General features: G+C 35.3%; 2 protein-coding genes and 1 pseudogene across 3 annotated transcripts; 2 read left to right on the top strand and 1 right to left on the bottom strand.

Moving 5' to 3' along the window:
• The first annotated feature begins 13,982 nt into the window (after positions 1-13,982).
• Positions 13,983-112,620, top strand: NCKAP1 (NCK associated protein 1). Of its 2 annotated transcripts, XM_057744186.1 has the most exons (31): positions 13,983-14,388; positions 38,550-38,660; positions 57,228-57,320; positions 57,517-57,573; positions 58,300-58,442; positions 58,530-58,620; positions 60,853-60,990; positions 62,413-62,461; positions 66,079-66,235; positions 68,839-68,895; positions 71,086-71,182; positions 71,562-71,668; positions 72,405-72,537; positions 75,082-75,163; positions 76,614-76,672; positions 82,808-82,953; positions 84,846-84,978; positions 87,232-87,351; positions 88,014-88,153; positions 88,986-89,117; positions 91,404-91,622; positions 91,818-91,948; positions 92,181-92,278; positions 99,330-99,423; positions 103,139-103,221; positions 103,667-103,747; positions 105,975-106,068; positions 108,741-108,857; positions 109,451-109,560; positions 110,626-110,715; positions 111,696-112,620. In XM_057744186.1, exons 1-31 carry the CDS (start codon positions 14,281-14,283, stop codon positions 111,810-111,812), a joined length of 3,387 nt encoding a protein of 1,128 aa, XP_057600169.1. In that variant the 5' UTR covers positions 13,983-14,280; the 3' UTR covers positions 111,813-112,620. The 2 variants fall into 2 exon arrangements, with proteins under 2 accessions (XP_057600169.1, XP_057600170.1); XM_057744187.1 differs by lacking the exons at positions 62,413-62,461; positions 66,079-66,235; positions 68,839-68,895; ... (1 more) ...; positions 71,562-71,668; positions 72,405-72,537 and having other exon boundaries at positions 13,984-14,388.
• On the bottom strand, positions 23,610-23,941 carry LOC130858179 (serine palmitoyltransferase small subunit A). Its single transcript, XM_057744189.1, has one exon. The coding sequence runs from the start codon at positions 23,907-23,909 to the stop codon at positions 23,703-23,705; it is 207 nt and encodes a 68-aa protein (XP_057600172.1). The 5' UTR covers positions 23,910-23,941; the 3' UTR covers positions 23,610-23,702.
• Positions 112,621-131,568: 18,948 nt separating the features above from the next.
• On the top strand, positions 131,569-132,312 carry LOC130858069 (CUB and zona pellucida-like domain-containing protein 1; annotated as a pseudogene).
• Positions 132,313-144,179: the final 11,867 nt, after the last annotated feature.

The following is a 144,179-nucleotide window of genomic DNA, read 5'->3' on the forward strand; positions in this document are numbered from 1 at the left end:
GTGCTCATATCCATGGTAACCATTTCTAAGATAAATGCACTTCTGAACAATGGTCCCAAAATAGTCTATTACCCATTTTTGTAGATTTCCATTGTAGCAGCAAAAAATAATTTTGAAAAACTTTTTTCCATTTCTAACCAACAAAAAGAGAGACAACAAACATATACCAAAAATTGCAGAGAAAAAATATGGTTAAGCGTAATTACAATTTCTAAAATAAACTCAAGACTTCGTTTGGTCTGATTTCCATTTTGTGAATTATCTATACTTATTGCTTCTCTTGCAACTTTTTGGCTTCCTACATTTGAGCCACTTATCCTTTCTAAAATTTCTCTGCTATAAAATGAAAAGGAAGAAATGATCTCCCAGGTCTATTTAGCTCTAAAACTTTACAATTTTCTGATTTCTCTACTCAATTTGAACCCTTATGAGAACATAAGCTCAGGAAATAAAAACAATTGAAATCTGTCAGGTGATCTTTCCCCCTTACTAGGTTAAAGGAGAGTTTTTAAACTACCATGATGACTGGATTGTCATTCCTACAAATCACAAATATTTCAGTCTTATTTTTTTCCTATTAAAATTGGCTACATTTTCTTTGCATTAAAATATCTTAATTTTGTAAAAGAGGACAGATTTAAAGGGGTTCTTACATTGGGGAACATAACAACTTCTGCGGCTTTAAAGATGCTCATTTTGTGCTTACTCCTCTACATCTCCTCTAATGGTGTCAGAGTCCTCCAAAGGGTTGGCAGAGTCTTGATGATCCTCAGACAGGCAGGGCCAGAGCCTGTGTCAATGGAGGGAAAGGTAAAAAGCAGGAGTTGGTTCTAACCAATCCTTTTCATTTCCTGGCAAATGGAAACTGACTCCATGGATTTTGGTATCTCTACTACTTCCCCTCCCATCACAACCTCTAGTGACATTAAATTCTCTGTGCTCCAAGATTTAGAGGAAGAAGGAGGAGGCAGGTTTCCTAAGCAGTTATTCAGGTAGCTTTAGGCAGAATTATGACACCATACATTTCCTTTGAAAGCAATCCTTGCTTTAAGCCCAACTCTAGGAATAAATTCCTTTCAAATTGTTTCCTGCCTTTGGAGTTCCACATCTTCTCCCATAACATCCTTGAATGCTGACTCTCTTTAGTGAAGGGAAACTTCCTCTTTCTCTTATCAGGCAAGAGAGATTCCTTACAGCACTCCCTGGCCAGACCACCAAGCTTAGCACTGTCAATTTTCCCCCTAAACATACTAAGTCCTCTTCTGTCTTGCCCTCAGTATGAGGCTCCTTCTGACCTAACCCATGCTAACAAACAAAAAAGAGGGACTGGAGAATTTGTGTTAACCTTTTGATATAAGTACATTTTATTTATTTATTTATTTATTTATTTTAATTTTTATTTATTTATTTATTGGCTTTTTTGGGTCTTCGTTGCTGGCTTTCTCTAGCTGTGCTACTCTTCGTTGCAGTGTGCGGGCTTCTCAGTGCAGTGGCTTCTCTTGTTGCAGAGCCCGGGCTCTAGGCATGTGGGCTTCAGTAGTTGTGGCACACGGGCTTAGTTGCTTAGCAGCATGTGGGATCTTCAAAGACCAGGGATCGAACCCATGTCCCCTGCATTGGCAGGTGGATTCTAAACCACTGTGCCACCAGGGAAGTCTCGATATAAGTATATTTTAAAAGCAGCTCTTTGTGGTCAGTGCCGCTACATTTTTTGGCTAAACTAAAGGATGATGGGGATTTTAAAAGGGTAGGGCAACACCATGGAATACCTACGAGAGCGATGGTTTTGACAATGGCCTTTTCAATCTACGAAAGGGATGGTTTTGGCATTGGGCTTTGTGGGTACCACAGAAGATACAAAGAATCTTTGAGGGCAAACTTCATTTTGGTCCCCACAGGTTACTAGATTTTATGCCTCAAAGGTCCAACTCTATCAGCCATTGTCCAAAGTCCAAGTGGGTCTTGAAGCTGCTGTGCCTGCCTTGTCCTGACAACTAAGGTTCCAGGTACCCCTATTTGAAGGCCTATTTATCTGAATAACTCAGTCTTGGGTTATGATATTTAAAGAGGCCTGAAAGATAGTTTAGTATTTCACTCACTTTCTCCCTTCTGCTATAAAATCTGCGCTGAGGAAAAGTATCACTATAATTTCTTGAGTACCAAGAGCTTATGGTGTTACTTATATCACATCAAGTTGGTGATCTACTTGGTTTTGCTATAGGGACTACTCTACCTGTAAAGACACACCTTTTAGCTCTCAAAAGCTAATAGAAGACCAAGAACGTCCATCAAAAGCCCCAGCTAGCAGGAGATATACAAAAGGTTTTAGTTAAGACTTGGATATCCATGTTTTCTTTCACTGACATGGAATTGCTTAGAATTTTCTTGGTGTGTATGTTCTATAACTCCTGTAACTATTCCCTACCATGAGAATTTAGGTTGTGTCTAATCTATTTTATTATAAAAAGTATCTTTGTGCACAATTTTTTTATTTAAGACTTTTTTCCTTAGGGAATATTTCCAGGAGCTGAATATGTGACTGTGTGTTCATATTTAGAAGGCATGGATATTTTGAATGCTCTTTATACATATATCCAAATTAATCTTCAAAGGGGTTACAGCACTGTATGAAAGTGCCCTTTTTACTACAAAAGCAGTTTAGTTTTAACTTATTTTTTCTTGTTTTCCAAAGTATGCAGTCTTGCTGCTCTAAATTTTAGAGACCTCTTTTTTTTTCCCACATTGTAAATTCACGAAGAAAATACAATTTGGATTTGTGTATGTTATAGAGAGAAAAAGGCACTTGATTTCACAAACTATACAAAATTATAAAGACTACTATTTCTCAATTTTATTACAGCTTTTTTTCTTACAATGGATCTTAGGCTTAACTTAAAATTTAATAAGCAAAAATTAAATAAAGAGTATATTCATCAAGCTTATCAATATAATAAGTTAAATATCCCAAAGCTATAGCCAATACTGCCAGCAAAAATGCCCTTCTATGGGCCTTCCCTGGTGGCACAGCAGTTAAAAATCTGCCTGCCTATGCAGGGGACACGGGTTTGATCCCTGGGACGGGAAAATCCCACATGCCGTGGAGCAACTAAGCCTGTGGGCCACAACTACTGAGCCTGTGCTCTAGAGCCCACGAGCCACACCTACTGAGCCCACACCCTGCAACTACTGAAGCCTGCACACCTAGAGCCAGTGCTCTGAAACAAGAGAAGCCACTGCAGTAAGAAACCCACGCACAACAACAAAGAGTAGCCCCCGTTCACTGCATCTAGAGAAAGCCTGTGTGCAGCAATGAAGACCCAACACAGCTAAAAAATAATAAATAAATAATTTTTTAAAAATACCCTTCTATAATTCTTTGGAAATAAAAAAAGGAGAAACTATTCTTAGACTCAATTAATGAAAATGATTTTGTAATTTTTCTTGTCAATTAGTGCAAATATCTAGCAAATGTTTAATACTAGCTGGAAAAGGTTTTAAAAATAATGATTCTGAAAATTATCTGATTTTTTAAAATTGTTTTTGTTTATACCTACATACCAGAAAACTTTTTACATAATCAAATTCCCATAATCACAGTTGCCTGAGATCAAACTATATGAGACAAGCACTGGGTGAGTATTGTTGTAGACAGCACAGGTAGCACAAGGCCTGGTGGGTTCATGCCTACCAGTCTTCAAAGAATTGTGAATCACCTAGAAGAAAAAAATGTGATTGTTCAATAGGTGTTTTATGTTTCTCTCTTTCAACCCAGTGACTCAGCACAATGAATGCACTGAATGCATTCTTCATTTGCTTCTTGAAGAAATCAAGATTTAGGAAGACTGACTCACACAGTGGTATATCACATGCTATTAGCTTAGCTTCAGTTTGATAGAGTGATATGTACTTAACTGATATTAATAAGTTTGACCACTTGGTTTGGCTATTGCTAGGCATGTAACTTTAATATTTATTCTTATAGTCCTCTCTTTTAAAAATGTTTCTAAAGATTATCATCAAGTACCATGAAAATAAAAATTAACTCCCATTAAGAATTCTATTAAAAAAAAAAGAATTCTATTTATAAATCCAGTTCTTTTCTGAAGGAACAATAAATAGTTGTCTTTTTAAAATAATTCAAAATGATCTCTTTCGAGTTTCTAATTATTTATCATTTATATTATTTATAGTCTAATTACATATTATTTACGCATAAATAAAAGAATTCTAGTTTCCATTACAGATATTAAAACCCTTTAAAGTCAAGGTTGGGAAAATGTTGTGTCAAAGCTTGGTAATGAGTACATGGGGGGTCATTATACTCTTTATTATTTTTATGTTTGAAATAATTTGTAATAAAAAGTTAAAATTTAAAAAAAATCTTTACACTAAAGGTAGGAACACCTATGGAAATAAAAGAGATGTAAAAGAAACAGGAACCTTTCACATAAATTAAACTAATCTGTCTCCCATGGAGGGAAGAAAAATATCCCTTAATCCTAGTTTTTGATTATCTTTTTCACATGATCTCATTCCACAAAGAATTTGAGCCAGCTCACCCAACTCTGATAATTGTGGTCAAATCCATTGTTTTGTGTCAAACAGTTATTTAACGTTAAACGATGGTGGTGGTATTTACTATATACTTAGTTTTTGCCTATCTGAAAAAGCAATACCAGTATGAAACTTATGGCATATTGTACATTGTAAAGGGGGAATTTGCCACCAGGCCTTGAGGTCAAGAGAGGGAACATTTCACTAACAAGAGTAAATTGTTAACCTTCAAAGACATATAAATATCTAGGTATTTGAAAACCTAACCAATACTGGATTTTCTTAGAATTTATTGCTTTTTCCATTTTTTGTGATTCTTTCATATATCCTATGTCCCTTTCTTTTTCATGTTGTTTTACTTCTTATTAATCTAGTATGAATAAAGTGTACCAGCAACAGATTTCCAAATGTGCTGCATACACAAAGCAGCTTTGACAGCGGAAAAGCTGGCTGGGTCTGCTTTAGCAGCAGACTTCTGAGGCTAAATTTACAATTTTTCTTCAGTCATTCTAAAGCAGACTAACTATGGCTTATGTAATGTGCAGAAGCCACAGAATCTCTTTAAAGTACTGAATGTTCATTAAGGAGGCAGCCAACCCTGTATCACATAGAGCAATAAGAGAAAGCGCTATGTAGGCAAATGATAACTTGCATGAAATTCAAAAACTTAGTGCTAAATAGCAGTTTCCTTTGCACTAAACTGTTTAGTCAAGGTATTCAACCGAAAATAAAACAAAACAACTTGAGTTTCATGCTTTCGATTCTCCTTCCTACCTTCTGTTGGAGGTGCCAAAGGTCTGGCAGCCAGGCAGAGGCAGATAAAGAGGGAACTTGAGTAACCTAACTACAGTGGGATATTTAGTCCTGATAAAATGTGGATTATAAAGTCTACCCTATCACTTCTGTGGAAAGATGACCATGGAGTCAGCTGTAATGCATTGAACTGATCAGGCAAGAGACACTTTTTATATCTCTGGATGATGATTGTAAAAATTGTTTCTCAATATTTATGTCAGATTAAACCTGGACATTTAACACATGATTACTTTGGGTATACAACAATTGCCCCTACTGTACCGTTTTGGATGGACTCATTGCAATCCAGAGTGGTTCTGAATCTTGGGTCCATGAGGCTTTATATAGGCTTTAATGAGACCATGAACTCTTTAAAATTGCACTAAAATTTCGTATATTTTTATGGATAGCATGCCTAGTTTTATTAAATTTATATAGGGTTCATGATCCAAAGCTAATTAGGAACCTTAGAACCAAGAATTAATTTGGCCTATAAAAACCAACAAGTAAGGAAAAAATGATTGCAGCTTTGTTTTTGTTTCTGCTTCATCTCCTTGGAGGAAATGAATAAAGATGAGTTGTTTGCGTCATTCCTTTCTTCTGATTCAAATTAAGAGCTTTAAGTCTATCACATCCTCTCTTAAAACAAGAGAGTGAGCTAGACTAACTTTATTATTTCTAGAATCGATTAACTACCAACATTTCCTTCTGGTGCTTGGAAGTACTGTAGTTTGTAATCTACCGGTTGCATTTTTAGTTAATATATTAGATAACATAAATATTTTCTATTTAAATCAACTTACAAATATCAAACTATTCTATAATTAAAATCTGACACAAGAAAGTATTTATACACATATATGTATATGCTAAAGTTTAACATACTCCTTCCTCATATAGTAAATGTAGAATCTAGGATATGAAATAAGTAAAAAATTTGATACTAGCTGGGAAACATGGCTTTTCCCTCTTCCCAAACTGAAAGATAATTGTTGATCCCTTCATTTCAAATATAGCACAAAGACCATTGGGAATGACAGAAATACACAAAGTAACTGTGAAAAATTTGAAAAAATTCTGATTCTAAAGGTCTGTTGGGAAAAGAGTAATTAGTTGAAGTAATTAGAAATAATGGTTGAAATGGTAAAAATGTAACATGCAAATAATCTGGGTAGGACAGTGAATGTTCATAGTTTTAAAGCAGAGAAACCGTAGCAGCTTAGTTTGTATGATGGTGGTTAAGTAACACTGGATTTGCATGTAAGTGGGAATAAAAAGTTGAATTTAAGCATCAGTGAACATTTGACTTATTGTGAGCATTTAGACTTCAGTGATATTTTAATGGGGGAAAATCATCTTATAATGAGTTTATAATATTTTAGCATAATGTATATTTTATAATAAGAAAATATTTAATGTCCCTAACATTTGCACATAATCAACACTTAGAAGCTTAATGACTATGCTGTGTGTCTAACATGAAATAGAGAAAATATCATTTTCAGAAATTATTACTTTGAAATAGGAATTTGTCGAGCAAAGCAGTGTTAATACAATTAGGTAGGTTTTTAAAGTTTTTTGGTTGAGTGCTAAAACACAGAGTTAGCTATATTATTCCCTAACCACTACCCTCAACTCCTCCTCCACTTTCTCTCTCCATGGCACTCAGCTAAAAAAAGAAAAATCTACAACCCTCCCTCTCTTTTGTGCCATGTACCAATGTAGAAAATCACACAACTGGGCAGGCTGGGGCAATAATAAAAGTTACCATAATAGTAGTAACAGGAAACATTTATATACTCTCAATCACACAAGGTACAGTCCTGAAAATTATCCCATACATTCCTCAAATGGTCTAGGTACGTGCAATAATTCCCATTTAAGGTTGAAAAATGGAGGTTTAGAGTGCTTTGGTCACATGTCCAAGGTCCACTGTAAGTGGCAAAATCAGGATTCCAACCCTGTCAGTCGACCCCAGAACCTAGGCTTTTTTCTGCCGTCCGTCTACATACCTGACATCAAACTCAAATGAACATTCAACATTTCTCATACATGACCTTCCGTTGGTCTCTTTCTAATTTATCGAGAAAATACAAGATAAGAGAAGACTTTCCTATCTTCCCAAACCAATTCTCGTGACCTACATCAGGGTACACATCAAGTGGTTAACAGCCTGAGCTCCTCCCCTTACCAGCTGTGACTTTAGGTACGACTTCCCCATCTGTTTAATACGAATGATAAAGGGTTCCTATTTCAGAGTTTGTTATGAAAATGAAACACATTAATACATGTAAGACACTTGGAACAGAGCATGACACATTGTGAGTACTCAAGAAATGTTAGCTTGTATCATTATCTTATCTTTTCCTGAAACCCCCAGTCAAAATGAGTTTGGCCGTTTATCATCTGCTTCCCCTTCATCCCTTTCCTTCCTCCTCTGTCACGGCTTCTGTACCTTTTATTATCCTTTCTCTCTGTACTGAGTTATACATCTCTCCTCTCTACAGAATAATCTGACAGATACCACTGAAGATAAACAAAGAACCCTCCCTTGACCCCTCTAGCTATTGCCCTAGTCTCTGTTTCCCTTCACACTCCTGTTCAGTCTCATTTGCTGACTCCACTTACTGTATTTGATTCCTAAGTCAGAGTTCCTCACAGCTTTGGACTAGGCCCTAGTCTCCTTTTTAAAATACTCTCTCCAAAAATGATCTCATCTATTGCCCTGATTCCAAATACCACCCATATTCTGATGATCCTAAATTTGCATCTCTAGTCTAGACCTCTTCTTGGAGGTCCAGTTCAGTACGTTCAATATCCTTCCCAATTTTTGAAAAACTGTTCATCTTTCGGGTAGACTAAATGTAAAAATATAAATGGATTTGATATTCAGCTGTAGGTTGGGTATCATCATAGGCTTAGCCTATATTCTATCTCAAGTTTTACTCTACCATTGTTTTTGCCAATTTTACATGTAGCATTCTAATATTTTAAAAATACTAAAGATCAAACCCCAAAGATCAACTAATAAGTGTATGTATACACTAATATGTCATCTGCTATTTAGGTATAAGACTAAGCACAATAAATTTCTAAAACAAAAACAAAAACAAAAACTCACAAGTCCTTTATACTGCGAAAAGAACCAAGATGAATTAAAACCAATTATAAACTGAAATTGTTCATTACATTAGAGTTTTTCCACAGAAAAAAACTGAAGTTCTTAGAGTGAGGAAAGAGAAATCTATCTTTAGTGTGCAGAGCAGAAGCAAATAAACATGTGTGAAGTACATTATCAAGATCTGGCAAGCTTTAAGAGGAATTTAATTGGCTGTGAATGGTCAAGATCAAGGCTGTAATTAATTTTTCATTGTTTTCTTTTTGAACTTTTCGGATCAGTTCTATTTCTGGCATGTCTTCTGCTGACTACTGGAGATATCTTATGTTTCATTTAGACCTGTCTTGGTTACTCCTTTTGCAATACCAAGTTGCAATCTCTGGCTAAGTCTTAACTCCTTATTCATTTACTACAGATACTGGGATACTGTTGCTCTGTCTTTTCCTTATTCACTTTCTTAATCATTTTTAGTTCAGTAAATTTTCATACCCTGTGGTCTTTGGATATGTAGAAGAACAGAACTTGAAGTATTAATTTAGCATATAACTTACTTTCTATTCCTTTTATGACCACAGTTAAACTACAGTGAAATCTTCTATAGTCTTTTTCTATAGTTCTTCACCCAAAGTTGGTTCCTCTGTCTACGGTATACTCCAACGACATGCAGTCTTTAAAACAATTTAAAAAGTAAAAAATTCCTTGCAAAATTCCATTAGTTAGTTTCTTGTTTACATGTGCCTGATCTTTTCCCACAGCCTGACCCATTTTTTGCTTTCTACACTCAATTTTGTCAGAAGGTAGCAGTTTCACAAAAGGAAGGGATGGAGTACAGACAAAACCAATATATGTCTACTATGCTATTTCTAGGCTATTTCTCAGAGAAATTTTGTCATACATTTCTAATCATACAGAGCACCCGGTTTGAAGTCTGATGTGAAGAAAAATGTTGTATTTGTCTTTAAGGATTAGTGGAACATTAATTTTGAAAGGAGATATCCTAATTAAAGGGCTTTACCCTAAGAGCCCAGGAAGAAGCTCTTCATCAATTTTTCTCTCCTTTTGCCTTAAATAGGGAAGCAACAGAAGGCTGGGCGATTAAAAAAGGCAGACTGAAATATACTTCATGATTAGCAAAAAGTGTTACAGAAGTAATTCCGATACTAGTTTCTGGAGGAGGCAAAGCTAAAGAAAACCACCTAAAAACCTGGTGTACGAGTCTGGGGAAAATATGGCAGAGTCTAGCTGTTAATTGAAGAAAATTTAATGAAGGGACTATTTATGAAAGTTTGGGCAGGGTTAAGGAACTCTAATAGAAACTATAGAATCATATTCACTGGATGGACGACAAATTTATGCCATCCAGCTTGTTGTCAGTTACATCACAGTGGTTAAGAATAGCATGAACTTTGGAGGCAGACTGATAAAGAATCCGGTACCAGCTTTATCACTTTCTATGAGTGTGATCTTCAGTAATGAAAACAAACAAACAAACAAAAACTATCTGTATTTCAGTTTCCTCACCTGTAAAATGAGGATGATAATATCTCAAAGGATTGTTGAGAGAGGTATTGAATAGACAAGAAAATGTAACTCAAATAGTAGCACCTGACACAGCGCAGAAACGCTTAATAAATATTAAATTTAATTATTAGTCCTTATTTTATTCCTAGTAGTGATACTGTAATGTTGACCTCAAAAACTGTTATCATTTAGGATCAGGTATGACTGTGAGTAACTTAAAAAAAAAATCCCAGATAAAAGAAGCTTAAATAAATCTTTCTCTTTCACACAAAATCCAGATGTAGAAAGGGCAGGTTTAGTATGGTAGTTCTGCCCTAAGAAGCCCACTTATACATTCTATTTCTATGTTCTGCAGTCCTTAGTGAGTGGCCATTGTCTTCATGGCCTAATATAGTGGTCATTGCATCCTTGCTTCGTGTGGCAGAATGAAGTAAGAGGGGAGCACTGGCAAAAAGAGAGCACTGCAGTCTCTTAAGGAAGGTTCTTGAAAGCTTATATCCTAGTGGCCAGAATGTTAGTCATATGGCCATACAGGCTGCAAGGGAGACTGGGAGATGTAGTATTTATTCTAAGGAAGAAAGAGACATAGATTGAAGGATAATTGGTAATCCCTGTCATAGTCAGCAACTATTTCAAATTTTCTTTATTGTCCTTAAGTTCCCAAAATTTACCTTCAGTTCTCCCATTTTTTTCCTATATTTCTTCTTCTCCAATGAATTTTTTTTCTCCTGCTTTAGCAATCATAGGCCTACATATTTTCTGTTCTACCTCCAACTTTATTTTCCATTGTTTCTTTCATGTATGTAATGAACATTCCTATTATTTTCCTGCACTTTTTTACTATTTTGCATTTATGAAAGTTGAACCTTCTGCTTAGAATGTCATTTTCTATAAGTTTTTAAGTCCAAGACTTGTTTCTAATTCAAAGCCTAAATGTAAGTTTTAGAATAACTCTCAGGAACTTCAGGAACTTCAGGTTGGAACTCTTCTCTCTAGGCTTCTCTTTTAGCCCTGTATCTCAGGCTGACATATTAGACTTCCTTATGTATATTTCTATTCTCACTCAGAATGTGAGCTCAAGGAGATTAAAATCTATATCTTATACAGCTTCATATCTCCTCTTAGAACAACAGTACTTTGCACATTTTAAGTATTTATTGTTCAAACACTTAAATTTGATTATTATATAGAATAGAAAAATATTCTTTAAACCCATCCAGGATTGTTACTATGAATGACTGAATGTTTTATAATACATATATAAAAAGCTGTATGTCATAGCCATACTTCTGTTTCTGAAATTTTATGAGTAGAATTTATAATTGAATCATTGTAAATTATATTCGACAACCACAAAATATAATTCTATTATGAATTCTTCCATGAAGCCAACTTTACTCCTCCTCCAATTTATATATTTTCCAGTTGGGATTTTTAAATGTTTACTTTCCTTAGAGTGGGTACCATTATACTTCTTTCAACAAAAAAATAATTTTTCAAACATAGATATATAACTTTTAGTCAGATTTATTGACATATACCTTACATATAGTAAAATTCACATTTTTAAATGTATACTGGTCTATATTAGCTAACTTTCTGTGATTACTACAAATATGAAGCTATTATCTACTTTCTAAATCTCTCTGAAGGCTTGCATTCTGAGACAAACATTGGACATCTCTTAACTGAAGAGAAACTATTTGAAAATCTTTAGTACCAAAGGAACTGTGAAGAGCATGCTTAATATGAGGGAAATAAAATCTTCAATCATGTTTTTTAAAACTTACTTTCCTAGTCTTTTTTTTTTTTTAACTTTCCCAATCACTCTCAAAATCTTATGCTTTTCCGGAAAACTATAGCAGGAAAAAAATCTACAAGAGGGGCAATTCTTGTATCAACTTTATAGGCTGATTCACATGGTATGAAAACTGAGAGGAAATATAAAATGACACATACTAATTACACTTGCCATAAAATCATACATGCATGGCAAAATATATGATTACTACCTTAGCACTGACAGTATAGTTTACACTACACATACAGGCAAACTTCAAAAGGGTTGGCTCTTAATAACAAAACGCTTTGTGATGCAAAATGTAGAGCAATGCAAGAATTGTGAATACTTCATCTAGACCTATTATCTTCTACTCGAATAGACAGGTTCCATTCAATCTAGGGCCAATATGTCTAAAAGTTAATTTTAATAAAAATTCAATAATGAGACTAGAATCCACAGAGTTCTCCCTGTATTGGCTACTGTCTGAGTTATAAACAGCTACAAGTGTTCAAGTTCACATGGAAACATGATAGCTGCTTTCCTTGAGTGATAGTTGTGTTCAAATTTTAACATGGCACCATTTTCTTGTTCTCTCTATACAGCACTTTTGAAAAACTAGAAAATGATACAACCCTTCTTTGGTGTGACTCTGTAATTCCACCTCTGGTTAAATTTGTCTGTGGTCCCTGAAAAGAGCACATCTTTAGTCCCCAACCCCCTCCCTGCATCCTCTCCTTCCCAGGTCTGTCCTCTCAGGTTCCAGACCCTTACCTCCTCTAAATTAATATTTAAACTATTAGGTTGTAATGTAACCAGATAAATTAAATCCCCCCGCCCCCCACGTGCTAATGACTAATCATAGCTCAACAGGTGACCTCTCTGAGGTGTTTGTATTAAAAACCTTCATTGAAGTTAAATTCTGTGTACAGGATTCCAAGCACAATGGCGGACGTAGGACTCTTTTTAAAACTCCTTAAATCAAATTCAGTCTGTCTACTGCCTTTCTCTGGTTGGAATATTAAAACGAAGATTTCTGTAGGAAATGTACGTATACTACCTTAAAAAATGTTTCAAAAGATATTCGTCAAAATTTCCTTTCCCTGAAGTGTTTTGATCAATCCAATGATATTTACTCCTACAATGTCATTTATCGAAGGTGGCAGAATATTTTGTCATTTACTTAAAATTAATTAATATAAAAGATTAATACATCAAAGGAAATTAAGGGAAAATAAAACCCATCAAAACTCCTCTGCTGGAATTCCTCAACCCAGTCAATGACGTAAGTCCTTGATTTTGCTCACTTTTGGAACCATATCTAACATATTTGACCAGAGGGAGTAGCTTTGGGGTGTGACGGGGAAGAAATTGATCAGGGAAAAGAAAATGAGATGGAAAAGTAGAATGCTGCCAAGAAGGGGTGGAATTTGGGGTGGAGGACAGAAAAAAAAAATGGGAGCGTTCCTTCATTCATGGAACAAACATTTATTTCTGCCTCCCACGTGCCGGGGCCTCTTCTATTGGCGTCTTCTCCGGAAGGGTGATCCTCGCCGACCAAGTCCAACTTCTGATTATCGCAGAAACTTGAGTGCCCTCACTTCCGACCTCCTCTCTCACGAACTGCCTTGAGGCGGGGGAGGCAGGATGGGATCCGGAGGGAAAGGGGGGCGAGGCCCGCCTCGCTGAGCACAACATCTGCTGTGTTCAGCCGGGAACGTCTGTCAAGCAGTGGGAGGGAGAAGCGCATGGAGCCACCAGCTCACTCTCGGGCGAAACTCGCCAGAAAAACACCCGCCCTGCCCCCGTCCCCCTCCTCCCCGCGGGCTGCTGCTGGTTTCTTTAGGAAGGTGGTGCGAAAAGGCAACTTTTGGGAACTTGAAGGAGAGGGGTCTGCGGCGAACAGAGAAACGTGACCTCATCAGGTCCCGGCTTAGACTCCCCTGCCTGGATCAGGGGCAGTGGGCGGGCCAGGCCGAGTCGGGTCGGGTGTGTGGGGCGGGGGCCGGGGCCGCGTCCGGAGCCGCGGCTGAGGCGAGGCCCGGCGGGGCGGGCTAGAGCCCCCAGACGCAGTTCCCCGTCCGGCCTCGCGGGGGCGCCGGCGCGGCCGATCAGGTGACCGAACGCTCGTTCGGGGCTGCGGGAGGCGGCCTCGTTCTCAGCCGCCGGAGACGCCGCCGCCGCCGCCACACCTAGTGGAGGAGCCCGGGAAGGCGGCTCCGTGGGGGCTGGGGCAGAGAGCGCCGGGGGTGGGGACGGAAGGGCGGCAGGCGGAAGGCAGGAGGCTGCTGGGGCGCGGGCTGCTGAGGGGAAAGGGGCCCCGAGGCGTCCGCGGCGGCTTGCTCTGTCACCGGCGCGGGTTAGGGGCGCGAGGGCCATGGGCGCGCTCCCCTGAGGTCGCGGGTGGGAGGGGAGGAGGCCCGACAGAGGTAGCTGCGGAGGCCGCGGGCCGGTGACTGGGCGCGAGGGGGCCGGCGGCGGCGGCGGCGGCGGGGGCACTACCACCACCACCATGTCGCGCTCCGTGCTGCAGCCCAGTCAGCAGAAGCTGGCGGAGAAGCTCACCATCCTCAACGACCGGGGCGTCGGCATGCTCACCCGCCTCTACAACATCAAGAAGGTGCGCACGGGCCGGCGAGGCCGCGGCGGGGGCGGCGGGCGGGCAGAGGAGGGACGGAGGGCAGGGGAGGCCGGGGCGGCGGGCGGCGCCCGGGGCAGAAATCAGCGTCTCGCGGCCGCAGGCCCGGCCGGCATCGCCGGGATGCACCGCGGCCTAATGCGGAGTCTCGGCGCCCCTCCCGCTGGCTCGCGGGCCGGCCAGGGGCAGAGAGGAGCCATTTCCCGGCTCCCAGCGGCGAGATCCGGTCGGCCCGGCGCGGGGTGAGGGGCGCCGCCGCCGCCCCCTTCTCGGCGCCGCGGTACGGGGCCTACGGGAAAGAGAGGAGGGTGGGTGGGCGAGATTCTGGGAGAGGGATAGAAGAACTTGGGTGATCCATAACTGAGGTCGAATGGTAGGAATCTGGCGAAGATGGTAGCAGTCCCCCCCCCCCCCACCGTTTTTTGGTGTTTAAGTGTGGGAATGTGGGAAGGGAATGGCTAATCAGGATGAACCCCGCATCCCCTCCACTTTGCCGTTTTATTTTAGATTGCCAAATAAAAGACTTTTGAGAGCGTGTTGACGATTTGGAATTATTTTATTTTGAAGGTGGAGAGGAGGGGGAAGTGAGGGTGGAACCAATTTTCTCCTGAAATATTTCTGGGTTGTGAGTCATTAGAACAGGAATAACAACCTTCTCTCTTTTCCCTCTTTACTCCTCCTCATCTTAGTTTTTCCAACCATGCCTGATAATACCAGAACATCATTTCTTACAGTTCGGTGTCTATACAAAGTGAAAATTGAGAATTTGTTGCTATTATTGCTGATTTTATAGCATATTCTGATAATTTGAGTAGCTCTGGCTAATAGGCCCATTGAAAGTCTTTACGTGGCTTCAACAGATTAAGGAAAGAGAGGCTGATTTAGAGTTAAGGAAAACAGATGTAAAGATAGAACACATTAATTTATCTCAGGAAAGAAAGACCAAAATACCTTTCCTTTTAAGACAAAGTAACTTTTAAATAATTTGATAAAGAGAAAATTAAGATTTTTCGATACAGTCTAGATCCTGACAGTTTCCAATGTGTATTTGATGTTATAGCTTCATAATTATTTTTGTTGGCTTTTTTTTACATCCTGAGTATTTCCTTTTAATTTAATCATAGCAATAGAGTTGTGGCCCTTGTAAATTAGGACTCCTGAAGGAAGAATATTTTTAAAACATTGATATCGTGGGGTTCAATATAAAACAATTCTAAAGGAGAAAACGGTCCTGGCTTAATGGTGATAAATTTTGTGTGAAGATAGCTATGTTCTAGTTGCTTACCTGGATGTGAGGATTGGTTGATTTTAAACCCAGAGCAATCTGGATAGTAACTGCAACATGCCTGTTCACTTTGTTACATTTTATGTGGCAGGAGCTCAGGGTCATTACAAAGAAGCCCTCTGCATTTACCAAAGAGCCTTGGTTATCAATTTATGTAAATTGGGAATAATTTAATTTTAGATAGTATTACCTAACAAGTTGCATTGACCTGAACTTTTTTGTGAGATTATGCTCCTTAACAAACTTGGAAATTGGTTCCTATATGACCTTTGTGCAAAAAACGAACAAGTCAAACATTACTAAAAGTTACTAGACATGTGGTATTGTGGTTAAAGGAAATGGTTATGATGGTTTCCAGAAGAGGAAGTGAGAGTAACATCAAAAGTGATTTGGGTATTTGGGCAAAATACCTTTTTTTTAAGCATTCATTGAACATTTTTATGGCATAAACACAATCAAACTTTACATATTTCATCTTCATAAATGAAATAAGATTAGACTCATTCTAAGCATTTGAACTCTTATAATTCCAGTTCACTGCGTTTTCTCAAAAGCGTATTTTTTTCACTTCCTGTTTTGAGAAACTTCAGCCTCTTGTATTATCAAACTAGTAAAATTTAAAATGAGTTGAATGTGATCATTATATCCAAGTGTCTAATATTTTGAATTATTGAAATGTTATATTTCAGCACTTAACACATTTATAATTTCTTGAGAAATATTTTTCTATCTTTCTTGATTGATTGTGAGTTCTCTCTGGGTGGGGACAGTGTTACTCATTTTTGAATTACTAGTACTTAGGATCTTACCTGGTCCATGAGGCCTTCAGTTAGGACTTGTTGAAAAGGATGAATACATTATGTATAGTGTATTTTATATATATATATATGTAACATATATAAATGTGTGTATAATCTTGCTCTAGTTTTAATAATAGTAGCTTTTGGTCTGCTCTCCTTGTGCGATTTTGCACACAAATACATCAGATGGGTTTTGAATCTTTTGGCCTTTATAGAATTGTCTATACAGGCTGGCATATCTTCTTGGCTGGCTAGGATTGAAACATTTGTTCAAAAATCTTGCCAAAAAAGTGAGTGAGATCTGTTTACCATGTGTTTATAAGTTTCCCACTGTCTACATTTTTATGACAGTGTAAACCACATAATCTTCTCAATCTTAATCTCTTATAGTCCTCAAAAAAACCTTCTACCACAAAATATGTCTGCCAGTCAGTTATCACATGTTTGTTAATGCATGTGTGCATTAGATTGTCTATCAAACCTGATTACTCTGTTTCAATTGAAAGTCTGCAATGGCAATATTTTAGTGAGCATACGGCAGTGAAAAATACTTTAGTGACCTAAGTAAAATAACTTAAGTTACTATAATCAAGAATAATAGGCTTTAATGCTTATTAGGGGAATGTAACATGGTTCCTGAAAAAAGTTTTGCTTTTTTAAATAAAACTTCATCAGTTGAAAAGTTTTTGAGATCGTATTATGTACAGGTTATGAAAATTTTAAGAAACTTGTAGTCTAAAAAGGGTTGTAAGAACACATAAAGGAAGATTTTAGGGAAAAGAGCTAAAGGTGGCAGGTAGTTTTACATTTAAATTTATTTCATAATTCCTTAATTTTTTTTAAATTAAAAACATGTCTTCCCTTTTCTGGACGTAATAATGGTACTCACTTATATAGGGATTTTTAACATTTTCAGGCTACTTTTATATCTGCTACTGTGGCATGGCAGGCAGTGTGGTGGTAGAAGCAAAGAGTATTGGGACAGAAGTTAGGAGACCTGCCTTCCAACCTCCAGTCTGTCACTGTGAGATTTGCAATATGGGTAGGTGTCTTGACTTCCTTGAGCTTCATTTCTCCTCTGTAAAATGGGGGGAAAAAACTGAAAGAAACACTAAAGTCTGTTCCAATTCTGATTATGTTATCTTTACAAGTAGAAGTTAAGGCCCATCTTAAACAGTAACTTGAGCTCAGTTTCGTTTTCCTTAAATAGGAATGGTAATGTGTGCTCTGCCTACTTCACAGAATTGTTTGTGAAGATAAAAGATAATAACAATGTGAAAATAGTTTAAAACTTCTATGAATGTAAGGTAGTTTTGTTTAGGAGTCTCAGTAGCTTTTTGGGCAACATTTGTTTTCCTGAAGTTTTACTGGTGTTTAGCAAACACTTATACCAAAATTCCAGCAGAAAACATTTTAGCTGAGCTTAGAAATAATTTTTTTCTTGTTTACTCTCTTTTTTCCCCCTATTTTTTCCTACATCATCACTAACGTGAACTTGATAACTCTGTACCAAAAAGGTATCAATTAATAGTTTCACATTTTTCACCTTGTTAAATTATTGCTTCAATTTTAAAGGACAGAAAAGGAGAAAAGACCTACCCAACTCTGGCAAACTTCTTTTTAATGGAAAATTTTTGCAAGTTTCAGTGTACTTTTACTTCTTTATTTGAGGAGTACTTTTTCCCCCCACATTCTCTTCCCCTTGATTTTGGATAAATTTATTTCATGAAGAAAGAAATTAATAGAATAGCAGTAAAAAGTGCAAGGCTTTAGCTGGTATCTGCTTATTTAATGGAGGAAAAAAACTATCTTATGGATGTATTCACAGTAAAGGGAGGGGAATCAGATTTAGTCTTCCCTTTCAGTGTTATGTTCCTCTTCATTTAGGGCCTTATTTTCTGTTCTGGTTAATCAGGAGCAGGAGCATATTCCAAAGATTGGATTCTGGAAAGCTGTAGACTAATAAGTATTGTTAGTATGTATAAGATTTTTTTTTTCCCAAGGAGATTTCATTATCAATATCCTTAAAGATGTTAAGAAGAAAACATTACCTCTTCATAAATATATATTTAAATAATGTATATATATACACATAAACAAATCTTAGTACATCTGTTTGTAGCTTTCAGGGAAGCTGCTTGTAAAAATGAGGCTTTGATAATTCTGTTTCTTGTTATGCTGGATGGTAGGCTGAGGAGATAAAGATCACTGAAAAATTACTTAGGAAAAAGAATTGTTTTTATTTTTTTAAGTGGCAGTGGTAGATTATCCATCTTGTGTTTCCCTTGTGGAATTGTTAGATAACTTAAATATTATTTTTTTTTAATGGTTATAAAAGGAATACATGTTTATTGTCCAAAACTCAAACATGACTTAAAAAATTCTCTGCCTGCCCATCTCCCACTTTTAAAAATGAGCCATATATAGGACTTCCCTGGTGGCGCAACGGGTAAGAATCCGCCTGCCAATGCAGGGGACACGGGTTCAAGCCCTGCCCCAGGAAGATCCCACATGCCACGGAGCAACTAAGCCCATGTGCTACAACTATTGAGCCTGCGCTCTAGAGCCTGTGAGCCACAACTATTGAGCCCATGTGCCACAACTACTGAAGCCCACACGCCTAGAGCCCGTGCTCTGCAACAAGAGAGGCCACCGCAATGAGAATCCCGCACACCACAATGAAGAGTAGCCCCCACTCGCTGCAACTAGAGAAAGCCTGTGTGCAGCAACGAAGACCCAACACAGCCAATAAAATAAAGAAATAAATAAATTTATTTAAAAAAAAAGCCATATATATACTTACACACTTTTCTGTACAAAGGCTGGCATATATGTATGCATATTTTATTATATTATAACTAAGTTAAGTTCTTCCAAAAATAAAACTGAAGAAACAGCATGGTACAGTTTATATATCAATGAAATTAGGGTTCTTAATCTATTGCATGTATACTTATATTTTAAGAAAATTAAAGGGATGGACATATTTAGCTAGCTACATCCAATATGTTAAAAATGAGGGGGCCCAAATAAGAATGTGTGTTGGTGATGAAAATTCTTGTCCTTACTGGCTAGGATGATTAAAAATTTAATTTGTGTTGTTTGATAATTTACTAGCAATGTTAGTGTTAAGTAAAATTCCAACAATAATTTCATATCATGTTTAGTAGATGTACATTTTATATGTTAGAACTAAATAGTTTTATCTCTTTATTGTTCAACAAAAATAATGTGCAATAAAAGTAATGCTAGCTGCTGTTTATTGAGACTCTAAAAAATATTTTTTTCTTTTATTTCTCCATAGATCTGTAATGTAGGTACCTATTCTATAGATAAAGCAACTGAATTTGGAGAGGATAATTTGCCCCATTCTTACTCTAAAAAATAAGAATTTGGATTGGCACCTTTCTTTCTTAACTTGTAAGTCTGGGCTCTTAATTTAATTATTTTTGCCATTAGATTTATAGTTTAGTGAAATTTTTGTGGTAGATATAGTTAGATTTTGAACACAATAATCTTTTTTTTTTTTTTTTTTTTTTTTTTTTTTTTTGGGCACACGGGCTTAGTTGCTCCGTGGCATGTGGGATCTTCCTGGAGCTGGGATCGAACCTATGACCTCTGCATTGGCAGGCAGATTCTTAACCGCTGCGCCACCTAGGAAGCCCCACAATAATCTTAAATATGCAGTTATATTACGGAAATAATTTTCCTCTTTAGACTACTTTTGTATGAACTTTGTATGGATTTATTATGAAAAGATCATTGAGATCATAATTATCAGTATATCAGTCATTATGAAAGACTTCTGTTTAGCTTTGTAGTATATTAAAATGAGAAATAGTTTAGAGTTAGGAAATTTAATTTTATTAACATTTTTGAGGACATATTTTGTACTTACTTTTCATATTACATGCATTTTTCCTTTATGATTATTTCTAAAATTTAGTTTATAACATATTAAAATATACAAACTGAAAGGACTAACCATACAAGTAATACTAAGAAAACTACAGGAAATTTTGCTTAAACTGGGAGAAGTATATATAGAGAGAGCAGAAAGGAAGGTGTAAACACAAAGACCCAGTGAAATAGCTTTTATCTTCCTTAATTTTAAGGACACATACAATCATATCCTCATTGAAGATATTTTATCTTTAATTTTGAGATTTCAAATATACTTTTTTCATTTTACATTTTGATTTCTGAAGTCAAATGGTAACACTTTTTTCATTGAAAAACCCTGCATGAATTATAAGAAATGCAGTTAAGAAAGTACTGCCAGTAAGTGTGTTTCTTTGTCTAGGACTTTACAAAATTAGCAATATTCTTTTCTATTCCCAAGATGTGTTTCTTTGTTGACTGTTTTTAATATTGTCTTTATTAGTAAATGTAGTAAAACTGTCTTAATTTTGATCCTGTTAGGAATTTGCAGTGCTGTAATTACTAGATTTTGATTTACTTAATTCGGCAGAGATGAGAAAATCTCCTACTTAATCATTTCTTCAAATACTGTTACGCTGAAATGTTTTACTTAAATAAGTTAAACTTAATAAGCTCTTGAATTGTTCATTTGTCTATGTTGTTCAGCTCTACTTATAGCAACATAAACATCTTGAGAATTGAATGGTAATTAGTAACTTTTATTTGAATCATTAACATTTTTAATAATGAATGTTGAAATATATAATGGGTTAAAGTTTTTGAAGGAATCTCTTGTTTTAAGTAAAAGAGCCTGTACTGGAAAATACTTCCTTATTGCATAGTTGATTATTTTAGATACTTGACAGTAATAATCCTGTATCTTTAAAACTATTTTATAAGTCATATGAGCTGTTCTTTCAGTTAGTACCAAAAATTGTTTCCTTTTCATTCATTTATTTACTTTTCATTTATCGAATGTCTTCCTGGACACTGGGGAAACAGATAAATTAAGATACAGTCTCCAATGCCAAGAAATTTATATTGTAGTGAGTGAGAGAGATGTATAGAAAACTAACTAAAATGCAGTGTTTAAGTGTGGTTGTGGGTGTCTTGAGAAGGGAGTTAAAGGTTCCTGTCTGGGGGAGATGGGAAGAAGAGATAATGACTTCTGTGCTTGGTTTTGAAATATGAATAGAAACTTCAGCTGGGTAGTGACAAGGAGTAGCCAGTCCTTCAAGATTTTGGACTTTTGTTCAGTAGAATATATAAAGATACAAAATATATAAAGTTATAAAATCCACTAGTAATAATTAATGTCCTTCTTGCTGACATATAACCTCTAAACTTCTCTGCTATTTTTCCATACTTGTAGCATATTCTGTGGGTTGAGAGGGCTAGATTCTAGATAAATCTGTGATTTTTTTGTTTTGTTTTGTTTATTTTTTTATTTTTTTAAACTTTGGACAAGGTGTTTGGTCTTTCTGAGTTAGGGTTTCTTTATAAATTGAGGGGAACAGTGGTTCTTAGGGATACACAATATAATCATTTTAGAAGGTTTTTAAAAATATACACATCTGGATCATGACCCAAACCTACTGAATAAGAAAAAGCCCCTGAAGTGGTTCTGATGCTAAGAACCACTGAAGTAAATAAAGTGTAACTTCTTAATACTTGTAATTTCTTTTTCTGATAATTGTCCACTGTAATGATTTAGTTTTGTTCTTTGGGGATAACTAAATTTCTGTAATGCTGGGCTGCGTGTGAGCACTATACTAGCAAAACCATCTATAGGGTATTTATTTGCTCTCAGCTTTTCTCATGCTTCAAGTTATATTTTTTGGTTTTCTAAGCTGTACTAGTTTTATTGACTCTAATTTTTACAGTCTTAGATATTTCAGTTTTCCCACATTTGTGGAATACTCTATAATTAGTCCTATAAGGTGGAGAATTACATGAGTTAATTCACATAAAATGCTAGTATAGTGCCTGGCACAAGAGTAGGAAATGAATAAATGTTAGTTATTATTAGTTCTACTTCTGGGGCTTGAAACATAGTGGACATTTATTAAGTGTTCATTTTTTTCCAGCTCAAGACTACCTTTAGGAAACATTTCTTAATTGTTCCTTTTTACTGTTTGATATTATAGTTTGATACGCACTTACTGCTAATACAAAGTAACTATACTTCAGAAGTATGTTTCTCAGTGGTCCTTTCCTTTAAAGAGCAACTTCTTTTTGTTTTTTTGATTTTTCTCTCTTTGAATTTAATGAGTTTACATCAAAAAATTAGGTAGTCATTTTACATTTAAGGAATAAAAATCTTTAAAAAAAATACAAAGAGTGAGAGGATTTTAACCAAGTTTACATTTCTTTTTGCTATAGTTAACAATTCATCTCTTCATATTGCAATGTGCAGATGCATTTGCAGCACCCATTACAATCATGAAACTAAATTTAAGGAAGTACATTGTTACTAATGGCCCTCAAACTGATTTACCTTCTATTAAAAACTCTACGGTACATAAGCCTTATGTAATAATGCTACTTAACAACCGTGTGTCAGGAGAACCATCACCAAAGTTTTCTGGAAATGAGTCCACACACAAATTAAATATTTAAAAAGTGAAATGTTCCTGTTTTAACTTTAGCAAGATCTTCCTTTTTCATTGTTAAAAAACACTTTAACAGTTTTAAAGTAAAAGCTGTTTAGAGTAGAGTCCAGATAGCTAAAACGGTACTCCTGAGTTCAAACTTACAGATGAGTCTTTAGAAAATAGTTCTCAATAAAATATCCTCCCTCCCCAAACCCCTGCCCCAAATCTTGAATTTTTTCTTACAAAACTTTGGTCAAGAGTAGAAATATATCCAGGCAGATATGTATGCCATACGATAGCAAGAACAGTAAAGCCCAACTAATGACTTTGGGTTTTAGAAATAGAAGGCAATTAAAATGTACTCAAAGTTACATTAAGAAAAGCTTTCACTGGATAATATTGAAACAGTCACAAAGGTTAAGAAAATACTGATATCAAAGTACAAATGACTACAATGTTAAAATAGACAAAAACTACTATATAAGAGTCTCTTTTAAAATTAAAAATAAAGAACACAACACATGAGTCAGGATCGTTCTCCTGTTCTACTCATGAATTTTAAATTTAGTCTTTATATTCATAGGGTTGGTGATGTTGACATCTAGTAGAGTTTCTTGTGACATCTGATGAAGTCTCTTTCCAACTTCAGAAGGTGGCTCTTCCCTAAGGAACTCCTTGATTTCGGTCACATCTTGGTCACTGTACAATTTCAAAGTAGTGCAGGATGGCCATGATGTGCTGAGGCATGAAGACATATCCTGTGTACAGTGCCATCCCCACGATGGAAACCAGCATGGAATTGAACACAGTCCGCTCCCAGGGCTCCAGCATGTAGAGCGCTGTCACCAGCAGGTACTGGTAGTAGAACCAGGACATCTGCTTCCAGGCCCGCGCCAGCGCCATCCCCGCCACGTGCCGCCCGCGTTGCAGCCAAACGTCAGTCTGTCCGGCCGGCCTCCGGTTCGCGTCCTCGCAACTTCTTTAGAATAGTAAAAATGTGACCACAGATAACACTTTAAAAAAAACTATAAAAGAATGCCTTTGTTTCATAAACTGAAATGTTTCTGTATATGAGAAACTGAAAAATGTTTGAGAACAAGGACATAGACGTCTTCTTGAGAATTGAATGGTGATTAGTAACTTTGAGTTATTCAAAAATTTTTGCATTGAAATATATCTTAAGTTTATGATTTTCCCAGAATCTGTGCTTAGGATACAATAATTGTAATTTATAAACCTTTAAATCTGCTACTATTGACTCAAAGAGATAATTTTGAAATTACATTAATTGTAAAGCATTTCCAATAATTTCAGCATGCTTTCCTGTCAAACTTCTTAATTCAAACTGTAGAAGTGGGTTACTTTTTTTTCCTTCCTTTTTTTTTTCTTTCACCTACCCAATCTCAAGGAGAAAGTTGAAAACAGATTGGTTGTCCAAAATATAAGTGATAATGCATGAGGAAAAAAAATGGAAAATTAACCAGTAATAATAGAATTTGAAGCTTCCTTTGGTCTTGATAGATTTTCAAATACTTATTGGAAAATTTCACACTGCATTTCATTATTTTTAAAATGAGAAAAGAATTATGCACAAGTTCCCTTTATGGTCCCTGATCTTTTGGGATGTCCATTTTTCCTGTAGGCATTAATTTGTTGGAGACTCAAGGGAGAGTCTTTGTACTTTTATGCCTTCATTTTTGCAAAACCTGCTTTAAAACAGGTTTGTTATTTCTTATTTATTGAGTAGAAGTTAAATTCCTTTTTCTAGCATAAATTGGTCACATTTTGTATTTTTCTCCTCTTTCCTGATATGATTCAGATGAGGCTGGTTTCTTTCCTGTACTCTCACAAGTAGCATTCTCACTCTGATGCCTGGGATTTTGTTCATGTTCTTTTCAATTAAGTTATTGTATAAAAAGGAATCGTTTTGTTCTGTAGTATGTTGGCAAAGGAATGTGTTTTATTGCTGAGTTAGACTAGAAATTAAAAAATAAAACTGATTGAAATAATCAGATTTTTCCTTTAATAGTGATTACTCCAGTAAAAGTTTTGAGCAGCTGAGTATTGAAAGACTGGAACAATTTTTATATACATTTTTTGGGAACATATATTTTTTAAAAATTTATTATTTTTTAGTATTTATTTTGGTTGCACTGGGTCTTAGTTGCAGTAGGCAGGCTCCTTAGTTGTGGCTTGCCAGCTCCTTAGTTGTGGCTGATGGGCTCCTTAGTTATGGCAGGCAGGCTCCTTAGTTGTGGCATGCTAACTCTTAGTTGCGGCATGCATGTGGAATCTAGTTCCTTGACCAGGGATTGAACCTGGGCCCCCTGCATTGGGAGTGTGGAGTCTTAACCATTGCGCCACCAGGGAAGTCCCTGTTTATTTTTAATTCATTTTTATTGGAGTATAGTTGATTTACAATGTTGTGTTAATTTCTGCTGTACAGCCACAGTGAATCAGTTATACATATACCTATATCCACTCTTTTTTAGATTGTTTTCCCATATAGGTCATTACAGAGTATTGAGTAGAGTTCCCTGTTCTTATTAGTTATCTGTTTTATATATAGTAGTGTGTCTGTGTCAATCCCAATCTCACAGTTTATCCCTCCCCTCTTCCCCCTTGGTAACCATAAGTTTTCTACATTTGTGACTCTGTTTCTCTTTTGTCAATAAGTTCGTTTGTACCATTTTTTAAGATTCCACACATAAGTGATATCATGATATTTATCTGACTTCACTCAGTATGACAATCTCTAGGTCCATCCATGTTGCTGCAAATGGCATTATTTCGTTCTTTTTTATGACTGAGTAATATTCCATTGTGTATATGTACCACATCTTCTTTATCCATTCCTCCATTGATGAACATTTAGGTTGCTTCCATGTCCTGGCTGTTGTAAATAGTGCTGCAGTGAACATTGGGGTGCATGTGTCTTTTTGAATTATGGCTTCCTCCAGATACGTGCCCAGGAGTGGGATTGCTAATCCTATGGTAGCTCTATTTTTAGTTTTTTAAGGAACCTCCATACTGTTCTCCATAGTGGCTGTACCAATTTACATTCCCACTAGTGGTGTAGGGGGGTTCCCATTTTTCCAAACCCTCTCCAGCATTTGTTTGTAGATTTTTTGATGATGGCCATTCTGACCAGTGTGAGGTGATACCTCATTGTAGTTTTGATTTGCATTTCTCTAATGATTAGTGATGTTGAGCATCTTTTCATGTGCTTTTTGGCCATCTCTGTGTCTTCTTTGGAAAAATGTCTATTTAGATATGCCCATTTTTTAATTTTGTTTTGTCTTTTTAATATTGAGCTGGGAGTATATGTTTTTGGTTTTTGTTTTTTTCAAAGTTTTCAATTTTTAAATTTTTGGCTGTGTTGGGTCTTTGTTGCTGTGCATGGGCTTTCTCAAGTTGCGCAGAGCAGGGGCTACTCTTTGTTGCAGTGTGTGGACTTCTCATTGCAGTGGCTTCTTTTGTTGTGGAGCACAGGCTCTAGGCACACAGGCTTCAGTAGTTGTGGTACATGGGCTCAGTAGTTGTGGTTCGAGAGCTCTGGGGAGCAGGCTCAGTAGTTGTGGCACATGGGCTTTGTTCCACGTCATGTGGTTTCCTCCTGGACCAGGGATCGAACCCATGTCCTCTGGATTGGCAGGCAGATTCTTAACCATTGCGCCACCAGGGAAGTCCCGGGGAGCATATGTTTTTAAATAAGTGTTTTTCGTGTTTTGGAATCTTTGGGTGCTCACAGTCAGTAATTGTAAAACCCTGAGCAAGTCACTTAATTTCTATTGCTCCTTTCCTTTCTGTGGAGTGATGGTTTAGATAATTTATAAATAAAGGTGTTTTGCATGCAACAGGTGCCCAGTAAATGTTCCTTCTACTCTCTACTCTTATGTCTTTATTGTTTTCTTTTTTCTTGATTGTTTTAACATTGTGGTAAGGAAGTTCTTGAAAAAATATGCAACATTAACCATATGAAGTTACGCTGTGGTATGTAATCTATGTTGTGACAACCTGAGGAAAGGCCTTGGGAAGGGATTTTGGTGGTAGATTAGCAGAAAGATTTGTTTTAAAGTCATACTTTACAATTACATAAAGTCTGATTTTGAGGTTGCTAGTCAGAAATGTTTATTTTGTGGCCTGAATAAAATACGTGGTTTTCTGAAACATGTTTGTTCTTTAATTTGGGTAATAATGTTATATTTGTTTTGTGAAAAAACGGATTAGGAAATACTGACATTGAATTGGTTAAGTGGAAAATCTAATTTTGATAATTGGAAACTCATTGTAGATATCCACGTGTTTTGAAAAGTTTTATTTAAAAAAATAGAAGATAATTGTTTAAAACTTATAAGTACTTGTGTGCCAAGCACCTTAAATAAGCACTTTATGTGCATTTTGTCTTTGAAAAATCTGAACATTCTGTTCTATGAAGTAAGTAATGATAATATCCTCAATTTGTGCATCGGAGTACTGAGGCTCAGGTGAAGCAACTTGCCTAAGGTCATATGGGCTGTGAACCACTTGGAGACAGAGTTATTAGTTATTATGTTTAAGTATTTCCTTTAACACTAGTGTAATTTTACCTGCCACATTAGTCTTAACTCTGTTGAATTTAAAGATAATTAGAATATTCATGGGAAATAAAGTTCCAATTCTGAAAACTGTAAATTTAACTATATAAATATTTAAATTTGCTTTAGATCTTCTGGGATTTTAAATTATAGTATTCTGTGCATTATGAAATCATGCTGAGTCAAGATAAAGTAAAACAGGGGGGAGAAAAAGATGGCGGCGAAGTAGAGAGCCGTGGAGTGCATCCCTCTCCACAGATGCATTGGGAATGCACGGAAGGACACAGTCATTCCCACAGAGAACCAGCTGAACACCAGCAGACGGCCTCGGACACCGGAAAGGGCTGCGGAGAACCTGACATAGCCGGTAGGGAGGCATCGACGAGGGCTCAAAGAGGGTGAAGCGGCGGAGCTGTGGCAGACGGGAGGGAGTGAGAAACATACGGAGGGTCCGCAGCGCAGCTCAGCATTCCCGGACCGAGACATCGATCCGCGGCTGAACGGAGGGTCCAGGAGCGGGAGCGTGGGAACCGGAGAGCTGGTTCGGGGGAGAAACATTGTTGCCGGTAGGGTGACGGACCGAGAGGACAGGAGGGAGGAGGTCCGCGGAGAGGAGTGCCGATCCCTGAGAGCTGCCCGGCCATGATGGCGGCTGGAGGCTGCAGGCTCCCGGGCGGGGGGGAGGAGCCGCGCGCATAGCCTCTCCCTCTCTTTCGGTGCCTCTGCAACAGGCAGCGGAGAGACGCCCTGCGGAGAGACGCCCTGCGGGGCCACATAAGGCGCTCAGGGATAACAACCACCCTCAGGCGCTCGGGCGGGGCTAGATTAAAACTCCTTGCAACGCCAGCAGCAGGGAGGCTGCCGAGAGGGAAAAAAAAAAAAAAAAACCAGCATCAAAAAGAAAAAACCCCGAGAGAGGCCCAACTCTAAGACTTTCTGTGTACGCCTGAGCCACCAGCGCCCTCTGCAACAGGCACCTCCAAGCCTGACTGAAGCAACAGTGCGCCACTGCTCACTCCCTCCCAGGAGAAGGAGCCACTATTGCACCCTCTCCCTCCCCACACACCGAGGCTTACAGACGAACAATAAAGGAACCTCTGCTGGTCACAGAATAACGCAAAAAAAAAAAACCCAAGGCAAGGAAAAGGACACTTACAGCTGAGACGCTAAGGAAACAGAAATAGTAGTATCAATACCTATTGAACTGGTCCATTCGGGGATCAGTTCTGGATTTTTTTTTTTTTTTTTCCTTTCTCTTTTTTTTTTTTTTTTTTTTTTGATTTATTAAATACGATCTTAGCCCTAAGGGATCTACAAGTTTTACAACATAATTTTATAAGGATATTTTTTACTCTTTTTTTTTTTTTTTTTTTTTTTTTTTTTCCTTTTAAAATACTTCTATATCTAGCTAAGTTTTTGGTAGTACGGACAAAATATCTTTCATACTTTCCTTTCATCCCTTTCTTTTATACACTTCTATTCCTTTCTTTTTCTTTGCATATTTCCAACCACATTACGCTCTTCTGTTCCCCTTTCTTCCAGCCATTTTAAGTGTATTTTATCTTAACATACTTATAAGCAACACTATCGGTCTGCTCAGACTCCTTGCTCTATTCTCCAGATGATGCACTGCCTTGGTATTAATATTAGGCTTTTGTCTTTATCTTAGTTCTTAGTACAGTTGTCTAATTACATTCTGAGAATCTCCATTCTCTCTGGTGGTACTCCAGCTCATTTCTATATTTGATCCTAGCTTACAAAATCTCCCTGGATTGATGTTTGTATGTGTAGGGTGTTATTTGTTGTTTGTTTGCTTTTGCTTTTGTCTCTGATTTGTTCTGTTTCAGTTGTCAATTTCTGCTGGGTTTCTCTCTGAATATCTGATAGCACACTGGGGTTCTGTCAGGTCTTTCTAGAGCCTTATGTCCTAACGGATTCAATAATTGTGTGTCTTATACATGTATGTGTTTCCTAGACTGAATATTCGTCTACTCCAATACTTGGACATTAGTCTGAGGCTTGGACAGTCTTCTATAAACACCTCTATCACCAGGACAAGCAACCCCAAAAGCTTGGACAACCATGAGGAAACAAAGAAACACCATGCAGGCAAAGGAGCAGGAAAAAAACCCACAAGACCAAATAAATGAGGAGGAAATAGGAAAAATGCCTGAAAAAGAATTTAGAGTAATGATAGTAAAAATGATACAAAATCTCGATTACAAAATAGAGAAAGTACAAGAAACAGTTCATAAGAACTCAGAAAAACAAACAGCAATGGATAACAAAATAACTGAAATTAAAAATACTCTAGATGCTCTAACCAGCAGAATGACTGAGGCAGAAGAACGAATAAGTGAGTTGGAAGATAGAATGGAAGCAATAAACGCCACAGAGCATGAAAAAGATAAAAAAATAAAAAGACTAGAAGACAGCCTCAGAGACCTCAGTGATAACCTTAAACGTACCAACATTCGAATTATAGGCATCCCAGAAGAAGAAGAAAACAAGAAAGGGTCTGTGAAAATATTTGAAGAGGTTCTAGTGGAAAACTTCCCCAACATGGGAAAGGAAATAATGAACCAAGTCCAAGAAGCACAGAGAGTCCCATACAGAATAAACCCAAGGAGAAATACACCAAGACACATATTAATCAAACTAACGACAATTCAACACAAAGAAAAAATATTAAAAGCAGCAAGAGAAAAGCAACAAACAACATATAAGGGAAAACCCATCAGGATAACAGCTGACCTTTCTACAGAAACTCTGCAGGCCAGAAGGGAATGGCAGGATATACTGAAAGTCCTGAAAGAGAGAAACCTACAGCCAAGAATACTTTACCCAGCAAGAATCTCATTCAGATTTGAGGGAGAAATCAAAAGCTTTCCAGACAAGCAAAAGTTAAGAGAATTCAGCACCACCAAACCAGCCTTACAACAAGTGCTAAAGGAACTTCTCTAAGTAGGAAACACAAGAAAAGGAAAACACCTACAAATACAAACCCAAAACAATTAAGAAAATGGTAATTGGAACACACATGTCAATAATCACTTTAAATGTCAATGGATTAAATGCTCCAACCAAAAGACACAGACTGGCTGAATGGATCCAAAAACAAGACCCTTCTATATGCTGCCTACAAGAAACCCACTTCAGACCAAGGGATACATATAGACTGAAAGTGAAGGGATGGAAAAAGATATTCCATGCAAATGGAAGTCAAAAGAAAGCTGGAGTAGCAATACTCATATCAGACAAATTAGACTTGAAAGTAAAGACTATTAAAAGAGACAAGGAAGGGCACTACATAATGATCAAGGGATCCATCCAAGAAGAACATATCACAATGGTAAATATCTATGCCCCCAATATAGGAGCACCTCAATACATAAGGCAAATGCTAACAGCTATAAAAGGGGACATCGACAGTAACACAATTATAGTGGGAGACTTGAACACCCCACTTACATCAATGGACAGATCATCCAAACAGAAAATAAATAAAGACACACAAGCTTTAAATGACACATTAGACCATCTCGACTTCATTGATATTTATAGGACATTCCATCCAAAAACGACAGACTACACTTTCTTCTCAAGTGCACACGGAACATTTTCCAGGATAGATCACATCTTGGGTCACAAATCAAACCTCAGCAAATTCAAGAAAATTGAAATCATATCAAGCATCTTCTCAGACCACAACGCCATGAGACTAGATATCAATTACAGGAAAAAAACTGCAAAAAATACAAACACATGGAGGCTAAACAATTCACTATTAAACAACCAAGGAATCACTACAGAAATCAAAGAGGAAATCAAAAAGTATCTAGAAACAAATGACAACGAAAACACAACAACCCAAAACCTATGGGACGCAGCAAAAGCAGTTCTAAGAGGGAAGTTTATAGCAATACAGTCCTACCTTAAGAAACAAGAAAATGATCGAATAAACAACCTAACCTTACACCTCAAACAACTAGAGAAAGAAGAACAAAGAAACCCCAAAGTGAGCAGAAGGAAAGAAATCGTAAAGATCAGAGCAGAAATAAATGAAAAAGAAAGGAAAGAAACCATAAGAAAAATAAATAAAACTAAAAGCTGGTTCTTTGAGAAGATTAACAAAATTGATAAACCATTAGCCAGACTCATCAAGAAAAAAAGGGAGAAGATGCAAATCAACAGAATTAGAAATGAAAAAGGAGAAGTCACAACGGACACCTCAGAAATACAAAACATCATGAGAGACTACTACAAGCAACTATATGCCAATCAATTGGATAACCTGGAAGAAATGGATACATTCTTAGAAAAATACAATCTTCCAAGACTGAACCAGGAAGAAATAGAAACCATGAACAGACCAATCACAAGTACAGAAATTGAGGCAGTGATTAAAAATCTCCCAACACACAAAAGCCCAGGACCAGATGGATTCACAGGCGAATTCTATCAAACATTTCGAGAAGAGTTAACACCTATCCTTCTCAAACTCTTCCAAAATATTGCAGAAGGCGGAGCACTCCCAAACTCATTCTATGAGGCTACCATCACCCTGATACCAAAACCAGGCAAAGATGTCACAAAAAAAGAAAACTACAGACCAATATCACTGATGAATATAGATGCAAAAATCCTCAACAAAATACTAGCTAACAGACTGCAACAGCACATTAAAAAAATCATACACCATGATCAAGTGGGGTTTATCCCTGGGATGCAAGGATTCTTCAATATACGCAAATCAATCAACGTGATACATCATATCAACAAATTGAAGGATAAAAACCATATGATCATTTCAATAGATGCAGAAAAAGCTTTTGACAAAGTTCAACATCCATTTATGATAAAAGCTCTCCAGAAAATGGGCATAGAAGGAAATTACCTCAACATCATAAAAGCCATATATGACAAACCAAAAGCCAACATTGTTCTCAATGGAGAAAAACTGGAAGAATTCCCTCTAAGAACAGGAACAAGACAAGGGTGTCCACTCTCACCACTGTTATTCAACATAGTTTTGGAAGTGTTAGCCACAGCAATCAGAGAAGAAAAAGAAATTAAAGGAATCCAAATTGGAAAAGAAGAAGTAAAATTATCACTCTTTGCAGATGACATGATACTATATATAGAAAACCCTAAAGACTCTACCAGAAAACTGCTAGCACTCATTGATGAGTTTAGTAAAGTAGCAGGATACAAAATTAATGCACAGAAATCTCTTGCATTCCTATACACTAACAACGGAAGAGCAGAAAGAGAAATTAAGGAAACTCTCCCATTCACCATTGCAACCAAAAGAATAAAATACCTAGGAATAAACCTGCCTAAGGAGGCAAAAGATCTGTATGCAGAAAACTTTAAGACATTGATGAAAGAAATCAAAGATGACATAAACAGATGGAGGGATATACCATGTTCCTGGATTGGAAGAATCAACATCGTGAAAATGACTGTACTACCCAAAGCAATTTACAGATTTAATGCAATCCCGATCAGATTGCCAATGGCATTTTTCACAGAACTAGAGCAAGAAATCTTACGATTTGTATGGAAACGCAAAAGACCCCGAATAGCCAAAGCAATCTTGAGAAGGAAAAATGGAGTTGGTGGAATCAGGCTTCCTGACTTCAAACTATACTACAAGGCCATAGTGATCAAGACAGTATGGTACTGGCACAAAAATAGAAAGGAAGATCAATGGAACAGAATAGAGAACTCAGAAGTAAGCCCAAACACATATGGGCACCTTATCTTTGACAAAGGAGGCACGAGTATACAATGGAAAAAAGACAGCCTCTTCAATAAGTGGTGCTGGGAAAATTGGACAGCAACATGTAAAAGAATGAAATTAGAACACTTCCTAACACCATACACAAAAATAAACTCCAAATGGATTAAAGACCTACATATAAGGCCAGACACTATCAAACTCCTAGAGGAAAACATAGGCAGAACACTCTTTGACATACATCAAAGCAACATCCTTTTTGACCCACCTCCTAGAATCATGGAAATAAAATCAAGAATAAACAAATGGGACCTCATGAAACTTAAAAGCTTTTGCACAGCAAAGGAAACCATAAACAAGACTAAAAGGCAACCTTCAGAATGGGAAAAAATAATTGCCTATGAAACAACGGACAAAGGATTAACCTCCAAAATATACAAGCAGCTCATGCAGCTTCATACCAAAAAAGCAAATAACCCAATCCACAAATGGGCAGAAGACCTAAATAGACATTTCTCCAAAGAAGACATACAGATGGCCAACAAACACATGAAAAGATGCTCAACATCACTCATCATCAGAGAAATGCAAGTCAAAGCCACAATGAGGTATCACCTCACACCAATCAGAATGGCCATCATCACAAAGTCTGGAAACAACAAATGTTGGAGAGGGTGTGGAGAAAAGGGAACTCTCCTGCACTGTTGGTGGGAGTGTAAGTTGGTACAGCCACTATGGAAAACAATTTGGAGGTTCCTTAAAAAACTACAAATAGAACTACCATATGATCCAGTCATCCCACTCCTGGGCATATACCCAAAGAAAACCATAATCCCAAAAGAAACTTGTACCATAATGTTTATTGCAGCACTCTTTACAATAGCCAGGACATGGAAGCAACCTAAATGCCCATCAACAAATGAATGGATACAGAAGATGTGGCATATATATACAATGGAATATTACTCAGCTATAAAAAGGGATGAGATGGAGCTATATGTAATGAGGTGGATAGAACTACAATCTGTCATACAGAGCGAAGTAAGTCAGAAAGAGAAAGACAAATATTGCATGCTAACTCACATATACGGAATCTAAAAATGGTACTGATGAACTCAGTGACAAGAACAGGGAAGCAGATACAGGGAATGGACTGGAGAACTCGAGGTATGGGAGGGGGCGGGGGGTGAAGGGGAAACTGAGAAGAAGCGGGAGAGTAGTACAGACATATATATACTACCAACTGTAAAATAGTCAGTGGGAAGTTGTTGTATAACAAAGGGAGTCCAACTCGAGGATGGAAGATGCCTTAGAGGACTGGGGCAGGGAGGGTGGGGGGGAATCGAGGTGGGGGCGTCAAGGAAGGGAGGGAATATGGGGATATGTGTATAAAAACAGTTGATTGAACCTGGTGTACCCCCCAAAAAAATAAAATAAAATAATAAAAAAAAAAAAAAAAAAAAAAAAAAAAAAAGATAAAGTAAAACATAAGGTTTTAGAGTGGTGCTTTTAAAAAAAATTCTGTAGTTCAGATAGTTTCCTTATTATCTGGTGAAATAGCCCTTTTAGCCAATTATGCAAAAAGCCTTTTATTGTAGGGCTGTAAGATTTAGGGGTTTAGACACAGTTTTACACTCTACTCACCTTTTCTTTTTTTCTGGGGTGGGGGGTGGGCAGGTTAGAATTACTCAGGAATTTTATTTAATTGGTAATTTGTTAACCTTTTGATTCAGTCTTTGTGGTAAGTGTTTCTGGAATGTATTAGTCTACAATTTATTGATAACTAAGTATAGTAGTATATATCATTTTCCTAAATGTGGTATTTCAAAGAGCAGTACTTTTAAAAGATTAATTTTGTGTAATATTGTTACTGCAGTAGATGAGATAGGGTTTTAGGTGTACCAACTGCAGGCTGTGTTCTTAAAATATAGGCTGTTATGATTTCTTTGTCATCAATGTAATCAAAATGAAATTTCTGAGTTAGAGTGGGGAAGAAGATTAATCTTTATAAAATGAGACATCTGGTTAGTTGGAATTTTGCTGTACTCTTTCAGTATAGTAGAACATTCTTCTTAACTGAATTATTCAGTATGGCTCTTTGCCAAGATATATTTATCAAGATGCTAGCTTTTAGTTAAGTTTTATTTTTTTCTTGCACTTTTCTTTTTTTGGCCTGGAATTTGCAAGTGTCTTTATTGGTATTAAGAAATAAATCAAGTAGGTTGATTTCAGAAAAAAAATGGTGCCTAGTACTTCTGTATAGTGTCTATTAATCTTGTATTTTTTATTGGTGTTTTTTGAGTGTATGTGGTATATCAGCTACCGTTACGAATTCTGTTCATGTGCACACACAGACACTCATGTAATGGGCTTAAAAACTTTTTGGGTAGATTGTAATTATTATCACCTGTTTAACAGATGAAGAAACTGAGGTCCAGAAAATTACATGTTTATGGTTACAGCTAGGAGCAAGGATTTGAACATGCACAGCCTATGTCCATATTTTTAACTACTAGGCTAATCTTCTATAGGTAAAGCAAATTTGGTGTGTTTAGACTTGGAGTAAATAAAGAAATAAGTGCTTGGGGGAAGGAATTGTAGTCATTATTACTAGTTTTGTATACTGTGATAAAGACTGTTCTGTAGTTACTATTCATATGAGACTTTTACTTAGGTAATTATAATTATAGCTACTGTTAACAACAGTTAACATTTTTAGAGCACTATGTGCTCGTCCTTTTGCTAAATACTGTACGTGGTTTATCTATCTCTTTTCTAATCCTCATAATTACTCTATGAGGTAAGTACTCATTTCCCCATATACACATGAAGAAGCTGAGATTAGGAGATGTTATGTAACATAGTCAATGAAGATTGAAATTCAGTCAGTCTTATTCCAGGGTCTGTATTCTTAATCTTTTTGGCATCCTACTTCCCAGTGTAGTTTGTTTAGATATGGCTCACTGAGTAGTGTGGAAAAAGGTAAATTAATTCCAAGGAAAGACTGTATAACTATTTTTCCACTGAAATGAAATTCCATTCTTTATGTTTTCAGTGTAATAAGGAAGAGCCCTTCATATATAGGTGTATCTTTAATTATTTGATTAAATTCTTACACAATAAAATTTGTGATCATTGGAAATGGGTATAGTAGTCTATCATATTTTCATTAGTTGATTGCATTAATATTGTTAGGATGGATAACTGAATTTTTAAATAATTAGAGTATGAAAGATAATACATATCATTTAAAAAGATTTTGGAATCACTTTGGGATTCTGCACTATCTCAGGCATATTTCTGAAACTTGATTTTCATTTTATCATTGATATAAGGAAATGCTAATATGTAACTATTTCTATTGAGACAAATTCTTAGTTATGTGGCTCTTAGTTATTCTTATTTTATAATATAATATTTTTTGGGAAGTGGATTCATTGGAAGATTAATTTATGAGAAATAATATTTTAAGCAAATGATAGTCTACTCTGAGGAAAAGTCAGATATATTTTAATATTTATGATGTTGAAATGGAATTTACAGAACCCAGCCTTGTATAAGTCTAGTTAAGGATTATGAAGGTCTAAATTTTTTATAGTTAATTTTGTTTTATCTAATTATGGTTGAGAATTAAGATAATTCTTACTGCATTCCTGTTTCCATTTGGAAAATACAGGAATCTTTGCATTGATTTTTTTACTTTGGCTTGGAAAGGAGTTAGTTGATATTTGAAAAACAGTTTTAATTTGAGCTGAAGTGCAAAAGTTATCCAATAACGATTTATTTTTATTCTTGGCTACCGTTTCTTTTTAAGGTATGTAAAATTTCACTGATGGTTTTGCTGCTGTTTTTATAGTTGCATGTAGTCTTTATTTTTCCTTCTAGTATTATTTTAAGTTGGTTTAGAAAGAGCACCAAGAAACTGACATGGTTGTACACCTACACAGTAGTATTTAAATATATATGAATAATATAAACTCTTGTATACTAAAACTCGCTGCTTAAAATACCTTTAAAATTGTAGCACCATGTAGTTCTCATCTTGTCTTGTTATTCATAGTCTGCAGTGCATAAGTTCTCTACTGAAACGTATGTCATAGTTTGACAATCATTGTTTACAAGTAATTTTCTCTCTTTTTATTACAATGCTTCCCCAGCAAGGACAAGTTTGGAAGGTTTGCAAAGCTTTTCACCTTCCCTCTGCCCGCTTGCCCGCTTTCAGATCAGTTTCATGTTTCATAACTTCTCTTTCTGCAATTCACAACATAGCCATAGTAAATGATGAAAAAATGTTAAATTGCAATACTGTATTTCCTCACATATAATAGATAACTTTTCAAAGGACACATCCTTTTTAAAATACAATAAAAAGAAGTTAAGTAAGACTTATAATTTTAATAATTCCCTAAGAAATAACATCTCACTAGAAAGCAGTTAATTAAATGAATGAATGAAACTGAACAGTATTGAAGATTATTCTGTATTGCTGAAAGTTCAGATACAAAATTCTTTCTAATAATAATACCTTACATTTGTACGATGCTTTACAGTTTGCTATAGAGAATGCTGTACTGCTGATGTGGTCAAGATGTAAACATTTCCATTTGTTCTGTGCTTATGAGATATAGAATAGATGTAGATTTCATTGTTTGAAGTGCTGCTGGTATGATGGAAAACAGTGTTGTAACTCAGATGTTCGGAGGAACAGGCAACACACCTGTAGTACTATAAAGACAATTTTAGCAGCTTCCAGTTTTTTTGAACTAGGGCTCTTGTATTAAAATGTTTAAAGTGAATGAGGAAAACATTTTGGAAAAGACATTTAAACATAAACTTTCATTATATAACACATAGAAACATTTGCAGTACTCTACTGAATATTTAATTTTGTAATATTTTATTAGCTTCAGATGAATACAATTCTACCTCAAACCAAGAATTTTTTTTCTTTTTCTTTTTTTTTAGGTTTGAGCTTTTTCCTTCACTGCTGTTCTGCGCTAACTGCTTTGAAACTTTCCATGCATTTTTTTTCAGTAGAAGAACATCTCTGTACTGTCTCCCATTGCATATTTCAGCTGTGACAATCCCTGCACTTTGCCTATTCATTTTATCACCTGCTCACCAAAAACAAATATCTCCTTAATTTCTGATTACAGATTTGCTATTATTCCTTGGTATTAGAAGAAGAATGCATTTCATTTTTTTATTACTGTTGTTTTATAGGCTTGTGGAGACCCCAAGGCAAAACCATCCTACCTTATTGACAAAAACCTGGAATCTGCTGTGAAATTCATAGTCAGAAAATTCCCTGCTGTAGAAACCCGCAACAACAATGTAAGTCATTTAAATTTTTATATTACTTGATTTTAGCCATCTGTGGTGGAAGTGATGGTCAGTATAATGCTTGAAGTAGCTCTTATTTATCTAATTCTTTATATTTAGATATGCAAATTGTGTACGTTGATTAAGGGCTTTTAGAGATCTCTGAAATTGGGGGAAAAAAATCACTGAGCTATATTGACATATTTTTATAGAAGACATAAGATCTTAATTTCTTATATACACTAAATTCTCTTTCAAGTTGCAACAAAGAGTAAGGTAATAGATTTATATATATTTCAGATATTTGCATGACTAGTTGGGGAATTTTTTGTTATATCATAGACTTGACTTTATCTTGAAGTTAGAAAATGTCTTCATAGAGCTTGTATTGTTTTAATAATTAGCTGTGTTTAGCTTTAAGATGTGTGTGTTGTCTCTAGTTTTTTTGTAATTGAGAAACACATTTTTGAAAATTAAATAATATAACAAGCTAATGGTGTTAGGATCTTTATTATCCCATATTACTTTTCTCAGATGAGAAAAATTTTCATAGTACTATATTGAAATATAGTCACATTTAGAGTCTTCCCAATATGTTCACATATCTTTTGGTAATTATTTATAACTGCTGTGAATAACTAATTTTAGAGAAATAGCATTATTTTTCACCTTAATGTGGCCTTTTCATTTAAATTTTGTTGACTTGGAATCTTTCTGCATGTCTTCTCTTTTTCCTTTATTTTTTTCTTTGATGGTCTTATAATTTTTTAATTTTTTAAATTAATTAATTAATTGGCTGCATCGGGTCTTCATTGCTGCACACTTGCTTTCTCCAGTTGTGGCAGTGGGGGCTACTCTTCACTGTGTTGCATGGGTTCCTCATTGCGGTGGCTTCTCTTGTTGCAGAAGATGGGCTCTAGGCACGTGGGCTTTAGCAGCTGCAGTGCATGAGCTCAATAGCTGTGGGTTTCGGGCTCTAGAGTGCAGACTTAATAGTTGTGGCACACAGGCCTAGTTGCTCTGTGGCATGTGGGATCTTCCTGGAGCAGGAATTGAACCCATGTCCCCTGCATTGGCAGGCAGATTCCCAACCACTGTGCCACCAAGGACGTCCTTATGTTACAATTCTTGCTATCTCTTTTTCTTAATGTACAAACTTAGTCTAGAAATTTCCTCTTACATTCCTCTCCCTACTTTTAAGAAGCTCTGCTTGAAAAATATTTTGTCATCTTTTGGTTTCCTCAAATCCTGTATTTCCATTGAAAATTTGTATTTAGCCTGTTGATTCAACTTTCACTTAAAAATATATTAATATGGAGGAAAAATGCCAGTCACAATTAATAAAATATGTCTGATAAAGTTCTTTTTAAAGAATTAATTTTAAAAAGTTTTGTTTTTTTGTGAGTATAGGTTAATAGAAGTCTTTCTTTGTTTCACAGAAAGTTACATTTTATCACTGGTATATTAAGGAATCACAATTAGTTCCTGATTACAAGTGAGTGATTCAAAGTATACATGCCTTAAGAACACTATTATTTGTGTGGAGAACTCTTTTTTAGTTATTGACATTAATTAGCTAACTCATCTGAGAGATTATATAATCTAAAGAGATTTTATAATAAAATATCTTACATTTAATTTCATATGCATTTCTCTTTCTCTGGCTCAAAATCTCTGTGATATGAGCTCTTCAGAGAATCTTTTCAGTTTAATTTACATACATGTATATGTAAATTTTTGTGTGAGAATAAACATAGTTCCTGGATATGAGATCTGTTTGTTTGTTTATTTATTTATTGGCTGCATTGGGTCTTTGTTGCTGCACATGGGTTTTCTCTAGTTGCAGCGAGCAGAGGCTACTCTTCATTGTGGTGGCTTCTCTTGTTGCAGAGCACAGGCTCTAGGCGTGCATGCTTCAGTAGTTGCAGCACATGGGCTCAGTAGTTGTGGCTCATGGGCTCTAGAGCGCAGGCTAAATCATTGTGGCACACAGGCTTAGTTGCTCCACAGCATGTGGAATCTTCCTGGGGCAGCGCTTGAACCCGTGTCCTCTGCATTGGCAGATGGATTCTTAACCACTGCGGCACCTAGGAAGTCCCTGGATATGAGGTCTTTTCTTAGAAAATAGCAAGATCTGATTAAATATATATTCACTGTTTCATAACAGTAAAATTTTTTGTTAAAGAATAATTGAGAATCTTTGTTCTTAATTTGCTGGGCAAGCTGTTTACAATAATGCTGTTGGGGTTTTTTGTTTGTTTTTTAATAGTTTTACTTACCTTTTCAACTTTTGCAGCAAAAAATTGATTTTTTAAATAACAGCTTTATTGAGATATGACTTACATAGCATACAGTTCACCCATTTAAGGTGTACAATTCAGTGGTTTTTAGTATCTCCACAGAATTGTGCACCCAGTGCCACAGTCAATTTTAGAACATTTTCATTATCCCTCAGAGAAACCCCAGACACATTAACAGTCACTCCTGCCAGCACCCCTCCACCCCCCAGCCCTAGGCAAACACGAATCTGCTTTTTGTATGCCTGCCTATCCTGGATATTTTATATAGATAAAGTCAAATAACATGTCTTTTTTGACTGGCTTCTTTCACTTAGTATAATGTTTTCAAGGTTTATGCAAGTTGTAGCATGTATCAGTACTTTATTTCTTTTTATTGCCCCCAAATATTCCATTGTGTTGGTATATCACATTTTATTTATGCATCAGTTGATGGATGCTTCAGTTGTTTCTTCTTTTTTCCCTGCTATGAATTTAACTGCTATGAGTAATGCTGCTATGAATATTTGTGTAAAAGTTATGTGGACATATGGTTTTATTTCTCTTGGATGTATGTACCAAGGAGTGGAATTGCTGGGTCATGTGATAATTCTTTGTTTAACATATAAAATCAATACAATGCTGTTGAATGTTATGACTATTTGTAGAATGTACTTTGGTTGTTTTGTTTGCAAAGTCTGAGTTTTGTCATATAGCTTTCACAACTATTGTATGTAATGATATTCTGTTGTTTTTTACCTGCTGAAGTGCTGTGTACTGAGTGTGAAGTTTTGTGATCTTAGTTTTGAATTGGGCCTGCTAAAATCGTTTTAAGAAGTTCCTAGGCAGTTGGGTTAGGAAATGAGAAGTGAGGAGTTTAGTTTTATTATTATTTTTAATTCTAGAGAAGTAGTTAATAGAAGTTTAAGGACAGGGAATGACAGTAGCATTTGGGATTGATTGGAGCTTGCAGATTTCTGGCTACTAAGCGCACTGAAGAAATGTTGATATCACAGTTGGTTTTTTCCTTTCTTATTCCTGGTCTTTGGGCCATTGTATAAATATGTGCTACAGAGCATGCTTACTTTGTCTCAGGGATCAAGGAGAATTACTGGTTAGCACTATTTCTGTTTTGATTTATGTTATAATAGCACCACTTGTCCCCAATTTCAGAAGAGGCTTTCAAGAAAATTAAGATTGTTTCATGAGAAATTCAGCAAAATGTTTACATTCAAGTTTCTAAAATAGATCCTCACAAAAAAGCCAATCCTATTTTGCAGCCAAAAAATTGTTGGTTTTTGATTGTTTCTTTAGTTACTGCTCCTGTTTCCAGCTCCCAGACTTTTAAATCCAGTAGAAACTGGGAGCACATAGATATCTGGCATATAGCAAAGTAGGACAGTGCCAACTAATAGCAGCATTGGTGCCTAACTTGGCTTCAGTAGTGATGATGTTGGACTCTTGAGTGACTTTTACTGTCTTGCTTAGGCCCCTTTTGGACCAATTGTAAACTTAAAAACGTTTCCCTCCAATTCTGGACTTAGGGAGATCCTGTACCAAGGAATGTGATTTTGGTTTTTTTCTGGGTCATGATGTTGAACTAAATGCCCGATATGCTTCAAAGAGGTCGATTAAGTAAAATTCATATGAATAAAAGCCATCTACTTTTATAACAGCCACTTAATTGAGTGTCTAATATGTGCCAGGCTATGTATTTTAATAGACTTTATAGATTTTCTTATTTAATTTAGATTAAGGAAAGCATTTCTGAGCTGAGAGATTATTGAATTTGTCTATAACATATCTTCCATTATTTTGAAAGTGTAACTGTTAAATGGATTTATGATTTGTTTCTCATAGGTTTCTTATGAGCATATTGAAGGAAATCTGTTATTTCCCTGGATGGAAAAAATAGTATAAACTCCTTATTTTATCAGCAGGTAAAAATTGTTTGGCCAAGAAATTCTAAAAGCTGATGTTCAGGTGTATGTTAAACTTTTTTTAAGAAATTTTTTTTCCTAAAATTTTGAGAACTTAATCCCTCTCCCCTTTCTTCTTATGTTGTATTTACATCTAAAAGCTAGTTTGTGTTTTTTAAAACAGTAAACATATCTGGCACAAAAGTATAATTATGGGATTTTCCTATTTATTGTACATTTTAGTATAAGATTTTGGATTTGATTCCCAAATTAAGGGGGAAATGATATAACATATACAGGACAGTATAACATATAGTGTCCTGTGTATGTTCAATTAGATCTTAATGCCCTAAGAATGAAGACATTGTTAGTGAGTAGAGTGGTACAATAATAAATAGGGATTCTAGACTTAGATACAGGCCATTGTTGAAATAATTTGAAATTAAGCTTTGAAACTTAGAGGAATATTTTGTGTTATAGATATAGTTTATTTCCTCTTTCAAGGAGCACAGTATTACAAGATACTATTTAATAAATTATATTTTTTATTTAATTAGCTTACAAGGTCACTCAAGGCAAGACAAAATAAAGCAACTTTGAAAGTGTCATAATTGCAGTAAAGTTTGTTCAGTGACACAGCATTAAAGTCTGTTTTTAGACACCATTTTATCCCTAGTGCTTGGCACGTGAGGCACTAAATAATGGTGAGTGAATAAACCTAAATGATTTGCTTTAACTTAGATAGCTTTCGTTTATTCATACATTGTCTTTGAACTGTGTCAGGATCCAAACTCACCAACACTTTTTTTTAAAAGCTTCATTATTTTATTAGCTGTAAAAATAACTGTACTTTTTATTTTTAGTAGAGTCCCAGCTTCTTAAAAACATAAATGTGTTCTGGGGGTGGGGTGGTCGTATTGGGGATGGAGATGGGGAAGCGCTTGACACATGCACTGTGGTTTAGTCTGGAGTTAGAAGGAAAGGATAAGAAAGCTTACTTATTCCTAGTTAGTTTCTAAATGGGCATTACTTGTCTTGTCATGGCTTCCATTATGATGGTGGTATACTGGTTGAGAGAATGGACAACGAACCAGAATTTAAATTTTGGTCTTTCCACTTACTAGCTGAATAATTTTGGGGAAATCGTTTAACATCATAAGGTCTCTTTGTTCTTATCTTGAAATGGTGATAATACTAATCTCAAGAACCAGTTTTTCTCCTAAAGCACTTAGCAGATTTGTGTAACAAATTGCTTTTGAAAAGTAAAAGCTGTTATTTATATTACTTCTCTATTTGGTCTACTTTACTGGCTTTTCTTCTAGTAGCCCTTTCAATGTGGGTATTTCTAAGTGACCTTTTTTCCGACCCCCTGCAGTATATATGTATGAAAACATTTTACTTACATGGCTTCAACTAAGTAATATACTATCAACTAAGTAATATACTAAATGTTATACTATCCAGTAATATACTATCTGTAGTTACCCTAAATATCAAACTTTGTATCCAGTGTTGACCACATGATTATCCACCATTTTGTTTCTCTTCCATGTTCTCTGTTTTGAGCCATCACCATTAACTTGATTACCTAAACTAGAACCTTCAGAAACCCCTTTAACTTTTATAAAATGTCAAACTGGTCATTGAGGGTTTGTCAGTTTTAATACTATCTATAATGTCTTTTGACTGTGTCCTTTCAGGTCTGTGTCTCCTGTTGGGACAAATGCTATGATAATCCAAACACTGCTATTCATGCTTCCCAATCTCTCCTCTTGTTATTCTCTTCTTTCTCCCTTTTCTCCAGCCTCCACTAGGGGAAACAGAACAAAACAAAAGTAATCTCTTTCTTTGTGGTACCTCACACCATTGTTTTCCTAGACTATATACCCATTTTTCAATCTCTGTTGACTAAGATGTAGTAGACCAGCAAATAATACTTTGATTTTAAAAGGAATCAGCTTACAGTAAAATAATGTAACAGAGTTTTGATGATATACTTCTGTGAAGAAGTGTGTGTGTATCCTAATGGAAACGTAAAGAAATATTTGGTTTTGACCAGTTAAACTTTGCTGAAATTCAAAGAATTTTAATACAGTGAGAACTCATTTGTGTCAATATTCTTTTAATAAAAATCAACATTCAGTTAATATCTCTTCCGTATGTAATAGTCTTTAATTCTAGCTTGAATAAAGAAAATAAATAAAAGAGTGAACCCCTCAGTAGAAGAAACAAGTAAGCCTTGCTTTGATATATTTGAAAAGTATTTGAAATAGATCAAGTGCTGGCAGGGAATTGCATCAGCACTAATGACCTACCCAGACTGGTTTAAATTTGTTTTTTTTTTAATTTTTACTATGCTAACATGAATATATGATAATGAATCAAATAGTCTAGAAGAATTTAGGATGAAAAGCGAGTGTGTGTAATCCTACCCCACTCTCTCCCACCCCGGTCATATTTCTCAGGGAGAACTACTGCTTTTAGTACATCTGGAGGTTACCTCCAGAACTATAAGGAATGTGCTGATTCTTTTATATATTCGTTTGCCAACTTTAGATAGGATCTATTAATTCTTTGCTACAAAATATGGGGATTTAGCTCATTGTTTTCTCCCCTCATTTACCCTCTTCCCGATGTTTGATAGTTTTTTGGTAAATATTTTTGGGTCATTGGTTACTTCCTTTTTAAATTTTAAATAATATAGTTCTCCATATTTGTACCCTTAGTCATTTATACTTTTATATTGTCAAAATTGTTAATGCTTTCCTTGGGTTCTTTAATCATAAAGTGTTCTGAGATTGAATTATATGCCAAGTCTAAAAATTAAAAATATTAGTAAAGACCTGAGTGTTTGGTTTGCATTGCTTCACTCCATTATCACACTTTGGACTTTCTTCTGAATCCAAATAATATAATATGTTTATATTATCTGTATTTATATATACATACTATAATATATTATCAAAGTGAAATGGATTCTCTTCCAGAATTATTTCACAGTTAAATTTATTACATAGATATATTGACTTTCTTGAATTAGTTAAATGCCTTTATAGAATTTAAAAATTTATCCAGTCTAATAATCATATCATCTTTCTGTAAGCTTTCTTTTTTTTCTGGAGTCCACTTTCCTATAACCCTCTGTCTTATAACTCCCCTCTGGACAGTTTGCATAAGCCTGCTGCATAGCTTTCATCCTGGGACATGTTTCTCTTTGTTGTCCTGAGTGTAATAGTTTTCATGAACTTTCACACTAAGTTTCAGAGTTTGGAATCCCCTGAAATTGTGTATGGAGATTGTGTGTGAATGTATTTTTCAGCTTTTGTCGTATTTCCAAGGGTGGTTCTTATGATCTCAAAACACATCTGTTTTAAAATCACCTTATTTTGTGAATCTTGGGCATTCCATGTTCTAATCATACTAAACTTCAATAATAACTTCTTCAGCTCAAGAATGTTTTTAGTTTTTCTGCAAATGAAATGGCCAGTGAGCATTATACTGGGATTTCATAGCATAGTCCCCCAATAGATGCATTCCTGCCGTTTGCAATAATTTATCCATTTGCTTCAAATTTCCTAAAGTTATATCTTGCCATTTTTTCAGCTGTCTTCCAAACATTATTAGTTCCTTTGGCTGCAATGGTGATTATAATTTCCTTCATGATAGCAGAGGATGTTACCAATACCTAATCACCTGTTGATATTTAGTTTTTGTTTACTTGGTCATTTCTTTGAAGGGACCTCGAGCCACTTTTAACCTGGTATTCTTTGAGTACCTTTGACATGATATCTTATTATTTTTCATGGCGTGTCTGGTTTTACCTTTTGTCAAATCAAAAGTTAATTTGCCAAGATCCAAAATCGAAGACAGCAAAAGAAACTATAAGGGGATAAATAACAGATGTAAAATACTTATTTTCTTTTGATCTTCCTAGCACTCATCTTGGCTAAAAATGTTTTAAATACGTACACTAATGGTCTTTGACCAAGAATATATAGGATAGTATACTGTGTTAGTCCTCATTGTCTGGTGTAGAATGTAGAAAATGGGAAAATAGATTTAATTGCTTTATTTTTTAAAGGAGTATTTTATTTTGGGAAAGTGTTCATATACTTTCATGGCACAAATGGCCATTCTTTCTCTTGCCTCTGAGCCTTTTGTTTATGCTGTTTTTACCATCTGGAACAATCTTTCTCTCCCATATTCTTTCTCTAGGATAATTTCTACTTGTCTTTCAGGTCTATCCTTAGATGTCACCATTTCAGAGAAGCTTTTTTAACTCTTTCAAATTAGGTTAAGTGCTGCTTGTATGTGTTCTCATAGTCCTCTCTATTCATTCATTTATTTAAAACATTTATTAGGTGCCTTCTGTTAGCTAAGTCCTGTTCTGGGAGAGGGAATCCATTAGTAAATAAACAAGTCACTGGTCTTGTAGAGCTTACATTCTGCTGGACAGAGACCAAAACAAACAAACAAAACAAACCAAAACAAACACAATGCCATGTAAAGATGAGTTCTAAAGAGAACAAAGAGTGCTACTGGGGAGATGCTAATTTACTTGATTTGGGGAAGGTCTTACTGAGGAGGAGGCAGTAGAGCAAAAATTTAAAGATAGGAGGGAGTGAGGTGAACTGGGGGAGGAGCCTTCTGTGCTGAGGTAGCAGCAGTGGGAAAGGTCATGTGGGAGCAAGTGTGGCTTGTTCAGGGAACAGGAGGTAGGCCATAATGAGCAGACCAGAGTGATTGGGGAAAGGGGTGGGAGACAGTGGTAGGAGCTAAGGATTGAAGGGGTAGACAGATCAGGTTGGGTTTTCTAGGACATAGTAAGGACTTTGGCTAATTAATATTGAGTTGAGATGTTACTGGAGAAGAGTAGTAGAGGATTGAAATGATATACCTATGATCACTGTGGATTCTGGGTTGAGAAATAGTCTGCGGGGGAACAAAGGTTAAAAACAGGAACTGGTTAGGAAGTTTGCAGTCGTTGAAAAGAGAGCTGATAGTGGCTTGGACTAGGGTAATAGAGGTGAGAAATGTTCAGATTCTGGATGTTTTGAAAACATAGCCTGCAGTATCTGCCGATGCATTGGGTATGGGGTATATGAGACAATGAGAAATTTAAGACCCCAAGGTTTTTGGATTGAGGAAATACCAAGATTTACTGGGGTGAAGAAGCAAGAGGAACAGGTTTGGGGTGGGAGTATAGAAGGAATAGTACTCAGTAGCTCAATATTAGATATGTTAAGTTTGAGAGACCTATTAGAAGTCTGAGTGGAGTTAAGTAGCCAATTGTATATATAAGTCTAGGGCTCAGGCTAGTGTTAAGCTGAAAATCAAGTTGAAGAGGAATTATTGAGAGAGAGGAGAAGGAGTGGTACAATCACTGAGGAGAGTGGGAGAGTGAATTGATGGTGAAAATGGCATAATGTTGCTACTCAGTTACGTTTAATGATTGTGAATTCAGGTTGAGATAGAGTCAGCATAGGTAAAGGTTTTCTCCTACTGTGGGTTTTGTCAGGCATTTATGATAGAGGGAGTGAGGGACAAGGGAGTAATATAATGATGGGGCATTTAATCTTAAGATGGATAAAAAAGGAAACTGAACATGAGAGGGTGTGTTTCAATAAAAAGAGAGTAGAGTGAGTGAATAGGAGCTTCCTCCAAGTTCAAAGAATTGATGAAGATAGGATATTAAGAGAGTGCTAGAGATATCAAGTGGGAATTATTCCCCCATTGATGCCACTTCACCTTATCTCCAAATCTTCTAAGAATAACAGATGTCCCAAAAGGCCAGAAAGAAGTCCAGACAGCTTAAGCATAGACTTTATTCCTCTTTGCAGGTCTGCTAATTGATTGAGGCAGTTTAATGAGCTACCATTCTCTGTCAGTATGTAATCAATTAACCAAAATAATCCCTGAGTGCCCTCTGAGTTTTAGGCCCTCCTTTAATTTTCCCCATTTTGTTTATCATCTTCACCACCCTTAGAAGCTCTGACCTTTCTTGTTGTGGTCTTTCCCATACTGTTTTGTGTGTGTGAATTGTTTTTGTTTTTGACCTCTTTCATGTTATTACAAATTGATGAGGGTCTTTGTCTTGGAGGGAAGGTGGAAATTAATCATTGTAGTTTTTCACCATTTTTGAACCTTGCACCTAGAACTTGTGATATAACCAGATTCTGAGACTGGATATTAAAAAAATTAAAAAAAAAGAAAAAAAGCAACTGGATATTTGCCCCAAAAAGTGAGTTACCTGTATATCTGCATATACATTCCTCACTAGATTGTATGCTCACTTAGGGGCAGGGTTAGCATTTTATTCATAGTTTTATCCCCAGCCCTTCCAACAGTGTCTACAGTACCTGACAATATAATATCAGGTTGGGGTATTTGTTGAGTAAATGAATAATATATTATTATAGTAACTTGTCTCTTATCTAGAGGTTACTTTTCATATCACGTGCCTCTCTGAATCATATCTGGGAATTAGGAAGGAAGCAATACCGCTCCTGGGACTCTGCTCAAGAAAAGTGAAAATACATTACATGTCCACATATAGATATGTTTATAGCAGCATTCATTGTTCATAATAGCTTAAAACTGGAAGTAGTTCAAATGCCCATCAGCTGATGAATAAACTAAATTGGTAGTATATGGATTTTATGGAGTACTATTTAGCAATTAGAAGAAACAAGCTACAATACATGTTATAGCATGGATGAACTCCAGAAACATTAGGCTAAATGAAAGAAGCTAGATGTAGAAAGCTTATATATTATATGATTTCATTTTATAGGGAATGTTTGGAAAAAGCAAATTTATTGAGACAGAAAGCAGATCAGTAATTATTAGGGCTGGGGGTAAGAATGGGATTAACCATAAATAGGCACAAGGGAACTTTTTGGGATAATGGAAATGTTCTAAAATTGGGTAGAGTTGGTGGTTGCACAAGTCTATAAATTTACTAAATTTATTTAATTGTTCAGTTACAATGGATGAATTTTATGGTATGTAAATTATACCTCAATAAACCTATAAAAAGCAGATGATTTTGAGCAATGAGAAATGCTAGTTTATCAAAAATGAAGTTTTTTCAGAAATAAGCTTTTTGGTTCTCACTGTGCCCCAGCTTGTTGGGTTTGCTTAGTTAAAATTGTAACACATATATTTTCTAACTCGTACGTTAAAAGGTACTCTCATCAGGAGCAAGTAATAATTGATAGGAAGAGAAATAAAAACTTTAAAAAGTATAGCCAGCAAGGACTGTTTAATGTTGGCATGTTAGCTTGCACATGTCAACAGCACCTGAGGCCATCTTGACTTAAATAGCTCAGTGTAATTATTAATTATAATTATGACATCTAATCAGTAAGAAAAGCCTGACTTACTTCTCCGTACCCAGGTTGTGAAAGCAAGCTAATCACATATTTGAAAGACTTTTTAAAAATGTTATTAAAATTGAGTGTAAAGGGACTAGTTTCATTTACATTTTCATTCATAATGGAAAATGGTGCCATTATATGAGGTAAATTGTATTATCATTAACACAATGTGCTTTTATACAAAGATGTTAGACCTGACCAACCACACTATACTGGGGCATATAATTAGTGTTTTTCTAGTACTAATGATAAAATTAGTTTCATCAATTTGCATTAATTTAACCACCTTGTGACCAGAAATCTTAAACTTCCAAGATTTTTCCTGATGCAATGTGCTCAGGTGGTGAAATAGAGATTGTTTTAATTTCTTTTATCGAACCTGATATTAATCTTTGTTTCAGTTACCTAGTGCTGCATAACAGACCACCCCAAATCTTAGTGGACTTAAAACAGCAACAACTTATTTCTTATTCTGGGGTTGATTGGACAGTTCCTCTGCTGGTCTCACCAGCCTTAGGTCACAGCTGCATTCATCTGGTGGGTGGCTGGGGCATGGGGCCTGTTGGGATAGCAGGATGCTGAACCTATTTTCTGTGGGATATGTTAGCTTCCTCATACATGACACTTTAAGACAGTGTTCCAAAAAAGAAAACAAAATATGAAGCTATAAGGCATTGTAAGTTGAGTACCACTTCTGCTGTTTTCTGTTGGTCAAAGCAAGTCACAAGTCCAGCTGAGATTGTAAGGGTGGGAAAATAGACTACATCTCTTGTCGAGAGGAACAGTAAAGTCCTATTGCATAGAGGCATAGATAAAACCTTCAGTTTTTTTTGCCTTTCTGTTCTTTAATTAATTCTGCTCTTCAGAATTAATTTAAATAGATGACAGCAATGTAAACTTGAAAAAAATCACTTTAATATATAAAATGAAGAGGTTGAGTTAGAGTTCTTAGAAGGTTCACTCTGTGAGATTGACGAAGCTACAATTAAAAAGAAGTATTTTCTGAGTAGAGTATAGTGTTAGCTTTGCTTATCCCTATACTGCTTTTGTCCTGGTGTGGCAACTTGAATTTTGAAGTGTATTGAAGAGCTGTTTTGAACTTTGAAATCTGATTGACCTGGATTAACATTTTACCATTTTCCAGTCTGTTTCTGTATCTGGAAAATGAGGATAAGAATATACCTTGACTGGGAAGATGAAAAAAATTCTGGAGTTAGATGGGGGTGATGGTTGCATAGCAATGCAAATGTATTTGTAAGTGTGAACTGCACACTTATAAAATATGGCTATAATGGTTGATTTTTCTTTGCTTTTTTTTTTTTTTTTTGGGCTGCGTTGAATCTTCATTGCTTCTCGCAGGCTTTCTCCAGTTGTGGCAAGTGGGAGCAGGGGATGCTACTCTTTGTTGCAGTGTGTGGGCTTCTCAGTGTGGTGACTTCTCTTGTTGTGGAGCACAAGCTCTAGGGCGCACAGTCTTCAGTAGTTGTGGCTTGTGGGCTCAGTAGTTGTGGCGCATGGGCTAAGTTGCTCCATGACATGGGGACCTTCCCGGATCAGGGATTGAACCTGTGTCCCTTGCATTGGCAGGTGGAGTCTCAACCACTGCGTCACCAGGGAAGTCCCTATAATGGTTAATTTTATGTTATGTTATGTTTTACCACAATTTCAAAAATGAACTTTGCAAAGTCCTTATGAGGATTAAGTTTAGTAACAAATATTAAACACTCATGAATGCTTATTTAGTAGGCAGGTGTTAGGATAACTTTCTCTCAGATTGATTTACTACCTTTTGCTCAGAAAAATGCATTTCTGAAGTATCAAATGCCAATAGAATCATTTGTATAAATAAAAGGAAAGTTCAGCGAGGTTCCATGAACTTTTTTAAAGATGACTAATCTTTGGGTTAATTTGGATTTTCGTGTAATCTTAGGAGATGTGCTTATATATGATATGAATATGTCATTCTCTTTAAATGTTTCTCATTTCTTATTCTGTAAGGACATTGAAATATTTTACCCAACAGGGATTTATTCAAAGGATTAAATCACCACTCTGTTTAGGTTACATAAACTCATTTGAGACATGAATTGATATCTGATATTGCATTCATTTATAATTAGCAGTGCAATTTAAAAGTTGATTCCATGACTTTTATGTTGAGAAACTTGAGGATCATTTATTTATTCATTTAAAGTACATATGCTGTGTGCTTGTATTCTAGACCCTGGATATAACGGCATGAAATAATACAAACCTCCTTGCCTCTGTGGAATTTCAGTTCAAGTTAGGATGTTAGACAATAAACAACTAAAGTGAATAAATACTTTTATTTGGAGTTAAGTGGTAGGAAGAAATAGAAAGGATAAGGAGTAAGAGAGTAACATGGGTGAGAAGACTATTTTAGGTAAGTGCTCAACAGAAGTGAAGTGAAGGATATAGCTATGGGAAGAAGTAGAGAAGAGCATTCCAGACATGAGTAAAGAGCAAGTGCAGAGGCTCTCAGGTGGGACCAACCTTGGTGAATTTATTAGATGAACACAGCATGCAGACCAGTATGACAACTACTGAGAGAGGCTGGAGGAGCATGAGGAGAGATGAAGTTGTAGAGGCATACAGGGGTCCTGTTTCGATTTTATTCTGAGACATTGGTAAGGACGTTGTATTTTATTTTAAGTGTGATGGGGAACTATTAAAATTTTTTAAAAACCCTTTATTTTGAAATAACGTTAAACCTAAACAAAAATACAGTGAGTTCACATATACTTTTCACCCAGTGTTAATATCTTGTATAACCTTGTATAACCTTCATTGGAATCACCTCTTCAGGGTAGTGTGTTACCTTAAAATGTCCACTCCCCTGCTGCTATATGGAGAAGACTGAAGAGGCAAGAGCAGAAGTACAGAGGTCAGTCAGGAGGCTGCTATACTATAGTATTCCACATGAGTGTTGATGAGTAGAGTGGTGGCTGGACAGTTCCTTAAAAGAGGTTTACCCAAATAGCCTCTTAGCACTCTTATTTTTAAAAGCCTGGTTTAGAATATCATATTAAGAAATTGAACAAAGCCTTCTCTGAACCAGACTTCTGTACTTGGTTGTTTTTAAAGAGGAACAAAATACTAGCATAGGTCAAGAAAAATAATTTATTATGCATAAGCAGTTTTGATGATGAAAGAATAATTGAAATGGGTAAATAAAGGACGTTAGTCACTTTATGTTGAAAATCTCTGCGTTAGCTTTCTTAGTCATTGGTTCCTTATTATAATTTGCTAGTATCTTCAGAAGAGTGAAAACTAGTAAATACTAAATTTCAATCAGTTTTTAAGATACTTATATTTTGTGTGGAAAATGCTTCTTAATTGTACAAAGGTTAATTACCAAGATTTTTCATTGCAAAGATATGATCTTATTTTGTCATCTGCATGGATGTCTATCCTGTTTATTTTGTTTCTACACATTTTAGTTGAATTTTAAGAATAATGACCCACAGTTAGAAACTTTAATGAAAGCATTGTACAGATATTTTGCTAATATAGTTAACCCATGTATCCATGATATGCTTTTAAGTGTTAGCAAATAGAATCATTTCTTTTAAAAATTGTACTTTTCTAATGTTCTGTTCTGTAGCATCAAACAGTCTATTACTGATCTATATTCTTAAACCATTTCCTACTTTTTATTTACTATAAAACAATGAGATAACAGGGGGAAAAAAACCCAAAAAACTTGTTCTGGATGTTGAACTTAGATGTTAAATGCTTTTTGGTAGTGTCTGCTCTCTTTCATTTAAAAAACTAAAATGGAGCATTTTTTTTTGCAGTTGAAGCCCAAGAATTGTAGACACTTTTATTCTTTGTTGTTATAGTTGAACTTTCATGAAGAGCTTAATGGTACTTATCTTCATTAAATAGAGAACATAATTGTAACTATATCTAGAGACAGGGGATTGTGTGAAATACTTGTACATTATTTGGAACACTGCCTGGCAAAGAGAGCAAGCTCAGTTAATATCAGCTCTTATTAGAAATACTATGAGTAGTATTGGGATTATTTAAAATAGCTTTATTTTTGCTTATTTTGGAGAAGTAGTCTGTGAGCATCTTTTTTTTTTAACTTTCACTGAGATATAATTGACATACAATAAACTTCATGTATTTAAAGTGTACAATTTGATACTTTTTTCTTATTAGTAATGTATATATGGCAATCCCAATCTCTCAATTAATTCATCCCACCCCAAGCCCCTCCCCCGCCCCCACTTTCCTTTCCCCACTTGGTGTCCATATGTTTGTTCTGTGAGCATCTTCTGTTATTCACTTAATATTTAATGAGCAGCTTCTGGGTGCCAGGCACTGTAAAGTGTTCTCATGTACATTATCTTGGCTAAACTGCTCACATCAGCTCCCATTTTGATAATGAGGGTATTAGACTCTGAGAGGTTAAGTCATTAAGCCGTGATTTCACAGTAAGAGGTGGGCTGTCTGCGTCAGTTGTTAAAACATGTCATCTGACGTTGACATATAAAGGTCTATGAATTTGTCCTAATTACTCATCTGATAGATGTTTCTATTGTATACTTCTTTATGTGCAGAGCTGTGTAAACAGGCTGTGGAGTTTGTTACACTGTCTCATAGTGTTGGAGATAACTATGATATAAGGTAGAAGGTGATACTATTAGAAATTATACACATTTAGAGGAGGGAGATGTTGTTTGCATTTAGGCAAGAAGTTCAATCAGGGATGGTTTCTTGAAAATGGGGTTAACATTTGAATTGAGTAGTTTAGGAGTAGTGGGATTTGGACATATAATCCAAACCCACAAATTTGGTAGAATTTGCACCTCAGTAGAGGAAACAATAAAGAAAACATGAAATGTGTATAGAAAATAGTGAATAGTTTGTTTTGGCAACTGTGTATAGTGTGTGAATGGATGTAGGGGAAATTTAGATTGGAAAGATAAATTAGGGCCAAGTTATGTAGGACCCTAATTTTAAAAACTTGAGTAATTATTTTGAATTCAGATATCCATTAGTTCAGTAAATTTGTTTTAGCCAATGTAGAGGCTAGTTACCTACAATTTGGGGGGAAATAAAATTGAATGAGTAATTGAGACCATAATGAGATTTTACTATTAAAAAGGAAAATGAGGGGCATGTGGATTGGTAGAAAGAACACTTTACTAGGAGTATGAATATGAAATTTCTAATCCTGGCCCTAGTAGTTATATAACTTTAGAAAGATTCTTTTAAGTTCTGTGAGCTTGAGGTTCTTAATATGCAAAAATGAGAATTTGTATAAAAGATCATTATAGCCCTTAATAAGATGGTGACTGTGTCATTTTTTGTCCAAACTAGGACACAAATTTAAAGGAGTCACTATTAATACTTAAACCCAGTAGCAACCAAATTATGCTTTGATCCCTATTATATTATGAATTTACTTTCACCTGTTACATTTCAAAATTCAAATTTAAAGTACTGAAAAGTAGGGAAAAGGATTGACATCCATTGTAAACGTTTACTGTTGTTGAACAAGGTGAAGGTAGTATAATCTGAGGAAATAGAATCATTTTAAAACAAGTATCTGCTTGATGTGAGTAGTAATGATTAAAAATGTGCATGTAAACATAGAATTGTTTTGAAACAGATATATTGTTCAAAATAAAGTCAACTGCTCCCACAGGTAAAGCTAGAACAGTTACACACATCACTATAAGTATATACTTCAGTATGCCTGGCATGCAGGGGAAGTAGAGATACTTCGTTTACGCTTTTTTAATGTCCTCAGGGACTGCAGTGTTTAGGGTACTTTATAATAGTTGGGTCTACCAGAATGCTGTGCTTGCTGTTTTAAGTAGTCTTTTAATAGTTTTTTTAATCTCCTGATATTATGCTCACTATTATAAATTTTTTGACTTATCATAATGGTTCAATACAATTCTGTGGAGAGGGACCTCTCCCCCAACACTCCTGTGTAGGTGTAAGTAAGAACTGTATGAGGGCCTTGTTTTGATAGCAAGTTTGATATTTTGAACCACTTTCTCAAATTTTCTAGTTTTCTCCTGTTCTAGGTAAATTATATTTAATGTGCATTCAGATCACCTGGGTATCTTGTTAAATGGCAGATTCTGATTTGGTAGGTTTGTGGTGGGCCTGAGATTCTGCTCTTCTAACAAATTCCTAAATGATGTAGAAGTTTGTATTCTGTAGACTGCATTTATAATATCAGAGAGGTTCTAAAAGGTATTTTGGAATTCTGGGAAACTTACGATATACGACATTAAATATGGCTGGGTTCTTTCAGAAATTATATTAATAGTTGTTTTAAAAAGAAAACTTAGGACTTTTTGTAAATTTAGTAATACAGTTGATTGAAATAATATTTGTCTTTTGTATTCACATTTCCCTCTCCATATGTTTACCAGTGTCTTAACTCTAGTTTTGCTTCTTTCTCATTTCTTTTTTGTTGTTGTGGTTTTTTCTTTTCTTTAATGTATTATTGTGTTTTGTGGATCTGGTCAGGGAACCGTTACTGTATTTTATGTTTGTATCTACATTTTATTTTGCATGCGTAACGTGGCTTTGCCTGGATGTTCTTTTTGGTAAGTTCTAAATTTATAAAGCATATTATTTTTTGTAGTGTAATGTTTTTCACCTTCTTTTCTTCCACTTCTAGTAATGTGATCATGCTCATGAGTTGTTTTTAGTTTTTTTAAAGAGTTCATTTGATAATTATTTTTTCCTAACACTTTCCAATTGTCCTTAATAGTAGTGCAGTTTTATACTAATCTGCTTTGATTCGTTTTATAGCCTCACACTATCAGTTGCTGGTCACTATTAGCAGTTGCTGTCTCAAGTATTTTGGTTTTTTAAAAGAGCTTTAATCATCTAGAAATACTGTTCTAAAAGCTTGTGCTTCCATTTAGCAATCATAAGAGAAGATAGTTTGTAGTAAAATTAAATAATTTTGTTCTCAGTAAACAGTGCATTCTAATTTTGTTTTTACAGCAACAGCTTGCACAACTACAGAAAGAAAAATCAGAGATTCTGAAAAATCTGGCATTATATTACTTCACATTTGTAGATGTTATGGAATTTAAGGTATGTATTTTAATATACAAAATTTAACATTTCAGAGATAGATTGATATTTGTTAATTGAATAAATTATTCTGTCACTTGTAGAGAATAAAATTAGAATTTTTCTAGAACAAAAATTCAAAATACATTTTGTGTTTGTTTTCTGAATTTAGTAGTATTCATATAGGTAAGAGATTAAAGTAAACTTTTATTTTCAGGACCATGTTTGTGAATTGCTGAATACTATTGATGTTTGCCAAGTCTTCTTTGATATTGTAAGTATTATTTTCAGAAAAATTTCCAATTCTTCTGTTTCTAGTAGAACTAAGGGGATCAAATGCTTTTCTTTAGAGAAAATTTATATGATTAGTATATAAAGTTTCAGCATTGTTAATTTGGCTTGTATTTTTTAAGGGAAGGAATAATACTGTATTTTCACTTGGTTATTTGATTATCATTGAATATAAATCTTGTACGTATTCGGAAATAGTTGTTAATTTTAGTATTTTATTTTAATAGGCCCAATTTTAAAAGGTTATACAAATAATCTTTTTCTCTGTAAAAGGCATACTTGATAAAATCTTTCTTAATAAGACAGTTTCTAGATATAGGAAGACAAAGTCAAAAACTTCTCCACTGACTTAATGGTGAACCTGTTTATTTATTTAATGCTCCTTTTTTCTTTCTCAGTGAGATTTGCTTCCATGTGTATTATTATTCTGGTTTTGGTTATTCTTTGAAATTGTTAGCAGCTTGAATGGGGTGATCACAAACTGTTTTTTTATCCATAAAATTGTGTCACAAACACAAAACTGTTATCTATAACTCCCAAATTTTAGGCATGTTTTTGGTGAAAGGAATTAGATAGAATTTCAGAAATGGGGGAAAAATAAATAACTGTAGAAAATTATTAGGTTTCAGTAGCTACCATGAAGGTTTTTGTGTGTGTGCTTAAAAGTTTGTGAAATAGGAAGGAGTTGAACTTAATTTTTTTTTTCTAGACTGTAAACTTTGATTTAACAAAGAACTACTTAGATTTGATCATAACATATACAACACTAATGATACTGCTGTCTCGAATTGAAGAAAGGAAGGCAATCATTGGATTATACAACTATGCTCATGAAATGACCCATGGAGCAAGGTATACCTGAGTTACAAAAATCTCTGTGAAGTTCTTAATTAATTTGATGGTTTACAGCTCAGTGATATTTGATATATCTGTTTTAAGTGACCGAGAATACCCTCGCCTTGGTCAGATGATTGTGGATTATGAAAACCCTTTAAAGAAGATGATGGAAGAATTTGTACCCCATAGCAAGGTAAGAGCTGGTTTTTAGTGTTGCTTCAATAGGCATATGAGATAGCTTAAGGGTAGATAGTTAGAGTGATAAACTACTTTTAAGAAAGAAAATTATAATGAGATGTGAATAATAGTTATGCATGGTTTTATCTAATTGTGAACCAGAGAACTCATTAGATTCAGAATAGTGAATAGAGACTCAGAAATATATTGATCCATTGTAGTTTTTAGATTCAGTATAAGGTATAAAGACAATGAAGTTTAGTATTTGAGAATGTCTACACACTCATATCATACTGCTTGGGTTCTGATGCCAACTCTGCTAATTACTATGTAATACTGGGCAAATTATTTAACTAACTTCACTGTACCTCAGTTTTCTTATCTGTAAAATGCAGTAATAATAGTCCTACCTTATATGGCTGTTATGAGTATTTCATGAGTTACTTTGTAAAAAGTATTTTATCTACATAGTATTTGATAAATTTTAGCTATGTTATTATAGCATAGCCTCTTAATGAGAGAAAAATTACAGGAGTTTTGTGATAATTTGGAATGTGTCTTTTATGATACATTAAAAAAATAGTTCTTAATGGACTATTTTGGTTTAGAGTCTTGCCATTATGGCTTCTCTGAGGGAGGGCTAGTTCCTAAGCGCATCAAAGAAATTTACAGGTATCATTATTTATAGATAAGGAAATTGAGGGCTGGGGAAGTGATGTGATGAAGAAGGCCATTTGACAGCAGTAGTGGCAAAACTAGAGCTAAAACCCAGGGTATTAGAATCTTGGTCCATTGTTCTCTTTGAATGATGGAAGTTAGACTTCTTAATAATACAGTTTTTGTATGAATCTGTGTTTTTGTTTTTTTGTTGCCATACAGTTAACAGCAAGAATTTTCCTTCAGTTTCTGCACTCCCACGCAAATTCTGAGGATACATTTCCAGTTTAATTTCTTTGCATAGCTGTATTATACCCACAAATTGATGTAGGTTTAATGTCTTGGAGTTAGTTGAATCATTGGTTTGAAAGAGGCTAGTAGATGACATCAGTTTTGAAGTAAAAATCAGCATTTGTAGATGAAAGTGTTCATTCCTCAAAGTGCTGAGCAGATCATCATGTCTCTCTGATTTCAATAGTGCTTTTTCCTCATCTAGAAATGTCTTCCCTACTCCTTTTCTGTTTTTCCTCTGCATCTGTTTCTAACTTTTTGCCAGTCATGTATGGCCTTGTTTTTATTTAGCCACTTCAAATTTGGTTCTTTTCCCAATTAGGTGATGAAAATTTCATTTAAAGAGTGTTGGATCTCTAGGTTCTCCATAGCCATTAGCATATACTAGACAATTAATAATTACCTGAGGAGAATTGTCCATTTGGATTAGACCAGTTTGTTCCTAATCTTGATTTTTCTGATGTTCTATGATATCTCAGGGTTTTGATAGAAAGGTCATCTTGTATTTGCTAGAATTTGTTAAAATTAAATTAATTAAATTAAAAAAAAAACTATTCTGATTCACTTGGTTGAGTGTGGTAGAAACAGACTCCTAGGTTTTACTCCTAGAGGTTCTGGTTCAGGCAGAGCCCTGGATTCTCTTTTTCTGAACAAACTCCCCTGGCAATTTATGTACAGCCAGATTAAAGAACCATTCTGTACAGAATTTTTAGGAAGCAGGGGTGAATAGCAAAGAATAATTAAAAGCAAGTAAGAATCAGATGAGATGAAAAATTAAATACCTTGATGATAAAGCTGTAATTAATAGACCAAATGGCAAATAGAAGTAATTTATTAAGATAAAGTACACTGGATTATTTTTAGAAGGCATTCTTTAAAGAAATATGGAACGTGTTGAGCTCTGTTAACACTTACTCATGTCTTTTTCTTTCATTGAGAGCTATTAGAGTAGAAAGTGATACACAAAAGGATGACCCTAAGCTCTCTACCCCTTATGAAATAAAAGATCTCAAGATTGCCAAACATTTTCACCTTTAAGAAAGTAACATGATTTCCTGAGCTAAGCTTTTGCTGAGGAATGCAGAATCTATGTAGCTTTCATGAAGTTTAAAAAAAAAAAAAATCCAGAGGAGGATAACTGGAACCCACCTCTTACATTATATGGAGTGTAGTTGTAATTCGGCTCTTGTTTTATGATGATAGAGTTAGAAACACACAGCAGTTGTAGCTGGAATTTAAATGGAAAATGAAAAAAAACCCATTTTATTCCTCAACTTTCTTTTTTTTCTGTTTTAATTAGTCTCTTTCAGATGCACTAATTTCTCTTCAGATGGTGTATCCTCGAAGGAATCTTTCAGCTGACCAGTGGAGAAATGCTCAATTATTGAGTCTCATCAGTGCACCCAGTACAATGCTTAACCCTGCACAGTCTGACACTGTATGGTTCTTTATTTTCTTTTTTGAATGAAAATAGTAAAGTTGATTTTTTTTAAAAAATATCAGTTAAGCAGTGCTATTGCAGTTTTTCTTCTCATTTAGTGTTAGCCTGTAAGTGAAGCTTATTGTAAAATGCTCAGTATTTATGTTGTACTGTTTATTTTTTTATTTCTAGATTCTGATGCTAAGTTAGTAAAACTAGTAGTATGAGTATTTTCTTTTAAGGTTTAAAAATTGGCTTTGCCTTATTATGGTAGAAAATGTAGAAGATTCAGAAAATTGTAAAGAAGAAAACAAAAATCACCCCAAATCTCACCACCTAGAGAAAATCACTATTGTACTGTTACATTTCTTTTCAAGCTTTTATCTGTGTATATGAACATAGATGTTATGCATATGGAGAACACACACACATACTTACTGATTTGGGTGAGACAGTGAGCACTGAGCTACGTACATCTTTTTTTTTTAATATTTTAAATATTTATTATTTATTTATGGCTGTGTGAGATGTTTTGTTGCGGCATGTGGGCATCTTTCTACTTGTGGCATGCAGGTTTTTCTCTTCTGTAGTTGAGGCCCATGGGCTCATTAGTTGTGGTGCATGAGCTTGCCCTGAGGCATGTGGGATCTTAGTTTCCCGACCAGGATCAGGGATCAAACCCACATCCCCTGCATTGCAGGATGGATTCTTTACCACTGGACCACAAGGGAAGTCCCTCTTTTTTTTTTTTTAAGATTTATTTTATTATTTATTTATTTATTTTTGGCTGCTTTGGGTCTTCGTTGCTGCACACAGGCTTTCTCTAGTTGTGGCAAGCGGGGGCTACTCTTTATTGCATTGTGTGTGGGCTTCTCATTGCGGCAGCTTCTCTTGTTGCAGAGAACAGACTCTAGGTGCACGGGCTTCAGTAGTTGTGGTACATGGGCTCAGTAGTTGCGGCATGCAGGCCTAGTAGTTGTGGCACACGGGCTCCACGGCATGTGGAATTTTCCCAGCCCAGGGCTCGAACCTGTGTCCCCTGTATTGGCAGGAAGATTCTTAACCACTGTGCCACCAGGGAAGCCCCCTCTTTTTTTAACTTGACTAAAACTATCTTTCGGAATACTGCAGACTCTGCAGTAGACTTGGGAAATTTGGAAGTAGTCATTCACCAGATTGAAAACAATTTAGCTAGCAACAGTGTCTTTTAAAGAGAATTTTCTGGGTGTGTAAATGTGAAAGAGGCACAGCTTTCATTGTCCTTTATGGACTGCAAGTGTAAATATAGGTTATGAAATTTTCATCTGACTTTTCAGATATGTTGTTGGTGGTATTTGAACCAAGAATTTAGACTTCTCAGAAGGAAGAAGGAGTGACTCAGTACAGAATAGTTTTTTAAGAATTTCTTTAAACCACAGATTTATATTTTCTCTTTTTAAGATGCCTTGTGAATATCTGTCTTTGGATGCCATGGAAAAATGGATTATCTGTAAGTAAAATTGGTTAGTTTTGAGATTACCCCTCAGGTTTAAGTTTTAGAGAAAAATAACGGGTAACATGTATTACTTTTGTGCCAAGCACTGTGCTAAGAATTCTATGTGCATTACCTCATTCAGTCCTTACACCCTGTTAGGGTAGATGGTCTTTTTTATAGATAAGGAATCTAAAGCCTAGTCCACATAGCTAGTACGTGACAAAGACAAAGACCCGACACTAAATCCAAGGCTGGCTACATTATATTGCCTCTCAACGTGGCCTTTCAAAACTAAATTTTTGTTTTATTTTTAATGATTTTCTTCATATTGCATTTATTCAATTAAGGTTTTTGGTTTTAATTTACTTTAGTACATACAATAGACGACTCATATGTTTGCATGGGAGATAAAATTACTTGTTTGCACCCCTAAGAAGTTCACAAACTATGGGAGAAGTAGACAAACAGATATAATATAAATGAGAATTGCTATAATATAATTTTTTTACTACCCCCAGGTCCACTGGCAGAGGGGAATAATTTTGAGCAGTTTGTACCTTTTAGTTCTTATAGTTCTTATTTCTTAATTAATATTTAGGTACTATTTGATGACTTCATTATACTGATTCTAAAACTGGTGAAGGACCAGTTTTTCTTTTTTAGTGATTTTTGGATTGATACTTTTATAAAATACAGTGGGGCCGAATTACTGGAATTATCAAAAATAAAGTAATAAACAAAGATACAAAATAAAAGGCCACATTTTAATTAACTAGATTCAATTAAATCTAACAATTTGATTATTATTGTTTCTATTCATAAATTGCTATCAATGAAAAGTTTTCTTTTTTTTTTTAAGCTCTTTATTGGAATATAATTGCTTTACACTCTTGTATCAGTTTTTGAGGTACAGCCAAGTGAATCAGCTGTATTTATACATATATCCCCATATCCCCTACCTCCCAGACTCCCTCTGACCCTCCCTGTCCTCTCCCTCTAAGGCATCACCCATCATTGGGTTGGTCAATGAAAAGTTTTCTAAATGAAAGTTTCTAAATACTCTCAGTTCTCTACTTAATTTCGTTACACACTGGCAGTGTGGGTAGCACTGTTACTAGTATGAAAGATGAAGAATTTAGCATACACTCCCTGCCCTTAGCCATTTTTATTAATTATAATTTTTACATTGATCAGGTTTGTGATGTTTATATTTTCGTCTATAATGGTAGTTAAGGTTTTCATGCTCTGTTGATTTAAAAAACACAGCTTTCAGAGTATTGATTTTGCTCAGAAGTATGGTGATCGTTGACTGTTTTATGTTTATGGATGTGTGGTTGCAGAACTAATGTGATTAGTAGAGTTTGTTGGCATGAGTGACCTCTAGTGTTAAACAGCACTGTTTCCTTCCAGTCTTTACCTTAAAGGGAATGCTGAATTCAGGGCTTTGTGTAATGAGCAGGCAGGTGAGTCAGAAGGTATCCTAAGGGAAGGATACCTGGGCATGGAAAAGATTTGGGATAACCACAGTTGCCAAAAGATAGGAAAGTTTACTAGGTTTTGCTGCTTTCATATATCGGAGCCTTGAGTAGAGTTAATAGAATTACGTCAAACTCTGCACTTCTCTTTTTGACACCAATTCCCATAGTAGGACTTCCTATAGACGATGGTCTACTTTCTTCAGAGTTTTGCTCTAGATTAGTTCAAAGACTAGCAGCATCACCTAGGAACTTGTTAGATATGCAGAATATTGATCTCCACCCTAGACCTACTGAATGAGAAACTCTGAATGGATCCCAGCAACCTGTGATTTAATAAGCCTTCCCAGTGATTCTGATAGAAAGCTAAAGTTTGAAAATCACTGGTCTAGATTATAGCCTGGGGCCAAGGGTCGTTGAGGGTCTGGAATGTTGAGGATCCAGCTCTTTTGAATGCAGTTATACGATAACTATCCTGAAACTCTTTTCAGGATCTGTTCTTACTCTGTTAATTATACTCAGAGGACTCCTTGGGAGAGATCTCTTTTTAAATTGATAGTACAGTCTTTCTCTCTTCGAAGATTTTCTCCAACTTTCTTGTCTATTATTGGTTTTCTGTCTTGTTTTCTAACATTTTTATGGCTTAAAAACATTTTTTTTCTGTCCTTTTATTGGGGCCTTAGCGGGGAAAGGTGGTAAATGTATGATTTAATTAATAAACTGTCTTCCTAATCTTGGGCTATTTTAAATTAATTTACCTTTTATTGATCTTATCATAAATAAATGAATACACCTTAATTTATATTGTGACCCATATCTTAAAAAAGTAAAATACACAGTAACCCGTAATGAAACTGATAATATTCTCAGAGAAATTTCATTATCAACAGCAATCTTATAAATCTTAGTATACACTGAGTGAAATCTCATTTTTCTATGGGGATTAACATATAAAAAGTACACGAGGCAAAAATTTTTACAAAACTTCTCTTGAGGATTTTTAAAATTTCCACACAGTGTGTTTTATTTCTTTGCTTATGCATCAGATCAAATAATTAGGCTTGCATTTGGGGCCCCTTTGTATGAAAAGCATTTTTATATATTTCAGGAAATTTAAGGACGTTCATTGTACTTCTGTATGTATGAGTCCACTATATATGCCTACTTAAGAGTTAGCTTGCTTGCGTAGTGGCCCTTTGAAAGGAAGGTTGCGCTAAGAATGAAAGGTAAATGGCAAGTTAAATGTTAATGATTCTGGAGTTTAAAGATGGGAGTGACTGTTGAAAATCAGAGAGAAATCTTACAGAAAATAGGATTGGTTTGTAACTGGCCCAGCAAGATACCTAGTTTATAATACACACTTGAGTAAAGGTTGAAGGAATGAAAGATGAGGTTTTATGGCCTAGAATAGAGAGCTATGGAAGACATCAACAAACATACAGGATTACAAATTTGTGTAGGATTTGTAAATTAGATGACAAAAGTTCAAAGAGATAACTTGAATTCTCATAATAGAGAGCAGCGTAATATGTTGAAAGAATATTGGACTTCAAGGGTAACTGCTGAGGCAAAGTCTAGCTCTAATACTTTATTAGTGTAACTTTAGCTAAGTCATTGGCCTTCATTTCTTCAGTTGTAAAAGTAGGATACCAGTGGTTCTTTATACACTGTAGGATAATCATGTGAGATAATGTATGTCAAAGGACTTATTTAGTAAAAACTATAATTTGCTATGAAAATGGGAGATGCTATTTCATATCTTCCAGTGGTTTAGAAGAATAGATTGGCTTTCTCTTTCAGTTATCATTGTAACAACTGTAATGATTATTGTATTATGTGTAAATTAGTAGCTTCTGATTTCTGCCTTAAAATATCTTTTACTCATCTGTTAAAAGTGCCTCCTTCACAACCCGGAAGTGACTTTTTTTCCCATTTCATCAGTATAGGTTCAAAGCACTGGTTTTGCAGAGTACAGAAAATTATTATTGAAAAAGAGAAATACTGTTGCCATCTTATATGTATTATTACCTGTCGCTTAAAAGCCTCAATTTAGTGATTGTGTTTATGTTTCTTTATTTTAAAAAAGCTACCCCGTAACTGAAATAACCTAACTTTGGAATAGTTTTATATTCGTACTCCTTTTTCTTTTGTTTAAAGTTGGCTTTATTTTGTGCCATGGGATCCTAAATACTGATGCAACAGCGCTGAACCTTTGGAAGCTAGCTCTTCAAAGTAGCTCTTGCCTCTCTCTCTTTCGGGATGAAGTTTTCCACATTCACAAAGCTGCGGAAGACTTATTTGTAAATATACGAGGGTATGGCATTTTCAATTATTTTGTCTTTTTTGGAGAAAAGTAGTGAGTGGAATATCTGTTAAAGTTTCAGGGATAGAGGAGGATCATATTACACAAGGACATATAGCCTGTACCAACTTACCAGTCACACCAAGTCGTTTTTGACAATGATCCTAATATTTTTTACAGGTAATTTCATAGATTAAAATGTCTAATGTTCCTGCCCTTTAAAAATTTATATTCTAGGAGAAATTTTGCATATTGTAATATGGTTTTAGACATAAATATTACTAAAAGCACAATGTACATTTTAAGAGTTTTGAAATTTTCAGAAGTGCTATTTTAGAAGTGTATTTTAGAATATAGCGCATTTAGAAAAGTATATGAATCAATCAAAAAATACTTTATTAAATTAATGATAACAAGTACAGAAGTCAGACCACTGCAAAAAGGAAATCATGTTTCCTTATATTAAGGAAGTATTCCAAGTGACTCATTCCCTGTAACACAAATGATCCTCAAATTTGTTTTCTTGGAATTTTTAATTCCTGCATTGGTTGAACTCAGACTTGGTTATAAAATCTTTTGAAATTAGGAGCATCTAAGATATCCTGGGGTCCCCTGAACCTGAAAATACTGAATAATTGTGTTGGGTTTGTCAGCGTCATAGAATTGAAGTTGACCTACATTTATTTCATATCCAATTCAGTAATGTCCTAAATGAAATTGAGATTTTAAAAAATCTGTTAGTTATTAAAACGTAAAGGTATGTCTAGTACTGACAATTTAAGGCAGTATACCATCTCAAATTTTAGTGTGCATATGAAGTACCCTAGGATGCAGATTAAATTCCAGGTTCCTGGGCATCACCCCTAACCTCCTATATCTCCTATACGTATCTGTATCTTGGAGAGGTTAAAGAAATCTGCCCTCACCCCCCACCCCCTCCCCCCGCCCACCACAAGTAGTTTATTGAGGTAAATTTACAAACAAAAAAATGCATAAATTTTAGGTGTACAGCTCAACAAGTTTGCATATGAATACTCTTGGTGACCACTTAGGTCAAGATACAGAATATTTCCATTATCCCCAGAAAATTCTCTCATGCCTTTTTCTGGTCAATACTGCCACCCCTCTCAAGTGATCACTGTTTTGACTTCTGTCACCATAAGTGATTCTGACATTCTCATGCAGGTAGTCTCTCAGTCATAGTATGAGAAACAGTACCCTCTATATTTTTCAACTCCTAGTTCACCTTTTATTTTAGATGGTGGTGGAATACCTGGAAATATCCTGTGTCGTGGGCTTTGCCATTTTCTAATTGATTCAGATCAAAAATCGTGAAACTTATGTGATGTCTTAGCATATTGACATCCTCTCTGTGGAATTATATTTAAATATATGTAAACATTTAGAACAGATAGTCTCTGAGCCTATGGTATATATGGTACAGATAGGTTTAATGGCATCATGAAACATTATCTTTCTGTTATGCCTTTTTTTTTTTTTTTTTTTTTAATTTTTTTTAACCATGCCACAGGGATTGAACCTGGGCCCATGGCAGTGAAGGCACTGAGTCCTAACCATTGGACTGCCAGGGAATTCCCTTGTTACACTTTCTTAGTGTTAAATTTACCATTTAAGAATTTCTGTATTAAAATTGAAAACTTTTAATTTTTTTATTGTCATGAGTGATCCAATTTAAAATGTGAATTATTATAGTAACTACAACTCAGACCATAAATATAAAATCTCATTATTTATACAGGTCAGTGATTACAGAATTAGTGTATTTTGGAACATTTGCTTAAAGGATACAAAAATCTTAGTGTACTTAATTTAGACGTTGAAGTTCTTGGTCTAAGTGGTTTTAGCCAGGTTGTCAGGAAGATAATTTTTCTTTAACATTTTAGGAATTTTGAGTTTTTGTGTGTAATAGTAAGGAAATTATCATATATTTATTAGCGTTTATTTTTCAGAAGACACCTTTAAACTGTTTGATGTTGGTGTTTGGTTTCTTTTATTTAAATGTTTTTTAATTTGCAAAAAATTGTTTTTTTAAAATGGAGGGTAAAAATCACCCATAATTCTGTTCCTTAAAATTATTTAGTCAAATGCTTTCCTGCCCCAGTTTTCTCCACCACAGAAGCCTTATTTCCACACAGTCACTAGTGTTCATCACTAGGATACGTCCTTTGAGAAATTTTTTTATGCTCATGAGATAGCATAAAAAGTCAAAAGCGATAAAAAGCCAGAAGTAATAGCTTTGTCAGCACTTCCAGTTTTTGGAAATCACTGTTAATTATATTAGAAGTATAATTTTAATGTCTCTCTTGGAGGTTTAAGGAAGTATATTCAATGAAGTAAAAATCTGCATTGTGAATTTTAATTTTGTTACCAAATTGTAATGTAATAGGAGATTTATCTTTCTAGGAAGAGTTGATTAGGTTCTTAAGGTGCTAGAAGAGAATATGGGTAGACTTCTTCCATGTATTTCCAGTTTGAGGGCCAGTTTTTCTTGTTGATAATAAGGCATTTTTAATTGACTGCTATTTGACTTATTTTTACTGTTCTTGACAATATTAAGATTAACGTATTTCCTTTTTTTTCTCCTGCACTCATAGCTATAATAAGCGTATTAATGACATAAGAGAATGTAAAGAGGCAGCTGTGTCACATGCGTAAGTAGTTCTAACTTACCTAAGGAACTTTTATTCAAGAATTCCTTAAAGCATTATTTTGTTGAAATGAGTGCAAATTAATGGTATGTAAGATGTGGTAGTAGAAGTGGGGGACTTTCAGTCAATGAGGAATAAGTTTGTAACCTCTGTATCTGGTAACATTGCTGTTAGTGCAGACAGATTTTAAATATTTTTGAAGTGTTTCTAAAAATGCTCTAAGGAATACCATATAGAGGACTTTATTTTGGTATCATTCAATTCTCTTATTGTCACTATGCTCTGGTGCCATTACTTTGCAAGTTATGATTTTTATACTACTTCATGAAAATTGACATATCTTTACACTCTCCTAAATAGCATTTACTTTTCAAAGTATGTTAATGCCATACCTTTCCCAAATTTTAGTAAATATATTTTATTAGTAAATATATAGATAACTTAAATTAGAAATTATTGTGTTCAAGATGTTTGAACAACTTTTCAATTTTCTCATGAAATAATTTGATATTTAATTGTTATCTATGGTGTACTTGCATAGAATATTTTCTCCAGTAAGTCTAGGTAATGTAGAGATAACATCTGATCCATAAGTATTTCTATAAGGCAGAGAAAAGATAAGCACCATTGTCATAGGTGAAAGTATAGAAACACAAGAAGTTTTAGAATTTAGGTTTAGGCTGTAAAATGAATATTGGGAATTTAAATCATCTTTATTCATTGCTAACTGTAGTATATTATTTCTCATGCATTTTTTCACTTGAATAAAGTGCTTATATTTAAAAAATCATTCTCTAGTACAAATAACATACTTTGGAGTGTGTTAGAATTTCTTTCCTGACCTACGGAAATACATATGATTATGACTTATTCATGTTTTAGACCCTAGGCATATTTGTGGTGTCACAGCTATCTTTTATAAAGATCTTTTAAAAGTAAGGCATTTTTATTCCTTTTATTTATTATATAAGACAATTATAAATAGTAAGCGGTAGTAATTTGGGTCATTCATTAACACATGCCAGACGTAGTACTTTGTATTTTCTCTCAATGTTAATACTCCTTGCTGTGACCCTGTGTAGTAAAATAATCAAAACATTTGCCCACTTCCTTCTTAGATTACACCAGATGAGTTTATTATTGTCAGTTAAAAGAGAGCTTGCCATTAGAATTACTAACATTGTAAAGATACTATATATTATGCATCATGAAAGATGTATCTTTTGAGTCAGGTGTCATCATCCCTGTTTTATAGATGAGAGGCTGAAGCTTAGAGAGGTAGAAGCTAAGGTCACAGGCAAAGGTTGGATTTTAATGTGTCTTCTAAAATTAATCTGTTGTGTCACAGCTAAATTTCTGGTGTTAGATATTTCTTCTACTTAGTTTTTTGGCATATGGTGTGGGGGGGGTGCATATGTTTGTGTGTGTGTGACCATTTAGTTTTTGCAACTATCTAAATTTTAAAACTTTTTTGGAATGGTGTATGTTTTGAATAGTATGAGGAGTTGAAATTTTTAGAATATTCTGTGATTTGTTTTTTCCTTGTTAATGTGTGAGAATAAATTTCTTCTAATTTGTAGTCTATTTTTAATATGCCTAGTACATGAGTATTTATGATTATCCTTTCCTCATCTTTCTGTTTTTGAACAATAGCACCAAATAGATTTCATCCCAATGCCTTAATTGAATATAGCTTTTATTTAGTCAATTTTATATATTTAATAGGAATATACTTAATAAATGAGGAGATATAATCAGATATTTATTAAGTTATATTTATTGACTATGTGGGAGTGACAAAAATGTATACAATAGAACAGTGGTTACCTTTAAGGGTTTCACAGTCCAGTTTTTAGAGTGCTAGGCTATATGGTACTAAACTGGCAGAAATTTTTCAAAAATAGACATCTGTATATCGGGAAATACTCCTTGAAAGATTGGTCTTGAAGTTTGGGTAGGATTTTGATAGATAGAGAGAAGAGAATAAACATAGTTACAAAAGCAGCACAAGAAAGTCGGGGATAAAGATGAGGTTGGAAAGTCATTTAATGACAAACACATAGAAGATACTTGTCAGGGCTTCTGTTTCCTAAGAAGACTTTGGAAGTTGACCCTGAAATGATGTTATTTAATTGCCAGTAGTAAGTTTAGTAGAAATAGATAAACTGTAATGGTGGGTGTCTTTCCCTGTAGTGGTTCAATGCACAGAGAAAGACGCAAGTTTTTAAGGTCTGCACTGAAAGAATTGGCTACCGTCCTCTCTGATCAGCCTGGCTTGCTAGGTCCCAAGGTAACTGATTTAATTCTTATTTCAAATACAACAAGTGTGCCATATTAAGATTAAACATTTTTTCCTTCTCTCTCTGTGAAATTTTTGCTAAATTTTGAGTCAGGGACTATATAAGAGGGTTTTATATTTAGCTGCGAGTGGATATGCTGACTTGGCACTTGTAAATCAGACGTTCATGCATTTTCCTCACATCTTGCTTATGTGCATGCTTTCCCTCATACATACTTTAAAGTTCCTCTTTTCTCTCATTTCTGGCTTTTAAAGTTGGTGTCATGAGTTTTGCTAATGACTTTTCACTTGGAGAAAGATTATGAATAGGTTTTGTTTTTAATCTTTGCGCGAGAGTAAATAATGTTATTATTTTTTTAATATCTATCAGGCACTTTTTGTTTTTATGGCATTATCCTTTGCCCGTGATGAAATTATCTGGCTACTTCGTCATGCAGATAACATGCCGAAGAAGAGTGCAGATGACTTTATAGATAAGTAAGTTAGCAACATTTAAAAAAAAATTTTTTTTATATTTTGATTTATGGGTTATGGAATTTGGGGACTAAAGTAAAATTACTTTGAAAAACTTTTTTTTTTAAGGCTTTTCATATTGGTCGTAATGGAGGGACTATTTATAATATGTCGTTAGGTGATGTGAATTAGAATGCAAAGTCCACTTTAGTTTAGAATTAGGGCTTTAAATGTTTTCTCTTTAGTACTCTAGGTGGTCATAGAAGTCTTGTTTGTTTTCTTGCTATAGTATAGTATTTCTTACGGAATTCATGTTTCAAAATTATTTACGACACAAAAATTTGAATAAGAATCCTAAAGGAGTTGCAGCTGTGTAATATCTTTCTCTCATTTTAGTCCACGGTTCCTCAATAGGAGTTAGATAAATGAGTCAGAGAAATAAGAGCATACAGAAAAATCTTACTTCTTCCTAATAGTCTAATCTTCTTTCATTTATGATTTTTTAATGATATATTTATGAGATGTCCTAATGTTACTTTTATTTTGTTTTTTCCTTTATCAGTTTTTTATTCTTAGCTTTTTTTGCTTTCCATGATTTATTTATATGAAGTAATACAAAACAGAAGTAGTTGACATTAAATATTTAACAGTGCTTTTTCTAAGGAAAAAACTTAATGTAGCAATATCAAAAGCATTTCATATTTTCCTTAATAACAATGAATTTAATTTTTGAAATTTTTTTTGAACTTTTTAAAAAAAGGCACATTGCTGAACTAATATTTTACATGGAAGAGCTTAGAGCACATGTAAGGAAATATGGACCTGTAATGCAGAGGTATTATGTGCAGTACCTTTCTGGCTTTGATGCTGTTGTCCTCAATGAACTTGTACAGGTAAAATACTATCTTACATCATGCTCCCTTTTGTTCCTTATTTCCCTCCTTTCTAATAACTGATTTGTTTGCTCAGTAAACATTTACAAAAGTAATCTTTTGCCAAGTGGTGAAGATACAGATGTAAATAAGTCATGGTCATATTTTGTCAAGGGGATCATCATCTAGAAGGGAGAAAACATTTGGTTGTAGACCAGTGTGATGGGCATTATGCTTAAGTGTGTGTAAAGCTCATAGTGAACACATGCAGGGAATAATTCTTTATCTTGGGGTTGGAGGTGTACAGTAACCAAGTTACAGAGGTAATTTGCAAGAGGAGGTTAGTCATAAATCAGATTTAATACTTAGGAAGATCACTCTGGCTCAGTGTGGACGATAAATTGCTGGGGGCCAAGGGAGGAGGCAGAGAGATCAGAAGAAGAATTACTGCAGTAGGCTAGGTAAGAGCTATTGAAAGCCTAAACTTGGACAGTGGCCATGGAGATAAAGAAGAGATGATGGAGATGTTATAATTGATAATTTAAGTATTAGAGGAAAAAGAAAAGATAAATCTTTTTGCATAGTGTGTTCGAGAATGGCAAGTAAAAAAGAATTCATCTAGATGTCCTAATTTAATAAAATGTCCTAATTTTATTTTCAATTTGTATTTTCCTGTATTTTTAGTCTTAGCTTTTTTTTGTTTTTTGCTTTCCATAATTTCTTGATTCAGTCTTTTTTAATCTTAATATAAATTTCTTTTTATTTTTATTCCAAATAAATTGACTGTAAGGAAAATAATATTTCAGTTTTTTCACTTTATAAAATCACAGGTGTCTGTAAACTACTGTAAGCTAACATACAGTACAAAGGAAGAGCAGCACGAATTCTCTTTATATTAAGACTACTCTAAAACTACTGGTTTTCCACATAACCATATTTTGAAATCCAGATTTTCTTTCAGACCTACCTAAAAATGCAAATAAGAAAAAAAAATTATTCATATAATCGTTTACCCTGAATTATATACAGCTTATCCTAAATTAGTTTATTTCTTCTTTTATCCACTAGGTGGAGCTCATGTGCTTTCTTTCTAGAATGTCTATTAAAAGGGGGATTAGAAAAGCTAATTTTATCCCTAGAGTGTTATTGCTTTGCTGCAGTTTTTTTTTGGAATAGTTATTACTTACCAGATAAACCAAAGGCTACTGTGCTATCACAGTCTAAAAAGTAAAACAGATTCCTGGTTTCATGGCATTTTGAAACTCGCTATGACTAGTTGGATATTTATCAATAAATTTTACAGATTTATGCTAAATGTTAAAATTTTTAAGTTACTCCATGTCTTTTAGTGTCTTTTACATAAACTGGATTTTACCAATAATGAAAAAATTAATTTCTTAATTTTTCTGGAATTATAGTAATAGTAATAGTAGCAGCAATAATAATACTAATATTAATAATTGGCAAACTTATTGATAGTATATTACTTCTGTACAACAACTCTGTGACTATAGGTATAGTCAAGAAAAATGACTTTATGTAACTTGATCAGTATTGCACAGTTCATGGGTAATAGAGCCACTATTTGAACTCAAGTCTTAACTCAATGTCTGAACTTTTTACCACCTGCTTCTGTTGTAAGGTACATACAGTGTGGTATTTTTTTTAATTTATTGTATTTATTTACTTATTTTTGGCCGTGTTGGGTCTTCGTTGCTGTGCACGAGCTTTCTCTAGTTGTGGCGAGCAGGGGCTGCTCTTCTTTGTGGTGCGTGGGCTTCTCATTGTGGTGGCTTCTCTTATTGTGGAGCATGGGCTCTAGGCTCGCAGGCTTCAGTAGTTGTGGCTTGCAGGCTTAGTTGCTCTGTGGCATGTGAAATCTTCCCGGCCCAGGGATTGAAACCATGTCCCCTGCATTGGCAGGTGAATTCTTAACCACTGCGCCACTAGGGAAGTCCCTGTAGTATAGGTCTTGATGTTTTGAAAATTATTTATGCTTTTTGTGAACTAAGCATCCACTTTTTTAAAGGTTTAACATTTAGCACCTACTTTACATGCAGTTTATCAAATATTCACTTTCTTAGCCAGTTTGAGAGGAATTTTTTGGGGCCCTAATATTGTTGAGGTAAAATTTATATATGATAAAAATCATCTGTTTTTAGTGTACTATTTGAATTCGGGCAACTGTATACATTCATGTAACCACCACCCGTCAAGATGTAGAGCATTTCTAACACAGCTTTTCTTGTTCACCTTTGTAGTTGATTCCCTTTCTAGACCCCCACAACCCCTTGTCTGCTTTTTGTCACTTTTTGGCTTTTAAAAAATTTTTTCCTATAAATGAAATTGTCGTGATATAATTTTTTGTTTTTCATTTCTTTCAGTTCGCATAGTTTTTGAGATTCATCCATGTTATTGTGTGTATCAACGTTCCATTCCTGTTTATTGCTGAAAAATATACCATATTGTAGATATACTAGTTTGTTTATCCATCTACCAGTTGATGGACCTGTGAGTTTTTGCCCAACTAGCTGTGTTTATCATTATCTTTTGTTTGTTTTTCAGAATCTTTCTGTTTGCCCTGAAGATGAATCAATCATCATGTCCTCTTTTGTTAACACTATGACTTCTCTAAGTGTAAAACAAGGTAATAAATCTTTTAAATAAAAACATATTTTCTTACAATTAGGTTTTCAAATTTGATTATTAAGGAGAGGATTTAACAGTTAGTTTTTGCAGAATTACTTCCTTATTTTGGGGCATATTCAACCCGTTCTCTTTTGTTTTAACTTTGTTCTCTCTGAAGCAAAGGTTTCCAAAATGGATGTGTGGTGATTTTAAAAAATCATAAGATGATGGGGATATGTGTATAAAAACAGATGATTGAACTTGGGGTACCCCCCAAAAAATAATAAATAAATAAATAAATAAAATTTAAAAAATAATAAAATCAAAAAAAAAAAATCATAAGATGTATAGCTTGACATTTCTTATTATTCAGCAGGGGGAAAAAACATTTTGTAATATAAAAAAAGAAAGAAAAGAAAGAAAAATTAGCACCCCATATCATAACAAAATGTGTATTTGGTCCAAGCATTACCTGTGGCAGTAATGGATAGCATTAATAAAATGGTTAATCTGGGCAGGCACTTTGTATTATCCTATTTAATCCTTGTCAGGTTTATTATAATAAAAAGCTGTTATTACCCTTTTTTTTTTGACAGATTTGATAACTTAAGGTTTGAGGGTTAACCTCTCAATTATTTAACATGGTTTGCGCCCACTCTAACAGATATTAAATACTAGAATAGGAACTTAAGCTCTATCTTAGGTCCTTTAAATTGACATGTAAGCAAATGAGAATCATAGGGTTTAGGGGAGAAATCTGTACTTTACACTTCTCTTTGCATAACTGCCTCCTTTATCATCATCTTTATAGGACATGAGAATTATTTCACTCTTAGCTATTAAGTTATTTTTATTATTACGTTGTGGTAAAGTAAACATAATGTGAAATTTGCTACCTTACCATTTTTGTGTACAGTTGAGTAGTGTTAAGTGTATTCACATAATTGTACAGTAGATATTCAGAACTTTTTATCTTGCAAAGCTAACACTTGGTAGCTATAAAATAACAATTCCCCATTTTCCTTTCCCCCTAGTCCCTGGATCTACTATTCTACTTTTCTTTGAGTTCAGCTGTTCTAGATACTTCACATAAGTGAATTGTACAGTATTTATCTTTTTGTCACTAACTTATTTCACTTATCATAATGTCCTCAACATGTCATCCATGTTGTAGTATGTGACAGAATTTGCTCCCTTTTTAAAGCTGAATAATATGCCATTGTGTGTATATATCACATTTTGTTTATCCATTCATCTGTGTATGGACTCTTCAGCTACTTCTACCTTTTGGCTGTTGTGAATAATGCTGCTGTAAACATTAGTGTACACACATCTTTTCAAGACCCAGCTTTTATTCTTCTGTATATATGTCCAGAAGTAAAATTGTCTTAGCTCTTAAATTTTAAAATGTGATTATAGGTTTGTGAAAATATTAATTTTGCTTTGTAATCTTTTTTCTGTTATTGTAGTTGAAGATGGGGAGGTATTTGATTTCAGAGGAATGAGATTAGATTGGTTTAGATTACAGGTAAGAATAACATTAATTTTCATTGTCATTCTGTTTTGTTACTGAATACCTTAGTTAACATGAAAACATAATATGAAAAAAATATTCATTGTTGTATACCTTTTGAAAAGACTTTGTATAACTAATATAGTCTTTACTTCACGGAAGAAATCTTTTCTTACTGAGGTATAATTGACATGAAACATTATGTTAGTTTCAGCTATACAACATAATGATTCAATATATACGTGTATTTTGAAATGATCACCTCAGTAAATCTAGTTCATACCCATTATCACATGTAGTTACAAATTTTATATTTTCTGTGGTGAGAACTTTTAATATTTACTCTCTTAGCAACTTTCAAATATGTAATACAGTATTATTAACTGTAGTCACCATCCTATACATTACATACCCAGGACTTACTTATTTTGTAACTGGAAGTTTATATCTTTTGACCACCTTCACCCTTTTCACCTACCCCTGACTTCCTGCCTCTGGCAATCACCAATCTGTTGTCTGTATCTGTGAGTTGGGTTTTTTCTTTTATTCATTTTGTTTTGTTTTTTCTTATTTTAGATTCTGCATATAAGTGAAATCACGTGGTATTTGTCTTTCTCTGTCTGACTTCTTTCACTTAGCACAGTGCCTTTAAGGTCCATCCATATTGTCACAGATAGCAGAATTTCCTTCCCCCTTTTTCATGGTTGAATAATATTCCTGTGTGTGTGTGTGTGTATCCCACAACTTTTTTATCCGTTCATCCATCAGTGCACAAATAGGTTGTTTCCATGTTATGGTTATTGTAAATAATGCTGTAGTGAACAAAGGGGTGTAGATATCTTTTTGTACTAGTGTTTTCATTTTCTTCAGATAAATACCCAGACATGGAATTGCTGGATCATACGTTAGTTCTATTTTCAATTTTTTGAGGAACCTCCATACTGTTTTCCATAGTGGCTGCACTCATTTCCATTCCCACCAGTGATGCACAAGAATTTCCTTTTCTCCACATCCTCACCAACACTTGTCATTTATTGTCTTTTTGATAATAACCATTGTAACAGGGGTGAGTTGATGATTAGTAATGTTGAGCGTCTCTTCATGTACCTGTGGGCCATCTGTATGTCTTCTTTGGGAAAAGATCTGTTCAGAGCCTCTGTACTTTTTAAAATCAATTTGTTTTTTTGCTATTGAGTTGTATATAGAAGAAACATTTTGTACTAGTTGTTAAATTTGGATAAATGTATTTCTCACTTACACCAACATAAAAGTTTTTTGAATAAAGGAGGCTTTTGGGCCATATAGTCTTTGTTACAACTACTCTGCAGTGTGAGAGCAGCTGTATTTAATATGTTAACAAATGGGCATAGCTGTGTTTTAATAAAACTATTTATAAAAGCAAGCAACTGGCTCATAGGCAGTAGTTTACCATCCCCTGATCTAGTGCTAAAAGCTTCATTTTTATGAAATGCAGAAATAAATGATATTAGACTTTAAAAGTTTTTATTCAGTATATAACCTTCACGTAAATAGTTTTTAAGAACTTTCACAATTCAAGCCTGAAATCTTTGTATGTACTGTAAATTTAATGATAGAATTTAATTGCCTCTTAAATAGTTTTAGTAATTATGGGGAAACTCTTGGCATGGTATTTTCAATAACTATATATTTAACAATAATAATAGTATGTTCTCATTATAAAAAGTCAAAATATCCAGAGGTAAAATAGAAAATGAAAGTTCGCACCTTTTCCAGTTTCATTCCCCAAAATTATTAACTTTTAATAATTGGCCCGTGCAGTATCCTTCTAGGTGTTCAAACCTGTAAATGAGGTTATACTGTATACTGTTTTGCAACTTTAAAAAAATTAAAGTGTTTTAATTAAAAGTGAAAATATAAGCACTGTGTATTTGAGGAAGAGATATTTTAGATGAATACAGTCTCAGGAAGGACTCCTAGAAAGAGCATACTTTTCTGGCAGTCAGCTTAGTTCCCTGAGGTGCCTTTGCTTTTGTTGTGTTCTTGCCTTCCAATGTCCACGTGCATAGGCACTTTTCTGTCTCTTATTCTGTGTTCTATGGCAGCGTATTTTTTGGAAATTAAGATTTTGTAAATTAAGGCACAGTTTTAAGTAACTTGCTTGAGATTGCAGAGCTGCTTAGTGGGAGATCAGGGAAGAATACTTGAGATACCACCATCCCAGAATGTTTAATCTGTACATATTATAGATTGCTTTCTTCCAGTTAAAAATAAAGTTTAGAAATTAACATTTCCTTGTTTTAAAAAATGCTATGAAACAGCACATAAGTAGTGCTTATAAAATGAAGGAAAATAGAAGTGGAATTACTCTGCCAAAGGGTATACACATTAAAAATTTTGAAAGTCATTATCATGAAGTTTGAACTGCTTTGTCTTTTTTTTTTTTTTTTTTTTTTTTCATTTTTGGCTGCATTGGGTCTTCGTTGCTGCGCGTGGGCTTTCTCTAGTTGTGGCTAGCAGGGGCTTTTCTTTGTTGCAGTGTGTAGGCTTCTCATTCCAGTGATGCTTCTCTTGTTGTGAAGTGTGAGCTGTAGGCGCGTGGGTTTCAGTAGTTGTAGGCTGTAGGCGCGTGGGTTTCAGTAGTTGCGGTGCATGGGCTCAGTAGTTGTGGCTCACAGGCTCTAGAGCACAGGCTCAGTAGCTGTGGCGCATGGGCTTAGTTTCTCCACGGCATGTGGGATCTTCCTGGCCCAGGGATCAAACCCATGTCCCCTGCATTGGCAGGTGGATTTTTAACCACTGTGCCACCAGGGAAGCCTGCTTTTAGTCTCTTACTCTGTTGTGGGAGTGCCTAAACCAACATTTAGGTTCAGAGAATTTTAGAGGTTTAGATGCATTTCAAATTTACCCTTATTAAATACTTCCAGGATTATTAAACTTATTTGAAAAATTCACTTGAAAATTTACCTTTGTCCAGTGCAGCCATACAGCAGAATATAAAGCATTTGAGTGAGCATTAAGGGATATAGAATTTCTATATCTGTCTGTGAGATTTTTTATTTTCCTTAGCTTATAGATGCAACACTGTAGTGATGTCCCTATCTCTCTTCACATAGTCTTCCTTCTTTGTTTATCTCCATATCCAAATTTCTTCTTTTTATAAGGACACTGATCATAATGGATTAGGGTCCACTTTAATGACTTCATTTTAACTTGATTACCTCTGTAAAGATCCTTTACATTCTGAGATAATTAGGGATTATAATTTCAACATACCTTTTTGGGGGACAAAATTCAACCTATAACATTGCTCTTAACCATGATTGGGCATATAGTCACTCAACCCCTTTCTATTGCATAATAGATACTTATTTTTTAGTGATAATAGGTCAAAACATACCAAAGAAGAAAATAATGGGACACAAAACTAAGCCAGAGAAGTCTTAACTAGGAAAAGAGGGCAGAAGTGCAAGGTGGGAGGCAGTGTCCAGAATCTAGGAGGTTTGCAGAAATTATTAAGAGCAGATCAACAGTGAGGGTTCCAAGACTACAGACTAGACCATAGGATTCATGAGATAAAATATTGACAGCAGTACAAATCCTCTTTTGGGTATTTTATAAACCTGGCTATGAAGAGAAGGCATAAAACATGAAAATTAAATAGCAGTTTAAAATATAAAAGCTTAAGTTAAAATATGCCACTAACAGGGTATGATTATCAATTAATTATAGTTTTCTTAGGAAGGAGAATTTCTTTTCAATTTGGAATTGCTAGTAATGGCTTTATAGAGATAGCAATGTTTTACCCAGAGGTTGAAAAATGCGTAGAATTTGAATAGGAAGATAGCTTACATAGCAAAGAGCAATTAAAGAGACTTTTAAAAAGTATTACTGCAAGAAGGAAAATATCAATATCTTCACAAAAGATATGAGTGCTCTGAGTTTGATCAATGATCTGGTAGGACAAGAGTTATTAGGTGTAAGCATATGGCCAGAGAGAGGTGTAGAGCTCTATAGATATCACTTCTTGAGTAGAGCAGGGCTAGAAGGATAAACCTTTGGGGGAATGTGCCTTCACTGGAGTCTTTGTAGTCTTAAAAGAAGAGTTCTCCTTCTCTGCATGTGTTTTCTGCTATTTTTTTTCTGCTTCCTAAGGCATCTCGTTCTGCTGTGTATTTCATTAATCCCTTAAGCATCTCCAGTCACTCTTTCATTTAGCTTCTTCTCTTTGGCCTTCTAATTTACTTGGGTTATTCAAATCTTAGACTTTCATTTAAGCCAGTTCTTTTTTAGTAATGTATGTTTCTTCTTCCATTGTTGTCAAGTGTTTCAGATGAGTGTTTTAAGTTAAATTGTCTCATTTTGTCACCATCCATATCATCTGAATTTATTTTCACAGTGATATTTTTATTAAGAATTTTTAAAATGAACCTCAGTTAATGAGTCTTCATTGAACTTGTGGCCACTACTGGTTCCTCTTTATAGTTTAAAGCTGATGAAAGATAAATTAAATTAAATTAAAGGTAAATTAGACTTAGTTTGTGATGAATGTCCAGAATATATCTTGCCATTAAAGTAGTGACATCATATTCCTCATTGTCTCCCCTTTACTGGCAGATGCAAACAACAAAATATAAAACTCTGCTTTGTGATGTGCCTGCCTTAGTGAACGGTAACTTTGTCATGTAGTGACCTTTTCCCGTTGTAGAAGTTGAGATTTGACTTTTATCCTACTTAAAAGGCAGTAATTATTTAGTCTCTTAATGTTTCATGGATACTAACAGAAGACATGGGGCTCCTGGATCAGAGACAAAGGACTTAATTCACTGCACAGGAAGTGGCATGAGCATCAATATATATATCATTTTCCCCCTGCTTCCATGTCTCATGGGGGTAGTCCAGAGAGACCCAGATGAATGCTACGTATGCATTGGACATGTCTTGCAGCTAAGGAGGACTGAGTTTGAGGAACTCTGTATTTTATCATCAACAGTAAGCATACTTGCTCTTTGTTCCAGAGAAACACATTATTGCTCAAATTTGGTAGATGCAAATACAGCCCCCAGAAATGGCCTGGATAGTGAGTGGTCTGGGTCTTGCGTTTTTGGCATATACAGCAGATTGTGTAGACACATGAGACTCATGAAGGAATGTCTCCCAAAAGCTAGAATCCTGGCCATCATCCGTAATTCTTGTTTCCTACCAATCTAGTCATTCCCAGATTAAACACTTTTTATCACCCTAGATCATATGATAATCCTGTCTGGATTATTGTCACCACTGCCTCCTAACAGATCTCTGCCCCCGTTCCCTTTCTGCCACCCCTCTCTGTTTCCCCCTCCCCATAGAATAATCTTCCTAAACAATAATTAGCTATCACACAGAACCTAAAATGGTTCACCAAAAAGTTTAAATTCTTTAACATGATATGCAAGGGTCTGCAGGATCTGGTTGAGTCTCTTCTTTCACCATTTCCCTTCTCTTCTTTGCACTCAAACTGCAGCCATGGTGAACAGTGTTTATTCTGTAGGCAATCCTACAATTCTTGTTCTCCGCCTTTGTGAAATGTCTACCGTCAGTGGGTGGGTTTCGCTTTCTGTGAGCTGGTACCTCTTTGGTGGAATTTCTTTCCCTCACAACCTATCCTGATGGTTTTGGTTAAGACCTATCACATTTTTGGTCAACCTACACTAATTTTACCATCTTCACAGTGCTTTTCTAGAATCCATCAATTAGTATAGTTTTTAATGATTCAGTATAATCTAAAACCTCCCTGAATCAACATGTGCAATACCTGTTTTCATCTTATTGTTTCCTATGTATGTTTTCCCTTGAACTAGATTGAAAACTTCTTTTGGTAGGGACACCATGACAATTCATTGTTTTATACTTTTGATATTGTAAGTTCACTTATTTTGGGGATTTAAGATGAATGACCCATGTATTACATTTTGTTTTAAGGACAGTATTTCACTTTATTTAAATAAATTCTTGATAGGAATTTTAAGTTTGGTCACTACAGACAGTTTTTAAAAGGTGATGTTGCTCATAACAAACTTTAAATATTTTTCAGAAGTGGGTGTTTTTTTTGTTTGTTTTTTTCCCTGTAGATTTGGTCTATACCTAAAGTCATTACCTGAACTACTTTTGTTTTTTGCTTTACTTTTACAGGCATATACTAGTGTCTCTAAGGCTTCACTTAGTCTTTCAGATCACAGAGAACTTGGAAAGATGATGAATACAATAATTTTTCACACAAAAATGGTAGATTCCTTGGTGGAAATGTTGGTGGAAACATCAGATCTCTCCATATTTTGGTATGTTGTAATTTTCTTTAAATCAGAATTTGAAATTTTTATTATCCAAAGGTATGTTTCTTGATTGCGTTAGTGTGGTGGTGAAGACAATTCAGTAATAGGCTCTTTATTGTTTGTTTTTTTGTTTTACTGGTCCAACTTTTTTTTTTAAGCTCTTTATTGGAATATAATTGCTTTATACTCTTGTACCAGCCTTTGAGGTACATCAAAGTGAATCAGCTGTATTTATACATATATCCCAGTAATAGACTCTTAAGGATAAAGGGAATAGTGAACGACTTGCTAAATAAAATGAAGTTTACCAGTTGAGGTTTTGTGTCTGTTTTTAATTATTTATAAGAGCAACTCTTACCAATGTGAATTTATTTTTACGTTTTCTTTGAGGAGGTGAAAAACACTCGCTTTAGATTGTGTCATTAGACTAAAGGAAAAAATTTTTGGATCAGGGTCAAATAGAGCAAATGCTAGAAATTAAATACCACATAATTTCACTCTGTAGTATTAGGTTAGACATTAATATTGTGAAGATGTGGTGACTCTTCCCTTCCTTGTGCTCCCCTCTTCTTTGCTTCTATCATACATCTCTTTTGTTATACTTAGTAGTTTACAACTCTTCTTTTTCTCCCCTCATAATATAGTTCTTGAAGAAGGTCATGTTTTTGTTTCCTTAGTGTCTAATATAGTAAGTACTTAATAAGTATTTAAATGAATAAGTGAACTTGTTTGTGATAAAATGAATAAATGGTGTCAGGACTCAAAACTTAAGTATTCTGACTCCAAGCTGTACAATAATAACTCTTTTTTTGCCTATCTTGATCTTTTTTTTTCCTTTAGGGAAGCTGATGGGAATAGTCTAGTAGGTTCCTTTAATTCTAAAATGCTGAGACAGTCTCAATGGATAGTGATAGTAGTTTCTGTGAATTGAAGAGAGATCATAATGAAAAGCTTCTCTTTGCTTTTATTTTTGGGGGGAAAAAACCAGCCTACACTGATTTTTGCAGTTGGTGCTATGGCTTTAATTAGCAGTATTGCAGAAGAAAGCCAAATTGTCAGGCAGGGAAAACATAAGGGATCTCTTGAAGCAACTCATGAAACACAGTTATCACTTAACAAGTTTGTAAGAATTTTAAGGGTTTTTTGGAACCCTATCCTATTGTCTGATCCAAAGGCTACCTTGGAAAGAAAATGGAACATTTTATGTTTAATTATTTTTGAGCTACAGAAAAGTTCCTGCAAAAGAAGGATATGGCAATTAGAAATTCCACTTCTCTTTCTTGGAAATAAAAGCACTTTGAATAATGCCTAAAATTTGCAAATTTTCAGTCATTTAATTTTTATCTGTATTTTCTCTTAACCACATTCTTACTTTGTCTGTCACATCCAAGATAAAGACATGTTTGCTACTTGTGTTAGTCATAATTATTCCAAGATGTACAATATTTTTATCACCTCACATTCTTTTATATTTATCATCTCTTAAATCCAGAAGTAATTTAAAATTGATGGTGTGTACTTGTTGAATTGACAATGTTTTTCTTTCTTAGTGGTATGTAAAATAATGGTTTCTTACAATTGATAGTGACTTAGCTTTGATGAAATTTGATGATGTAAGATTTGAATGTCATATATTCATATGCCATAGATATGGTTTATCTTCTCTTTAACTTTTTAATTTAAAACTGTGTTAATGTTCTATAAGTAATATTTTTATTACTCTGAAGTGATTATTGGTGTGTAAGAGATAAGTCTTTGGAAAAATAACTTTTCCTAGAGAGTAAATGCCACAGTTGGTAGTTTTCATTTACTTGAATCAAATTAACTGTAAGGTACTGTTTCATAACATTTTAATTTTAACTACAAAAATTGTAATTCTAAGTTTTGTTTCATTATAGTTTTTATAGTCGTGCTTTTGAGAAGATGTTTCAACAGTGTTTGGAGTTACCCTCTCAGTCAAGATACTCAATTGCGTTTCCACTGCTTTGCACTCATTTTATGAGCTGCACACATGAACTATGTCCAGAAGAGGTAATTTCAGAGTAGTGTTGTGATTTATATGGTATGCAGAATAAATTACTCCAAACATATAGGTGACCAAATGTTCACAAAGACTCACAAAGTCATAATTGTCTAATTCTGCATCTCTGTGCAGAATCAGAAGAATGCTTGAATAGATATATGATATAGATATATATTGAATGATTGGATAAATATACATACTTGTTTATAAGAACATATCATAAAGTCACTTAGAATTACCTTTATTAAAATAAATAGTGAGTCAGGTATTAATATTTATAGTAAAGTTATATACAGTGATTGTTTTTTGTATGCCTTTTGTATGTGATTCATTTTTGTATGCTCAACCCAACCAGAGACTCTGTATACCCTTAAGCAGTAACTCCCCATCCTTCCTACCCTTGTTATACTCCTGTCTACTTTCTGTCTCTTTGAATTTGCCTGTTCTAGAGAGTTCATATAAGTGGAATTATACCATATTTGTCCTTTTGTGTCTGGCTTATTTCATTTAACATAATGTTTCAAGGCTCATCCATGTTATAGATATATCAGAACTTCCTTTTTATGAAATAATAGTCCGTTATATGTATATATCACGTTTTGTTTATCCACTATATACTCAGAGTCTTCTGCTTTCCGCTCCCGATTGTAACTGTCCCACCTTAGGTAAACTGTGCTAATTTACTGGTCTAATTTTTGGCATCTTAAAGGCTTTTTCCTCATACATAAATTTTAACTTCCCTACACCTCTACCTGTTGTACTCTTTCTTTTTCTTCAGTGCTCAGCTTAAATCCCACCTCCTCCAAAAAGATTTTTAGCATTCCTCCACTTAAAATTTGTCCTTCCTTTACCATATTTTCATAGCACTTTTCATCATTTTATCTCTTGTCACCTACCTTATTTATTTTAATGTTTATACCTCATTTTGTTGGTAAAATTATGGTTCCTTAATAGGGTAAGACTCAATTCTTACCAAATAATTACAACAGATAATTAATAGTGTGTTTGTATTTATATAGAACCATAAAATTTATACAGCATTCTCTTATCCTTTGTTGCATTCGATTATTGCAACAGAGTAGCCGCATAGTCAGAACTACTGATAATTATCCTTAGTTTACAGATGAAGAAATTCTCTGGTGGACTGATGTTTTTTTTTTTCTTCCCCTTGTTCATACAGCTAGTAAGTGGTACTATTCTCTTTTTCATTTAGCTAACTTGTTAAAGCCTGTTATATTCCAGCTGTGTCTTCTTAAACCTGTGATTGAAAGGATGCAAAGACACAGTCTTTACCCTAGACAGATCCATGATCAGATGATCTCTGTTGTGGTAGAAATATGGGGCATTCTGGGAACATTGAGGGAATTCACCTAAGGGTGGGGATGGAGTAAGTTGGTACGCACAGTTAATACTTCTCAGTGCATTCTTGCTTTATAATTTTAGTTTTAGCCATTCACCTCATTTAGATCAGGAAGATTATAGAAAAGGCCTCTAGAACAACTTCGTAATGCTGAGGCTTCATTTTAAGCTGGAGTACTTACAGTGAATTTGCAGAAAGATAGTACCTTTTGAACTAGAGATAGATGGATTTGAGTGATTGTATGTATCTACATGTACATAGATAATCTCCCAAAAGTTAGATATAATGTTCTTTTTTCCCCTGTTGTGTTCAGAAAATGCATGCTAGTCAGCTTTTTTTTCTCTTCTGGGATGGGGAGTTTGATTTTAGAGAGTTGAATGCCTTGTGAGTTTGTTTTACTGACTTGATTTGTAATGATTTTATTTAAATATTTGAGCTTTCCTTTTCTGTTTATATACTACAAAATTCTGTTTTCAAGATTTATATACATATAGTTTTAATTTTATATATATATATAAATCAAGTGAGATCAGAAAATATTACTCTAAATCTGATCTTTCATATTGTGTATTCGATATTTTAGTATTTAAGAACTGGATATAGGACATTGTGGAATTTGAGAATACTTTTTCATATTAGGGAAAATACTTTTCCTTTCAGATTCTTTCCAATCATACTTTACTTGTATAATCACCAGGTACTTATTTTGTATCAGTTGTGTGCAAATACAGTATGGTAGGTTAGTTGTTACAAGAGAAAAAAAATGTATAACATCTCCCATCCTCACTCCTTATTGTTGAATTGACTTGAACCTTATTTTCCATGTTTATTTAAAAAGTGTTTTAATTCAAACTACTTTCTTATGATTTTTATTATTGTTGTTACTATTTTGCTTTAACAGAGACATCATATTGGAGATCGCAGTCTTTCCTTGTGTAATATGTTCCTCGATGAAATGGCCAAACAAGCTAGAAATCTCATCACTGATATTTGCACGGAACAGTGTACTCTTAGTGACCAGGTAATAATTTAAATGTTTCCTTACAGATAGGAAAATTGTGTATGAAGGCAAGAAAATGATTTCTTAGGTAGATTTTTGTTTTTGTTTTTGTTTTCCACTTTTTAATTTTATTCTCAAACTCTCAGTAAATCTCATTACCTCTTGTGGTGAAGCTCCATTATTAGGTTTTTTTAAAAAATCGCCACTGTCCTTAGGATTGCAGTTTAAAATCCAGCTTCTAGCTTGACATTGAAGTCCCTTCCTGAGGTAGCTCAAGCCTCTCTACCCTGCACTTTATGCTCTACTACCTAGTCATTCTAACTAGATTCTGAACACATTGTATCCTATCATAGTCTTGGTCTTCATAGGCCATTTTCCTTTCAGTAAAATGTTTTTCTTATTCCTCACTTGCCTGGCTTTTTTAAACTTGTCCTTTAACTGTAGCTTTGCTTTAACTGCCTCTGTGAAGTGTTTCTTCACACAAGATTTCCCTGTTTCTGTTTTCCACCAAGCTGAGTGGGCTCTTCAAGCTGGCTAGGTAAACTCGACATCTCACTTATTACCTTTGTTCTTAGTACTAGCATGATATTTGCCACATAGTCTGGATTTAGCTAAGGTTTGTTTCAGTAGTTAATGTTTTCAAAGTATTTGGTGTGTATGATTTCCTTTCTTTTTAAATTTAGTTGCTGCCCAAGCATTGTGCCAAAACCATCAGTCAAGCAGTGAATAAGAAGTCAAAAAAACAGACTGGTAAGAAAGGGGAACCTGAAAGGGAAAAACCAGGAGTTGAGAGCATGAGGAAAAACAGGCTGGTAGTAACCAAGTAAGCCATCCACTATTATTGTACCTTTTTGTTACAGATAGACGAGTTCTTTTCATTTTTTTGTATGGCATTAGTACTGAGGAAATGCCGGTAATTGTAAATTCTTCATTTCCCAGTTGTTAATTTTTTTGATCTTTGTGGACTTGACTAGACAGTTAGTGCTTATTTCATCCCAAAATACATATTTTGTATTTTTGAAGAAAATATATTTCGAAGATGTCATTTGTCTTTACATGTTGACTCTTGAAGGCCAAGAATCTGTCTGAAAATCTATATAATTTTCAGCTTATTTAAAATCAGATGTCTGACACTATTTTGGCATCTTGTCATATATTAGAAAATACTTGATGTCATTATTTTTAAATGGGTATATTAGACTAGATAGCATTCAGTGCTGTTTGTAGGGGAGGTATAGATGAGCAATAGTAGGTGAATATTTTTTGTTCAAAGTAAATTTCCTACTTCCTTGCTTCCTATGTTGAGCAAGCTATTAGCCATTTTTCAGACAACTTTCTTCCTCCAGAACAGAAAGTACATCAGGAGTTGGAAATTATTGTCTTTATGAGTACAGAATAAGCCCTTTCTTGTATATTAAGTCAATATAGTAATTATCTGAATAAACAAACGAATGATGCTGTCCTTAGAAAATTACTCTCAAAGGTTAGTGATACCTTTAAAGATTTTGAACTTGTCAGTTCAAATTTTGAGAGAGGAGAAGTTGATTTTGCAGTTTATTATGCCCAGATAAATCTGATAAGTTTATAAAATTAATTTTGTATTGCTATGATGAAATGTTAAAATTTTTATTTACTGTTTATTAATATTTTTTCAGCCTTGATAAATTGCACACTGCACTTTCTGAGTTGTGTTTCTCTATAAATTATGTACCAAACATGGTAGTTTGGGAACATACCTTTACCCCACGAGAATATTTGACTTCTCATCTGGAAATCCGCTTTACTAAGTAAGAGAATACAAACTGTCTTTGTTTGTTGGTTCAGTTATGTTTATTCTTCATATCTATATGCTGTTTACTTTTATTATGGAAAGCATTAGTAGAAATAGTACATAAATGGTATATAAATTAGTAGAAATGGCAGTATAAAAAATGAACTGGGAAATATAAAGAATAGTGAACTGGGAATTACTTAAATTACCCAGATTCTTATCCCGTACTTATTAACTAGTTGTAACACTGGACAAGCCAGTTAACCTCTGTGAGTCTTAACTTGTAAGAAAAAGGGAGAAGATTGGAGCAAATCAATGTACCTCAGCTGGTAGGTGGCAACCCAGTAGGACCATGAGATCAGTTTAGAAGGTTGTAATCAACATTTAAAGAAAGAAAGAAGAGGGAGGGAAGTAAAGAAGGAAGAAGAAATAGGAAAAGAATCAGTGCATTGCATGTAGTAAGTAGAAATATTGCTTCATGAAACTAGTTATATATATGTATGTATGTACTGAGTTGTGATGCTAAATAAATTTCTTATAGTGGATCACAGTCAAATGTGTGAAAACCTCAGGAGTAGATGAACACTTAAGTCTTGTGAATTCCAGTGTGTGCTGTTAGGCCAGTAGAATTCTAGACTCTTGAGGCACTCAATTCTAATTACTTTTATAAGTTATATATATGTTTCTTGAAATGATATTTTATATAACAAGTCAGAAATCTTTTAATTTTGTACATGTTGCTTCAGCCTTTTTCTAAAGTTACACACTTATTTATTAAAGAAAATATTGATTGATTCAACATGTTTTTCTTGAAGGCATTAAAGCAATTTATGAAACAAAATTTTGCCAAAGGTTGTAGTCACTAACAAGTTTTTGTGCCATATGTGTAACATTATGTTAAGTACTATGAGTAGTAATGAAACAGTATAAAGCTTAGAGCTACAGCAATTACAGAACAAAATCGAATATTTAAATGGGCAGTAAATTGTTAAGTCATCAGTTGAGAAGAGTCTGGTGTTGAACAAAGACTATCTTTTGCTCTTCTTTAGTAAGGCAGGCATCCTAACATTGAAACCCAGACTGCTCCAGTATTTAGACCAAAGGGACATTACACCTTCTGGTATTTATTACTCTCAACTGGGTGGGGTGGTGGAGTGGTGGGTAGAAGGTAGGGTTCAGTTTACAGCTCCCTTGTTTTCCTTCTGTAAACAGTCTGGTCCGTTAATCCACGGAGAAGCAGATGTTCTTTTTTACCAAACATTTACTTAGTGGTCAGGATCAAGGCAAGGCTGTAAACTTGTTAACCTGGGAAAGATATTTATGCCAGGACAAATAGCTTGTGAGTATTAGTTGGTTGATTTTTGCTGATCATTTGAGCACAGTCTTAGGACTTAGGGGCTGTGTACAAGGATAGCAGTTTTGTCTTGAGTTCTTCTGAGACTGTTACTAGTGATGGGGTTTGTCTGGTGTCTTTAAGGATTCATCCTCACAAATACAAGCCCAAGATCTTTATAAATCTAATGCTCAGGAAGTTTTAAAGAATGTGGAATGAGGGAACTAATGTGGGGAAAAGATCGTTTAGGAAAGTATTTTCAAAATTTTTGTTTCCTTTTAGGCTTATACAGTTGCTTGCAGTATAAACCAAACAGATCTGTGTTTTATGTACTGTGAGTGATTAGAGTATTGTACAATAAACTTTTTGTTTTTAATTGTTTTGATTGTCATGCATTTTGTTGAGAGGTAGCACTAAATCAGGTAGGTGTGGGGTTAAACCCTAGACCCACCACTTCCAAACAAAGCGACCTTGATCAGTTTACTTGAGTTCTGCACCTTAGTTTTTTTTTTCCTTTATGGAATGGTGGTAACTGCGATGTAGGGTTATTAAATATGAAGATTGTACATAATATTTATAAAGCCTGAAAGACTACTGGCATATAACAGTGCCAAAGGAATTTAGGCTATGGACTAAATAGTCCACTGTACTTGCTGGAGACCACATACCATGTTAAAGGAATTTTTTAAATCCTCTTTATTCTTAAATCATTCTTATTACTGATGCCCTTGGTATTTTTTTAATCATTTGCATTCCCATTTCATTATACCTTTTAGGTGTATAATCTTTTTTAAAGTTGTTTCTTTGGAAGATAATGATAGTAGTAATTTCATGAATTTGTAACAAAGTGTATTTAAAATTAATTTTATTGCTTATTTAATATTAGAGATCAGTGGATTGAATGGCCTGTTTACATAAATACAGGAATCAGAGCTTTTTAATTCTTTTTTTACCACCCTGCCACCCCAGGTCAATTGTCGGAATGACTATGTATAATCAAGCCACACAGGAAATTGCAAAACCATCAGAGCTGCTAACAAGTGTAAGAGCATACATGACTGTACTCCAGTCAATAGAAAACTATGTGCAAATTGATATTACAAGAGTATTTAATAACGTTCTTCTTCAACAAACACAACATTTAGACAGTCATGGAGAGCCAACCATTACAAGTCTGTACACAAATTGGTAAGGAACATATATGGAAATTTGGAATGTTATAAAGTTTTTTGTAATGAACAACCTACGAAAGTTATTTTTTTTTAATGGATAATTGCTCATTCATGTTAAGTTATTAGTCAACTTTAAAATTATATGCAGGAATGTATACCATAATAAATTTTGAATTAATTTCTCCAGTTGTAAATTTACTTTTCTCCTTAGGTATTTGGAAACTTTGTTAAGACAAGTCAGCAATGGTCATATAGCTTATTTCCCTGCAATGAAAGCATTTGTGAACTTACCTACGGAAAATGAATTAACATTTAACGCAGAGGAATATTCTGACATATCAGGTGAATAATACTCTGACATGTTTTAGAGAATGAAGAAACCTTGATTCTTTTGGCTTTTGATTCTGTTATGACTATTTTCATTCAATTATATGGATAGTCATACATCTTAGACTTACTTTTGCATTTGTGTTCTTATTTATTCTAGTGACTTTTCTTAGGGTTTTCCATTAATAATTTGCTCCTTAAAATATTTGCTCTGTCAGGGTATAAACTTAATTCCATTTCCTTTCAGAAATGAGGTCATTATCAGAACTACTGGGCCCATATGGTATGAAGTTCCTAAGTGAAAGCCTTATGTGGCATATTTCATCACAAGTTGCTGAACTTAAGGTAATTGTCTTTATTGATTTTAGCTTTAAAACATTTCAAGAATATGAACAGCAAGCCTAGAAGCCTCAGGGAACAAATTTCTCATCTTCAGTTTACTTTCTTGTATTCCTTTCAGTATGAGATAATAGAAGAATTATGGTTCAGTAATTTAGCTTTTGCCAGCTGTTTTTTATTTCAGGCTGAATAAGCAGATACTTCTAAACTGTTACTATTTTTAGTGCTTTTAATATGGTGGGTTGCGTATTATGGTGTGATAATAAAAACTAACCTATTCATATCTATGAGAGTTTAAGGCATCTGATGTCCTTAACAGTACTGCAAGGCCCCTAGAGGATCTGGCTTTCTACTTTTTCTCACCTTTTTTATTCCTCCATCCTGGCTGGCCTACTTGCTATTGTGTCATCTCAAAATACTCTTCACTGAGATACTGTCTTAGCTTGTCTTCTCATACCATTCTTGTATTTTTCAGTTATCAGAATATCCTTCCTTGACCACAGTTTAAAAAATAGCAACCATTACTTTTTATTCTCTTTATCCAGATTTATTTGTGTTTTACTTGTGACCTTTCATGTCATGCATCTTATGTCACTCTCACTAGAATAAAAACAATTATAAAACTCTCTTAAAACCTTGATGCTAAATTAGTGTCCAGCACGTAGTAGTGCTTGGTAAATATTTGTTGGATTCAAAAATAATAATAGGTAGCTTTCATTATTCTTTACTTTGTCCTAAGACTTTTCTAAGCTCTTTACATATATTTTATTAACTTCTTTAAATCTTTAAAACTGGTATTATCCTTATTTTACAAATTAGAAAAGTAAGACCAAGAAGGATTAAGCAAGTTGTCCAGGCTCATATGCTTAACAAGTGTGAAACTTTAAATTTGAATCTTTATAGTCTATCTGGCTCCAGAGCTTATACTAGTACCCCACTACACTGTCTTGAGAAATGAAAGAGATCTTAGCAGTCAGCTAACCCACCTTTATCTGATGCAGGAACATACATTTTTTCTAGATAGGTGATTTGGTCTTCTTGAAAATGAGGCAGTCTTATCAATTACTGCATATCTCTAGTTATATTAATATCTAAATAGTAATTTTTGAATAATCCTCATTCTTATATCAAGTGGTAGAGACTGCCTCTAACAAGACCCTTCACATATTTAAAAACTTGTGTATTACCTTTTTCTTCCCTAGGTGAACTATATTCATATTTAGTCTCACTCTCTTCTGTTACAAATTCTATCTTGTTGGTGTCACTTTTAGAGACTAGTGCCCTGAATTGAAAATAAACTTAAGCTAGATATCTGATTAGTGAGGGTGCATTTACTTACCCTAGACACTATACTTATTGATACAATTTAAGATAGCATCAGCACTTAGGTAGCTATACCATGCTGATTTCAACTTGGAATCAGATACCTTTTTTTCCCTTTCTCCTTTTCTCTTCCCTTTTCCCTCTTCCCCCTTCTTCCTCCCCTCCCTTCCCCTCTTTTGTTTTCATATACTGTCTTGAACCAGGCTTTCCACATCTTATATTGTGCGATTTTGTTTTTTAGACCCTTATTGTTGTTCTTTTAATAATTTATCTTGTTAGATATTGTTCATTATTTCTGGATCTCTTTTGAGTTCAGATTTTGTCAGTCTTTCAGTAACTCTTTTGTAAACTTAACTGTCTTAGCTATGTCCTTAAGTATTGATGTTATCAAATACATCCCTATTCTTTAAAAGAAATGGAAGGAGCTTATGTTTTAACATTTCTCTTATATCTTGGAGTGACCATATTTTCTTTCTCAGATATTAAAATTTAAAGTTGATATGATAATAGTGTGATGTTGACTTCTTTTTCAATACTGTGAGTTTTCTGACTCAAGAGTGTTATTTCTTGGCTGGATTCTTTTTCAAATATTTGATAATATTAAACCTAAGTTAAAAAGCTAGACAAAAGAAACTTTTTGTGTAAGAGCTTAGATTTATTATCTTTGGAGATATATGGGTGTGAAGATATATAGCTTGGAGATGTAGCTTGGGTTTCTCATTAAATGTAATATACCCAAAACCAAGGTGGTTTAGGATACTAAAACATTTTTTTCTCTAAAACATTTGATTTTAATAATCTATGTGATTTTCCTTACTTGACCTGACTTTTCATTTTACCTTCATAGAAACTTGCATATTTTACGAATGATTTAATGTTAGTTGTAAGACTTTTAGAAAATCACATGATTATGTTTTGGCATTTAGGGGCTTTATTTTTATTTTTTTGCTTCTCAAGCACTAAATCCTGATTTCATTGAGTATTTTTCAGAAGGCTTCTTCATGTGGTAAACCGTAAATATGAAAGCTTTTACATTTCTAGCATTGTGCCCATTATCATTTAGATTTCTGGAAAACAAAGCTATTCCTAAGGATTCAGTTTTCTGGAATCGCACAGTGCTTTGCAGTGGTTTTCTTAGAGATCCTTTTTAACAAACCCGAGTTGTAATTCATGTTTCTCTGAATTTAACCACTGGTGTATTATTAAGAACTAGAACGGGGATATGTGTATAAAAACAGATGATTGAACTTGGTGTACCCCCAAAAAAATAATAAATAAATAAAATTAAAAAAAAAACAAAAAACTAGAGGTGTTATGCATGACTTCATATTCTCAGCCTCTGTATACTGAGACATACTTCAGTGTGTATTCTTATATTTTATTCCATAAGAAGTCTTATGATCATAATATAATGGTGTTTCATATAGACAAGTTCATTGTGTTTTATACTATAATATCTCATTGAGATAAATCTCCAAAAGTACTTGTCTGTCAGTGCTGATTCTAATTGTTTTGCATTTTTCAGTGTCCTATAAACTTACTTTGGCTTAGAATAACCGAATTTATGAAATTACAGAAATAAAATAACATACAGATTGTTGCTTCTAGTATTGGTAGGCTAGGTTATTTCGATAACTTTTCCCTTAAGGACAACTTTATAAAAATGTATATATATATTATACACACACATATACATATGAAAAAAATTTCTGAAAAAGAGCTAAAAAGACAGTGAGGTATTTCTTTCTAGGCTAAAATCAAGGAAAGCACTGGAAGCCACTGTGCTGATGTGAGGACATTTGCTAATCCAGAAGTAACATTTGTAAGATTCAGCTGTGGTCTTGGTGGTCTTGTGGAGCCAGGGGCTCTGTAATCAAAACCCAAAGCCTACCCAAAGTGTGAGTGTAAGGGAATTCCTCTTAAGTTCCCTTTCACCCTCTTTACATAGATAGCCCAAAGAGATACCTTCAGGGTAACAGTGAACTGGAAATGATTCACCCCCTCCCCAGGATTTGCATCCTTGTTTGTGTTACTCTCTTTGTCTTGAATCTCAAGTCTTCAACATGGTTTAAAAGTGGTCCTCGATTTAGTAGTGCCCCAAGGTGCTTTGGCAATAGCTAATAAAAATCATCTCTTGAGAAAGGTATCTTCATCCTAGGCTTCAGATGATTCCTACAAATAATTTTTCAAATGCAGTAACCTCCAGCTGGAGAGTGGAAGTCTGTTGGAGATCAGAGGAGGGAGGAGGGAAGAAGTCTAATACATCTGGCTGGCTACTGTGATTCTTAGGTCATTTTCCCTCTCTCTCCTACCACTTCCTGTTCCTGATGTTCCTGAATGTAGAGTCCTCCTTGTCAGCATCACTTCTTAAGATCGTGAGGAAAATTTGGGTATGTTAGTGACCCCCCCATGCAGACATGTAATAACCCTCTTTGTTATCAAGCCCAAGTCTTCTTTTCTGTGCCACTGCCTACAATTTCTGAGCCCTGCCTAGGTCCTGAGGCTTCCATTAGCTTGCCTTCTGCATTGTATCGCCCTTACAGGAACTTAACTGCTCTATAATTTCTCACCTTATTCTTTGCTCCAGTTTTCATCTTCTAGAAGTTTGTTGGCATCTCTCATTAGGTCTTCTTTCCTCTGTTGTTGCTTTCGTTATTGAAGAATTATGAGTTTTTATTTTTTTTCCCTCTCACTTCAGTGTATTTCTGGAAGAAGCAGAGTTTAGACATATGTATAGAGCTCTCTACACTTAACCAGCACTTCCGTGTAGTTTACATACTTGTTCGAACATTTCTATAGGACAGATTTCTGAAAGTGGATCAAAGAATATGAACATTTACATTTTTTTCTGATGTTGTCAAATATCCCTCGGAAAATATTATAACTCACACTCCACATTAGAGCATGATGATGCCGATACAGCATTTTAATTTTTGAAATTAGTGAATACAGTGTTTTGGAGGGAATTATAGTATTTTTAAGATAGTTCTATAACTTGTTAGCTTTTAATTTTCTCTATTTTTATTTTTTATATTTAAACTGACAAAATAAATATTACGTGGCTGTGTTGTCTTCTTTTTATCTTAAAGATTACCTTAATTGATTGTTTTAGTTCCTATTTTAGCCAAGGACCTTTTTGTTCCAGAGTAAATTTCTGGGCCAGTATAAAAAAAGGAAAGCTTCTTTATATTTAGTGGTTGTGAATAAATCATGTGTCAGACATAGTCAGCACTATGCACATGTACTGATGATAAAAACATGTATCTCTTCTTCTGGAGAAGAAAACAACCAGTCCCTGTTCCTACTAAAATTCTTGGTGTGTTTCATTTGGAGTTGTGCTGATCGAGTCAATTTCTTCTTCCAGTCCTGCCAGAAGAATTGATTTGGCATTTTACAGACCAGTTCTTCTAGTCCTAGAAGATATTTTTTCAAATGAAGTAAGAAATTTAAATATAAATTGTGCCAAGAATTCAACTCTTCCTAACAGAAAACCAGCATTTTTTAGTAGTCTTGATTTGTTTTGTTTGATTAGTCTCAGTGTGTTCCAAACCATTTAGTTATAATTCCTAGAATTAGTTCCAGCTTTTGGGCCATTTTTCAGAGATATTAATCTGTGGCTTAAAATATATAGAAAGCTCTGTTTTAGGATGCAGTTGAGGGAGAAAAGAAATTTGTATTTAAACTATAAGAGGAGACATCACTGACTTTTTTTTTCGTGAGTAATGTGCAAACAAATGCTTTATGGTAATTGTTCTTAAAGCATGGTCCCCAGATCATCAGTGGCAGCCTTGCTTTGAATCTTCGTAAAAATGCACAATTTTTGGTTCTACCTAAGACTTGCTAAATCAGAACCTGTGGGACTGGAGCCCAAATCCTCCAGAGATCATTCTGCTGCACACTAAAGATTAACAATCGTTTCTTTAGGGGTTAAGAGCATGGGTTTTTAAATCAAACATACCTGAATTCAAATTCCAAATTCCATTGTTTAATATCTATAACTTTGGGCAAGTTATCTAACTTACCTGAGCCTTAGTTTTCTTAGTTGTAAAATTGGACTATCACCTCATTTGGATCAGTGTAAATGGGATTGTTTATAAATTGCCTAGTAGAGGAGTTTAAAAGTGATGACAGAATCTTACTATTAAATATATACTATAATTTATTGGTTCTAAAACACAATTACCCTATATTAGTATTTCTGAAATTATATGTGTCTTACAGTCATATGATTAGAAAACATTGTGTTAGTTTAATTGGTAGAGTTTTTTTCTTAATGACACATAAGATAATGGTGCCTTTAAAATTCAGTGCTGTCTTTGCTTCACTGATGCATGATATTATGTTCAAGGTGCATGAGCACTGTCAAGGTTGGGCATGTATTTGAGTGTGTATTGACTGATGGGACAAGTATTAAATTGGCCTCAGAGAGAGCAGGCAGTCTAAGTAGACACTGTAGAGGTTGAATTTAGCAAATAAATGTGACTGGAGCTGAGTGAGAGCATAAACAGAAATAATCTGAAGTGTAATATAAACAGAATTCATACTAGTATAGGAAAAATTACTTTTATAGATTTCCATATAGGTTTTTTGTTTGTTTGTTTTTTGAGGTGTGTAGGTACAGAAAGGTTTATATACTAGAATATGAGATTATGGCTGACTTGCACATTTTTTTAAATTGTTGCAGTTTTATAATTCTAATTATTTTATAGTGGCATTAAATAATTGACTTTTGGCATAGAAAAATTAAACTTGAGTGGAGTTTTAAGTCACAAAGAGAAAATATATTAATATGTAACTAGTATTAGAAGTACGGATACTCTATTGAAACTTCGAAGTCTTTGGACAAATGAAAGAAAATAGAACTGTTGTCAAAATCCTCTTAATTCCATATAGTTTTTCATGCTCCCCTTGAGTCAGTTGTCATCATCCTTTGGCTTGTAACACAACCACTGAGGCACTTTAACAACATGCTTGCTACGTCTTCACACCCAGACATGCTGAATTGAGATATCCAGGCTTTTCAAATACATATATCCATTATCTCTGCCAGAATAAAATTAATTATATTTGTTCTCATTATAATTTTTAAGTGAAATTAATTTTCCATTATTCCTTTTAAGAAAGCATTCTTTAATGAGTTATATTTTTCTTAATTAGCTAGCCTTCACTCCCTTCTCTTCCCTTTTCTTTATGGTCCTTGCAAGAGAGGTTAGATAGTTGACGTTTCTGTTTTGTGCTGGGAAAGATTGCCCTATTATAATGTCCATGAAGTGGTACCATACCCCTGCAAGTTTTTCTCCCTCTGATTATGTATATATATCCAGTGATGAACTCTAGGCTATCTTTAGCCAGCTTTAACTTTAGCAAGTTCTTTTTGCTTTGGTTGGAATTTATTGCTCTCTATATCCACTTCAGTGTCTGCTTTTTATTATTGGTGCTGTTCTGTGTCTAAGCATAAGATAATCCTTTATCCTGCTATTTATCTTTATTGCTTTTTCCTGAACTCCTCCCTTCTTGAATTTGTAAACTGAAGGAAACCGTTAATTTTATGTAAATAATTTTAAGATTCTTTTATGAAAACAATAACAAAAACTTAGCATAGAGCATCGGTATTTTGTGTATTATTTTTCCTACTAGCCATATTGTAATTTCTAAGCATGTCTTATCTCATCAACATAAGGAGGTCTGTGCCTGACCTAGGATCTCTCTTTTCTTTTTTCTTTTCCTTTTTTAGAAACTTGTGGTGGAGAATGTTGATGTGCTAACACAAATGAGGACCAGCTTTGACAAACCTGACCAGATGGCTGCACTCTTCAAAAGATTATCATGTGGGTAACTCATGATACTTTTTATAAGCATTAAGAAGACCTTGACACTCAGTATTTAGCTTTTTCTCGAATTTTATAAATATAAGTAGTAAGTTATGAGAGGTACTCTTCAGTAATGAGGAGAACTGGAAAATTTTTGAAGTCAAAGGATCTTTTAAATAAATGGCTTATCTGTTTCATAATTTTTTTTCTTTACCATACTCTTAGTACTGTGTGTCACATATTTGATATCATTATAAATTAGTTCATGAACCCATTAAATTAAATACAATAAATCTGTATTAATTTAGCCTAAAGGAGATTTAACTTGTGAATCCGTAACTTTCTAAAAATCAACTTTATTGAGGTATAGCTTATATAAGTAAAATGCATACATTTAAGTGAACAGTGTGATGGATTTTGACAAATGTATACATCCACATAACCATTACCACAGCCAAGATGTAGAGCAGTCCCATCACCTCAGAAAGCTTCCCATAATTCTTTATAGTCAGTTTGATACCTGTAGATAGTGATTGATATGATTTCTGTCACTACAGATTAAATTTGCCTGTTCTAGAACTTCATATAAACAGAATCACACAGTATATTCTCTTTTGTATACATTGTTGAGATTCATCCCTCTGTGTTAAGTGAATCAGTAATTTGTTCCTTTGTGTTGCGAACTAGTATTCATTGCATGAAAACCTGAGCCTACAAGCTTAAAAAAGTTTTTACCTATCTTCTTGATACTGATTCTTTGTGGGAGATGCATTGTGAAATAGCAGTGAATCTTAGGTGTTTATTAAAGTGTGTTTAGTCAGGTAACTATTTTAGATGCAACTTGAATTAATTTCATTGGCTTTTTGTTTTTGAACTCAAAGTTATAATTAAAAATTATTTTAAAGTCATACTTCTTATTGATTCATTTAAAAGCCTTTACAACATTAAAAATTTAATGAAATCCTGAATAAAATACTCTGTGTTAGAGAAAACCAGAGAGTTTATTTTCCCAAATAAAAAATAATCCTGAAGTAAATTAAAGACACGCATGTATTTCATATACTTCCCCTCTGATATTTTTCTTTTAAATATTTTGCAGCTATATCAAATTTTATAAAACTGAAATGATTTAGAGAATCACTTTATTAGGCTATCTTATCCTGCTTTTAAAAACACAAACTTATTTAACAAAAATTAATATGAAACTACACTACAGGTTGCCTTTTTAACACATCAGTGGTTGCCAGAACTATAAAGGGAAGGCAGCAAAGGAGTTTTTTGGGGTGATGAAACTGTCACTACTGCGATGATGGTGGTAACACAGATCTACACATATGAAAATTTTTCCTATTGCTGTACACTGAAAGGGGGAAAGTCAAGTTTACTCTATGGAACTTTAAAAAATGAAATAAAAAAGTGAAAAAGAAAAGATTGACTTGGTAGCATTATAGGGAGGAGGAGTGTGAATAAAGACTTTGTAGGATATTATTTTTTAAATCCCCATCTGATCTCTTTTGTGCATTGTTATACTATATGCTTATATTTTCTAGTATGTTTTACTTTATTCTTATTATTTTTATTATTTTTCATGTTTCTTTCATTTTTAAATACTTATCACCCAACAGACCTTATTAACCCTTCTTAATTTCATGCTAATAAACAACATTTTGACTGAGTCATCTGGTTAGAAGCAGCTAATCCACTACAGTGTTCAATGCATGTTTACTGTTACTTTAACTCTTCTGTTTGTCAAATTGAAACAAAATCTTTCTTGTGATTTGGAAAAGGAAAAGATCTGCTTGAGAGTGACTTATTTAGGGGAATAGAGAAAGCTACTCTTTGAGTTGAACTGTTTTCCAGAATATTCTCCATTGTCTCTGATCTCCTTTACCTTTGTGCTGCCTTTATCCTATATCCAGAAATTGATGTACTTTAGTAGCAGTTTGATTTTTATAGTCAACAAACACATTCTTTTAAATACCCTAAAAAATAGAAAGCAATATAATTTGTTAAAAGTTGCTCTGAGGAATTCCATGACGGTCCAGTGGTTAGGCGCTTTCACTGCCATAGCCCGGGTTCAATCCCTGGTTGGGGAACTAAGATCTCGTAAGACATGTGGTGTGGCCAAAAAAAAAAAAAAAAAGAGGTACCTCTGAATTGGGAGGCAATCTGAAATTAACTTTTAGTTTTTCAGAATTTCTGACTATGTGACGTGAGCAAATTTATTTTACTTATTAAAACAAGTTAAACAAGATTTCTTACTGTGAGGTTTCGCAGAACTTTTAATGTGTTGTTGTTGTGTATGTTCAAGAGACAGTTACAGATATAGTCTTTGCAAACTTCATTAAATTCTGGGTAACATCCTTTGGGAAATATATGATTATGTCACACTACTTATTTTCTGTTTGTCCACCTTATTCTCTGCATTCTTTTTTCTGGGTTTACTGTCTTGTTTTCTGGACTGGAATGCTCTTTTGTTCTCATTCCTCCTTTATGCCCATAAATTGGATGACGTATTCTCAGAGAAATCTTTTCTTTTACTCTCATTTCTCCTCTCCTTTTCTGGATAGTAACAATTTTCTAGTCTTATTTCTTGAATCACCATTTCACTGAATATCTTCTAGTCTTCTGGGTCTTACGCATTCTGCTGAGTGCTATAGATAGATTAAAAGATTAATAAGACTGCTTCTGTGGAATTTATAACATATTTGTGCCTTACATCATTTTGTTAACACTATTATTTTAATTCTCGTCATATTTTGGCTTATGTTATGCCTTTTCATGTGTATTAATAAAAGATGCTTATGGTAGAGGTTTAAGCAAACCATATAGAAGGTAGAAAGTCAAAACAAAACAGTTCTCTCTATTCCTACTTCTCAAAGGTATAACTACAGTTAACAGTTTTCTACATACCTGTCTAGAAATTTATTATGTATATACAAATGTGTGTGTATGTATGTATATATGTCTTTTTCTCTCATATAAATAGGATCATATTTTCTTAGTTTTCTTGACAGTCCATTTAGACTGTTACTTGAGGTCTAGATTATTATTTTGTTTGTATTTGCTTTCTTATTACATAGTATAATGCCTTGTATATGGGGAGTAATTCAGTAAATATTGGCTTTTTAAAGTATGAAGGTATTGATCTTCTAATTGTAATCTCTCTTGATTTTATTTAACCAAGTTTTGATATTGGCTCTAATAATAATAAATTTCAGAATAATGTTCTCAAGCCAAAATGTAAGTAATCGGATCCATTCATAGTCTTCAGAAACCTGGTCTTACCGCTTATGATCTCAATAGTCATTTTTTGTTTCTGGACACTCTAGACCTCAACAACTTAATTTAGCATCTCCAAATCCCAGGGCCAGTTGATTTTGAGGATCCACTCTGATCAGCTTCTTCTTTTTCCCATAGTCTCTCTCTCCTTCCTCCTACTTCTGCCATAAATGTGGTAGGATTATACTGGTGGCTACTTGCATGATTGTTTCAAGATTCTGATGAACCATCTAAACCATTTTAAAACACAGTGTACTGCACTGGAAGTAGACTATAATTTCATTAATTTTAATACTAGCTTTCAATACACTAGCCTCTTTAATCATTTGTTGTAATGAAATTGTTTTTAATTGTGCCTTTTATCATGGGGTTTCTATGACTGAGAGTTTTCTCCATAGTTAAGAAAGAATCCAATTCACTTTCTTCTCTTCTCCCCTTCCTACAAATTTAGCTGTTGACAGTGTCTTGAAGAGGATGACAATAATTGGTGTAATTTTATCCTTCCGATCATTGGCACAAGAAGCACTTAGAGATGTAAGAAACCACTATAAGTACATATCCTATAGCCAAATAATCCTTTTTAATTTCCCAGAAATTAAAAGTAACTTTTAAAATTTATAGTTGGCAGTAATATAATTAAAATTTCAGTTTTCATAGTTTATGAAATAAAACGTATAGAAATTATAGTTACTTAAACTTGTTTTTTGTTTTGGTATTGAAATTCAGAGGATATAACTTGCCTGGGTATTGTGCTACTTTTTCAACTTTTTTCTTCATTAGAGCATTTTCCATTTTGACTATACTTGGTTTGGCATCAAATACATTCCATTTATGTGTATTATAGTACTTTAGAAAATGACATGAAAAGAGACAAAGTAAAATAACTTTTATGAAAACTAGAAGTAATTAGTAATATTTCATAAGTTTAGAGGTTGCCTTTTAAAAATAATTCTGCATTCTTATTTGTTTTCCTGCCTAGGTCTTGTCCTACCACATTCCTTTTCTTGTCAGTTCCATCGAAGATTTCAAGGATCACATTCCAAGAGAAACTGATATGAAGGTAATAAAACTTCTCTTTGGATTTTACAGTTTCTAAAATGAAATATTTAACTTACATATGAAGTAAAATTTAATAAATCCTAAGCAACTATAAAGTTTATGTTTTAGAATGGTGGGTTAGCATGCTTGCCTTTGAAAATGCATCTTTGAGAGCTCAGCACCAAAATACTATATAGGCATTTTGAAAGTCAGTCTTCCTTGATCACCTATAGCAATGTAAAATGGGTTAATATCACTCACCTTTTCCTTAAACCAGTAGCTGTTAATACATGGTTATAAGCAGAATGAAAAAGATAAGCCAGTGAAATGAGAGTTGTTTTGTTTTAAATAAAGCTTTTAAAAATTGATGTTAAAAAGTCTTATAAAAGGATATTAATTATAGACTATAATTTTTAAAATTAATATCCTGTTTTAAATAAAGAAATATAAGAAGGTTGGTAGCCTTATGTGAGTCCACAGGTTTTGTTTGTTTTGAAAATCTATTGATCATGAAATACAGCCACTGATTTAATCCCAGCAAAGATTTACCAGTGGTTACACATCTAGTAAGTGACCTATCATATCTATATTTTCTAAACTTTCATGTTTCTTGGAAAGATTATTTTCTGTTTTGCATAATTTGAAAAGCTCAGACTTAAAGTTATTTCTAAACTTTTTGTATGGCATTCAAGTCTCTTAAATTTATTTTAGCTTATCTTCCATCACTTACTCCATCCTTCTCTCGCTCTCTTCGCTTTCTTGCTCTTTCCCTCTTCTTCATTTGGGTCCTGTAAGATGACCAAATCTTGCTGTGTGCATTCTCACATTTTCTGTTTGGTTCTCTATCCATTCCTGAAAATCCTGACTTTTTCTATTTTTGCTTTTTGAAATCCTGCTTATCTTTTTAACAACTGATTCAGAAAATATTCCTGGATCCCCAGGTGGTCTTTCCTTTCCTTTCCTTTCCTTTCCTTTCCTTTCCTTTCCTTTCCTTTCCTTTCCTTTCCTTTCCTTTCCTTTCCTTTCCTTTCCTTTCCTTCTCTTTTTCTTTCTTTCTTTCTTTCTTTCTTTCTTTCTTTCTTTCTTTCTTTCCTTTCTTTCTCTCTCTCTCTCTCTCTCTCTCTTTCTTTCTTTCTTTCTTTTTCTCTCTCTCTCTTTCCCCTTCCTTCCTTCCTTCCTTCCTTCCTTCCTTCCTTTTTTTTCTTTTTTCTTTTTTTAGAGACTGGGTCTCGCTATGTTTCCCAGGCTGGAGTGCAGTGGCTGTTCACAGGCACGATCCCACTACTGATCAGCACGGGAGTTTTGACCTGCTCCGTCTCCGACCTGGGCCGGTTCACCCCTCCTTAGGCAACCTGGTGGTCCCCCGCTCCCGGGGGGTCACCATATTGATGCCGAACTTAGTGCAGACACCCGATCGGCATAGCGCACTGCAGCCCAGAACTCCTGGGCTCAAGCGATCCTCCTGCCTCAGCCTCCCAAGTAGCTGGGACTACAGGCGCGCGCCACGGCGCCCGGCCTTCCTTCCTTTTTTTTAAGTATTATCAAAGAACTTTTCGTTTATATAGAATTAAATATATTCTGCCTTTTATTATAGTTGTATTTTTTCACTTAAATTTATACTAGTTGTAAACTTCTGTTGTTGTAATATCAGAGCTAACAAATTATATAGGTAGTTTTTAACTGAGGTATTGAGCAGTCAGAGTATCCTTGAAATCCGTATGTGATACCAGAAAAATTAGTCATTTGAAATTGCTTTATCAGGTTTTAAATTAGTATTCCTTTAAAAATCTGTTATAATAAGTAATTTACTATATTTATAGATACAATATGATTAGGCATTGAGCCACTATAATTTACTTAATTAAATAAGTGTAGACCTAAGGCCAGTTATTTTGATTCACTTTTGTTCTTTTTTTCATATATGTTAGCTTGATCTTGATTTTACACCTATGCTTCCCCCAAAAAATAATAGCTTTAGAATGATTCTGTTGGAATTGCCACAGAAAGCATACAAGTTTTGTTTGGCCTAGTAGTATCAAGTTTTAATCAGCAGCACGCACACACATGAAGGACAAAATCAGCTGCGCATTGTGGTTGCGCTGTTGTTCATTCTTAGCCAAGTTTCTGATATTCTCTAGTGTTCCTATAGGCCGGCTCTAATTTAAACACTATATCTTTTCTTACTAAAGTGAGATTTCTCAGGAATCTGTTAGAATATTTCTTACTCTGTGGATTCTTATATTTTTTAGGTTGCAATGAATGTGTATGAATTATCATCAGCTGCTGGATTACCTTGTGAGATTGATCCTGCCTTGGTGGTAGCTCTTTCCTCACAAAAATCAGGTAAAATGCATCAGTAATTATGTACTAGTCTTAGTAAGTAACTAGGGCAACACAGATATAGGTATGATACTTACCTGTTTGTTCAAGTGTCTGCTTTATATCAAGAGGTTTTTTTGGTTAGTTGGTTATTTTGTTTTGTTTTTTGGTAGTTGGAAAATATGAGTGCAGAAAAGACCAAAATCTTTGTCTTCTGGAGTTTATATTATAGCATAACCATAATACAGAGTAGATATTTAAGTCATAAGACTGTATGAGGTTATTTAGCCCATTTAATGTGCAGAAGTGAAGAGTCTCAGAGTTTGAGTCCTGGAACACCCTCAAGTTTAAGAGTTCAGGGAGAAGAGGAGGAACTACCAAAAGAGAAACTGAGAAGGAAGGATCTGTGAAGGAGAAGAAAAATGAGGAAAGAATCTCTTCCAACAGAGTGGAAGGGAAATGATCAGCTATGTAGAATTAGTAGATGTGACAAAAGCAGTGTCAGTGGAGTCTTAGAGGCAAAAGGCCCATTAAAGAAGGCTTAAGAGAGAATAGGAGAAAATGAATTAGAGATAATGAGTTTAAAACAACTCTTTTGCAGAATTTTACTGTATAAAGAGGAGCAAAGAAATAAAATTATAGTAGCTGGAGGCAAGAGTAAAATCAGGAGAAGGATATTTTTCAGATGGGGAAATAACAGCATTTATATGTTGATGGAGATGGTCTAATAGATAGAAGCATTGTTATCTAAAAGAAAGGTGTCTTGGGAATTCCCTGGTGGTCAAGTGGTTAGGACTTGGCTCTTTCACTGCTAGGGCCCGGATTCATTCCCTACTTGGAGAACTAAGATCCTGCAAGCTGCAGCACAGCCAAACAAAATGTATAAAAAAATAGAAAAGGATGTCCTATTTTAATTGGGCTAGAGCTACTTACATAAAGAGTGTGTGCATTAGTATGTAATATTAAACATTTAAAATGTTTTAAAATCAGCCCTTCGAAATGTAATACCCAGAATTCTCTATATTTCTAGATTTTTCTACACAGCAAAAACATTTCCTCTGTTTCTGGTACTAAAATACCTTCCCCATCTTCCTTGGCTATAACATGGTGTTTGACTGAGTTCATCAGTTCTGTTTAGATTTGACATTAATTGTTTCATCATTTATGCAGTATGTTAATTATAGTCACATGGATAATTACTGTGACTACTTGATTTGCCACAGCTATATTTTTCATAATCAGCCAGATAAAAAATATTTTTTTTATTGAAGTATAGTTGATTTACAGGGTTGTACCAATCACTGCTGTACTGCAAAGTGACTCAGTTATACACATACAGACATTCTTTTTTTTTTTTTTTTTGGGCACACGGGCTTAGTTGCTCCGCGGCATGTGGGATCTTCCTGGAGCTGGGATTGAACCCGTGACCTCTGCATTGGCAGGCGGATTCTTAACCATTGCGCCACCTAGGAAGCCCCTAGACGTTCTTTTTTTATATTCTTTTTCATTATGGTTTGTCACAGGATATTGAATATAGTTCCCTCTACTATACAGTAGGACCTTGTTTATCCATCCTATATATAATAGTTTACATCTGCTAATCTCAAACTCCCAGTCCTTCCCTCCCTGACACCCTTCCTCCTTGGCAGCCACAAGTCTGTTCTCTGTGTCTGTGAGTCTGTTTCTCTTTTGTGATTAGGTTGATTTGTGCCATATTTTAGATTCCACACATAAGTGATATCATACAGTATTTGTCTTTCTCCTCCTGATCTACATCACTTAGTATGATAATCTCTAGTTGCATCCATGTTGCTGCAAGTGGCATTTATTTCATTCTTTTTTTATGGCTGAATAGTATTCCATTGTATATATGTACCACATCTTTTTTATCCATTCATCTGTCGATGGACATTTAGATTGTTTCCATGGTTTGGCTATTGTTAATAGTCATAATTCAGCCAGACTTTTAAAATATATTCTGGCTCTTTTCTTATGTTCAATTCTTAGTTATATGTGGTGATGAATAGTAGGGTAACTAGATATTCCCACTTACCAGATAACTAAAGTACCTAGATAACCCACAATTTTAGTATATGGATACAATAAATATTTTAGATAACTTATTTTACAAGTATTTAAAATCTTAGGGCAGTGCTAGTTATATTCATTTATGACTGGTTCCTCCTGTCTTCTAAAATGGAGAGGTTAGAAATCCAGTCTACTTTCCACATTTATATCTTTTTAATAGTAAATTTCAAATCACATTTATATCTGTTTTAGAAAAAAAATTAAGAGGTTTTTGAATGATTTTGCAGAGTACGTTGTGAGATAATTTTCTATACTGAAACATAGAATTTTCCTATAAAATAATTTATTATTAGTTTTCAATTAGGAAATTTTAGGATTCCAGTTATTCTAAACATATGTTTAATCCTGTAAACTTAGCTTAAAAATTTTTTTTGCCTTATTGTTTTATTAGTGGTCCTCGAAATATGCTTAAGGACTTGATAATAGCCAATAGTAATGTGTATTATTTCTACTCATTCTATATTTCTTATAACAAAATTGTAGTCAGTTCTATAGAGACTCAGTAAAATACACAAAAATTAAAATGTGCTTTTTCTGGTTTAGATTGTCAACTCTTAACTAATCTTGAAAGAAATACCTTGACTTTATTTTTAATTTTTCTCCCTTAGAAAACATAAGTCCAGAAGAAGAATATAAAATTGCCTGCCTCCTCATGGTCTTTGTGGCAGTTTCTTTGCCAACACTGGCCAGTAATGTGATGTCTCAGTATAGCCCTGCTATAGAAGGTAATAGTGGTGTAAAATTGTTGTGGCACTGGAAAGGTTATGAGCTTTGATATAGTAGGTACTTTTCAAGTAATTGATTTTTTTTCCTTATAATAAAAAGTGGGTTAAGTTCTGCCACTTACTAGTTGTATAGCCTTGAATAGTTAGTTTTTCTTTTTCTAAGTTCAGTTTCATATACACATATGAAATGTGTATATGTGAGCCTATGGGTGCCTGAATGTGTGTGTGGCAAGGGTTGGTGAAGGGAGTATCCAACTGTTAGGATTATTTTAAAGATTGAATGCGGAAGTGTTTGTAAAGCAGCTAAGCACTTGTTTTTTAAAGTTTCCAAGACAATATAAAACTGATACATGGTTTCTTTTAAGGATTTTTGAAAATGTGCCTGTTTAATACAGATATAATTATTTGTTGTTCTCTTCTACGCTATTTTTAAAAGCACTAGTTCTCATGAAAGTGAAGGGATAGCATGCAAAGCTGGTTATGCCTCAACTCTGTCTTTAATCATGCCAGTATTTATGTAGATTGTGAAGTCATTAAAGATTTGATATTTTGGGGTCACACAGAAACCACAAACCCTATTTGCACTTTCTCAGGGCACTGCAACAACATACATTGCTTGGCCAAAGCCATCAACCAGATTGCTGCAGCTTTGTTTACAATTCACAAGGGAAGCATTGAAGATCGGCTTAAAGAATTTCTGGCGGTATGTATAATCAAACAAAACATTTTTTAGAGAAAATTAAAAATCGTAACTGTGAGGTGTAACAAAATAAATTCTCTTAATTATTTTTGGAAGAAGGAATAGGTAAAAACAGGGCATTAAAATCAAGGAGCAGTTAGTTTAGTATTTTTGCCTTTGACTTAGAAGTCTCTCATTTAGCTCTCTGCAATATGACTTTTTTTCCTAAGCTGATGTTTGGACTGCCCTCGAATTTTGCCTAGTGTTTGAAAGAGGAAAAAACAAAACAAAGGAAAATTGAGGCAGAGGATGAATGTTCCCTCTAAAAGAATGTATTTTACTTATTTCCGTTTATTTGGAGAAAGACTGTTAATGGAGACAAACTGAAAAGTAAGAATACTACTCACTGCCAGAAGAGGGTAGTAGTGCTAACTCTAGCCTCATGAAGTATGGCTCTTAGTTTCTGTGCTAGTGTAGCTCTTTCTTTCCTTTATCAACATACCTTTTTCATATTTTAATTAAAAGAAAGATGCACTGTAGTATAAAGAGTAGTAGAATATTTGCTTCTTTTCAAGTTATAAATCCTGTTATCTTTAAAAAAAATTTTTTTTACATTTTTAAAGCAAACAGTACTAACTTGACAAAATAACTGTGTCAAAGAAAACAGTATTGAGTTAAAATTTTTCTTTTCATTTTTTTAATTTGCTTCATTCAAGACTTATGTCTTGATCTCACTGTGGTCCTATTAACTCAAACTCAGTGTGAAATTTTCTTCTTATTTGGGAATTAAGAAATATAGTTAATACAGATACTGGGAAGAGAGAAAGCAATTTAAGTCATTTTTTTAAAAAAAAAGACTTGTGAAAAAAATCAATTTTAAAGACCAATAAGAATATTTGATTACATTTATTATCTTTGTGTCTGTTTATACCTTAATAGCTCTTAAATTGTTGCTTGAATGTAAAGAACCTAAGCTCACCTTATGATTGAAATGTGTTGCAAGTTGAAGCATACTGAAAATAAACAAGTAACTGATGAACATTTTATTTTAAAAAACTTATTTATTTAAAATGTATGTATACTTTTAAGCTTGCATCCTCCAGTCTGCTGAAAATTGGCCAGGAGACAGATAAAACAACAACAAGAAATAGAGAATCTGTTTATTTACTGCTGGATATGGTAAGTCTTATTTTAATTTTTGTTAACAAAAAAGTTCCAGTCATTCCTCATAGTCTTTTCTTGATATTTTAGTCATTAAATTATAATAAGAGCTGATGTACTTTTTTGACCATTTATATTCACTCCACCCAAGCCACACACTTTCTAATAATTGATAAAAAGACTAGTATCACTTGTATTTTACCATATAATAATCATGGTATCATGATTGTAAATGGTAAAAATATGGTAAAATATGGTAAAAAAACAACAGAATAAAAGATCACCATTACCTGTAGAGTATTCTTTTATGAATAGTTTTTCAACCTATTGGGAAACATTTGGGCTTTATATTTTCCTAGTGTATTAGTCTGAACTCTTCCAATTTTCTAAATTTTCTGTTTTCTGACTCCATCTCACCCAGCTAATAACATTTCCTATAATTTTCTATGCCTGGTCAGTTCCTTCTCTTTACTGCTGTGAAACCAGCTGTGCTTATTTCTACCATGTGATTCTTTCCTCACTTAGAATATTTCCTTTATCTGCAGAGGTCTGTGTCTATCTAATAATGATTAAGCATACCCCATAGCTCAAATTTTTTTTCAGATAGACTTTCTTGATTACTTTGGCCTACATTAATTTTTCTTCTCTTTTGAACTCTCTAGAACTTAACAGCTTTCCACTTAATCATAGATGGTCTCATGTTTGATTTGGCTTTTTAGCTTAGTGTTGGGCTCCAGTTAGACTTGATATGGACCGTATTTTAAATATGATATATTGTTGAGGGCAATGCAAGTGCTCATTGATTTAATTGAAAAGTAATGATTTAAAATGTTTTAATAGCATACACTGCGGCACATTCACATTTCAGATTTTAAAGTAAAAGGAAAATAATGTATGTCTATTCCCAATAACAGCAATATAAAATTATGCTTTACTAGTTGTCAGTAAATGTTCCCATTATAAATAACTTGAATGGATGCATTTTTGGAATTTTTCAGATTGTGCAGGAATCCCCATTCCTGACAATGGATCTTTTGGAATCTTGTTTTCCTTATGTGTTGCTGAGAAATGCATACCATGCTGTCTACAAGCAAAGTGTTACATCTTCTGCATAAAATATCTACTTATTGAAGACAAGCACGCATTTATGTTGCCTCGGTTTTACCTGTAAACTGTGGAACTATTTTACCTTAAGGCCTGAAAAAGTTTTGTGGATTATAAATTTTTTTCATACAGTTGTGTTTTCTGATCATTGGTTTCTTAATATGGTTGTATTTCAGTATACTTGGTTGATTTAGGTTGCACATTCACTGAATTCACTGAAATTATTCCAATAATTTTAGAGTATCATTCATTTGAAAAACATACATTCCCTATGTTTTTGATATTTGATAATGGGGGAAAAAAACCTTTGCTTGTTTATTTCTGAAAAAGAATTGTATTTAGTGATTATTTTAGATAGTGATATTATAGCATTCATCTGTGTGTAAATTATCTCATATAGAGAAGAGTTCTGACCTGTACCTATTATGATTCTTATTGGAAACAAAACTGGATGTGCATTTCTGTGGCTATGAATACATTTCTACTTTATTTTGAAACATTTGCCAAACTAATTACTCTAACACTGTATGACATTAAAAATGTTAAAGGACTTCTTAGCATTAGAAGCAGACTATGTCCCCAAATTCTAAAACAGCAGCAAATGTTGTTGCTTGTGTAAAGCCTAATGATAATTTTTAGACTAATTTCCATGGTGCCCTGTTGGCATTAGCGCTACCATTGTACCCTGCTGTATAATAAACAATCTTAGACATTTATCAACTGTTGATACAAATGTTAGCCCCTAACCACTTTTTATATGTTTTAAATTTTTGAAATTCAAGTGTACCTGCCATAACATAAAATAAACACTAGACTGTATCACATTTTGAATGATTTCTTTAATTTGGCATCCTGAGAAATTTATTCAATAATATGAAAGTTTTCATTTCAACTTATTTTAAAATAAACTTTAGTTTATTCTAAGAATGTCTAAGTAGCCCTTTGGTAACCTATTAGAAGATTTGTTTAAATGTTTTGAAAAACATTCCACTAGAAAAAACATTAAAATTAGAAAATAAAATTCTATAAACTCTTTTTGGGAGGGCTGCACCCCATGGCATGTGAGATCTTAGTTCCCTGACCAGAGATCAAACCTGTGCCCCCCGCAGTGGAAGTGCAGAGTCCCAGCCACCGGACCACCAGGGAAGTCCCTCCATAACATTATTTACAAATTCAGAGCTAAAAGGAAACTTGTGTGCCATTAGCTTGCTCATTTTATCTGCGATCGAGTAGGCAGATATATTCGAAAGATTGGGGGGAAAATGGAATGGTCACAGAACTAGTGAAAATGTTGACTACTACATCCGTCAGTAATGAATGGGAAAGGCATAAAGGACCTGTTGCTTGGCAGTTGGCATGGAGGGCAGAGCAGCTCATTTAGTTTGAAAACTAACCAGATGTTTTGTTCTTTGATTGGCATTGTAAAGACTGTTTCTCAACAGCTGTGTGTCTGGATATCATGTAGAGCTTCTGTTGTTCACAGCTTCTTATGTATACACTGGTAACATGTGTTAAGATGAAAGCTACTGTGAACTTAGTTATAATTTTATTGTTGTTCAGATACTGGAATGAAATGGAAGTGCCACAAGATTATCGTATTTCTATTTTGTGTATGATTTCTTCAGTCTATATTTAAAGCAGGAAATAGTCATCACTGTTGAAAATTTCCAGTGGTTCCATGAGGATTTTCTAAAAGGGAAGGAATTATTAAATGGAATGTTTTAGAGTTGAAATAGCCTAAGTACACAGTTAACAGTTGAAACTAAGATTAAATGCTGTTTGCTTTGACATACTAGGATCCTAGAGTGGTAATAACTTGTCAATAATGATATCCTCAGAGGTACAGTAGGCATTTGAGTATATACACTTTGATTGGAGTGATATGTTGAAGGGTATAAGGATGTACATAAGACATAATTTATCCCTCTTCAGGACAAGAAAAAAAAATCACTCTTTTATAATCATGTAAAGTTTACCTTGCCCCAGTTTTTTTCTCATATACCCAAACTGACTGACTGACTGACTGACTAATTGGTATACTGTGTGATTGTTTTTTGCAGTCTTTCTACTCCCCCAAAATATATAAATTTAATGTTTTTTAAAATAAAGTTAAAAGTAAATTGACAACTACTATTTTTAACATCTTGTCTTAACTTTTCTTATTTTCTTCTGAATTTATACAACATACTGTTTTTTAGTGTTTTCTCTACAGTAATATCATCATACCGTGTATGCTTGCCTGTAATGTACTTATTTCATTCAAGTAGAAAAAAGTCTTTGATATTTGATATTTTTTTTAATGCCTTCATATATACCGTAACTAGTCTAACAGTTTCATTTGGCTGAACATTTAGGCAGATTTCTTCTTTTTCATTACAGGCATACTTTGGAGATAATTGTGGATTCAGTTCTGGACCACTACAATAAAGTGTATATCACAGTAAAGCAAGTCACATGAATTTTTTGGTTTCCCAATGCATATAAAAGTTATATTTACACTATACTATAGTGTGTTAACTGTGAAATAGTATTATGTCTTAAAAAATGTGCATACCTTAATTTAAAATGTTTCATTGCTAAAATAATGCTAACCATCATCTGATAATGCAGAATTGCTACCAACATTCAGTTTACAAAAAACGTGGTATCTGTGAAGTGCAATATAGCAAATCGCAATAAAATGAAGTATTCTTGTATTATAAATATATTGTATCTTGGTGAACTTGGACTATTATCTCCTTAGGATAATTTCTCACAAGTAAAATTGCTTGGTGGAAGGATATATACATTTTAAACTTTGATACATGTTATTAAATTTCCCTCCAGTAAGATTATATCAGTTTTACTCCTGCAATTGTATGTGAGTATAATTTCCTCCTATAGTAAACTATATACCAATTTTACTATTGTCGATGCATCTTTGCCTCTTTGAAAGATGAGATGTAAATCTTGTTTTAAATTGCTTATCTTTGCTTGTTAGTAAAGTGGAATATCTTTTACATTTATTTGTTGTTTTTAATGTATTACTCATTTTCATTCTTTTTGTTTTCGAGTGGTCAAAAGATTTTCTCTTAAAATTGAGCATATTTGCACGTATAAGATTTTTTAGTGCATGTATTTAGAATTGAAAACACCCCCATACAATGTTGACTGTAGTGATATAACTATTAAAATATAGTAACAGTGCATAGTAATTAATGCTAGTATACAGCTACTTTGATAACTGAATTTTAATTGACTTTTAGAGGTATAAAACATTTATTTCCAAATCCAAGTTAACAGCATTGATATAAGAAAATGGTATATACCTGTTAACAAATGAAAAGATGTCCAATTTAAATGTATAAACTACAGAGTAAATTGAATACCAAGATTCTTAATTCCTTAATTCTAAATTTTTACTATTAAATAGGTGTACTGTAAATTACATAATAAGCTAAAGATTCTCTTTGTGTGTTTAGATATTGTATATAGGAAACTATATACCAGTTTCAACCTCACTTCTCAGAGATGTCATTTTGAACGCTTTATGTTCTCAAGTAAAAACATCTACCAGTCAGAAGGTTAAAAAGTTGTAAGGCTTTCCTTGCCTTTCATACTAATAGCCTGGTATACATAATTTTCAAAAAAGAAAAAAAATCATTTCCCCCCTAAATTGATATAATTAATGCTTAACTTTTAAATTACCAATAAAATAGCCAATTAAATTACATCCTCTAAAGTTAATTTGTGAAGCTCTTTATATTTTAATGTGCTTGCTAAAATTATGTTTCTGTACTTATTCCAGCCCAGACTTCATTTTTTGGAAAGTTTTCCTATTTTGCAAAATGCTTTGGAACCTAGGTAAAGTGGCCTTTTTGTTATTAAATGTACAGAGGAAATTGAAATCTATATCATGTATTATTTTAAATGTACTTAAGGAAATCACTGCCCTACCTGTCATTAATCCATCTTTATTTACTGTAATCATTACCTGTTTAATAGATTGAACTAATACAGGATCTCTAGTCACAAAGTGTCCTTTATTCAGTTAATTTGAGAGCAGATGTCTGACCTGTTGGGGATGAAAAAGATTTGTAAGATCTTGCCCCTGCCTTCCAGGAGCTTAGAGTGAACTTTGTACTGTTTTAAGTCATAATTTAGTCTGCTGTTTATTCTGTTGTGCTAGTGTTACCAGTTTCTTAACACCCCCCCATCCTCCCCACCCAGCCCAATAGGAAAATATTAGAAGTTCACTGCCATAGGACTAGGGCTCTGGTATTTATTCAGGAAAAAAGACAATTGGGAACTTAGAAGCAAGGGAAGGTTGAGTCCAGAAAAAAGTCAGAGCCTGGCTTTTATGGGTATAGTTGGCATAGTGCTGTGGTGATTGTGAGAGTCTTATGCAGTTGAGCAAGTATTCATGGATGAGATCAATTTAGTTTAAGCTAGCAATACCCCCACCAAGTCTTTATGTATCTCTAGTTATTAAAACGGTACCTCAGAGTTAAAATGAGGTGTTCCTTTCCTCTAGACTCTCATTCCTTTTGTTTCTCCAGCTTATCTCTTAATTTCCTCATCCTTCTCTTTTTCAGAGGTAACCGTGGAATTTGACACACGTGCTTTCCATCACTTCCATTCTGGATCTTCTAGTTAGTCATTGGCACTCTTCCTAATCATTTTCTTCTTTTCCATTCATTCATTCAGCAAATATTTCTAGATGCCTGGGCATAAGGGTGAGCAAAATAAAGAAGATTCCCCTTTACACTTAAATTCACATTTTAATGATGGTAGACAGTAAAAGAGCAAGTGTAGAGCAGAGACCAGTTCATGATGAAGTTGCTATCAAATTATTATTTGTTTTTTCTCCATTAGTAACTAAGTTAAAGGCATTTCCTCTTTAACTCCTGAATTTAAAGTTTTTGGGGGGTCAGTGGTGATGATAAAATTTTATTAAAGTATTCTCATAAACTGAAACTTTATGCACTATTGGATAAAGTTTTCAGAAACCTAAGATATGTTGCCCTTGTTTATTTTTTTTCTAATATTTTTTGCATGGATTTACTGTATCACACATTTGCTTGAGAAAACAATTGTTTGTAAATGTTGGTTCTAGAAATCTGGCAGTGGAGTGAGTGATATGACTGGCTCTCAAGATAAAAATATTGCTTCTGAATTTCAAGTTGTATATCATCTTTAGTTGCATACATGCACACCAATTTCAGCATCTTCCCTGCAATAGAAAGAGAATCTTTACAGCAAGTATCACATAAGAAATACTTGCATTCTAAAGGCACATTCACACTTAAACTGATGGATAGAATTCAACATGTAAAGCACGTAGGGAGATTTTCACTCCCAAGTTACATCTAAAATGTTTATTTGAAAGTGAACATTCAATGATTAATTATAAATCAAGATGCCATACTAACTAGGTATGACCATAACCTATGTAATCACATAGTCATTGATTACACCAAGCTATGGGTGCCAGAAAGCAATCTGAAGTAGGCTTTCAGCTGTTAAACCTTGCAAAGGCTGAAGTTGAAGAGCAGATAATGTACAAGTTCCAGGCTGAAGCTGAACTTCAGTTCATTCCTAGTTCTTACCTTCAACCAACACGTACAAGGATCCTTGTATGCAGCCTGAAGCAAGGCCCAGCTGGCAGAACTTGAGGTGGCAGCAAAGAGAAAATTTGACCTTGACTGTTAACAGGGGTTTTGTCCAAACTGAAAATGTTGGCTAGAGTAGTAGTGAGAGCTAATGTTTATTGAGAGGTCACTATGTGCCAGGCACTGTGGTATAAGTTATTTTTTGTTTGTTTTGGTTTTTTTGGCTGCATTCGGTCTTCATTGCTGTGCTCGGGCTTTCTCTACTTGTGGTGAGTGGGGGCTACTCTTCATTTTGGTGTGTGCGTTTCTCAATGCGGTGGCTTCTTTTGTTGCAGAGCACAGGCTCGAGGTGTGCAGGCTTAGTAGTTGCATTACGTGGGCACTAGGGCCCATGGGCTTTGGTATTTGTGGCTCACAGGCACTAAAGCGCAGGCTCAGTAGTTGTGGTGCACGGGCTTAATTGCTCTGCAGCATGTGAGATCTTCCCGGATCAGGGATCGAACCCGTGTCCCCGGCATTGGCAGGCAGAGTCTTAACCACAGCGCCACCAGGGGAAGTCCCTATAAATTTTATCTAATTTAACCCTCTAAGTATTGCTCATTTTCGCACTCACAATAACCCTACGTGATGATTATCCTCATTTACCAATGTGCAAACAGAAGCTCAGGGAAGGTAAGTAACGTGTTCAGACTCATACTGCAAGGAAGTAGCAGGGCCAAGATTTAAATCTGGCCCATGACTGTACTCTTATCAGATCTTATCAGCACACTGTCTCTCAGATATAAATATGGGCTTTTTTTTTTTTAATCCAGTAGTATTTAAAGCTGCTTTGCACTAATTTAACTGCAGCTCAAGGAACAGAATAACCCTTAGTGCTTACATTGTGCCTAGTATCTCCATACTAGGCATTTTCATGTCCCCTATCTCATTTAATCTCTAAAACCAAATTACTTAGTAAGGATTATTTTCTCAGTTTTCATAAATGAATGGGAAACTGTCTCACAGCTTAAAATCCCTTGCCCCAGTGTCACAAAATTATTGAATGACAGCACTGAAATTAAAATCTACAGCTATTAGATTTCTAACCCATACTTCTGTTTCATGCTCTTCCCAAAACACTGAAAAACATTTCCTGGGTAAATAACAGTGAGCTTGGGGATACATACCCACTTTCTGTCCTCCCTGATGGAGTTTACTTCTTCACTTTTTCTCTCTGATCTTTTGCAGTTTAATTTCTATTGAATCAAATTTCTTTCCTAGTCTGTCTTCACGCTTCCTTGCTGCTCCGATATGTTATTGATAGTATGCCATATTTACCAGTTTTGAAAATACTCATTTTAATTTTGAGGCTCAAACTCACATGGTACTTACTTTCTATGTTAAGAAGAAACGATATTTTGGTAAATTTGTGAAGCTAACCCAGCTGTTGAAGTGAGATTCTGCTTTGGAATATTCAACACTTAGCCTAGCTTCAGACTTAGTGTAGGGAGCTCTGTAAATATGATTGATTAAATGATTCTGCATTTTTGAAGGATGACCTCATTTTCAAGATAATAGTTAATACTTGAATGAAAGACCCGTTATGCAGTGGTGATAGTAATAAAGGAGCGTTTTAGTCTTTTATAGCTAGATAGAGCCTTAGAAATTATCTATTTCACCTATTCAAGGATTAAGTAATTAAACCAAAGTTGCATAGAAAAAGACTATGGGACTAGACTATTACCTTCCTGATTCTTGTTATAGTGCTCTTTGTGTTGTGCAATGCTGCTGCATATATATCTTGTAGTTATGTAGTCAAAAAGTCTTTTTTTTTTTAATTATTTATTTGTTTATTGGCTGCGTTGGGTGCTTGTTGCTGCGCATGTGCATGGGTTTTCTCTAGTTGCAGCGAGTGGGGGCTACTCTGTTGTGGTGTGCAGGCTTCTCATTGTGGTGGCTTCTCTTGTTGTGGAGCACGGGCTCTAGGCACGCCAGCTTCTGTAGTTGTGGCACATGGGCTCAATAGTTGTGGCTCTCGGGCTTAGTTGCTCCTCGGCATGTGGGATCTTCCTAGAGCAGGGATCAGACCTGTGTCCCCTGCATTGGCAGGTGGATTCTTAACCACTGTGCCACTAGGGAAGTCCTGTAGTCATAAAGTCTTAATTATAATGAGCATTTACTGGTTCTCGGTAGGATTTGGGGGGTAGATGTGAGGTATGATGCCATGTCATGAAATTAATCTGGGATTTGAATCCAATTCTGTCACTTATGGATATTTGCTTGAGTCTTCTGAGTTTGCTTTCTTAAGTGTAGAATGGGGAAGTCGTTACATTGTCTCAAATGGGAAATTTTTCTTTAAAGACTGCTCTATACTGTATTACTTTATACTGTATTTTTATATACTATATACAACAGATGTAAAACTTGTATTTTCAAATATCGTGACATCCAGAACAGTTTCAACAATTGCTCATTGGAAGCCTCTGTACTTTTCCTCATGTTGTTTCCTACCTCTGGAAATAGAGTGTTCTCTTATATTCTGGCTGGCAAACCATCAACTCCCTTTTCCTTAGCACATCATCCTCTGTTTCCTTTGAACCTTGTAGGTACCTTTATTATAGTACATACTGAATCACAGTGTATTTGTTACATGTCTGTGTCTTCTTTACTTCTGGGAATGCCTTAAGGTCAGGGTCCATGTTTATTTCATCTTTCAGTTTAGTCAGCCCCCCAACCCTGCACAGCCCTTAGAATATATGCTGTGAGATGGGAAAGACTGATGTCTAGACAGATACTACAGAACTCCATTGCTAATAATACCCATTGCTTCATGATGGGAGTAAGTGGTTATTTTTCTCTTTGTTCTTGTGGAGGAGCAGGGCATTATTAGTTATAGGTAGGTGGGGGTTTCTAGCACCTGGAATGGAGATGGCTCAATGGTGACACAAAGAAGTGGTTTCTGTGATTTCTCCTAATGAGGTGATTCACGTCTGGAGTATTTGGGGGAGAAGATGAGGGATCTGAGCTTCTTATATATTGATAAATAGGCATAAGGGTGGGAGCATTGGTGGGAGATCCAAAAGGTATTCCATGTTACAAGAAAGTGACTTTTTTTTTTTAATTTGGAATTTAAGTGAAATGCCAAGGGCAAAGTAGAAGGACCATCAGAGAAATTACAGAGGGACTGTTCAGATCACTGTCCTAAAATAGAGAAATGATCCTTTCAGTCTGGTGACTCACCTCTAGCTAGATTCTGTACTTCATAAAAGAGTCAGGAGCTTTGAGGCACTTAATTGCAATCTTATCCCTTTGCAGAAATACCTCCCATAGTCAAGCTGGTCTGATGATCTTCTCATGTCACTAGGCACAAGGATTAGTGGGCCTTGAAATGTTATCCTGTCAGTATAACTTCACATCTATTCTCAAGATTGCACTGGCAATTAATTCTCTTGGCAGCTGATCACACAGTGAGGACCGACCAGGCTCATAGGCTTCCAAGACAGCCGAACACCCTTGAAGAATGAATGCCTTTGCCGCTGGAGGTCATGGCACCCACAAAGTGATTAGAGGAAGCAGCTGATGACCTCTCTAGTGAGCTCTTCTATTGCTGTCATACCCAAGCCCAAGTTCAAGGGTTGCTGGCAAGTGGACCAATACCATGACTCCCATATGAAAGACCACACAACTCAAATATATTTTCTTCAGGCATAAGCCGTGATTGTGGATATGTAAATACATTAGAAAATTAGTATGATAACATTATCAAATAAAATGAATTGCACTTAACTAGAATTCAACCTAGGCTGGACTTCCCTTCCTCCCTCCCTCCCTCCTTCCTCTCTCTCTTCTTTTTTGAAATCTGGCTATAATATTGTGCTAGTGCATGTATTTTAATTTGGTGGAAGGCATGCATAACAAAATAAGTGAAAAGCTATAAATGTTAGGAAGCACATTTTTATTCCAGTGACTAAGGAGTAATAAATCATTTTGTCAAGTTGCAGTGTAACATTCAAGTTTCATCTCTATTATGGCTAATTGGCCAAGAATTTGTAACTCCATAGAATGGGGAAAAAGTGTATTAACTTGTAACAATAGATCATTGAACTTATTACATGTACCTTTCGTAATTTATGCTCTCTCTCTTATGCTGAAAAAAACAGTACCGCTCTCAAATATATAATTTTTACAGGTCATTGGAAAAGGATACTGTAGAACAGGATTATTATAATGTGCTAAAAGATGGCACTTGTATCTCATTGGCATGTAGAGAACTCATGTGAAACCTGTTTTTGATCTTTGCTGGCTTTGTAGCTGAAAAGATTTGGCAAAGACAGCACTGTAGTGGCTGTTTATAGTTGGTTAATTTTTAGCAACAGATAGAATAATCTTTGTTGAAGTCAGTTTATTAATACATAATAGGCAAAATGTTGCCTTAAAAGCAAATGCATATTTTTCTCATATCAAAAAAATTCCCCTGGTTTGCCAACATTCAAAGATATTTAAAAGGGGTCTACATTTACTTTTCCAGTTTGTCCTATGTTGAGAAATGATACTGCAACCCTCTGAGTTTTAGCAGGTTTTAGGTAAAAAGAATTGTTCATGATGTAATTGATATTGTAACTACTAAGCTGGACTCAAGCTTTCAGGGGCTAAATGCATTTGCTTATTTGTTTGCATTTCCTACTCCAGCTAAAATTCGAAGACATGAAAAATCTATTGTGAAAAATTCGTAAATAATGCAAAAGTTGCCCTCAAGTGGGCTATCAGAAAGGGTACAAATGCAGTTACTGCTTTCTAATACAATTATGAAAAACTTATATTGAAAAAAGTATAACCACCTCAAATTTGTTAAGGCAGTTATAAAAGAGTACATGAGAGAAGGTTCCCATTTCTCTACATCCTCACCAACACTTGTTTCCCTCATCTTTTTGACAAGAGCCCTTCTAACAGATATGAGGTAGTATGTCATTGTTGTTTTATTTGCATTTCCCTGATGATTAGTAGTGCAGAGCACTTTTTCATGTACCTGTTGACCATTTGTCTGTGTTTAGAAAAATGTCATTTACTTACCTCATTTTTAATTGGATTATGTAGGTCTTTTTGTTTTTTGTTTTGTTTCATTTTGTTTGTTTTTGCTGTTGAGCTGTATAAGTTTTTTTATATATTTTGGATATTAATCACTTACCAGATATAGGATTTGCAAATATTTTCTCCCATTCTGTAGATTGCTTTTTCATTTTGTTGATTGTCTCTTTTGCTGTGCAGAAGCTTTTTAGCTTGTTATGGTCCCACTTATTAATTTTTAATTTTTGTTGATTGTGCTTTAAATATCCAAAAAATCATTGCAACATTCAGTATCAAGGAGCTTTCTCCTTGTTTTCTTCTAGAATTTTATGGTTTCAGGTCTCCTGTGATTGTGAATGGTATAAGATAGGAGTTCAATTCTATTCTTCTGCATGTGGTTATGCAGTTTTCCCAGCACCATTATTGAAGAGACTGTTTTTTCCTCATTGAGTATTTTTGGCTCCTTTGTTAAATATTAGCTGACCATATACACATGGGTTTATTTCTGTGCTCTTGATTCTGTTCCATTGGGCTATGTGCCTGTTTTTATGTCAATACATACTGTTTTGATTACAGTAGCTTTGTAGTATAGTTATGAAATCAGAAAGTGTGATGCCTCCAGCTTTGTTCTTCTTTTTTCTGGGTGCTTTGGCTATTTGGGGTCTTTTGTAGTTCCATACAAATTCTAGGATTGTTTTTCTATTTCTGTGAAAAATGCCATTGGAATTTTAATAGGGATTACATTGAATCTATAGATGACCATGGGTGGTATGAACAAGTTAACAATTTTAATTCTGATGCATAAACACAGGATATCTTTCCATTTATTTGTATTTTCTTTAATTTCATCAGTGTCTTGTGGTTTTCAGTGTACAGATCTTTTTCCTTGGTTAAATTTGTTCCTGAGTATTTTGTTGGTTTTGATTCTATTGTGAAGGAGATTGTCTTGTTTTTCATTGTTAGTGTATAGAAATGCAGATGATTTCTGTGTGTTGATTTTGTATCCTACAACTGTACTGAATCCATTGATTAATTCTGGGAGTTTTTTGGTAGAATCTTTGGGATTTTCTACATCAGCAAATGTAGAATATTTTAATTTTTTCTTTCCAATTAGGATGCCTTTTTTTTTTTTTTCTTGCCTGATTCTCTGGCTAAGACTTCCAGTACTATCCATGTCAAATATATTGCAAGAGTGGTCATCCTTGTCTTGTTCTTGATCTTAGAGGAAAAGCTTTCAACCTTTCACCATTGAGAATGCTGTTAACTGTGTGCTTGCTGTATATGGCCTTTACTATGTTCAAGTATTTTCCTTCTGTACCCAATTCATTGAGCATTTTTATTGTGAAAGGATTATTGTATTTTGTCAAATGCTTTTCCTGCATCTGTTGAGATGATCATATGATTTTTATCTTCCTTTCTATTAATGTGTATCACATGTATTGACTTTCATATGATGAACCATCCTACATCCAAGGGATAAATCCTGTTTGATAATCGTGTATGATCCTTTTAATGTGGTATTCAATTCAGTTTGCTAGTATTTTGTTGAGGATTTTTGCATCTACATTCATCGGGTATATGGTCTATAGTTTTCTTTTCTTATGGTATGCTTATCTGGCTTTGGTGTCAGAATAATGCTGGACTTGTAAAATGAGTTTAGGAGTCTTCCCTTTTCTTCAGTGTTTTAGTAGAGTTTGAGAGACAGATGGGTCTTAAGCCTTCTTTAAATGTTTGTTAGAATTCACAGTGAAACCATCTGGTCCTAGGCTTTTCTTTATTGGGAGGTGTATGACTATTGCTTCATTCTTAGCCATTATAGATCTGTTTAGATTTTCTGTTTTATAATTTAGTCTTTGTAGGTGTATGTTTCTAAAAATTTATCCATTTCTTCTAGGTTAGTCACTTTGTTGGCATATAATTATTCACAGTAATCTGTTATTTGAGTCTTCACTCTTTTTTTTTTAGTCTAGCTAAAGGTTTGTCAATTTTGCTTATCTTTCCAAAAAACTAGCTCTTAGTTACATTAATCTTTTCTGGTGTTTTTCTGGACTCTATTTCATGTATTTTTGCTCTGATCTTTGTTATTTCCTTTCTTTTTTTTTTTTTTTTTACTCCATAATATACTCAGATTTGTTTTAATATAAACATAAATTAGTAAACTTACACCATACAACTTTGATAAAATGGATTCTCTAAGGCAATGCACAAGCTTATCCTGTGGTTGTTATTCCGTGTCACTCAGCACTGTCCTAACAGGTACATGCACCCCAGTGTGAGATACAGAGAATTATTTCTCAAATTTCCATCCCCCAGTTCGAAGTTCTACATCTGGGCTTCAAATAAAAAAAGTGTGAAATCACACCCAGGTGTGTCAATGAGTACTGAAAAGTGAACAATTAAAAATAATGATTTTTCCATTTATACAAGTTCCAAAATGGGAAAGATCCTCGCCTTGCACCCACTCCAGGCTGGCCCCGAACTCAAGTGTCCCCTGAAGGAGGATCAGCCAGGTGACAGGCAAAGAGTCATCTACCTGATTGTAACATTTGCCCCACGCTGAGCAAATGAGTGTGCCACAGATCGCAAAGTAACATGCAACAACTAGGAATCAGCTCAAATGCTACACATCACCCCACCGTTTACTAATCACTATGCAAGTCTATTGGCAACTCCTAATGAAATATTTCCTTTCTTATACTAATTTTGGGCTTAGTTCTTTTTTTATTTTCTTTAGGTATAAAGTTGGGTTATTTGAAATCTTTCTTTTTTCTTAGTGTAGATATTTATCACTATACACTTCCCCTCTTAGAACTGCTTTTGTAGCATCCCATGGCTTTTATATTGTTGTGTTTCCATTTTCATTTGTTTCAAGATAATTTTTTCCCTTTTGATTATTTCTGTGACCCATTGGTTCTGAAGTGTGTTGTTTAATTTCCATTGTTTGTGAAATTTCCAGCTTTCCTCCTGTTATTGATTTCTAGTTTCATACCATTGTGGTTAGAAAAGATACTTGGTATGATTTGTCTTCTTACATTTGCTAAGACTTGTTTCATGACCTATCATATGATCTATCCTAGAGAATGTTCTCTGTGCACTTGAGAATAACATATATTCTGTTGCTGCTGGATGGAATATTTTCTGTATATCTGTTAGGTCCATTTGGTTTGGAGTACGTGCCAAATCCCACATTTCCTTGTTAATTTTCTCTCTGGATGATCTGTCTATTGTTGAAAGTAGGGTTTTGAAGTCTAGTATTATACAGTAAGTCCCCTACATACAAACGAGTTCTGTTCTGAGAGCATGTTTATAAGTCCAATTTGTTCGTAAGTCCAACAAAATTAGCCTGGGTACCCAACTAACACAATTGGCTATACTGTACTGTAACAGGTTTATAATACTTTTCATGCAAATAATACATAAAACAAACACAAAAAATAAACATTTTTAATCTTACAGTACAGTACCTGGAAAAGTACAGTAGTATGGTACAACAGCTGGCATACAGGGGCTGGCATCAAGTGAACAGGCAAGCATAGTTACTGACTGGAGGAGGAGAGAAGGTGGGAGATGGTAGAGCTGAAGGATCATCAGCAATAGGAGATGAGGGCAAGCTGCAGTTTCACTCATGCCTGATGTTGATGGCACATGGTCTGGTTCCTTGCTGGATTCAATTCTATCTACCCTCTTGAAAAACGATCCAGTGATGTCTGGGTAGTAGCTCTTTTTTTCTCATCATAGATGACACGTTAGCACTAGATTGCATTCTTAACGGCTGCTGCAACATTCATGTACCGTTCTACGCTCGGGTCCTGTGCCTCAAAAACTGACAGTGCCCCTCAAATAAAGAAAATCCCCTTGCCATTTCCTGCACAACCATTTGTAGAGGGTGCATGCATGTGACAATGTATGCCAAACACATGAACTAATTTATGCGATTGGACATGCAAAAGCATGTTTGCATCTTTGAAAGTTCGCAACTTGAAGGTTAATATGTAGGGGACCTACTGTATTTTCTGTTTCTCCTTTTAGATCTGTTAGTGTTTGCTTACTGTAAGTGCCTCAATGTTGGGTGCATATATATTTATAATTGTTATTTTTTTTGATGAATCAACTGCTTTATCGTTATCTAATGACCTTATTTGTCTCTTGTTACCATTTTTGGATTAAAGTCTATTTTGTCTGATACAAGTATAGCTACCCTTTCTCTCTTTTGGTTTCTACCTTGCATGGAATATATTTTTTCATTCCTTCACCTTGAGCCTTCCTGTGTCCTTAAAGCTGAAGTGAACCTCTTGTAGGCAGCATAAAGTCAGGTCTAATTTTTTTATCCATCCAGCCACTCCACATCTTTTGATTGGAGAGTTCAGTCCATTTACATTTAGATTAATTATTGGTAAGTAAGGGTTTACTAATGCTACCTTACAAATTGTTTTCTGGCTGTTTTGTAGTTCCCTTGTTCCTTTCTTCCTCTCTTGCTGTCTTCCTTTGTGAATTAATGATTTTCCACAGTGGTATGCTTTGCTGCTGTGATTCCCTTCTCTTTCTTTCTTTCTCCCCCCCCCCCCCCCTTTTTTTTTTTTTTTTGACTGCACTGTGTGGCTTGCAGATCTCAGTTCCCTGACCAGGGACTGAAACCAGGCCCAGCAGTGAAAGCCCAGAATCCTAACCACTAGGGAACCAGGGAATTCCCCCCTTTTCTTTATCTTTTGTAGATTTGCTATGGGTTTTTGCTTTGTGGCTATCATGAGGCTTACATAAAACATACATATAACAATCTACATTGATAACAATTTAACTTCGATTACCTACAAAAACTCTACCTTTTATTCCCCCTTTTATGTTTTTGAGGTCACAGTTTACATCTTTTTATATTGTGTATCCATTAAGAAATTATTGTAGCTATAGCTTTTTTTTTTAATAAATTTATTTTATTTATTTATTTATTTTATTGGCTGTGTTGGGTCTTTGTTGCTGTGCGCGGGCTTTCTTTTTAGTTGCAGTGAGTGGGGGCTACTCTTTGTTGTGGTGCGTGGGCTCCTCATTGCTGTGGCTTCTCTTATTGCGGAGCACGGGCTCTAGGCGCGTGGGCTTCAGTAGTTGCAGTACTTGGGCTCAATAGTTGTGGCTCATGGGCTCTAGAGCACAGGCTCAATAGTTGTGGCGCACGGGCTTAGTTGCTCTGCGGCATGTGGGATCTTCCTGGAGCAGGGCTCGAACCCATGTCCCCTGCATTGGCAGGCGGATTCTCAACCACTGCGCCACCTAGGAAGCCCTAGCTATAGCATTTTAAAAGTACTTTTGTCCTTTAACTTTTATACTAGGGTTAAGTAGTTAACATACCACTAAATTACAGTATTAGAGTATTCTGAATTTGACTATATGCCTAATTTAACCAGTGTGATATATATTTTCATGTTTCATGTTACTAATTATCATCCTTTCATTTCAGCTTGAAGAGTTCCTTTCAGCATATCTTGTAAAGTAGGTATAGAGGTGAAGAATGCCCTCAGCTTTTGTTTGTTAGGGAAACTGTCTCACCTTCACTTCTGAAGGACAGTTTTGCTGGGTAAATTATTTTTAATTGGTGGGTTGTTTCTTTTAGTACTTTGGATATATCATTTCATTCTCCCCTGGTCTACAAGGTCTCTGCTGAGAAATCTGCTCTTAGCCTTATGGAGGTTTCTCTGTATGTATTTCTCTATTGAATTCTTCAGTTCACTCAGCGTATTCTTAAGCTCCAAAATTTCTGTTTGGTTCATTTTTATGTTTTCTTTCTTTCTGTTGAACTTCTCATTTTGTTTTCCTAATATTGTTAAATTATTTATCTGTGTTCTTTTGTAGTTCTCTGAGCATCTGTAGAACAATTATTGGAACACTTTGTTGGGCAATTCCTGCATCTCATTTCTTTGGGAATCATTACTGATGACTTACTGTATTCCTTCGGTGGAGTCGTGATTCCCAGATTCTCCATGAGCCCTTGTAGCCTTGCATAGGTGTCTCTACATTTAAATAACTAGTCACCTCTTCCAGACTTCATGGACTGATTTCAACAAGGAAAGACTTTCACCTGTGGTTTGGGGCATGCTGGAATGTGCTGTGACCCTGGGTGTAATGGTGGAAGTTACCAAGTGTGGGGACGTGTGGTGGCACTGGGTCCAGGGGTGCATGATGTCTCTGACTCACGCTGCTGAGGTCCACAACATCAACAACTGTGTGGTCCTTGGGAGCACTGTGAGGGGTCTACAGTGGCTGCAAGAGCAGTTGGGGTCATCAGTTATGCCTCTAGCAGCTAGTGACCAGGCCAGGCAGTGACAGTGGCTAGAGCCAGTAGTGTGCATACACTTGGCTATGTGGCCTGCAGGTGCCTGTGTAGAAGCCTGGATCAGCTGCATATACACACATAGTGGTGGGGGCAGCAAGGGCTGGGACACCTGTGGGCTCACTGGCAGCTGTGGGGGCCCTGGCTGTTGGTGTGCTCTCCTGTGACTGCATAGTCTCCCTCTGTGTGTGCCATTAATGGGGGTTAGGCCAGGAGTATGCAGGTACACAGTTGGAGGGGTTAATTGCAGGTAGTGTGGTGCTGTGGTACAAGCCAGTGACAGAAGACAAGGCCTGATCCAAGCCCACAAGCAGTTGCAGGGACCTTGGCTGTCAGCATGCTCTTCAGTGGCTATATTGTCTCGCCCTGGGTGTGCAGACTGCAGTGGACATTGGCGGCAGGTGGCAGGCTAGTGGTGTGCAAATGCATAGCTGGGGGATGGCTGTATCAGTGCACACTGGGAAGTGGATGTCAGCTCTAAGGGTCTAGGCTGGCATCTTGCACTCATGCAGCCACAGAGGCCTGAGCTGGCCACCAGTGCAGTTCCTGGGCACTGGCATGGGTGAGGAAGGACTCAGGTGGCAAGTGTCAGTAAATACAAATACCTCTGGGGCAAAAGCTGGTGAAATCCACAGGGGCTCTGTGGCAGCTGTGCTGATGTTGGTTTCTTCAGTGGCAAAATCTTCTGTATTTGTCTGCAGAGCAAGTCACTGTACACCATGATTGCTATTACTCCTGCTTTTCTTCCTTGTTCCTAACTGTCTCTATGTGTATCAGCTCTACCAGTCTCTGGGTGGGGTGAAACGGAAATGAGACCTTCATATGGTGCCCCAAAGGCTGAGGAAGCTGGTTGCTCACTCCATCTACTCTTCCTTTCCTGGTTAGGGGAGCTCTTTCTAGCTGGGAAGTTCTCTCTTGGCCCTTAGCAATGCTGGCTTGAGGAATGGGATAATGCAGGCAAAATGAAGCTTTCTTCCTTCTCTTCTTTTATTCTCAGATTTTTGTTCCACTGTGCTGCTGAAGTTGAAGTGGACTCCAGAGCTCTCCAGAGAGCTGATCCCTATTGGGGGATGGAGGGCAAGGTTTTTTCCACCACTGTTTTGGTAATATCACTCCTGCCTCCATTTCAGGGAGTTTGTGACAAAGGCTCTGTACTTATATATGTGTATGATTTTTCCTAGGGAAATAGAGGCTGGGGAAAAGGGTAAGAATAATTGCACCATATGACATATAAAATATTTGTTAAATGAATGCTTGCATTGGACAGTATTTCTTCTTGAAAGATTTCTTTTAATATGTACCATTTCTTCTTGAAAGAAATCTCCTTTAGAAACTCCCCAACTAATAAAGGTAGGAGTCTGTTATTTTACCATCAGCAAATGAGTAAGGATTTTAAAAAGTTGTTTCTTTTCCCAGAGCTCCCTGCTCCCCTCTCCTGGAATCTTGTATTTGAGAGGCAAAGTACTCCTGAACATTAGAGAAGCTACACAGGCAAGTTGTGGCCCGAACACTTCGGGACCATTTGTTCCTCCAAACATGAAGTCCTGGCTGTGCTGCAGCCAGAAACACAGCCGTCCATGTCTTCAATTAGCACAGGGCCTGGTTCTCATGGGGACACTTTGCATCCCATTCTGCCTGGCTCTGCTGCTCAAGCAGCAACACTGTTTCTTGGGCTAAGGAAGGCACTGGTGAGAGAGAAGGGGGAGGAGATGGCATATTCTGAAAACTGGCAATTGTGATAACCTAACTGAATTGATCTAAAATGAATCCTTTTTTCCTTCCTAAGCTGAAAGCATTTGAAATGCTCACTGGTGTCTTTGGGGTGGGAAATTAGCATAACTTCCTTCTCTCACAGTCAGGTCTTCCAGCCTCCCAGTGGGGTTTCGCTTTGAAGTAAGAGTAGTGTGTGTGGAAAGGATTCAGGAGCAAGGCTTGGAGGCCAAGAAGAAAAGCAACTGGCCTATTTCCCATCCAAAGGGTAACCAGATACAGCTGTAACTTTAGACTGAGGTGCTTGGGAAAATGATTTTTATTATTTTTTATTATTTTTTAGGAAGCAAGTGTATATTGCTGAGGAAAGGGCCTAAAATGTGGCTGAGGAAATCTAGCTTTGATGATATAGTCCAATACACTGTAAAATTTAACAAGTTAGTTGATTTTTTTTTCTTAGGGGAAAAACTATTAAAATTAATTTTTTAAAAAGACAAAATGATTACATATCAATACAAACCAGAGATTCTTAAACACCCAGAGGATACAGTAGATTTATAGCCTGTTCCTGTTTCCTTCCATATTAGCTACATTCAAGTTTGAGCAATTATTGAAGGAAGTTAAAATTCTCTTGTGTTTTGACTGCCTGTGGGAGTTATTATAAGATCTCAGCTGAAACAGGAAACATACAATAAATCCCCCTTTTATGACTGAATCTAACATAGTTTATGATGTTTGCAATAATCATGTAACTTTGTGGGGGAAACAAGTAAATTACGTTGTAAGTTATGTAAACTAAATAGCCTTTGCTGAATAATAACCTGTTTTGTATATTTGCCACCTCTTTGTAATAGTAGCTTGTGGCTTTACTGTAGGTAGCACAGAATCAACTGTGATATTGAAATGAAGAGAAAAGAGGAATTTGACACTGAGTTTGTGAAAGGTTATATATAATAAGATTTCCCATGAGCAAATTTGACCAAAAAAGATACACTACATTTTATTAGTCTGAATAGAAAAAAGTTAGGTGACTTAACTAGGAAATATGTCAAGAATATAGTTTATTGGCTCAATATATTTTTTCAAGGAGTCATTATTTATGAACCTCAATGATACCCATGCCCTGTCTTTCATTTAGCCCATTCAAGAGAAGTTCAACATAGTTATTCTTTAATTACTGTCACCGGAAACCTATCCTTTAAAAAAGAAAGAAAAGAAGAAATGGTCGTATTTTTTCAGTCCAGTTCATTTGAAAAGCCTATATTGGGGTCACCATGTACATGAGTTTGAACCAAACTTTTTGTTCAAGTCAGTCTATGCACCTCAGATCCAAATTTGGTGGTATTCTAGGATACCCATAGCACCCCTCCTGTTTGACTTTGCATCTCCAACCTATGAGCTAAACATGAGCGGATGTAATTGAGATGAGGTTTGTAAGGTATATCCGTTACTTCGACACTATGCAAGAGTCCAGTTTAACTCCTTTGAATTCTTAAGGCGTCTGGGCTTCATAATGTATCTCCAGTGTAAGGTTTCATAATGGTAGTAGTAATAAGTCTTGCTGCAACCAGACTGTTTTTCTAGTAGGAAAACACATTTCTTCATACAGATGGAAGGCTAATTCTGTCATAGGATGCATTCATCTGAAAAGGGATTCCCACGTGCAAGTGGAAATTCAGAATTTCAGTATCAAATGCATTAAAACTCAGATTCAACCTTTTAACAATCTGCATCTGTTTTTTTCATTCATGGTCCTTGTTCTGAATGTTGTGATTGTGGCTACAATTCTAGCAAGGCATTTCTGTGAATCAGAGAACAGGCTACAAAGCCCAGAAGCTGCAGGACTAAAGGGTTCAGACTTAAGTGAAATGCATTTCTCCTGAGTGTCAAAGGAGTGCTAGTTCATGGCTACATGCATTATGAATAAATTAGGGAGGGCCCCCTAAGAGAGAGGGAAACACCTACAAACCACATTCAAGAAAATTAAAAAATAAAAACGAATTTCCTTCTGTGAGATCTTTACACTAAACCTTTTAGGATATATGCATTTCTACTGTGTGTGCTGCTTTCTAGAGTATACCGTAGCTTAAATAATAATGCAAAAATGGATTCAGTAATGGATTCCTGTATTTTTCGTGCACATTGCCTACGCCTTCTGTCATTATCGGGTTGAATCCCAATCTTCTATAGCTGAAAAATAACATTTCCATATTTATTTCTTTAAAGCATTCTTCTTAAGAGTCAGCATTTCTACAGAGAGGATATTATACTAGGAATCCTCAACTCTTAGGTAATATTTCCTAGTGGAGGTAACCACATTTCCTCCTTTGTTATTAAACTGGGGAGGCAGTCTTAGATGGATAAAACAAGAAGGAATTGGATGCTAAAACAAGTTTTTCCTGTGCTCCCCAGCCATCAGTACTTAGGTTCACAGGTTGGCTCCCATTTTGCTTGCCATGTAAAGGTACAGTGTGGAATTAGGTTCATCTTCACTTCAAAAATCTAAAGGTGTTTCCCAGATGAATTTAGACTACATTAAGCAACCATTAAATGCCCTTTTATCATGTTTCAGATGATAGGAGGTTCAGTGTCCTCAACTTTATGTGATAAGTCAGTTGCCTCAGGAGGTCCTAGGAGATGAGAAGCTGCCAGTGCAAGTGTTCCCACCCCAAGGCCTTGGAAGGCAGCTGTGATTTGGTTCCCATGTCACCGGGCCCTACAGTACAGGAGAACAGCTCTGCCTGTAGCAAAACCTAAAGGGCATGAGACTACAGTGATAAAATTTGGGCTTGGAAAGTGTAAACACATAAAATATGCAGTTTTTCTTTTAGAATGAGTATGATATACTCTATTAATTGCTTAGTATATGATTTTTTCTTCTAGTGTCATCCACTTAAGTTACTTTTCCATGTTATAAAGTAATACTTGTTCATTGAAGGAAACATATATTTACTAAGAAAATCCATGTTTATTCAGGGAAAATACAGACAAGGAAAATACACAAATGTTGTATCACCCAAAATCCCATCTTTATTAACATTTTATCTAGCTACAGATAAAAAGATATCTATATATCTAGATATATCTATAGATATAGAGAAGTATACATACATTCATACATATATACGTTCTAGAGCTATATGCATTTCTATATCTACATTTATATCTACATCTACCCCATACAGCTATTAATCAATTGATCTATTGGTCTACCTATCTATTTCAGCATTTATATCTATATACTTACTTGAGATCATACAGTACCCACTGTTTGATAACTTTTTAAAAGTTATGAGCATTTTTCCATCTCATTTTCTTCTACTACTGTATTGTCTACTAAATCATTTTTAGTGGTTTAATGCTTAATATTCCATGTGCCATACTTTTACCAGTCCCCTATTGTTTCTTAAGATACGTTCGCAGAAGTGGAATTATGAGCCAAAATTGTGAGGCTTCTGCTGTTCAACAACACTGACTTCCAGATGGTCTGTTCCTATTTCTACTTCCACCTGCAGGATTTGAGAGGCCTTGCTTTCCTGCCTTATTACTAAACATTACTTTAAACTCTTAGAGGGTATTCTTTATCTGCACAGCTCAAAGTGTCACCCAGACATCCACTTAACAATGTCTTCTCTAGTAGGCAACAGAGTGAAAAGGGTTGTTATACTTGGTTTTGTGAAAACCATTCAATATTTGGCTGAAGCAGGAAAAGGTTAGGTCAAGCAAAGACCAAGAATTGGCTCCTGGTCAGCTGAGTTCCCAGGTATATTTCTTTCTTTTAGCTATATTGCCAGAATTTCATTTAACTATATATTCAAAGAACTGTTATTTTAGTTGAGTAGCACAGTTCATTTTGTAATATTAATACATTTTTTCAGTTCAGAGTTTCAAAATGAATTCTAATATGTGAGAGTTTAATTCAGGGCAACTTCAGCACAAGATAGGTTTTAAAGAAACCTGTAAAAAGAAACTAAAATAAATTCTTAGATATCAAAAATATCCTTTAAATAGAATTGGTGAGTAAAGTATAAATTAATTTAAAAAAATAGATTGCATTTCTGACGGCACTCATTGACTTAAGAAAATTACACTGGTTGGAAAATCCATTTTGCTAAACGTGAAATATTTGAAAATTAGCTTGAAGATTTTGTGAAGTTTACAATATGTCAGAATTTACTCAACCCTAATTTTTGTTGCATTTTCAAATATTAACCTATGCTATTTAAAAGCATCTTCACAAACTAAGAGGAACTAGCTCTAAGGGGCTGCTCATGTAAAATGTGTTAATACCAATGCTGCATACTTAAAGATAGATTTACTCTAGGAGTTACTCTAAAATGGAATAATCTGCATTGGATTGATGTAGAATATCAAAAAACACATGAAAATGCAATATGGAAAGTGCATTTAATGATAGAGGCAGGCATGATCTGGGTAGAGGTAGATATCCCAAGAGTCTACTGCCCCTGTGTGGTACCCCCATTTTCACATACACACCTACCTCTATCACTGTCTTCTTTCACACTCATCTCTGACTTCCTTCTTTTATTTCCCCTTTTCTGTATATTTCAATCTTTTCTTGCTCTTTTATTTTCTTTTACTTTAGATTATCGAGGTTTTCATAGCCTTGTCCAGTGGAGGAGAAAGAAGGAATCTGCTTCTAGTTTTGATTCCTTATATTGACTCAGTTTATCTCCAGTGGAACATTGCTGTGTGTTTCTCTAATATAAAACAGGCAAACATATAATGGAAGGGAACCTTAGTACCATTTAGCCTGACGCATCATCCTTCAGCTGTAGGTGGTGAAAGGAGAATACTGCCCTGGAATTGGTGATATTAAATGGACTGCGTCAGGGATCTGAAAGCCCTGGGTTCAAATTCAAATATGCTACTCTCACTAGCTCTTTGCTATTGGGCCAACTTAAAAACTCACAGTGTCTTAGTGAGGATTAACTAAGATAATGTAGCTCCAGCATTTAGCACAAGCTTGGCATACAGAAAAACATTTTTTAGGAGGTGAGATAAAAATCATTTGGGACTCTATCAAGTATGTTGGCACCACTAGGTGTTACTAGGGGTTACTTTGCCCTCTTCAGAGTTGAACGTCATTCCACTAACTGCAAAAAATCCAGTATTTTCCCAACAAATATCCGTGAATTCCTGAGGAGCTTATGATCATGGTCACCTATGGCTCCAGTCTCCTGCTTCTGCCAAATTATTTGTTAAGGGACTATTTCACTATACCATGAATGTGTCCATGTTTTGTGCCACTTCGACCCTGGCATGTCACCCAGGGATTTTCTTTATTTTGCATACATACACAAAAATGACTCACAACTGATATTTATTTGTACGTAGAAAACTTGACTGAAGTTTCTGGTAAAGGGATTTATTTTACAGACGTTAATTTACAAATTAAATGTTGGATATTCTTGATTTTGAAAGTGCCTTGGCCATTTTTGAAAAGTGGGCTCTAGTTTCTATAAAATGATGACAAATAGTAATACCTAAATCATAGGGTTGTTGTGAGGGTTGAATGAGATAAACCATGAAAAACACTTAGAGCAACGCCTGGCATGAAGTGGTTAGCCATTCCTTCTACTCTTATTATTATTATCACTGTTATTGTTATCTGCTCTGCCACCGTGCGGCCTGGCCTTCCTCTCCCTTCTTTATCTCTTTCTTCTGCCACCCACATTTCTGTTTGTTGTCTTGGTGGCTGCGTGAGCTTTAGCTCTGGCATTCGTCCAAGGTGTTTATGAAAACATTTCCTAAACTGAGATAGTTTCCTTTTTAAGGAGAATTCTGCTGCTAGCTGTTAAGAGAAAATGTGTTGGCAGTTTTTTCCCCTTACCGCTTATATATTTTAAGCGTATAAAATAAATTTATTTAAGAAGTTAGGTTCTAGATATATCTTATATTGAGATCAGATTCATCCCTGTTTCTTTAAACAACCTATACTGCTAACAACCCAGTTTATTTATTGACCCAATAGTGCGTGTCTTATCTTTGTACAAGAGGGTATACTCTTTGATGGCAAGGTTGTGTCTGACACATTTTGATTTGACACAGGCTTTCATATGGGAGGTGTAATAAATAACAACTGACTGACTCCTTTCTCTACCATCATTGTGTGTGCAATTGACTGCTTTCCTTGTCATGTCTTCTACAAGACTTTCAGGATCAGGTGATTTCTGGCCAAGAAACAAAAGCAGAGTTATTTCATTCCCCAAAGACTTCAAATGAAAATTCACAACACAGTCAGGTACAACTCCAAGAGGAGAGACTGACGAGGAACCAGGCTGCATCTATAAGGAATTGCACCTCTGAGACTCACGTTTATGTTGTATCGAGGTCACTCTCATTTTACCCTATCAAGCTGAACAATTGCCACTACCGGTACAATTGGCCATATTTTATTGGGAAAATATTTTTTTTCTTTATGTTTCTACACTAATAGATTGGTTCAGCAATATATACTTTGAGAACTTTTGTTTGAAAAAAATAGGTGATTGAATAAATAGATGGAATGATATTGAGTATATTCAATTCCAAGGAAGAAAAGTATTTTTAAAAAGAGCCAGCAATTTTTTTTAAGGTGGCATAGAGAGTTTTAATTTATTCCTTCTCTCACAGAAGGAGTGGAAGAGGTGACAATGATTATGTGGAGAGACCACCAGTCTGCCCCAGCTGAGCCCATCCACAGAGGGCAGTCTGTGAATGCCTCACTGTGGCTCAGCTCCCAGTAATACAGGTGCCGAAGACGCCTGCGTGGGAGCAAGTGGTCTGCAAGGTTTGCAGTGTGTATGTGTGTGTGTGAGAGTCTGTGTGGATGGGTGTGTCTGTATGCGATGTGCAGCTGCAGGGGGCTGGATGGGTGATGAGGAGGCAGGATGGGGGTGGTGCTCTTTTCATCCTTGTGTCCTTTTCTGGACAGCTTTGGATGCATTTGGCATTTTAAAAATCTTGTAGGTATCTTACCAGCCTCGGGCCTAATACGGTTAGGACATTTTATATGAAAGAGGCCATTTACATAATTCTTAGAACTCAAAGGTAAATCTTTATCATCTGCAGAAACCAGGGATTTGACACCTATTCTGCTTTTCCTGATATTGCCTGAGGTATTCCTGTATTTCACCTTCTTTAAAAGGAAGGAGGAAAATGAATGATATGTAGTAACTTAATAAGCTGTAATACCTTAGTGTTTGTTGAAGACCAGCCTCTCTAGGGTGCATCAGGGGCAGCCCCACACCCTGCCACCTACATCCTACTTTAGCACAGCTCATCAGCTCAGTTGTTTACCCTCGAGCTGAGAAAGACTTCCATTTAGAACTGGCTGGAAAAGAAATAGAATGAGGGGTAAGCTATTAGTATGATGTTTAATAAGATAGAGTAACAAACAGGAGGAGAGTCAAGGAGAGAAGATGGAAGGAAGGAAAGAAGAGAGGAAGGGAGAAAAGGATGAAAACAAGGAAGAAAGAAGAGAAAGAGGTATGTTGTGGGGGGATCATGGAGCCTGCTATGAATTTACTTAGTATTCACTGTGGAGGGCGTGGGGTCTGGGAATGGAATGGGATCAAATATCTGGTCACTTCCTTTTGGGTTTTTGTGAGGTATAACTGACATATAACATTATATTAGTTTCAGATGTACACCATAATGATTTGACATTTGTATATATTGCACAATGGTCACCACAATGTCTAGTTAACATCTGTCACTGAACACAGTCAAGATTTTTTTCTTGTGATGAGAACTTTCTCTTAGCAACTTTCAAATATGCAATACAGAATCACTAACCATAGTACCATGCCATACGTTACAGCCCCATGATTTACTCATTTTGTAAGTGAAAGTTTGTACCTTTTGCCAGACACTTTATAATATGGCATTGCCTCACTGGATTCCAAGGGCCATGGAGCCAGTTGTCAGTTCTGATCTTTGCACCACTGTAAACTCAGGGCCTAGGACAGTGCCTAGAATAGAGTAGATACTTCATAAATATTTGTCGAATGAACAAATTCATTAACTTCATAAAGACAGGTAACTTTATGTTTGTTTCCCATATTTAAAATAAACAGTTCTCTTCATCCAGTGTGGTAACTTGTGACTGAAAGGTCCACAGCAAGGGCTGAGCTGACATAACTTTTCAGGAATCCCAAACCAGGGAGGGTAGCTGGGACCAGCTTGGGCTCCACCTAGACAGGACACAGACCTGTTTACCCTTTCCAGTCCAGGAGAAACAAACAGCAGAAAGTCTTGGAGTGAAAATTTCCAATTTAACTGTTCAAATCCATTCACACACCTTTTACGGAAATCATAAACGTGGTCTCCTTAGTCACAAAGGGTACCATTGGGTGAACTGAGTCATCCAAAGCCAGAAATCGCCTCATTGATAAGCACTAGAACTGCTATTACATGGGAAAAAAATCTGTTGTTAGTTCCCTAAGTTTCTACAGAGCTAAGAAGCTATTACACAGAAAAGGATGGACAATTATTAATTACCTATTTCCTTTGATGAGAAAATACAAGTAATGAGTTCATAATGGAGAAGGTGGGGGAAATGTCCAGGTTATATGTAGGAAGAATAGGTACAATTAAAAGAAAGATGCTTGGACAGGCAATATGCCCACCTAACAAAGGGGTGGCGAGTTTTTAGGAGGGGAGAGATGCTTTCACAGATTAAAATAAATAATAATAATAGCTAACATTGATCAGGCTAGGCACTGTTCTAATTGTTTACACATATTATCTCATTTAATTCTTATAACAACCTCATGAGGTCAAGTACTATTATTCCACTTGACAGAGGGGGAGCTGAGGCTGAGAAGGGTTGAGACACTTGCTCAAGATTACACAGAGACTTGGTGGCCTCCTCTAATGATGGATGGGGAAACAGCCAATTTGGAAAGCTCCAACCCCAGAAAAATTAAAATGAAGGGCTAAAATTCTAGGGGCTTCCACTTCTATTCCAGAAGTGAGTTGGCAAGCATAAACCCGAGGGCATGACTCTTAGCAGTAGCCAGCTTTGTAACCTTTAATGTTGGCTATCTTTGTCATTCCTCTCATTCCCTGTCAAAAATTCACCTTACAATTTTAAGTGAAATGAACTGGAGCGCTTATAATAAGGAGCAATAAAGAAAATTGATCTTGGGACCAAGAGACAGGTCAGGGATGGTGGCGGTGCGTGGGCTTCTCATTGTGGTGGCTTCTCTTGTGGAGCACGGACTCTAGGTGTGTGGGCTTCAGTAGTGGTGGCATGCAGATTCAGTAGTTGTGGCTCCTGGGCTCTAGATCACAGGCTCAGTAGTTGTGGCACATGGGCTTAGTTGCTCCGCGGCATATGGGTTCTTCCTGGATGAGGGCTTGAGCCCATGTCCCCTGCATCAGCAGGTGGATTATTCTTAGCCACTGTGCCACCAGGGAAGTCCTCTGTTTTTATATTATCACCAAAAAGGAGATGTGGTCTTCTGTGTCCTGGTCCCACATCTTAAATATTCTCTGCTCCCCACCCACGCCAACTACTCAGGACCTGCTTCCCCTAGACTCACTTCTGAAGCATTGCTAATAGTGCTTGAAGAGCTATGGAAATAAGTAACTTTTTATTAAAAATTTTATTTGAAAAATGATGGGAATACAACATAAACACCACTTATCCTGTTTTTTTTTTTTTAATCATCATGGCAACTCAAGGGAGGGTGGGGGGGGAGTTGAAGGAGGGAGGGAATACAGGAATATGTGTATAAAAACAGATGATTGAACTTGGTGTACGCCCCAAAAAATAATAAATAAATAAATAAATAAATAAATAAATAAATAAAAATAAAATTTAATCATCATGGCATAAAGTAAGTGGCTAAATTCCTCCTCCCTCTTCTTACACTTTTAATTCCACTTTCCAGGGGAAAGTACACCTTGCTTATCCTTCCAGCTTGTTTCTATGGAGACATGGATGTTTTTGTAGACATTATCTTATTTTACCCTAAAACTGCCTGTTGATGTCAAGTGAAAAGGAACTATTATGCCCATTTTACAGATCAGGACACTTTGAGAGTCAGAGAAATTCAGTGACTTGCACAAGGTCAAGATATTAGTATGAGAAGGAACCAGGACTAAAATCAATTGTGCCTTGCTAGTCTTCATATTTGCTGGGGTTGTCATAATGAATAATTTCCGTATTGCTGTTCCTTTCTGTAACAATCAGTAAAGACTCTTCTTCACAGTCACTCATTCGTTAATTCATGCAACAAATTCATGCACCTGTTGTAGGCACTAGAACAAATGGTCGAATCACTATCTGCATTGAACTTACATTCTAGGGAAAGAAGATAGATAATAAAATAAATACGTATATTATAGAGTATATTACAGGTGCTGAGTTAGGGAGAAAAATAACAGTGGAGAGGAGGGATAAAGAGGGACACAGGATTGGGCATTTACCTTTTTAATTAGGGTCATCAGGAAAGTCTTCACTGAGAAGTTAACTTTTTTTTTTTTTTGGTAAATATTTATTTATTTATTGGCTGAGTCATATCTTAGTTGTGGCACGCAGCCTCTTTCATTGCGGCTTGCGGGCTTCTCTCTACTTCTGGCACACGGGCTTAGTTGCCCCACGGCATGTGGGATCTTAGTTTCCTGACCAGGGATCGAAATGGTGTCCCCTGCATTGCAAGAGAGATTCTTAACCACTGGACCACCAGGGAAGTCCTGAGAAGCAAAAACTTGCAAGAGGTACCATACTGAGTTGTATGGATGTTTGGAGAAACAGTACTCCAGACAGAGGAATCAGCAAGGGCAAAATCCATGAGTTAGGAGCAGTTCCGCCCCCAGTATGTCCAAGAGCCAGCAAAGGAATGTATGTGGTGGAGTGGAGTGAAGGAGGGGAAGAGCAGTAGGTGATGCAGTCAGAGAGGAAAGGGGAAGGTAGATTCAGCCAGGTCTTTCTTGTGGACCTTGTAAAGACTTCAACATTTGCTTTAAGTAAAAATGAAGGTCACTGGAGGAGTAACGTAATCTGACTTACATTTATAAAGGATCACTTTCACTGCTGTGTTGTGATTAGACTGCAAGGGACTGAGAATGGAAGCAGGGGGACTGGTCATGAGGCTATTGTGATAATAGACTTGTTCTGCTGTTTTAACTTTTGAGGTGATGAGATTCTTTATATATTTTGAAGGTGGAGCCAAAAAGTAGAATGACCCCAGGATTTTGGCTTGAACAACTGGAAGGATGGAGCTATCATTAATGGAGATTGGAAAGATTGCAAATTGGCCAGGTTTTAAACTTTTTATTCTTTTCTTTTCTTTCTTTCTTTTTTTTTTTTGGCATGGTGGTGGTGAAAAATCAGGAGTATAATTTAGGGCATGCTAAATTTGAGGTGTTTATTAGATATCAAAGTGGAAGTGTTGAGTAGGAAGTTGAGTACATTTCAGGGTCAAAGTCTGAGCTAAGAGACAAATCTGGGAGTCATCAGTTTCAAAATAGAACATGAAAGTTGTGAGACTGGATGAAATTGCCAAGGGAGTGAATACAGAGGAAAGAAGAGGATCACGGACTGAGCCCTGAGGTCCTCCAACATTAGGAAATAAAGGAGATGAGGATTTCAAGGATCTTATTTTATTTTATTTATTTATTTTTTCAAGGATCGTCTTTTAAGTAGAAAATATACCAGGACTCTCCTAGGTGTCCAAGTAGTCTGTCACCACCCCTATCACCCCCACCATCATCATCACTTCCATGACCATGTGACTGTTATATGATGTCGATGATGTGAACTGGATCTGCCCTAGCAGTGCTATGCAGACAAGTTTACATCTCACCTCTTTGCAAATCCAGGAGAGTGGTAAATTTGCTGGATGGAGAAATTCCTTAACTAACATTCACATAACAAGGGATGCCTCTTATTGTACTACTATCATGTGTTGGTCCAGAAAGGGCTTTGCTCTGGATTAACATGCCTCAAATAGAGAAGCTAAAAGAAAAAGAATCTATTCTCAATTAGATTACAAATACTAATCATCTCCTATGGGACCAGCATACTACAGGTACGGTGGGACACACAAAGAGTTACGAAATGGTCCTCAACCTTGAGGCATCACAAATTGTTCCATGCCTCTATAACAAGGGGTATTCTGATTAAGCAATATAGTGGTGAATAAGTGCAGTCACTGCAGGCTGCCAAGATTGGGGAAGAGATCATAAGGTGATGCTTATCCAACAGTGTGCCTAGAGCAAAGAGTATATATTGAGAAATGGCTGTGTGTTGGATTGGATGGAGGAGTTGGATAAAGTCTATATAAGGGGCATGAAGAGAACAGGATCAAGGGAGCCTTGGGGTGGTGGTAGTTGGTGATGGAAGCACGGCCTGAGTGGTGGGAGAAGGTCAAGGGTCTGGCTATCCTAGGCCAGGTTCCAAAAAGGTTTTGACAAAAACTTCCAGGGGCAAGCCTCAGTTCCAGCCCACTTCTTACACCTCTTTGATGAGGCATGAGTATGGGGAAGGCTGGACAGCAGGATGCTGGGAAGCTTCTCATGCTGGACATGGAGGCTGAGCAGCCCCCCGACCTCCTGGGTCCTCCCTAAAGCTCAGGGTGAGGGGCATAGGAGTGATGTCGAAGGACTGCTTTATTTCATCCCTTCAGTCCCACTAGTGTTAGATTTAACCCCACTAGGAAAATGTGTCCTTCAATGAAAAAGAAAAAAAACATGATTTTTAAATTTTTATTTATTTATTTATTTATTAACTTAAATTTATTTATTTATTTATTTATTTATTGGCTGCGTTGGGTCTTCAATGCTGCACACTGACTTTCTCTACTTGCGGCGAGTGGGGGCTACTCTTCATTGTGGTGCACAGGCTCCTCATTGCAGTGGCTTCTCTTATTGTGGAGCACGGGCTCTAGGCGTGGGGGCTTCAGTAATTGCAGCACACAGGCTCAATAGTTGTAGCTCACGGGCTCTAGAGCACAGGCTCAATAGTTGTGGCACATGGGCTTAGTTGCTCTGGGGCATGTGGAATCTTCCTGGAGCAGGGATTGAATCTGTGTCCCCTGTATTGGCAGGCGGGTTCTTTTTTTTTTTTTTTTTCCCACTTAAAGAACTTAATATTATTGAGATACAATTGACAAACAATAAACTGCATATATTTCAAATGTACAATTTGATATTTTTTCTTATTAGTAATGTATATATGGCAATCCCAATCTCCCAGTTCATCCCACCCCAACCTCCCCCTGCCCCACCGCTTTTCCCACTTGGTGTCCATATGTTCTCTACATCAGTGTCTCTATTTCTGCCTTGTGAACGGATTGACTTGTACCATTTTTGGCAGGTGGATTCTCAACCACTGTGCTGCTTAGGAAGTCCTAACATTTTTTTATATCGAAAAATTTAAGAATAAAAGGTTGCGGGCAGAAATAGAGACACAGATGTAGAGAACAAACATATTGGACACCAAGTGGGGAAAGCGGGGAGGGTTGGGGGGGGAGTGAATTGGAAGATTGGGATACCAAATTTTACACTCTAAATATATGCAGTTTATTGTTAAAAAACAAAAAACAAAAAAACATGCTTTGTAGTTCTGTTTGAAATTAAAAAGGAGGTACACATAAAAAAAAGAATAAAAGGTTGCTATACTAGACAAAATGACACATTCTTTTGTTTACTTATTTATTTTTATTTACTCACTCTCACAACCTCCGTTTATTGAACATCTA

Source organism: Hippopotamus amphibius, chromosome 8 (assembly GCF_030028045.1).
Source record: "Hippopotamus amphibius kiboko isolate mHipAmp2 chromosome 8, mHipAmp2.hap2, whole genome shotgun sequence".
Classification (NCBI taxonomy): domain Eukaryota; kingdom Metazoa; phylum Chordata; class Mammalia; order Artiodactyla; family Hippopotamidae; genus Hippopotamus; species Hippopotamus amphibius.

Coding starts and splice junctions, on each gene's coding strand:
- LOC130858179 (XM_057744189.1), bottom strand. CDS start 23,909: ATGGCGCTGGCGCGGGCCTGGAAGCAGATGTCCTGGTTCTACTACCAG.
- NCKAP1 (XM_057744186.1), top strand. CDS start 14,281: ATGTCGCGCTCCGTGCTGCAGCCCAGTCAGCAGAAGCTGGCGGAGAAG. Junction 38,661..57,227: donor TAGAAACCCGCAACAACAAT/GTAAGTCATTTA, acceptor TTGTTTTTACAG/CAACAGCTTGCACAACTACA. Junction 71,183..71,561: donor CTGGCTTGCTAGGTCCCAAG/GTAACTGATTTA, acceptor AATATCTATCAG/GCACTTTTTGTTTTTATGGC.